Source organism: Leuciscus leuciscus, assembly GCF_965113295.1.
Source record: "Leuciscus leuciscus genome assembly, chromosome: 1".
NCBI classification, from domain to species: Eukaryota; Metazoa; Chordata; class Actinopteri; order Cypriniformes; family Leuciscidae; genus Leuciscus; species Leuciscus leuciscus.
This window is the reverse complement of record NC_138725.1, coordinates 1,746,384-1,870,240: the sequence shown is the minus strand read 5'-3', so window position 1 is coordinate 1,870,240 and position 123,857 is coordinate 1,746,384. Positions and strand designations below refer to the sequence as shown.

The 123,857-nt window shown below is 42.0% G+C and overlaps 2 protein-coding genes and 2 long non-coding RNA genes across 11 annotated transcripts; 2 read left to right on the top strand and 2 right to left on the bottom strand.

Moving 5' to 3' along the window:
* Window positions 1–39,235: 39,235 nt before the first annotated feature.
* On the bottom strand, window positions 39,236–86,876 carry LOC309480606. Its single transcript, XR_014199694.1, has 3 exons — window positions 86,621–86,876; window positions 40,264–41,310; window positions 39,236–39,823 (listed from the first exon to the last, which is right to left on the bottom strand). It is a non-coding gene; the product is annotated as an uncharacterized lncRNA (long non-coding RNA).
* On the top strand, window positions 78,939–79,707 carry LOC309506626. The gene is made up of 3 exons (XR_014208871.1): window positions 78,939–79,173; window positions 79,222–79,321; window positions 79,379–79,707. It is a non-coding gene; the product is annotated as an uncharacterized lncRNA (long non-coding RNA).
* Window positions 86,877–96,404: 9,528 nt separating the features above from the next.
* On the top strand, window positions 96,405–106,306 carry LOC309480121 (uncharacterized protein). 5 transcript variants are annotated; one of them, XM_082144517.1, is made up of 13 exons: window positions 97,324–97,491; window positions 98,765–98,794; window positions 98,933–98,952; window positions 99,089–99,219; window positions 99,362–99,494; window positions 100,162–100,328; window positions 100,839–100,992; window positions 101,101–101,187; window positions 101,441–101,611; window positions 103,738–103,800; window positions 103,997–104,053; window positions 105,202–105,270; window positions 106,008–106,306. In XM_082144517.1, the coding sequence occupies exons 3-13, from the start codon at window positions 98,940–98,942 to the stop codon at window positions 106,181–106,183; spliced, it is 1,221 nt and encodes a 406-aa protein (XP_082000643.1). In that variant the 5' UTR covers window positions 97,324–97,491; window positions 98,765–98,794; window positions 98,933–98,939; the 3' UTR covers window positions 106,184–106,306. The 5 variants fall into 5 exon arrangements, with proteins under 5 accessions (XP_082000645.1, XP_082000641.1, XP_082000643.1 ...); XM_082144518.1 differs by having other exon boundaries at window positions 97,408–97,491; window positions 98,905–98,952; XM_082144515.1 differs by having other exon boundaries at window positions 97,322–97,491; window positions 98,765–98,952.
* Window positions 106,307–109,628: 3,322 nt separating this feature from the next.
* LOC309479691 (uncharacterized protein) lies at window positions 109,629–123,154 on the bottom strand. 4 transcript variants are annotated; one of them, XR_014199381.1, is made up of 18 exons: window positions 122,579–122,675; window positions 120,957–121,372; window positions 120,692–120,797; window positions 120,199–120,416; window positions 118,604–118,735; window positions 118,262–118,429; window positions 118,013–118,149; window positions 117,502–117,613; window positions 117,319–117,399; window positions 116,405–116,585; window positions 116,180–116,269; window positions 114,087–114,164; window positions 113,838–113,898; window positions 111,475–111,513; window positions 111,204–111,391; window positions 110,903–111,087; window positions 109,949–110,756; window positions 109,629–109,917 (listed from the first exon to the last, which is right to left on the bottom strand). XR_014199381.1 is itself a non-coding variant. In XM_082143895.1 (17 exons), the coding sequence occupies exons 2-17, from the start codon at window positions 121,368–121,370 to the stop codon at window positions 110,394–110,396; spliced, it is 2,553 nt and encodes an 850-aa protein (XP_082000021.1). In that variant the 5' UTR covers window positions 121,371–121,372; window positions 122,975–123,154; the 3' UTR covers window positions 109,629–110,393. The 4 variants fall into 4 exon arrangements, 3 of the variants coding, with proteins under 3 accessions (XP_082000021.1, XP_082000020.1, XP_082000022.1); XM_082143895.1 differs by lacking the exon at window positions 122,579–122,675 and adding an exon at window positions 122,975–123,154 and having other exon boundaries at window positions 109,629–110,756; XM_082143894.1 differs by having other exon boundaries at window positions 109,629–110,756.
* Between the last annotated feature and the right edge of the window lie 703 nt (window positions 123,155–123,857).

The window sequence follows — 123,857 nt, the reverse complement described above, 5'->3', positions numbered from 1 at the left end:
AAAATCCACAAACAACAGGATAAAGGACAAATGTCCGCGGTGGTAGACACATAATCTGGACTGGGACAAAAAAAAATCGGTCCTGGCATTTTGGCCATAATAATAATAGCACGCTAATAGACATATATTGTAAAACAAATGCACTGAAAAATAAAGGAAACTTTCATAATTAGTTTTGTACTAATTTCTATACTTGAAAGAGACAGAAGCACATGATTTTTTATTTTGACGGAAAACATGGTTTACAAACGCGTCTCATAAAATTTATAGTAAATTACGGTAATCGTCAACTATGCAGATGTGGAAATAATGCGTTACTGGGTAATGGGTTCCTACACTCATGACAAAGCCTAAGTGTTTTGAAAGTAACTGTTCTGCTTACCGCAGGCTCTACACTTTCTCATCTCTGTCCTGATCCTCCTCACTAACCTCATCATCAGCCACGGGAGCTGATGAAGGTCATGCTGCTGCAGAAAACATTTTGACACATTTTACAGCGTCTGCTTGAAGGGCCTGTGTCTATTTTTCACGCTATTTCTCTGCACAATCCTTGCGTTTCTTCTCCATCTCTCAGACTATTTTGACAGATACACACTGACACACTGCACGCTCGCTCAAATCCCAAAGTGGGAGGTGTTTAAAGATGTGATTGGACCAGCCCAGTGTCAATCAAGAAAAGATCCAATTTTTAACTAATGCATTACACCGGCACGCACTTACTTAACCCAGTGCCGCCAATTAAGCAAAACGAATGGGCCGCCGATGTACGAGTTTTATGGTCCGTTAAGACAAAAAAAAACAGAAAAAGAAAGAAAAGTATGAGATGTCGGCCCAAAAGGCACGTCAGCCCACTGGGAATCTCCCGGTAGTTCCGATGGCCAGTACTTGCTGCCTGGGCATAGAGTGCATTTCACGTGAATATTTTTGTCCTTTCGAGCAATAAACTGAAAGAAATGTGAATATCGCCACTGGCCGAAACCCCGTCTCCGTCTCCGTCTCCATTTCCCGCTCCCCTTCGCACCAGCAGCTACGTCACTCAAATCGATCTCTATGACAACGGTGCAAGCGCGCACACACACACACACACAGACAGACATGCACGCACCACAAACAGATCAGAGCTTTACACGCAGGCAAACATGGCTTGGGAAACGCAGGAAAGCGCGTTCCTATAGTCTAGTAAAGTAGTGTAGTTACCGATATTTTTAGTGTAATGCGTTACTTTATTTCGTTACCCAAAAAAGTAATATCAGTACTGTAATCCGTTACTTTGTAACTCGTTACCCCCAACACTGCTTGTTGGTTATTTTTGTACTCAGGCCGTTAATGTCATGCTGGCATATTCATGTTAGCTAACGTGATGATAGTTGGCTCACAGTTAAAGGATAATTCCGGTATTTAGCACTTAGAGGGCCCTATTTTAACGATCTGAAACGCAAGTATGTGGGCGGGTCGCTGTTGCTATTATACCGGCGGGATAAATGACTCTTGCGCCAGACACAAATCTAAAATGTGTTGGTCTGAAGTCGCTTCATTATTCATAGGTTTGGTTTGGGCGTAACGTGAAATAAACCAATTAGAGTGACATCTCACATTCCCTTTAAGAGCAGGCGCGCTTGTTCCATGGCGGATTGCTATTATAACGGCGGATTTGCCAGGAGCGGTTCACAGCCGAGGAGACCGACGTTCTCGTCAGGGCTGTAAAACACAGAGAAGTGACATTGGGGATGGAGAAACACACCCACATTAGCTTCGGTTAAACAGGCGTATGATAATTTGGGTAAATGTGTAAGCTAGATGTATGCTTTTACAATAAACTATCTATCTATCTATCTATCTATCTATTGTAATAATGTATGATTTGCAAAAATGAGAACTGCTGCTTATGTGTGTAGATGAGAGAATCAAAGTGTATGTGCGTTGTGCACACGCTACACTGAATATGGCCAAGCATGCGCCCTTATAATAGCATCTGAATATCATGCGCAATGCACCAGTGACTTTAGACGAGGTTTTTCCTGGTCAGTGGTGGAATTGTTTTCCGAAACTGCAAAATAGCACCAGTGAATGTTTGCGCCGGAACACGCCTCCTCTTTTCGCTGAACCGCCCCCGGGAGCGCAAGTGTATTTCCTAGTTTACCGACGTGTGTCTGTGGAGGGAAAAGTCCGCTGTGCGCGGGTGCAAAACTGTTTTTACACCTGCTAAAAGCACACAGGAAGCATCATTCATTCTTTCATCAGCACTGGATAATATTCAGCATTGGCTGCTTAAATCCTGCCTACTATTGAACAAAAAGAAAACTGTTGCCATGATTTTCTCAAAAAAACTCATAAAACTGGAGCGGTCCAGTGTGTTCCTGGGGGGAGTGGAACTTGACATTGTAGAAGAGTTCAAGTACCTCGGGGTCACACTGGACCCAACACTTTCTTTCAAAAAACACATCAAACTTACGGCGAACAGAATCAAATTCAACTTGCATAACTTTAAACAAATCAGACCATCAATGACAATTACTTCTGCTAAAATGTTCCTACATTCAATGATATTTTCACATATAGATTACTGCATTACAACCTGGTCACTCACTGGAAATACAATTTTAAAACCCATAGAAATGTTATTTAAAAAATCTATAAAAATACTTGATCAAAAGCCTCTGTCATTCCATCAGTGTAATATTTTGGGAAAATACAATATGCTCAATTTTGAAAATTTTATTCATTTTAAAAATTGCTGTTTAATTTATAAAGTTTTTCACGGACTGGCCCCACCTTCACTTTCTACATACATCAAACCAAGGTCTGACAGAGGTTTTTGTACCAGAGCCTCATTTAGAGGAGATATAGACATCCCGCACAGAAAAACTACCTTTGGACAAACTGTTCTGTCTATCAGAGGAGGTCATTTTTGGAACAGCCTCCCAACAAACATTAGAGAATGTCCCACTTACTGCACATTTAAAAAGCACCTTAAACAGCTTCTTAAAAGTTCCCAGTTGTGTCCTCATTTTGACTAATCTTATTGATGTAATGTAATCAGCCTGAATGTGTGCTAATGTGTTTCTTGCTTGATATTGTATATTGTCATATTCTTTTGTGTTGCATCATTTTTTTTATGTTTGTCTTCCTGCCTCGGGACTACAGGTGAAAATTAGCATTTGTGCTATAACCTGGCTCATTTACAGTCTGTACAGAAATGTTAGATTGTTTATTAATGTGCACTGTCCCGAATAAATAAATAAATAAATAAAAATAAAAATAAAAATAAATTTAGTTTTAAGAAAAACTACAGACTCATAACTGCAAGACAGTCTGAATTAGAGGTTCTTACCCAAGAAGAACCTATCCTCAGCCCAGTGGGGACTGCTTTAGAGGCACTTGAGGAGGAGAGCAGGGCCCTCAGGGAAGAGAATGAAAGACTGCAGGACCAGCAGAGTGTAGGATCTTCTGCAGCCAGTAAAGATCTTGAGACCCAAGTCAAGGCTTTACATAAGGAGAACACCAGGCTGCGCAAAATGGCAGTTAAAGGCAACTATCTCTTGTAGATAAAAATAGTGATTCTTTTAGATTGAATAAATCTCTGTCTCCTTATTTTTGGTGTTATTGTTAGAGATGTATCTGTGTCTACATTTTTAAGGGATATCTACTGATATCTACCATCCTGGTAATCGTCGACTACGCCACCCGGTACCCAGAAGCAGTCCCCCTGCGTAAGGCCACCGCGAAGTCCATCGCCCAGGAGCTGTTTCTGCTGGCCAGCCTGACGTCGCCAGGGAAGCTTGGGAGCAGCAGCCTGCCCCTCATCGTACCATCATCGAACACATTCGACAGATGAGAGAACGGATCGATCGAGTGATGCCATTGGTCCGGGAACACCTCAGCAAGGCCCAGCAAGCGCAGCAACGCCACTACGACTGGGCAGCCCAACCACGGGAATTCCAGCCCGGAGACCGCGTCATGGTCCTGGTCCCCAGCTCCGCCTGCAAGTTCCTGGCCTCCTGGAAAGGGCCATATACAGTGGTGGAAAGGATTGGACCAGTCACATACCGGCTGAGGCAACCTGGACGACGGCAGACGGAGCAACTCTACCATATCAACCTCCTGAAGAAATGGGTGGGGACCCGGGACCAGGTGGCTGCCTTGAGTCTCACCGATCCCGTGGTTGTTGACGTCAACCCTCATCTCTCGGCTGCCCAGAAGGCGGAGCTGCAGCACCTGGTCAGTCAGTTCCAGGATGTGTTCTCTTCCCAGCCCGGGCAGACCAACGTGGTTCAACACGACATCAAAACACCCCCCGGAGTCATCGTCAGGCAACGGCCCTACCGCATCCCGGAAGCTCGTCGGCAGGCTATTGAGGAAGAAATCCAACAAATGCTGAAGTTGGGGGTAATTGAACCATCCCGGAGTCCGTGGTCCAGCCCCATTGTGATGGTCCCAAAACCGAATGGCACCCTCTGCTTTTGTAATGACTTCCGCCACCTGAACGAAGTCTCCGAATTCGACGGGTACCCCATGCCTCGGGTCGACGAGCTACTGGACCGCCTGGGAAGGGCCCGGTACATCAGCACCCTAGACCTCACTAAAGGTTATTGGCAGGTACCACTCTCCGAAACTGCGAAACCAAAGACTGCCTTCTCGACCCCCAGTGGCCACTGGCAGTACCGGACCCTTGGCTTTGGCCTGCACGGGGCCCCCGCGACGTTCCAGAGAATGATGGACATCATCCTGCGGCCCCACCAGGCGTACGCAGCCGCCTACATAGATGACGTGGTGATCCACTCCGAGGCATGGGAGGAACATCTGGATCGTCTGCGGAGGGTGCTCTCGGAGCTCCGGCGGGCTGGACTCACCGCCAACCCCCGCAAATGCCATCTAGCCCTCTCCGAGGCCAAGTACCTGGGTTTCCAAGTCGGCCGAGGCCTCATATCGCCGCAGGAAAAGAAAGTAGAGGCCATCCACTCTGCCCCGAGGCCCCGGACGAAGACCCAGGTACGAGCCTTCTTGGGGTTGGCGGGGTATTACCGATGTTTTATCCCCAACTTCTCCTCTTTAGCCGCCCCCCTGACAGACCTGACCAGGAAGGGGCAGCCGGAGAAAGTGTGCTGGACCCCATCGGTCGAGGAGGCCTTTGCCCAGCTCAAAGCAGCACTTACGTCCTCGCCCGTACTCCGCGCTCCAGACTTTAGCTGCCCCTTCCTGCTGCAGACGGATGCCTCCGACACAGGACTGGGAGCCGTCCTGTCCCAAATCCAGGAAGGTGAGGAGCATCCGGTCATTTACATCAGCAGGTCCCCAGCCGAGAGCAAGTACGCCGCCGTCGAGAAGGAAGCCCTGGCCATCAAGTGGGCAGTCCTGGAGCTCCGGTACTACCTCCTAGGCCGCAAGTTCACCCTGGTCACAGACCACGCGCCCCTACAATGGATGGCCCGCGCCAAGGACACCAACGCCAGGGAGACTCGCTGGTTCCTAGCACTCCAGGACTTCCACTTTGAGGTACGACATCGGGCCGGGGCCGCCAACACGAACGCCGATGGCCTCTCACGGATCTGGACAGCTTATGCAGGTCTGTCAGGGGTCGTTCCCCACCCTCCCCTTACTTCACCCCTGCTGTCTCCATTCGTTCACAGGACCAGAACGACGCTTGGGGGGGGGGGAATGTGACGAGCGTCCGCGGAGGAATCAGTGTCGCCCTGGCAACCAACACAAAACACCTGCACGTCTTCACTGCCGGCTGATCGGTCACAGCTGCTATCAATCAGCCCACAGCCACATAAGCAGCACATGCTGAGCAAACAGACAGACTCTTGTCTCGAGCCGAATGAAACGCTGGTCTAACCTTTCTCTCTGTTCTCCCCAGAAAGCAGCGAGTGACCGACAGCCCACCACTTTGGAGCACGTTTTGGACACCCACTTTCGATTGGACTGAGCACTGCAGAGCACTTAGAGCACCAGCCACCACGCACCGGCTTACCTACTTTCACCAGTCTTATTTTTGATTGTAAATAAATCCACCCTCCGGGGCCTTTTCACGAAGCCTGCCTTGTCGAGTGATTCTTCACCCCGTGACAATATATATATATATATATATATATATATATATATATATATATATAATATATATCATATGATATATTACTATGTAAATTTCACAATATATGGAGACACATGAAATATATTGTCACGTAATATATTGAGAAATATATTTTTGTTGCGTAAGGGACAATGAAATCGCAGATGATTACCACGTCACGTGCCTTCTCACAAAGAAGTAAAAAATAGTTCCAAGTGAAGATCTCAAACACTAGGGCTGTCGGAGGCAGAGAAGTTGTGGCTGAAAGATGTGTGTGTGAGGTTTTGGCCTGTAGCCTGACTCAAGTCTTCCACTGCTGGATCATCCAAGGACCATGAAGTGTTGGCGCCAGTGTAAAGGATGTCTGGGATAATCAAGTTCCGGCATAGTTTCTGTACAAAGAAATACATGGAATAGAGAAAATCGAACTCATTACATACTTAACATAGACTTTTGAGCATTAGGCCACAACAGCAATCACCATTTCTAACACTTCACTGACTATTCATGTAATACATCATATTAAAAATATGTTCAACAAAATAAAGGCATTACATCAGCTTTTGAAAAAATTATAAGCTGTATAACCAATGTGATCAGTTTGTATTTTTGAACAAAATTTTTTTAAATAAACACCTTCATATAATTGTACCATAGCCAATAAAATAAAAACTGTAAACCAATAAATAGTTCACTTGCCATACACTTTGACAACATCAGCAGTGTTAAATTACATTCAAGTAACACTAAAGCAATGCAAGACTGAAATAAATAAAAACACTATAATTACTAATTTCACCTGCAATTAAAAAACAAGAAAAAAAGAACATTGTCAACATTTATTCACATTCATGCCATTTCAAACCCATTACAAAATATTAAGGTCAAATATGTTAACAAGACCACTTTGAAACATATATTTTATGTTGATGTGTAACCAAACATTGTTACAAAAATGCAATATTTGTCTTTTTTGAAGAAAGCACTCATGTCTGATCATAAATCAAAAAATTATCCGCTGAAATACCATCAATAACCTTAATTAATTTAAAAATGTCTTAATTTCTGTAGGTTTATGGTATATATCTGTAGGTAAATCTCTTTTCTGAGTTTTTAAAGACAGTAACTTAAATACACAATGCTGTCCTGCAAAAAAAGGTTTGCAAGACAAGACCTCACTTACCTTTTAGAGGATGAACAAAACGTGGAAGAGTTCTTCCTTCAATACAGTTGATTGAAAGTGAAAATTCAAAACAACATTGTGTAGCAACAATGACAATGACATCCTGCCAGATGGGTTCTGCATCAAGTGAATCATGGGGTTATCAAACAGACCCCCTCCTCAAAATCAACAAACCGCACCACGCGGTGAGCTTCAAACAAATACAAATCACACATCGGCTCCAGCTAGTCGCAACAAATGGTCGTTTCGCGACACTTTATGGCCCTTTTGAGGATAACCAGATACATGACACCACATCCCCCAGCCTTGCAAAGTTTCTGCATTCCAAGCCCCCATTTCTCTCTATGCACCAAAGAGATAACGAAACTCTATGCGACATTCCAGACTGAGAAGTCACCACACATACACGCACAAATGTCCTTTGTATGTAACTCAGATGTTCTGAATTAGCGAATCATGATTTTCATACACAACCTCTTTTGTCAGAGGAGAAGACAAGAGCTTCTGTTTTGACCGCCTTGGGGTTAATTCCCTAGTGCTGAAACCTCCCGCAGCACCGCGTGACTTTACACCACACACACACACACACACACACACACACACACATACACAAACTTTGAATATTAAACTTAGAATATAAGCATGTCATTTTTCCTATACTCCTGTGTGTTTTCCTAGGTTATATTCACTTAGTTTATGACGTTTATCTGAAGGAACGAACCTTAAATGTGTGTAATTCTGCATATCTCATGTAACGTTGTATTACTATAATCTCCAAATGACGTGCTTCATATCTCTGTAATCCTCTCTACCTGAGGGAGGTGAATTTCGATAACCAATTGCAGTAATTTGTATCGTTTGACACATTTCATGTCTTGAGCAAATCTTCTCAAATTCGATCTCAATCATGACTCATTCGAGTGGGCGTGTCTAACCGGACAAAGGAAAACCTTCCGCTCGAAATGCGCTAAGATGATTCGTCCTCCACGCAAAAGGAGGCGTACACGGGACACTGTTAAAAGTCCGAACCTTCAGTTTACACTCTCTCTCAACTCTCATCTTCTCTTCTCCCTCCTTCGGAAACTCTGGAAACCCAAGTCCGGACCGGCTTCGGCCTGCTTCTTTTCTCTTTTATTTCGTTGTATGTTTTCTATAGTCTAGTTTCGTTTTCCTATTCGCCTCTGTTCATTCACGAGCTGAATGAACTTAGCCTGAATCATTCTCGGTAACGTACGCTCAAGTGAACCTTCAAATCTTCCCGCTACACAACTCCGGAAGAAGACCAGGACACGCATTTCAGCCCTAAAAGGAACACACACATGTTCCTTTTTCTCAGCTCCACAAAAGAGTGCATCAAACTGCAAGTATATAATCTGACATATTTTAAAGCTGAATCGATGGTGTCTCTCAAGAGGGTTCTTTGTTTGTAATAAGTTGCCAGGCTCTTCTTCAATTCTCTGACTCTCTCACTTTACTTTCTCTCTCTCTCTCTCTCACTTTATTTTCTCCCTCTCATTTCATTCACTCTAATCACGTTATGTTTTTATGTTCTTGTTTGGTTAAATGTTTGTTTGTTTTATTGTTTGCATTTTTACGTACGTTCATATTTGTAGCTCATATAATCTCTCTAGTTTACATCTATTAAAATCCATTTATACTTTAACTGTCTCTGTGTTTGAAACCCCACTTTATAAGGTCAATGAAATAAAAGATCTAATTAAGCTACAAGCTCGATATTATAGACTACCTTGAGTAGTTTTAATTCATAAACTCAGAAAGTTTTATGTTCGTGGCCAGAAGATAAACTTTCTTAGAGTTTGTAAACGGGATACCCCTTCTTAACTGTGATAATCTTACATTTATTCGCTGGACGAATGACTGATGACCAAACCAGTTACAGAACAAGGTTGTTATGAATGAGATGACAGAGGCAGATCCAAATGCAACAATTTATTAAATAAAGGACTCAGCATCAACAGATTCAGGGTAAAACAAAGGCATGTCGAGAACCAGGCTGGAGATCAAGGGCAGGCTGCAGGCAAACGGAATCCAAAAACAGGCAGAGGGTCACTAGGCAGGCTGCAGACAATCAGAGAGATTCAGCAAGGCAAGAGTCAAGACACAGGTAGGCAAGGAAAACCAGGAACGCTCAGACATGCACACAACAGTGAAACAATACTGCACAAAGAGATGCCAGGTTAACAAGCCAGATATAGGTTCACTGATCAGAGTTAAATCAGAACAGGTGATAGTCAATCAGCAGTCAACAATGCATACTAGGAAGCAAGTACGCGAGTCCATAAACATACAAAAGGGGGCGCTGAAACTTGAGTGAGGATAATCCAGAAGGGCTGGCTACCGTCACAAAGGTAATCTCGAAAATTAATAAAGTAAATATATATGCGATTTATTAATTATGACCATGAGTTATGATTAGTAATATTTCCAAAATTCCCTATATTCTTGAGCTAATTTGCATTGACCCAGAGTCAGATATATTTACGTTACAATTGTCATTGCAATGGTAAATGTCCCTGAGGAGACTGAAAGTCCATTGGAATCCTCTCCACAATCGTCCTAAAACAACAAGAAATTAACTTAAATCATGTTTTATTAACAAACTTCGGGAAGACCAGGTTCAAATAATCAACCCAATTAGCACAAGTAGAGATCAATCAATAATCAAATCAAAGACAAATACACAGCAGATCTTTGTTCATTGACAGTTTATCAGCATCCCTCCTCCACCCCATCTCCTCACTTCTAGTTCCTTCTACTCATACCACAACAGGGTGTAGTACTCGTGGTTCGGGCCTAACTCTGAGCTCAGAGCCCTACCCCGGACAGCACACATAACCTTTTATTGTATTAATTTTATGTAGATGTGAACTCATGAATGTCTTTCTTATGTAAAGAAATACAAGCAGAATCAATTACCTAAACAAGAAACGTATGCACATAAATCACAATGTAGTGTAATTCATCAAAGCTAATTACATAGTGTTGCCTTTACTTACTTGCTAAATGTAATTACAGCTTTTCTTCATTTTGCCATTATGTTGGACACCATTTTGTCAGATATGACATTGATTGCAGGATGACAAAAATGGCTTAAATTTGAATTGTTATAGCCTACATTAACATCTTTAAAAGACATTTTTACAAAAGAAAAAAACTGATTCAATATATAACACATATGTACTTAATTCCATGCACTTAAACACTTCCAAAACTATATTTCCAAAATGAGAAAATGTTATATTCTCTCTATAAAAGATCAAACTCGCCATTCCAAAAAAATAGACTACATGAAGACTTGGATATTCTATGATTTCATCAATAGGTTTTTTTCCACAGGATCAAATCCCTACTCTGCAGTTTGATGAAGTCATTAATCAGACATCTGCGGACCAGCACTGAACATTTTGTCTCTCTAATCAAGATTCAACTTACCAATTTAATAGTAAAAACTCTCCAAGACAAAAACAAAAGGAATAGACTACAGATAAGGAAGACATCCAAAAAGTGTACGCTACTTTAGCACATAGTCCAACACCAGACTTAACAACCATTGTCATCCAGCAATAAAAAAAAATTCTAAACTTTTCGACGTTAATAGGCCTACTGTAGAAAACATCATTTTATACAAAGATTTAAGCAAACTCAAAAGCTTCTCGTGGCACTGTCGTAAACATCCAAACATCTGGTATATCTGGGCCCTATGTATCTGGGCAACACTAATATATCGTCTGTTCTGTATCGTTCTTGTGCAGTTACTCAAAATAGTGTCTTACCAAGAAATAATCGAGAGCACACACTTTTGCGTCAAGCTTCAGTCTTTACTGGATATCAACTGCCCCTCATACAGAGAGCTAACAACCAATCAACATTCAGTATGCAAATCATCACATGTGAATCGATAACATTACATCCCCCTCTTTATGAAGTACTATGTTACCATATAAGTCTAATATGGCAAAATTAAACTTCCCTTGAACATATCGGTTCCCATCAGGACAATACTTAACATTGCATTTATAGAACAAATTAACTAATGTTTCATAACCAATGAAATGCAGAACTTGCATTCAGAAATACTCTCTTGTGTGTAGCATCCATGCTACTGCCACATTTGTTTTATTATATTTTACCAAATGTCAGAGGTTACAAGTCTTCTAGAGAAGAATGTCTCTAGGTTTCACCATGCGACCAGAGCGTGTAAACTGAGGGGTTGCTGCTTGTTGATGCATGCTACCATTGTTTTCTTTCAATCCTCCTGTATCCGCAGGTGCAGGAATGTGCATGCTCTCAGGTGCTGGCTCATTTATTTCTGACGCCATTTCCTTGGTTTCCATTAAGTGTCGACGATTACGGCGGAACACTTGATCATCATGAGTACGGATAATGTATGAACGGTGTGCGTCCGCAGGTTGCAAAACAGTGGCGGGCATCCATCGACCATTGGTTTGTTGAAATCGAACATTATCCCCTTGTGCCAATGCTGACAGTGGCTGTGCTGTGCGATCATAGTACTGCCTCTGTGTTGCTTGCTTTAGCTTTCTTTTCGCATTCACCAGTTTTTGATCCACGACCTGAGGCTGTTGCTGTTTTTCTGACGTGGGGAGGATGGAGCGAAGACGTCTACTCATCAGCAACTGTGAGGGAGACTTAAACCCATCAACAGGGGTGTTCCTGTGTTCAAGTAAACTGAGGTAAGGGTCCTTCTTCTCAGCCTGTGCTTTGCTCAGCATGGCCTTTGCTGTTTGTACGGTCTTTTCGGCGAGACCATTGCTTTGAGGATAGTGTGGGCTAGATGTTACGTGCGCAAAGTCCCAGTGAATTGCAAAGTTTTTGAAGTCATGCGAGCTGAACTGTGGGCCATTATCTGAAATCATTTTTTCAGGTATACCATGCCTGGCGAAGATGGCCTTCAGCTTAAGGATGACTGTTGACGATGTGGTCGAGTGGAGTCTCTCCAGCTCGAAGAATCTGCTGTAGTAATCTACGGCTATTATATAGTCATCTCCGTTCCACATAAACAAGTCTGTTGCAACGACCTGCCAGGGAGGTTCTGGTATCTGGTGAGATATCATGGGTTCTTTTGGATTAGATTTGCAACGCTCTAAGCATGTGGTGCATCTTTCCACCATTTCTTCAATTTGCTTGTTCATGCCTGGCCAAAATAAAATATCTCTGGCCCTTTGCTTACTCCTCTCAATTCCCATGTGTCCAGTGTGTATGCGCTCTAACATTTCTGCCCTAAGCTCATGTGGAATGATGATTTTCTCACCCTTAAACAGAAGCCCATCGATCTCTGAGATCTCATCCCTGTGATTCCAGTACTCAGCAAGGCTGTAGGGGCACTTCTTCCTCACATCAGGCCATCCAGATTTTATGACACTTCTCAGGGAAGAAAGCTGTGGATCTTGCTCCGTTGCTTTTCGGATGCTCGTTAGCTTCCCGTCGCTTACAGGTAGACTATCTACAACTGTGTGAATTTGTGCATCCTTATCCTCATCCAGTGACTCGAGTTGGTACGAGATGGACTTTCTGGACAGCGTGTCCGCTATTGGAATGTCTTTTCCTGGACGGTGCACAATTTCAATATCGTACCTCTGTAGTTGCAAGATCATTCTCTGGAGGCGCGGAGGCGCAGCTGCAAGAGGCTTTCTCAGGATGGGTTCTAAAGGTTTATGATCAGACTCGACAATAACCTTTCTGCCATAGACATATGCGTGAAAACGTTTGCATCCAAACACCACAGCGTACAACTCCTTTTCGATCTGTGCATAGTTTTCTTCTGTTGGTGTGAGGGATTTTGAAGCATATGCAATTGGCTTTTGGTCCTGAAGCAGTACGGCGCCTAGGCCGCTTTTTGACGCATCGACCTGCAAGCGGAGCTCTTTTCCAGGGTCATAGTAAGACAGGACAGGGCCAGGCTCTCGTGTGATCAGCTCTTTCATCTTCTCAAATGCTTTCATCTGAGTAGCGTCCCACACAAACTCACTACTCTGTTTCAGGAGCTGCCTCATGGGTGCATTTATTTCAGACAGATTTGGCGCAAATCTGGACAAATAGTTGACCATACCTAAAATGGTCTCCAGTTCTGACTTATTTTTTGGAGGGCTCATGTCTCTTATCGCACTGATTTTTTTCTGGGTCAGGTTTAATGCCTTCTCGTGTTAACTTGTGCCCGAAATAACTGACCTCAGGGACACATATCACACTCTTGTCTGGGTTGAGGCGTACTCCTTTTTCACGGGTCCTCATTAGCACAGCGCGCAAGTTTGCATCATGTTCCTCTTTTGTTTTCCCAAAGACGAGTATGTCGTCTACAATGGCTGCAACTCCGTCGAGCCCTTCATAAGTCTCATCTATCTTTCTCTGAAACTCGTTTTGAGCAGAGATCAATCCAAAAGGTAGACGTAGAAATCTGTACCTTCCCACAACAGTATTGAATGTTGTCAATTTTGACGATGACTCTGACAGCTTGATTGCCCAATACCCAGATTTTGCATCAAGCACACTGAAGAATCGTGCTCCAGCAAGTTTCGGGGTTATGTCGTCCAGTGTCGGCAGGGGGTAATGTGGCCTTTTGATCGCTTTATTCAAGTCTCTGGGGTCTAAACATACCCTGAGTTTTCCAGTGCGGGGCTTTTCAACGACCACCAGGGCATTAACCCAGTCTGTGGGTTCCGTCACTTTAACAATAACGCCTGATTTTTCCATGCTGTCTAGCTCCTCCTTGAGTCGACTGCGCAGCATGAACGGAAGCCTCCTGGGCGGATACACGACAGGGACAGCTGTAGGATCTATGTGTATAGTACATTCTCCTGGAAACTCACCGATCCCGTGAAAAACATCCTGGAACTCTTGCATGATATCACAGGGCTTGCTTGTATCTGCATCAACTGAAAAGACAAGCTTTATCAACCCCAGGTCCAGGCATGCTCTCAAACCAAGCACGGGAGGTGCATGTGTACTCACAATGTAAAATTCCAGCACAGCTTCTGTGTCTTTGTACCTACAGTTAAGCTGACATGTTCCTTTTACATCCAGTGGCTCTCCGCCATAGCCTGTAAGACGGCGCATTGTGGACTTCAGCTCTGTTGTGCTGAAAAGCTTTTCAAATCTACCGGCTGGAATAATGTTCACTTGGGCCCCAGTATCCAATTTGAAGCTAACTTTGCTTGCTTGATATCCTAATTCAAGTTCTGCAAAAGCCTGTTCACATTCTGTGCTATCATGCTCTTTATTAATTACATCAATGAACAACTCATCCTCCTCTAAGATGTCTGTATTTCCCACTGTGTGTACAGCTCTATGTGTAACAGGTTGTTTTGATTTACATACTTTGGCAAAGTGGTTGAGTTTATTGCATATTTTGCACCGACGGCCTTTTGCAGGGCACGCGTCCCTCTGATTGTGTTGCAGTGCACATCTGCCACATGACCTGTTTTTGTCGGTAACTCTGTCCGTTTCCTTCGTGGTTGCTCCGTGTTTCTGTCTTTCTGCTGTTGACTTTTTGCTTATCACCGCGTGTGCTGCACGGCTCTGTGCTGCGGTTGCACGTGAGTTTATCATCCTGAGCTGGTCTTGCGCAACCTCGTGCGACCGTGCTATATCAATCGCTTTTTCAAGTGTTAAATCTGCACTTTGATTTAGCAGTTTTTCTCTGACTTTTGGGGAGTTAGTTGCAAAAACAATACGGTCCCGTACCATTTCGTCACTGTTTGTATATCCACAGTCTTTCACAAGAAGTTTAAGCTCTGTAACGAAGTGTTCGAATGTCTCGTGCTCTCCTTGTATTTTTTCATGAAACTTGTACCTCGCAAAAATCGGGTTTGCTTTTGGCATGACATACTCTTCAAACTTATCATAATAAGACTGCAGTTTTTTGGATTCATCGGCTGATAATGTCCATGTATTATAAACATCTCGCCCCTTTTCACCTACCCAAAGGAGCAGATAGCTACACATGGTCTCCTCTGCCTTGTCGCGCAGCGGCCCGGCGAACATGAGCTGAACATGCTGACGAAATCTCCGCCATGCATCCGGCAAGTTTACGGAGTCCCAATCCATTTTCGGCGTAGGAACCCCCGACGAATCCATCATGCCACAGTAAATAAACTTCTGACACCATGTATCGTTCTTGTGCAGTCACTCAAAATAGTGTCTTACCAAGAAATAATCGAGAGCACACACTTTTGCGTCTAGCTTCAGTCTTTACTGGATATCAACTGCCCCTCATACAGAGAGCTAACAACCAATCAACATTCAGTATGCAAATCATCACATGTGAATCGATAACATTACATGTTCGACCTTATTATGCGTTCGACACGGTTCAAACGAGTATCGCTCTTTAGTTCCGCATTTGGTAGGCTACGTTATTCTGTGGTGCAAACCTGCATAACAAAAGTATCAATACACCTATCAATAGGATAATTCAGAAGTTCAAATAAAGTTCAATCCTCTCAACAAAGTCAAACACAAAACTAATTAAACACTTACCTTTTTCACCATCGGTAATAATTTATTTATTTGTGCAATTTATTTAAGTTTTCATAATATCTTGTTATAATTAGCCTTCTTAGCTACGTTAATACAGATATATTTAAAACTTTGGACTTAGCATGGCTATACCTGAATCCTAAATCACACACTAAACCCTTATTCACTATTCCTGGGCCGTTACTTGATTAATATTCAATAGCAAGAGAGCGTAGCTAACATCTCTCATGTTATTGCAGTGCAATGTGAGATTAAGTGCACTCAATAACGTCTACTATGATTTCACACACCAAACAGTTGTCCTCTGAAAAATCGCCATATTATAGAGGACATAAAAGACGATTTCAAACTCAGAAAATAATTTCGTCTAACAAATGTTTAACCTACTTTTCTTCCACATCAAACGACACTGCACAAAGTGGTTTTTACATCAAAGAAAGCTATGAAATCGAATTGGTACTTCCATGTTAATGCACATTCATATAAAATAACATAATTTTATGTACCTTTACATTTGTAATGAACATTTCTCTTATGTCTTACAATCTATTAATAAAAACTACACCAATGTGGGACAAATTAGCCGTCTAGACAACTGAACCCGTGACAAGTGCATAACAGCCGTATAGATACATTTGTAACTATTGATGTCAAGTCAAGTCAAGTCAAGTTTATTTGTATAGCGCTTTTCACAATACAGATTGCATCAAAGCAGCTTCACAGTATTAAATTAAAATAATACAACAAAGTTTGTTTCAAGAGGAATTTATTGATTGATAAAATTAAATTAAATATCCCCAAAATATCCCCAACTGAGCAAGCCAAAGGCAACAGTGGCAAGGATGTCTGCAAACGCCCTTAGAAAAAAGTATCACACCTGCTACACAAACTAATTAACTCTACAAATACGTCTGCACGTGTCAAACTACACAAGTTTATTTCTGCATCGAATCTATTTAAAGTACCCTAAAGTTAATAAACACAATATTGTTACATTTTTCATAGAATTCATTAAAACGTCCTTATAAAAAGTTACACAAAATCTAAAACATTTTTAAAACAAAGTAAGCCTAATAAATAAACAACATAACTACATTTAATTTTTTTTTGGTAATCAAATAAACTCTGATGATCCAGACCTAGCATTTCCAACATTTTCCATACATTTAATACAATGACATTATTTGGTCATAAAAAATCTATTATACACAATATAAGTCAAATATAATTTTGCAAGATTTCTATCTTGCAATAGCCGAAGTAACTTCATAACAATAAAGATTGCAACGTAAAAAAAATTTTTTAACATAGGCTACAGGTATTTCTTTATGTTAACATATTCACACAATATGTAAAAACATATTACATTAAAATTATACTGTTAATCTATACATAAAAGTACAGCCTACTTATACTATGTTTGACTTTGCCATCACTGTCCTTTAATTGAACTCTTGTGCACTTGACATGTATCTTTCATACTTAATTGGTCTGTCTAGCCTTGTCTGACTTCTGATGGTCGTAGGTTATAAAAGTGTGTGAAATTCACCTTGTATCACATTCGGCTACTGACAAGTCATCATGGCATCTGCAGCAAAGAAAATTAAGCTGGACAACGAAGACACAAGTATAACCGGATACTTGCACAATGTGTCTATAGTTAAACAATCGGCTTTAAAAAAAAACAAGATATTGCAATGCACTCCTGCAAGTTGATCGCGACACTTTCTATCAAATGGCAATTTTTTTGCGTAGAAAAAAGAAATATTTTCATTCGAGTGCAAAACTGCAAATCTGCAATAAAATTTACCGGAATAACAAAAGAACCAAGTAAGTATTTAATCAACTTTCTATGATGTTGTACGCTACTTATTGTCCTAAAAAAAATTACTATAAAATACTATATTTATGACTTATTGCTTATCTCCTCCTTTTAGGTCGTTCAGGTGAGGGCATGGACATAATATGCGGACGCAGAACAAATCTGACGATGGTCAATGACCTGCAATTTCCATACAAAGACCCTCCAAATAAAACCAAACGGACTGTAGAGGAGGTAAAAAAAAATGACCCAAAGGCAACATGTAAGTTATATTATTTTAAATTATACTTAATAGTTTGGCTACTGTATTTGATCTGCTATTTTAATTAATTAACTTTTTTCTTTATATTTCGTCAGGTTGGTCTACTCACTGCAAGAGTCGCGCACCTGACCCTGGGAATGTAGAGTGTCAAGGCAGGCAGATGGAAACGCAGAGCGTGCAAGTGGAGGACGTCACCGGGAGAATAAAACTGCAGCTCTGGGAAACTCAAATTGGATTGGTATCTTATGGGAAATCCTACCAGTTCACCTCGTTAACCACACGAAAATTTGACGGAGAACTGTTTCTGACTATTACCAAGGAAACTGAAATCAAAGAAATTCCATCTTTAGCTGGACTTGGTGACATAGCTCCATATGAACAAAAGGAACAACCAATAACATCTGTGACCGGTGTCATTAACCGTGCTGAGGTCACTGTGTCCCGCAGCTGCGGGAACTGCAAATTTTGGCAAACGGAGTTTACACCGAAACAAAAATTCCATCGCTGCCAAAAATGCAAAATGCTCCAAAAATCAACAATTTACAAATCCACTGCCACCGCACACATCACTCTCTTCATCAATTTCGGGGAGACTGACTATACCATTCACAATTCTGTACTGCAAGATTTTTTGGCGACCCATGACCTTACTTCTCTTTTAGAAGATGGGCAGGACGTGGAAGAGTTCTTCCTCGAATGCGGTACATTAAAAGTCAACATTCAAAACAACATTGTCGTTCATATGGTAAAAGTCCCTGAGGAGGTTGAAATTCCACTGGAATCCTCTCCACCGTCAGCCACGGACTCTGCACCTGCAGCCACGGACTCTGCACCGTCAGCCACGGACTCTGCACCTGCAGCCACGGACTCTCCACCGTCAGCCACGGACTCTGCACCTGCAGCCACGGACTCTGCACCTGCAGCCACGGACTCTCCACCGTCAGCCACGGACTCTGCACCTGCAGCTACGGACTCTCCACCTGCAGCCACGGACTCTGCACCTGCAGCCACGGACTCTCCACCGTCAGCCACGGACTCTGTACCTGCAGCCACGGACTCTGCACCTGCAGCCACGGACTCTGCACCGTCAGCCACGGACTCTGCACCTGCAGCCACGGACTCTCCACCGTCAGCCACGGACTCTCCACCGTCAGCCACGGACTCTCCACCGTCAGCCACGGACTCTCCACCGTCAGCCACGGACTCTGCACCGTCAGTCACAGACTCTCCACCTGCAGCCACGGACTCTCCACCGTCAGCCACGGACTCTCCACCGTCAGCCACGGACTCTGCACCGTCAGCCACGGACACTCCACCGTCAGCCACGGACTCTGCACCGTCAGCCACGGACTCTCCACCGTCAGCCACGGACTCTGCACCGTCAGCCACGGACTCTCCACCGTCAGCCACGGACTCTCCACCGTCAGCCACGGACTCCGCACCTGCAGCTGGAATGCCTGCAGAAGGTATTACGAAGTAGCCTTCTTTAGGCTATGTTAAACGTTTATGTTAAATATGTTCATCTTAAAACAAAAGTTTAATTGTTTAAATTAATGTAAATAAATGTTTAAATGTTAATGTTAAATTTACTACTTTTCTAATACTATTTGATATTTAGCTAAATAAAGTTTGACAAGTAAGCTAGGCCTATTTCAAGTAATTTTTTGTTGTTGTATTTTAAATAGCCTATAGTTTTTTGTTATTTATGTTTCAATTTCATCTCTGTTCATTGTACATTATTATTGTTACTTTCTTTGTATTATTAGCCTACTTATTGTTAATAAACTGTTCTGTTTCTGCAACTGTAATCTCGTGCTGACTTTTTATTAAACATTATAGGCTACACATATTTTCAACACTTCGGTATTTAAGGTAAAATGGGCTACAGTTACACCTTAAGAAAAATAATATTTAAAAATACATATTCATTTCAAATATTTTTTTGTATATTTGACACATATTTTACCCAAATTGAAATTAAAATTGCATTGTGGTAGTTAAACTGAATTAAACCTTTACAAAAAATGACTTTCCCCTCAACTGTAGGCTATTAGCCTACTAATATCAACACAACACATTAAACACCAAAAACATCAGATCAACACGTCAAAGAATTATAGGCCTACTTAATAATTACTTTCCCTCCCAGACAACCCAGTCATTTTAGAACATTTCATATAATTTATCCAATAAAATATTTAGTCCATATATTTTTACTTCTAAAATTTTAATAAATCAGTCTTAGCCTACATTTCTGTGAAGGTTACATTTGCAAACTAGTCCTATTTTATACAAATAATTGCAGACTTGCAGACTTGCACTTACACCACAGAATGTCTACTTAATGTATGTACTGAATGTATACTCGCTATCATCCGTCTTTCAGCTGACTGCGACGCCTGAGAACCCAGCTCGAAATGCCATTCAATAATAATCGACGTAAGTATTTTATATAAATCGTATGTCTATTAAGGATTATTTAGTATGTTAATTACGATTTTAAATATATAACAGGCTATACGAAATTATGTTTCTTGCACAGATCACTGTTTATATTTAGGCCTAACATTAATAACATAACCTAATTAGTTGTTTTACAATGTTGTTTCCGTGTTGTCATTTTTACACCGAGAAGATTTTCTTTACCCAAAAAATACTACTTATGATTAAAGCGATTTTAGTCATTTGTGATCCCTAAATAGTGATTTTTAGCACAAAGGCTATAGACCTATATAACTACTTCTGCCAGAAAGACTCGGGAGAATTAATGCTGTAGCATAGACATTTATTAATGAGCTCAGCAAGCAATCAAATTCTTTGGCGGAGGCCCCGTTCATGACTCGAATTCCAGGGGTATTGAATCAGCGACTGCTGACTGAAGATGAAGGCAGGGGCGCCGCTCACCCCCCGAGGCGATGAAGGGGGCCCTCTGGTGGTGGTGGGGTGGATGGAAAGGAGGGCGTCTTGAAGACTTCAGGTTGGAGAGAAGAGCCCATCTAGTGATATTAGGGATGGTGAAAGTGGACACCTGGGTGGTCGTGATGGGGGAGTATGGAGGAGAAGATCCGTCTTAGTGGTGGTGGGGAGGAAGGTGGTGGCTGGAACAACAGCATCTGCGGACTCAGATATGAGTAAGGGCTGCCCTTTTATACTACAGCAAGGAAATGATAGGGTAGTTGATAAGGCAATTAGTGACGTAAATGATTGAGTCTCCCTGGCAGAACTTGCGCTAGCTTTATTTCTCAAATGTTTTGTTTTTTATACAATTTCTGTATTTTTGTAACACTTGTGGTATTCCCAGTGAAAAAGGACCAGCCTACTAAAAAAATTGCTTATAAATCTCTCATAATACTATATTATCACCAAATATTGAATTAAATCTTTCATTTTCAACTTTTTTTCTTTTTTTTATTACGACTGATTGTATATTCTATTAGCATCTAATTAGGCCTCAGTTATGTTAGAGTAAGCATCTATTTTTTTTAAGTGAAAAAAGCATAATAAATAATTTTCATAAAATTAACTGAAATATTAGCACTGTTGATGACACTAATGTTTCATCAGGAAGTTTGTTTTAAAATACATACATATATATATATATATATATATATATATATATATATATATATATATATATATATATACATACGTAATCTCACTATCTGACAGTAGATATAACAAGTTTGGGATAAACAAATCATTATTTGTAAATATTTAAAAAAATATTAAATAAAATGTGAAAAAAACTATAAATCACGCTAGCCTACTTTAAAGTTTAACCAGCAAGTTGTATTTAGTAAAAACGTTTAAAATAGACTTGAAAAACATTAAAGTAGACTACTGTGATCATCAGTGTATTTTTTCTTAAAGAGCCCCTATTATGGATTTTTTAAAATGACAGTTCATGTAGTGTATAACATATCTCTTAAAGGGTAACTAAACCCTAAACCAACTTTTTTTAGTTAATGGTCTGTAAGAATGGGGCTTTATTAGTGCTGTTCATTGATTCAAGTAGTTTTTTTGACATTTGTGTTTAAAGTGTTTTAATTTTACAAAATATGGTGTAAAAACGTCTGAGTGCTGCCCTCTTCAGGTTGAACAGTGGCTACTGCAGTTGAATTTTCCTATTGGAAGTTGTGGTACCCTCTGACATCAGAGGGTACCAGCTAACCACGCCCTTGCCTGCAGAGAGATATGTCACAGATGCACGCCCCCTCTCCACTGGGCTCTGCCTACTTTTCCAGCATTTTTCAAATATTGCCAGTGGGTGGAGTCAGGCTCTGACCAGGGGTTTAGTTACCCTTTAATGAACGAAAACATCCTGCAAAATTTTAAATCTAAAAGTGCACCGAATATAAAGATATTGTCTTTCAAAAGTAAGAGTCAACTCTGAGTCACTGATATGAATCTTTAGACTAACAATGCTTTTTCTCTATATAGATGACATCAACTGGACAGAAGTGCATCTTAAGTTGGTTTGCCAACCGCCAGTTAAACTCTAAAAGAAGAAGAAGAAGAACTGGACAGAAGTTATATTGGCCACGGCCACTTGTTGCGTGCGCAGACATCATCAAAGCTTTTCAGAACAGAAATACAGACGGGCACAAGATAAAACGCAACATAAAAGCGACCTTTTTTCCACTGTCCAGTGACGAGCATGTGGATATTTACTACCACAGAAATCAAGTCCGAACCTCATGCTGTGTTCACGGTAATTTGAGGATTACTTCTCCAAAATCAATGCATTGTGGATTCGCGATTGATACTGAAATAAATTTCCACTACCCAGTCTTCCTCCTCCGAATCACAACCAGTAAGTTACATTTTATTAAAAATTGCTGCGTTTGTTTCTGTAGCATGCTCAAGTATTGCGTGTTCTGTAACGTTAGACTCAGAGCAGCTTGTAGTTCTCCTGCTGTCAATTATTTTAAAATATGTGAAAGGGCATTGGACTTATCAGAAATAATAGACCAATATTAACAATAGCCTTTATGTACTGTAGTGCTACAGTGCTTTATCATGATTACGTTGGGCTAACGTAAATAATGACCGATTGGGTGTTGTTTACCACACTAAACATTGAACTAACATAAGGTAAATCAAACTGACCAATCACCGCAGATTACCGTCTGCAAAAAGAGGTATAGACATAGATATAGAGAGCCTAAGTCCCTCCCCTCCGCTTGGGACCTTACTTCGGAAAAAATATGTATGGAAGTCAATGGCGAGAGACAACTTATCTTTTTATTCCGTCTGAACTGTGCCCTGAACTACACATATGATGTTCCCTTTCAAGGGAACTCGCGTTGCATCGAAACTGACGCTATGGGGAACGCTTTGCGTGATGACGTCTTGAAGCACATGTAAAATCAGTCCAATGGTGTGGCGGAACGTCAGAGGCGGGTGACGTCACGTACCAGGAAGCTATAAAAGCCGGCCCGAAACAGAAAACGAAAGCTTTCTAAGTCTTCAGTTGCGCTCTGTGTTGAATCTGTCCCTGTTATTTGGTGTTGTCTGTCTATATTATATATATATATTCAGTATGGCGAGCAAGCAGCAGTTTAGAGTGTGTGTCCATCCCTGCCCGCGTTATTTAACGGGAGGTGATACTCACACTCTTTGTGTTGTTTGTTTGGGTGAGGAGCATGCCCAGTCAGCACTCGAGGGTGGTGACTGTGTGCATTGCGAGGCGCTTCCATTGCGTACGCTCCGATCCCGCTTGGCTCGGTTCAATCCAGACCACGTTCCCCAGGGCTTGGGTCCCGCCGCTGCCGAGGCACGGCGTCGATCTCAGTCCTGGGGTTCACAAATGGATTTATCAGTGGATGTTGAGACGGGCTCTGCCTTATCTCAGCCTCCTTCTGATAGATCCAGTGCCTCTCATCAGGGTGCGGAAGCACGCGCTGCGGTTTCTTCCCCCCCGATGGAGGCACCAATACTGCAATTGTCCAGCTCTGAGGAGTTGGACGTTGTTAGTATTGAAGCTGAGTCTGAGGATTCGCCACCTCAGTCTCACGCTTTTGAGGAATTGCTCGATGTTGTCACGAGAGCAGTTCAGAAATTATCAATTGAGTGGCCAGAGGATAGGCAGGACGTTCGTTCGAAAAGTAAGCTCGACGAACGCTTCCTGCCGTCTCGTACACAGTCTCAGTGCAGAAGCCTACCGTTTTTCCGTTGGAAAACCAGTTTCATACAGAGTATACACCGTGTCATTGGAAGTTCCTGAGGTTTGCTTTCGGGGGCAAAGCATACCAATATCGAGTTCTTCCATTCGGCCTGGCTTTATCACCCCGCACTTTCACCAAATGCGTGGATGCAGCTCTGGCGCCCTTGCGCCTTCAGGGTATTCGCATTATGAACTACATCGACGATTGGTTGATTTTAGCTCATTCGCATCAGATGGCGGTTCAACATCGAGATGTTGTTCTCGCCCATATGAAAGAGTTGGGGTTACGGCTGAACGCCAAGAAGAGTGTGCTTTCTCCACTTCAGAGGACCACTTTTTTAGGCGTAGTTTGGGATTCAGTGTCGATGCAGGCGCGCCTGTCACCGCCACGGTTAGATTCCATTCTTGCAGCTGTGAAAAGTGTAAAGCTAGGCCAGCTACTCACTGTCAAACAGTTCCAGAGACTGTTGGGTCTCATGGCAGCAGCTTCCAACATGATACCTTTAGGACTGCTGCACATGAGGCCCTTGCAGTGGTGGCTCAGGACCAGGGGGTTTTCCCCGAGGGGTAACCCATTTCGCACAATCAAGGTCACGCGGCGATGCCTACGTGCCTTGGTTATGTGGAAGAAACCTTGGTTCCTGTCCCAGGGCCCAGTGCTGGGAGCTCCTTGTCGTCGCAAACTGCTAACAACGGATGCTTCCCTCACGGGTTGGGGAGCGATCCTAGAGGGTCGCTCATCTCAAGGTCTGTGGGAAGACCATCATCGTTCCTGGTATATCAATCGCCTAGAGATGTTAGCTGTCTTCCGGGCTCTGAGGAGCTTTATCACAGATCTCAGGGGACACCATGTGTTAGTGCATACGGACAACACGTCGGTAGTCGCCTATATCAACCACCAAGGGGGTTTGCGCTCGCGCCCATTATCCAATCTGGCACGCCATATCCTCTTGTGGTCCCAGGGGAAGTTGCTGTCACTCAGGGCAGCCTACATCCCCGGTGTACAGAATATAGGAGCAGACACTCTGTCGAGGCAGGGGCCGAGGCCCGGGGAATGGAGGCTCCACCCCGAGGTGGTGGAGTTGATATGGAGGGAGTTTGGCCAAGCACAAGTGGATCTGTTTGCGTCTCGAGAGACGTCTCACTGTCCACTTTGGTTCTCCCTCACGCATCCAGCTCCTCTGGGACTGGATGCTATGGTACAGACGTGGCCGAGGCTACGTCTGTACGCTTTTCCCCCAGTGGCTCTGCTCCCGGGAGTTCTGGAAAGAGTTCGCAGGGACCGGGTCCATCTACTTCTTACAGCCCCGCGCTGGCCGGGCAGAGTATGGTTTCCCGATCTTGTGTCCCTCCTCGACGGGCATCCTCTGGAGCTTCCTGTCTGGAGGGACCTTCTGTCCCAAGCAGGGGGCTCAATATTTCACCCCCGCCCAGAACTGTGGAACCTGTGGGCTTGGCCTCTGAGGGGGCCCAGCTCATAGAGTCAGATCTCTCAACTGAGGTTGTTGAGACCATTCTACAGTCCAGAGCTCCCTCCACGAGGAAACTTTATGCCCTGAAGTGGAGAGTATTCACTTCTTGGTGTAGTGACCGTCGGTTGGATCCAGTCAACTGCCCAATTGGTACAGTTCTGGAGTTCCTGCAGGACCGGTTCACTGCAGGTCTGACCCCGTCCACTTTAAAGGTTTATGTGGCGGCCATAGGTGCTTACCACATTCCTTTGGGTGGAATGTCTGTGGGGAAAGACCCTCTGGTATCTCGTTTCCTTCGTGGCACTTGGAGGCTGAGGCCTGCAGTTTGCTCTAGGGTGCCACCATGGGATTTGTCCGTTGCGCTGCAAGGCCTTTCCATGGCCCCCTTTGAGCCCATTGAGGAGGTTCCTGAGAAGTTTCTAACTCTGAAAGCTCTGTTTCTTCTCGCCATCTCTTCTCTTAAAAGAATAGGGGATCTCCAGGCATTGTCGGTTGCTCCGTCATGCTTGGAGTTTGCTCCGGGTATGGGCAAAGCTTTTCTTCACCCTAGACCGGGCTATATCCCCAAGGTCCCCACTAGACCTATTGTCCTGCAGGCCTTCTGTCCTCCTCCCTTTCAGAATGCGGACCAGGAGGCTAATAATTTGCTTTGCCCAGTTCGGGCGTTAGACGCTTATGTCCACAGAGCTGCCCTGTGGCGTAAAAGTGATCAATTATTTGTGTGCTTTGGGTCTCCTAACAAGGGAGGTCCGGTGTCTAAGCAAAGGATGAGCAAGTGGGTGGTTGAGGCTATCTCACTTGCTTATGAGGCGGCTGGACAGCCTTCTCCTTTGGCTGTCCGGTCGCACTCTACTAGGAGTATGGCGGCCTCTAAGGCCCTTATATCAGGAGTATCGTTACAGGACGTCTGTGATGCGGCAGGCTGGTCCTCACCGCACACCTTCGTCAGGTTCTACTCTCTGGATTTAGACTCTGCTCCAGGGTCTCATGTTTTGTCTTCTTAGTGCTGCTCACTTGACTACACACAGGACAGACATTTGTAGCTATGGAGGCGTTGGTATAGACGTTCCCCATAGCGTCAGTTTCGACGCAACGCGAGTTCCCTTGAAAGGGAACGCTTCGGTTACGACTGTAACCTCGGTTCCCTGAAGAGGGAACGAGCGTTGCGTCGCCTTGCCATATCTCCTTCATGCCTATCAGCGCGACTTCAGACTTTACGAAGCTTTCGTTTTCTGTTTCGGGCTGGCTTTTATAGCTTCCTGGTACGTGACGTCACCCGCCTCTGACGTTCCGCCACACCATTGGACTAATTTTACATGTGCTTCAAGACGTCATCACGCAAAGCGTTCCCCATAGCGTCAGTTTCGACGCAACGCTCGTTCCCTCTTCAGGGAACCGAGGTTACAGTCGTAACCGAGGCGTTTGTCAATTTAAAAGATAATTATGAAAGTAAAGAAAGTTGCAGTTTGTCATAAAACAAAAGAGTAACATCTAGTTTTATGTGAAAATCGCTCAATGAACTACTTCTCTCGTCTCGCACTATGTACGTATGTGTGCAGTCTGGTACAAAACACTCAGGCATGACGGCGTAACGTTACGATTATAATGTAAGACTATAGAGAAAATGACAGACGTTAGCTTCAGTAAAGTTAGCTTCACTCATTGAGAGAAAAGGTATGACGTCACATGTGCGCCTTTTGGGTTTGTAGTCTCTGTAATTCCGCATTTTCACAGTCTTACACCTCAACAGTTTTACATCAAACTGCGACTTTCTTGACTTTAAAATGCATCTTTTAAATTGACAAACATCATATATGTAATTCAGGACACAATTCAAACGAGATCAAAATATTTGTTGTCTCGCGCCATTGACTACCATACAGTCGCTGTGTCCCAAAGTGAAGGCTGCGTCGCAGGACGCAGCCTTCACTTTGGGACACAGCTAATATTTTTCCGAACTAAGGTCCCATGGTGTTCCACCGGAAGGGGAGAGACGAATCGATGACAAAATCAGCTAAAAATAAATGCATATTATAACACCGCAAAAGTGTTTTTTCGTCATTGCATGCATGTAAAATTGTTGTTGTAAATATCAATTGTTGTTGTAATATTTTATTACATTTTTATAAAATTATTCTCAAATAAAAAAAAAAATAACTGAAAAACAGAAACGCCTTCTCTAAGATAAATAAAGCCTAAGATTAAGCAGATACAAATAAAATATAAAACAAATCCCAATTGAAAGCAATTAATTTGACAAAAAGATTAAATCCAAAATTTGGTGATAATATAAAATTGTGATTGATATATGCGCTATTTTTTATAGACTACACATTGTTGACCGCAAACAATACAACTATTTTACAGTTTTGAACACAACGCAAGGGTTAAATACATAAAGTTAAATATTTCACAATAATATATATTCACGAGTTCACATCTACATATAATTAGTACGATAAGTTTATGCATATTTGGCGTGCTGTCCAGGGGGAGGCCTCCGAGCTCGGAGTTAGGCCCGAACCCAGAGTACTCCCCCCAGTTGGTAAGTGTAGATGGAACTGGAAGTGAGGAGATGGGGTGGAGGAGGGATGCTGACAAACTTTCAATGAACAGAGATAGGTCTGCTGTGAATTTATACTCTGTCATTGAGTTGATTACTGATTAATCTCCAGCTGTGCATAATTTGGTTAATTATCTGAACCTGCTCCTCCCGAACTTTGTTAATAAAACATAATTTAACTGTCATAGAGCATTTCAACAGATATTTTGTAGATAGAAGGTGACGTGACATGTTTGGCCCTGTCATGCTGTAAGAACGAGGAAGCAATAGCTGGTGCAATAAACTCTTTAATGTAAGAAATGATGAATCAAACAGGGAAACAACACTGGCTGATGACGCAGGGACTTCGATGGCCAAATACGGGTGAGTCTTGATAGGTGCTGAAGTGTCGTGATGGTGATGAAGATATCCGGGGTGAACGAAGAACAGAACAGCGAACAGGAATCCAGGCACAAACATCACACGAGCACAGAACGGGAACAGGAACACAGGATCGGGAACACCAAACAGCACAAGACTTCAAACAACGATCTGACAATGGAGAGGAGAAAACGGTGAGTATTTAAGGAAGTGATGATGAGTCGCAGCTGGCGCCGATGATGATTAGCAGACAGGATGAATGAGCTTGATTGCTCCGGCCACACCCACAGATCCACGCGACACACACACACCCACACACACACAACACCAATAACAAATGCACGAGACGAAAAGAAAGCAATGCATTCGCGAACCGTGACAGTACCCCCCCTCCTAGGAACGCCTCCTGGCGTTCCCAGACTCCCTTACCTGTCGATTGTAATCATCGATAAGGGAGTGATCCAGAATGTCTCTCGTAGGAACCCAACTCCTCTCCTCCGGACCGTAACCTTCCCAGTCCACCAAGTACTGGACTCCGCGTCCCCTCCGCCTAGAGTCCAGAATACGATTTACCGAATAAGTAGGTTCCCCATCTACGAGACGCGGCGGGGGAGGAACCGGGACTGGCGGGTTAATTGCTGATCGAAACACAGGCTTAATCTTGGACACATGAAAAACGGGATGAATTCTCCTGTACGCTGGAGGAAGGTTGAGGCGGACTGCCACCGGACTAATGATCTTGGTGACAGTGAACGGGCCAATGAATTTGGGTGCGAGCTTATTAGAGACGGAACGGAGAGGAATATTCTTAGTAGAAAGCCACACTTTTTGACCAGCGACGTATACGGGAGGCTTCGACCGGTGGCGATCGGCCTTAGCCTTGGTGCGCGCCCCCACCTGGAATAGAGTCTCACGGGCTCTAGTCCAGGTGCGGTGACACCTCTGGACAAAGGCGTGAGCGGAGGGGACCGCGACTTCGGACTCCAGACTGGGAAAAATTGGTGGCTGGAAACCTAAACCACACTCAAATGGAGATAGGCCCGTGGATGACACTGGTAATGAATTGTGGGCGTACTCCACCATAGACAGTTGCTGACTCCAGGAAGAAGGATTCTTGGATACCAAACACCGCAACACTCTCTCCAGATCCTGGTTGGCTCTCTCGGTTTGACCATTGCTCTGGGGATGAAACCCTGAGGACAGACTGACAGTCGCACCCAGTAATCTACAAAACTCTCGCCAAAATTTGGACACAAATTGGGGTCCTCTGTCGGAAACCACGTCAATCGGGAGGCCATGTAAACGAAAGACGTGATCTACGATGGTCACCGCTGTCTCCTTGGCTGAGGGTAATTTGGGCAAGGGAATAAAGTGAGTCGCCTTCGAGAACCGGTCCACCACGGTTAAAACTACCGTGTTGCCCTGGGAGGGCGGGAGGGCGGTAATAAAATCTAGTGCGATATGGGACCAGGGTCTCGAAGGGACAGGCAGCGGTTGGAGTAACCCATCTGGGGGTCGATTGGAAGACTTACCAATGGCACAAACCGAGCAAGCCAAAACAAAACTGTGAATGTCCCGGGCCATAAGAGGCCACCAGAATCGTTGCTTAACCAGAAAACTAGTGCGGGTCACTCCTGGATGACAAGCTACGTTGGAACAATGCCCCCACTGAATAACGTCTGACCGTAATCCCTCCGGCACAAATAAACGGTTCGGAGGGCAACCGACCGGAGGCGTTACCCCTTCTAAGGCCTTCTTGACCTTCGATTCGACCTCCCATGTGAGTGTGGAGACAAATAGGGTCTCGGGTAAAATGCACTCGGGAGTAACCGGGCGTTCGGAACGATCAAAAATGCGCGATAAAGAATCGGGTTTGATGTTCTTGGAACCCGGGCGGTACGAGAGAGTAAAATCAAAACGACCGAAAAAAAAGTGCCCACCGAGCCTGCCTGGAGTTCAATCTTTTAGCGGACCTGATATATTCCAAATTCTTGTGATCGGTCCAGACGATAAAAGGTACCCCCGACCCTTCTAACCAGTGACGCCATTCTTCCAACGCTAACTTGACTGCCAACAACTCTCTGTTACCAATGTCATAGTTTCGTTCGGCTGGGGACAAGCGATGGGATAAAAACGCGCAGGGATGCATTTTCTCGTCTGTGGAGGAACGTTGGGATAACACTGCGCCTACCCCCACCTCTGACGCGTCGACCTCCACCACGAACTGACGTGAGGAATCAGGGGCTATCAGAATAGGGGCCGAAACAAAGCGGTCTTTCAGTTTGGTAAACGCGGCCTCAGCCGCGTCTGACCACCTGAACGTAGTTCTGGGGGAGGTCAAAGCAGTCAGAGGTGCGGCTAGTTGGCTGAAGTTACGAATAAAACGTCGGTAGAAGTTAGCGAATCCCAGAAACCTCTGCAGGGCATTGCGGGAATCTGGGATTGGCCACTCCACCACAGCCTTAACCTTCTCAGGGTCCATACGTACCCCCTCAGACGAAATGATGTACCCCAGAAATGAAACCGACTGTGCGTGGAACTCGCATTTCTCCGCCTTGACAAAAAGCCCATTCTCTAGCAACCTCTGAAGCACTCGTCGGGCGTGCTGCACGTGTTCCTGGAGAGACGAAGAAAAAATCAATATGTCATCCAGGTAGACATAAATTAACTGATTGACCATATCTCGCAGCACGTCATTGACGAGGGCCTGGAAGACTGCTGGGGAGTTGGACAACCCGAAGGGCATGACCAAGTATTCAAAGTGACCCCTGGGGGTGTTAAAAGCAGTCTTCCATTCATCCCCCTCCCTGATACGGACCAAATGATAAGCATTACGCAAGTCCAACTTTGTGAAGAGCGACGCTCCCTGCAACCTCTCGAAAGCTGAAGACATCAACGGCAAAGGATAAGTATTCTTTACCGTGATGTTGTTCAACCCCCGGTAATCAATACAAGGTCGCAGAGACCCGTCCTTCTTCCCCACAAAAAAGAACCCCGCCCCCGCTGGAGAAGAGGAAGGGCGAATGAACTTTGTTGCTAGAGAATCAGAAATGTATTTCTCCATGGCCTCCCTCTCTGGAGCAGAAAGCGAATATAACTTGCCCTTAGGCGGAGATTTACCTGGCAATAAATCTATGGCACAGTCGTAGGGACGATGCGGAGGCAGAGAAGCAGCTCGAGACTTACTGAACACCTCCTTAAGGTCGTGGTACTCCCCGGGCACGTTAGACAAATCCACTGCTTTCTCCTGTAACACAGACATAGGAACAGACGAACAGGCAGACACAAGACAGGACTCATGACACCTAGTGCTCCACTCCGTAATGGACCTCCGGAGCCAGTCCACTCTAGGATTGTGTCGTGTAAGCCAAGGATGACCGAGTACAATGGGTGCAAGAGGTGAATCCATGATGTAGAATGACAGAGTCTCTGAGTGGTTACCAGATGTGATGAGGGTAATGGGTCCAGTAGACAGTGAAATCATGGGAAGCTCTTGACCGTTAAGTGCGTGAACTGAAATGTCATGTGTGAGTGACTGAAGGGGAATCCGAAGGTTGTGTGCAAAGGTGTAGTCCATAAAATTACCTTCCGCCCCAGAGTCCAATAGTGCTTGACAGTCGTGCTGGTGTGTTGACCATCTTAGTCTTACCGGGAGGAGGGTAGATGTCGGTGAGGTCTTCTCGGCGGAGATCCCACCCGATAGTAGCCTCACTGTTACTATCGGGCGTGGCCTTTTACCGGGCACGTGTTCAGAAAATGTCCAGTTCCACCGCAGTAAAGGCAAAGGCCCTGGGATCTCCACCTCTCCTTCTCCTCCCGGGAAAGCCGAGCTCGCCCTACCTGCATGGGCTCGGGATCGTAGGTAGGGCTGACCGCGTCCGTGCCGCTGGACCGCTGACTCTCCGCTCCTCCGAGAGGTCGGCTGAGATGGACGCGTCGCTCGACTCTTGACAGCCGTGCATCAACTCGTAGTGCTAACTCGATGAGTTCGTTCAGGGTGGTAGGCAGGTCCAGGGCGTAGATCTCCTTCTGGACGCGGTCAGCCAGCCCATGCAGGAACATATCCCACTGCGCCTCGTCGTTCCATTGGCACTCTGCCGCGAGAGTCCGGAACTCGATCGAATAATCCGAGACTGATCTTTCTCCTTGACGAAGTTCAGCGAGCATCCTCGCCGCCTCCCTTCCAGCGACAGCACGGTCAAAGACCCGCTTCATGGCGGCGGAGAGTGCCTGGAACGACTCGCAGCATGGGTCCTGGTTCTCCCACACCGCCGTTCCCCAAAGTGCCGCCCTCCCAGTCAGCAGGGACAAGACAAACGCGACCTTGGATTGCTCAGTGTTGAAGGTTCTAGGTTGCAACGCAAAGTGCATGGAACATCCTGTCAGAAACGCTCGGCAAAAACTGGGTTCTCCGGCATACCTCTCCGGGACAGGCAGGCGAGGTTCCGACTGGGAGGGAGGATCCGATGGAGTGGGGGGAACGAACGGTGTGGGCGGCGCAGTGGGAGCTCGCAGTTGTTGAATTTGCTGGGTGAGCTCGGACACCTGCGTCACCAGCGCCTGGACGGCGCGGCCAGTGTTGTTGAGCCCCTCCTCCTGGGCGTCCATGCGTTTAACCCTCTGGGGACCAAAAACGCGCCCACGCGTTTTGCTCGTTTTTTTTTTTAGCAATGAAAAATAAACACAAAATGCTCTGTTAATTTTGATCTTTCATTTTCGTGTAATACATCAATCGATCCTGTTCAGTTTCTATTTTTTTTCTGTATACTCACAATACAAATAAAGTGTTTTGCTTTTTGACAAATAAAGAAAAACTAACATGATGCTATTTCTGCCTTCTCTCTGTCAGTAAACTCCCATTTGAAACGCGTTCGAAAATTATCTATAACTCCGCGAAAATTCAGTCAAACAGGCAAACAGACCCACGGGCATAAAGCTTGAGATCGCAGCTTTTAAAAGAAGTAATTTATATAAAAAACAAATATTATCAGCTTCTGTAATCCGTATAAAAAGAGAGCGACTCCAGTCGAGCTCATTACGAGCCATTCAAAAGTAATTTGACCACGCCTCGGAGAGCGCGTGCTATTCAAACGCAAATTCTGAGAACCATTTCAGTCTGTGAAACGCCCCCACATCAGCTGTAAACAAAGAGGCATAATATAGCCTACCTTATGGAGAAAATTTTCCGTGCTGATATGAGGAGCAGATCCCGCTGAGGAGTGAGGTAGGCTAAGTTATCCTTTCTCAAGTGTTAATGTGGAATAACGTTATGGAATAACGTTGTAGGCTTATGTAAACAAAAAGATGAATCGCGTTTCTATAATATGAATCGCGTTTTCTGTGAGATGAATGAAGGGTACATATTTGTAAAGAGTGTTTAGCCTAAATATGAATCGCGCGTCTGTGTGTGAAAGTATAAACTGCTTTTACAGTTACAGTTACTGCGTTACAGTCAGGCGAAGTATGAAAGACAACATTTTGTTGACTAGATTTGGGTACAGTTTTTACTGTAGAATATACTGTCACATCAAATAAGCTTTTCTGCTCATAAATATAAAATACTATTTTGTCAAAAATAAAGTCATAGACTAAGATGTTCCAATGTTGGCTATATTCAAACTAATGAATACATATGATAAAATGTAGGCCTATAATCTTTTTTTTTTTTTTTTACAAAGAAAGAGTACTTTTTTGCAGAAATATTGCTGAAATTGTAATTATTGTTGTAATTGTAACCTTTTTAATAAAATAGCAAAACATATTTACAAGATAGATGTAAGCAAAATCTTAAATGGTCAATATAAGTCTTCTTCAAAATATATATTTTGTCTTTGTATTGTGGCTCAGTCAGTGTCACACCTGAATGAATGGCTAATTATGCAGAGTCATTATGCAGAGTGGGTGGGACTAAGGTGTAAACTACTCCTCCCCCTCGCATATTGGCTTTCCAAGCAAAACCTGTTTTACACCATTTAAATCAATGTATTTTTTTTTTGTGAACAATAAAGCAAGACTATTTTCACATAATTTTGAAGCTAGAACTGAAAGGGACAACATCCATTAGTCAAAAGTCTTGTGGGCACATATTTTGTATGAGTTTTGTGGTCTTATTTCAGCAACTTTCATTTTTATTTTTTTAAATAACCACGCATAAACATTATTCTCTTAAAAATACAAACATCTACATACATGTTGCTAGCATATTATGGTAGGCCTGTTTGTGCTATATAGAGTGAATTTACACCTTTGCCATTAACATGTTTATAAATAACTGAAAAAAGCACAAATGTCAGAGCATGTCAGAACATCTCAAGGGCCCCAAAAACAGCTTGGTCCCCAGAGGGTTAAGGCTGTTGTTCAGGAACTCCTCCATGGACATCTGAATTCCACCTGCTGCTTCCATGGGTTGGTCAGATCGTTCTGTCATGCTGTAAGAACGAGGAAGCAATAGCTGGTGCAATAAACTCTTTAATGTAAGAAATGATGAATCAAACAGGGAAACAACACTGGCTGATGACGCAGGGACTTCGATGGCCAAATACGGGTGAGTCTTGATAGGTGCTGCAGTGTCGTGATGGTGATGAAGATATCCGGGGTGAACGAAGAACAGAACAGCGAACAGGAATCCAGGCACAAACATCACACGAGCACAGAACGGGAACAGGAACACAGGATCGGGAACACCAAACAGCACAAGACTTCAAACAACGATCTGACAATGGAGAGGAGAAAACGGTGAGTACTTAAGGAAGTGATGATGAGTCGCAGCTGGCGCCGATGATGATTAGCAGACAGGATGAATGAGCTTGATTGCTCCGGCCACACCCACAGATCCACGCGACACACACACACCCACACACACACAACACCAATAACAAATGCACGAGACGAAAAGAAAGCAATGCATTCGCGAACCGTGACAGGCCCTTTTCCGGTTAGTCAGCACGCACATTGAAAACAATAGAGGGGGGCTCTTTATTTACGGCAATTATGCGATAATTTTCTATTCATGCGAATTAAACATATCACAATTAAAATAAGGAACATGATGTTCAGTAGTTGGATGTTCTGTCATGCCCGAAACTAACTTGTTCTCGGAAATCAAATCATTTAGGTTTCCGAAACACACACCTGGATTGCAGCAGTGAAGCAAGAAGTATGGAATAGATACTAAGCAACTAGCAATATACAGCACCCATTTCTGTCAGGACCACTACCGTCAAATATGATTGACAATTAGCATACAGTTTGGATTGGCGGAATGGTTCCGTTCTGGGCGAGAACTCCCTGCGCATCCATGCAGCCTAGCATGGATAAGAGCAGGGAGAGCAGCAATAACCCCCCTTGGGGAAAACAGAACAGAACCAACATGAAAGTTTGCAAATATATTTAATTCAAGATTTTAAAGTACAACATTATTCGATAATTATTCTGATTCAAGGGGAATCAGAATGTCAAATCCTGACTGGGCGAGAGGAGGAGCTGGGGATGGAGGAGGGTAATTAGCTCCTGAGAAACGCGATAGCTGCTGCTGATAATACTGAAGGAGTTTATATATGTATATGGTGATAGGCGTCGTATTCCTATAGGTAGATGTGGATCAGCTGAGGGTCAGCTGATGCGAGCTTGACTAACGTGACCTGCCAGAACTAACGCTACGCTTGATTTCAGCAAGTAAAATACTCTTTTTTTATTTTAATTTTTTTATTATTTGTATTTCTTTACATTTACTGTTTAAGCATGATGCAGCATAATTTTAGCTAGCACTGTGGATTCGTCATTGTTTACATATGCATCTACCATTTTGACACATGAAAAAGAGCCAAGTCTTTATTTCCGTTTTTTCCTTTTTTCTAAATGTTCTGTGAGCTGTAATTAAGTTAGGAGTTAACGTTGGTTGGTTGTCTACTCAGTTGACAACTACAGCGAGTAACACATTATAGAATTTAACGTTATACTATAGTTGAATGGTGTACAACAGCTAACTTCAGTAACGTTAGTTTACAAAAGGTATGTAAACGGCAAACGTTTTTGCATCACTAATTAAGCTAGGCTAATATTAATCCCAACAATTACTAATGTATTACACAATAATAGCCTTATTTTTATATATATATATATATTGTGCATTAACAAGATTAAGTTAAATAATTGTCTTTCTACTTTCTTGTCTTCAATAGGAAAGCCATCATCTGTAATTTAAGACACCTAAAGACCCCTACAGGAAGACAAGAACAACAGCTGATCGACCTGCAGTGCCAAACCACATGTTACCATACAGTCTGTGCAGAATTATTAGGTACGTTTTCTTTTACAGATAAAATAAGCCAAAAAAGACATTTAACTCAGACTAAAAAGTCATAAATTATTAAATGCCCTTGAGAAGAATGCAATGCTAGGAATTGCAGTTAAAACAAGACCATTGAAATGCTCATTGGGTCAGCAAGATCATACAAAAACAGGTGGAGAACAAAAGACACATGTAAAAATAATAAGATAAAGAATTAAGTTAGAAACCATGAAGAACCCTTTAGTCTCCAGCGCCAACATTTTCCAGATCTGCAACCTACCTGGAGTCTCCAGAAGAGCAAGGTGTCAGGATCTCAGAGACTTAGGTCAGGTAAAGAATCCTAAAAAAATTACCCCCTCTTAATAAGAATCACAAGCTGAAGTGTAGCAAAATACATGAAGAATTCAACTTCCAGAATCTGGAATTTTACTACACTTCAGCTAATCATTCTTATTAAATGGGGGTAATTTATTTAGGATACTTTACCCCCCTCTTTTTGGCTTATTTTATCTGTAAAAGAAAACGTCCAATATAATTAAAATAAAATCAATAAAAATTATGCTGTCATTGTCATTTAGTGTTATTCGCTCAATTATAAAAAATTGTATGCAAATATAATATTGACATGTTTTTATGACAACTTGACAAACAATACATCATTATCTGTCATAAATGTGTAAAACATACATGACATAACAGATTAACCATCAAACTTAAACTATTTAGCTTTATGGGTTAACAACATAGCATTAAACTGTCATATTGTTAGTTTTGACATTGGCTGTCCTGAGGCCATTATAATATTAACACAGTATTACCACTTAAACCAGCAGTAAGCAGTTTTTAGAATTACATTGACTTATGTCGATAGAATAGAACATTGACTTATGTCGCTTTTCCATTACCAGTACCAGCTCAGCTCAACTTGACTCATCTCGTCTCGGCTCGGCTCGCTTTTCGCTCCGTTTGCCATTGCAGATAGTACCTTCACAATAGTACCTGGTCGTCATAGCAACGCCGCAGTAAAATGCCGTGACTAATCTTCTGCGCGACACACACCCGCTACCCACACACACAGGACAATGGAGGAAATCGAGTGTATGCTGTTTATTTTTTATTATTGCTGTTTTTTATTCAGGATACTCCATCTGGCGCATGCAATGATGACGCAGTGAAAAGTGACGATTCTCTCTGACCAATCAGCAGTCTGGCGTGTTTGCACGTCACATTTTAGTATTGCCTCAGCTTGCTTAGAACCTCGCCGGAGGTGGTACGAAAAAAAGTACCTGGAAGCAGGTACAGGTACAACTTTTACACAATGGAAAACCAAACAAAGCCAAGTCGAATCGAGCCGAGCCGAGGCGAGCTGGTACTGTGTACTGGAAAAGCGCCATTAGACAAAAAAATTTAACAAGCACAACTTACAGGTCACTCCCCATTACTCTCTGCTGCACTAACAGCCCTCCCCTACCCCCCACAACTAAACCTGTCATGAACACGCAGGCTAGTAAACATTATCTTAGTTGTGTAACGTTAGTTATTATAAAATGAAACAAATCAAGCAGGGATACTTACTTGTAAAGCAGAAATGTAGTTAACTCTGCATCAGTTTTGAATCAGGACACGTAGCTCCCTCCACCTCTGAAAACCTGCTCAGCTGTTTACCCTCCTTTTATTTCGGGCTCTGTCTAATTCTTTCTTTTTTGCTTGTTTATCATCATCACTCTTTTTCCATTTACCCGTCTTTATTGTATGAACAGGTACCACTCGAGAAATGAGCACTTTTGGTTGTTTATACGCCATTAGAACAGGTGAGGCTTGTCGGCAGCAGCAATCTTGATTTTGAACGACGGCACGTTGTGCAAGAGAGAGGTGTGATCATCACATACATAAGCTTGATTGACACTACCAAGACATTCCTCCTGGCTCTGATTCTGCTTCTTTTCTTTGTTATATTATTAGATCACAAAGAAATTAGACCAATACATATATTTTCTCAATAACATATCCCAAAACATTAAAAATGTGTATTTGTGTGTGTATGTTTATTTGTGTGTGTGTGTGTGTGTGTATAAGCATACATTACTGAGTTAACATGGAAAAACTGGTTTTCTTTAATGCAGAAAACTGGTGAAAATCATGAAGTTTAAAGTGAAAGTGAGCCAATAAGTGGTCTTCTACTGCCCTCTGCTGGCCATTCTACTTATTAATGAAGTCTTTTCACACGTGCTTTTCACATGTGCTCACATTCATATTTAGACTCTAAAAATCACTTATATAACAATAACTATTATAACACAATCAGATTTTGTCAGTGTTTATCACTTCATTTGCACTGACACTTCACATAATTGCTAGTAATGTGGTAAATCATGGTAAATCACACTAGAAACATGGTAAATCATAGTAAATAATACTAGAATGTGGTGTTTCAAGGTAAATCATGCTAGAATCCTGGCAAATCATTCTAGAACATGGTATATCATGGCAATTCATGCTAGAACATGGTAAACTATGCTAGAACAGGGTAAATCATGGTAAACTATGATAAATCATGATAAACTATGGTAAACCATGCTAGAATCACAGTAAACAATGGTAAATCATACTAGAATGTAGTATATTATGGTAAATCATGGTAAACTATGGTAAATCATGCTAGAATCATAGTAAATAATACTAGAATGTAGTAAATTGTTGTGGGAGGAGCCTATTTTACTAAAATGGCTATAACTCAAGAAGTAAATGAGATATCTTCACCAAACGCAGTACACATATGTATGGGTTCAATTTAAGGTCACGTTAAACAATTTTATAGAGATCGGACCATAGGTGGCGCTAAAACTGTTAAAAACCTTTAAAACCATATATTTCCCATGGTAAACTGCCTGTATTGGCTGTAAATGGAATTACACTAATTCACACAAAATGCATATAATTTGATAGATCTGCTCATGCTGAACAACTTTGCCTCAAAAACCACTGCTGTCAATCAAACCGTTCATTAAATATTTACGAATATGTTAAAAACCTACTTTTGCGAACTAGTCCTAGGTTTTTCGCCCGATCGGAACCAGACCAGTCTAGGACTGTGGTCTGGATTGCCTGTATTGCTAAATTGCTAAATTGCTAAATTGCCCTTTATTGACTATAAATGGTGTTTTCCATCTATGATCATATAATGTTCATATAATAATGTTCAAAACCAGTGCAGTGCAAGTATCTGTACTCAATAATTATCAGAAAAATTATAACTTCTTCATTTGGATGACTATAATAGGGTCACTTCAATATGTAGCCTTGACCAAGTGTCCACAAAACCCTATATCTCTTAAATGAATGGTCAGACCTTAAAAACAAGAACAAGCATGAAAAAGACAGATCGGACAAAATTTGCCTCTATAACAGTTAATAAAAAAGGTGAAAATGAATAACATTGGTAGTTTATAGTTGAGCATCTGGTGGAGCGCAAACTGTAGAAATGCTGTAGATGCTTTTATGCTGTAGAAATGTCTTTCTCAGAGAAACCCAAATCAGACCACCAAAAAAGAAAGGAAAGACAGGAGAAGGTCCTTCGAAACCTCACCAGCTAGGCGTCTCAGGGGAGTGCTGACTCTATTCATCATTTGGTTTCCCCGCCCCTGTGCCAGTAAACACATATGACTCATATTTCGCCTGACTGTAACGTTGTTTTTATGAAATATTAGGGCATATAAATGTTAATTTGCAGTTTAATACGTTGCTTATACAAATTGCCTACATTTCGATTTTTACTCATCTCAGTATAGCAATACAGTTTGCTAAAACATCATCATTCATTCACACACGTGATTTAAATTTAAACTGTCTTTTTGCGAGCTGTGGTAAACAGCGCGCATCTCCGCCGTTCATTCATTCATAAACAGAAACCCGATTCACGTGAGAAGGAAAAAAACTTACTACAGTTTTCCTCAGCTCAGTCCTTGCTCCTCGATATACCCGCACTTCTGAGGGACATTTTCCATTATTATTATTCCTCACAGCGCTGCGAGACGGTGTAAACAAGTAATGATCTGAATAAACTTGTGTTTTCTGGAGCTGATATGGGGGCGTTCACAGGTTTGCGTGGATGGCCTCATTCATTTGCGTTTGAATAGCGCGCGCTCTCCGTAGGCGGAGTCACATTACATTTGAATGAGCTGTAATGAGCTCGACTGGAATCGCTCTCTTTTAATACAGATTTCACAAGATGAGAATATTTGTTTTTTATATAAATTACTTCATTTAAAAGAAGAGAATTCAAGCTTCATGCCTGTGTGTCTGTATGCCTGTTTGACTGAGTATTCGCTGAGTTATTGTTCATTTTCGGACGCGTTTCAGAATGGACTTCACTGGCAGAGAGAAGGCAGAACTCGCTTTGTGTTTATTTTTCTTTATTTGGCAAAAAGCACAACACTTTGTTTTTATTGTGAGTATACACAAAAATAATACACATTTAACAGAATCGATTGATGTATGAAACTCCTATGGAAAATCAAAGTCAACAGAGTATTTATGAGTTTCTTTTACACTGATAAAAAAAAAGCGAGCTGGTATCGCCGGCGATACAGCCGACCTCAGGGGGTTAAACTACTGTACATTGGCAGCCTCTAGCGGTTGGAACAAAACCGCTCTGCCGACCGCCTTTCGTCATGGCTTGAATGCTGACATTTGCCAACTGATGGTCGTTTATGATGGATGCCATGGGGATCGAGAATTTCATCCAGAAAACCATCCAGGTGTCACAACGGCTTGCAGTTTCTGAGACTGCACACTCCACGACCCACCAGTTGAGAAATACTGCTCTACATTTCATATATTTATATATCAAGTCTTCTACATTTAAAATATACACTGTGCACAATGAGGCTGTGAATTGCCATATAAAAAAAAAATAACAATATACTCCAGGGGTCCGTTATAATTAAAAATAATGTCTTTCAAAACTGAAAGAGTGTGTAACATTGACAATTGACACTGAACAAAATTATAAACGCAACACTTTTGTTTTTGCCCCCATTTTTCATGAGCTGAACTCAAAGATCTAAGACTTTATGTACACAAAAGGCCTATTCACAAATCTGTCTAAATCTGTGTTAGTGAGCACTTCTCCTTTGCCGAGATGATTACACAGCATGATTATTGCACAGGTGTGCCTTAGGCTGGCCACAATAAAACAATCAAAAAATTACACTGGGGTTTAGGTGTGACCAAGCGGCAACCTCCCCGTCTCTCTCTTGAAACCAACACAGAAGTGAGTTAAACTGCAATTCATTGACTGGCCGCTTGAGGCTGGCTGCAGAAGTGAGTCAAATCTGTATCTCCCCCATGTTAAAATTACCAACTTTACAGCAGAAAAAAACATGTTTACATCCTGGTTCTCTATGTGGCTTTGGTCTATACAGCTAATTTTGCCCTTCATAACAACTGTGAGGGGGGTGAACTCATCCCTTTAGTTGATTAATATTTAAAGTTCTGCATAATTAAGGGTGTGTCCACTTTTGAGTGACAGGTGGATTCCCGCTGATGTCAATGCTATCCGTTTGTTTGCTGTTAGCCGCGTCACTACTCACTTCACCTCAACAAAATTTTAGCTGCTGAACTTGCCATCTCTGCAGTGTTTGTGCTTTTTTCGGGATTATTTCATACAATTTAATACACCCATTACTTCGCCCACGGCTTAGGATTCCGTCGTTGTCGTCGATTATCGTTCGAGAGAACAACCAGCGCTGTATTTCAGTTGTTCCCTTTCAAGGGAACTCGCGCTGCGTCAAGCGCTGCGGGAACGCCCCTGCGTGAACGCGTCATGAAGCACTCGTGAAATCAGTCCAATGGCGTGACGGGACGTCATAGGCGGGTGACGTCATTGACCAGGAAACTATAAAGCACCCCTGGACCAAACAATGTCAGCTTCTGTATCTTCACAAGCGCTCTATTTGAAATCGTATCTGTCTATTTGATGTGTGTTTGTCTTTCTATATATATATATTATGGAAGGAAAGCAGCAATTTAAGCAGTGTGTCACTCCCTGTCCTCGCTTTATCACGGGTGGGGATACACACGAGCTTTGTGTGATGTGTCTGGGACTAGAGCATGCCCAGTCAGCTCTCGAGGGGGCTGGCTGTGAGCATTGTGAAAGGCTGGCAATGAGAACTCTCCGGTCCCGCCGAGCACTCTTTGAGGAGGGTGCTTCGGCTCGCGTTCCCCAGGGCTCGGGTCCCGCTGCTGCTGAGGCACAGCGAAGACGCTCGTCCTGGGGTTCGCAGATGGATTTAACGGCAGGGTTAGAGACGGGTGATCCCCTATCTCTGCCTTTAACCGTTGAATCCGACGCTTCAGTTTGCGAGTCAGAAGCACGCGCTGCGGTTTCTTCTGCTCGCGCTGAAGCGCAGGTGCAACAGCACTCCAGTTCTGAGGATCTGAATATTCAAATATAATAGGGTTAAAAAAACATGGTAATGCGGCGATGCCTCAGGTGGAAGAGACGCTTGCTGGCTATCTCTCCCCTGAGTCTGCATCGTCGCTGAAAGCCCCACAGCTGCCCACTAAACCAGTAAGAACGACATCGGTTTTAGTGGGTAGGGCATTCGCAGCAGCAGGTCAGGCGGCCGCCAGTTTACACACTATGGCGGTCCTAAAGGCATATCAAGCTGATTTATTAAAATATATAGATGATGAATGTGAGGAAGTGGGGAGAGAAACGATACCAGAGATCAGGAGGGCAGCTGATCTGTCTCTTCGGGCCACCAGGGAAGCGGCAAAGTCTATCGGCTGCTCTATGGCAGCACTGGTGGCCACGGAGAGGCATCTCTGGTTAAACTTATCTGACATTAAAGAAAGGGATAAAAAATTGTTGTTAGATGCTCCTGTCTCCTCTACCGGTCTTTTTGGCGACTCAGTGAATTCGGTCGTCGAACGATTTCAGGAAGCGAAAAAGCAGGCAGCTGCATTTCAAAAGTTTCTTCCCCGAAAAGTCTATGTCTCTGGGGCTGCTGGGCGGGAGCAGCCCCAGTCGAGTATGCCCTCCTCCCATAGAGCTCAGCAAAAGGTGAGCGTGGCTGCCCGTGCTCCCCCACAGAGAGACTGGGGGCCGGGACAGCGCGCTCAGCCAAGGTCTTACCGAGGTACAGATCTGAGGACTGTGATTATCTCCAGGAAGGCCTCGGCGAAGAAGGAGCCAAGGGCGTCAGGATTTCGATGGCAGTCCCCTCCGAGGGGAATCGGTGTGTCGAGGCACCCGGTTCCATCTCGGTGCCATCAGGGGGCCGTGTTGCCAACCCTGCCACCTCCGGTGTTTCAGGGCGCAGCGGTCCTCAGCGAGTACTCATCTCTATGTCCGCCCGGAAACGTAGCGGCATGGGGAAGCTCGCACCCTCTGAGGAGGGTTCGAAGTGGGTCAGTTCGGTTGCTTCCTGCCGGTGCGCCGTTTCAGGTCGCCGAACTGGCCGCTCAAATAACACCAGAGACCAGCCTCGAGAGGCTGGTTCCCTTAGTAGAGCATCTGGCAGCGTGGAAACTTCTGCCAAATGTCTCAGATTGGGTCCTGCGTACAGTGGAAAAAGGGTACAGAATTCAGTTCGGGTCATGCCCGCCCAGGTTCAACGGGGTAGTACACACGGTAGTAAACTCCGAGCAGGCTTTGGTGATGGAAGGAGAAGTACAGACACTTCTGCAAAAAGAGGCTATAGAGAGGGTTCCTCCCCACAGCAGAGAGTCAGGGTTTTACAGCCCGTACTTCATAGTTCCAAAGAAGGGTGGGGGGCTGCGGCCCATTCTAGATCTGCACCAACTAAATCGGGCAGTCAAGAAATTAAAATTCAAAATGCTCACGTTGAAACAGATTGTGTGTCACATCAGGTCCGAGGACTGGTGTGTCACAATAGACCTAAAAGACGCATACTTTCACGTCTCCATCCTTCCGCAACACAGGAAGTTCCTCAGGTTCGCTTTCGGGGGCGAAGCGTACCAGTATCGGGTTCTTCCGTTCGGCCTAGCACTGTCACCCCGCACGTTCACAAAGTGCGTGGATGCAGCTCTGGCTCCTTTGAGACTCCAGGGCATCCGCGTGCTGAACTATATAAACGACTGGCTCATCCTGGCACAGTCAGAACATCAGGCGGCCCAGTATCGAGATGCTGTGCTAGCTCATATGAAGACGTTGGGGTTAAGGCTAAATGTAAAGAAAAGCGTGTTCGTTCCACAACAGAGTACCACTTTTCTGGGCGTAGTATGGGACACAAAGACCATGAGAGCCCCTTTGGCGCCCGCCAGGATAAAATCGATCCTGGAAGCCGTGCGCAGGATAAGACTAGGCCAGTCACTCACTGTAGTACAGTTTCAGAGAATTCTGGGTTTAATGGCAGCAGCGTCCAACGTGATTCCTTTTGGCCTGCTGTACATGAGACCCTTAAGGCCCGTACACACCGGGACGAATTTCGCGCGCGATATTCGCCGACGTTTAACGCCTCGTGACTAAACAAAGGGCGCCAATGTGAGTGTGCACACCGACGCGAAAAACGGCACGCGTAAAAGCGTAATTTTTTTTTAAACGCCTCGGGTTCGTTTTTTTGGTTTGACTCGCTGCGTCAAAAACTATCCGACCAATGAGATTGGCGCTTTTGCTCACGTGTCTGGAGCTTCTGAAGTTACAGTAAAACACAACTTGGGGGCGCTCAAACACAAAACGGTCTTGCCAAGTAGCGTCTCTCCCGGGAAGAAATGACGAGGAAGATGCAAGGCAAGATGAATGTAGAGCTGCTGGTCTCGTTGGTGTCGGAATAAAGAACTATATGACAAACGCGACAGCGACTACAAAAATCTTGTTAAAAGAGAACTGTTATGGAGTGGTATTGCAGAGTATAGACTGTTATGGAGTGGTATTGCAGAGTATAGACTGTTATGGAGTGGTATTGTATTTCTGTTTTACATTAAGCGCCATCTAATGTCAGGGAATGAATTTGCATGTTCACTCGGCTCATCGTCAGCGAAAAACGCTTGGGTGTGAACACAAAAAACGCGTTGAAAAACGCTGGCGAATAACGCGCGCCGATATTCGTCCCGGTGTGTACGGGCCTTTACAGTGGTGGCTCAAGACCAGGGGGTTCTCCCCGAGGGGAAATCCGTTTCGCATGATCAAGGTCACGCGGCGATGCCTACGTGCCTTAGTTATGTGGAAAGATCCTTGGTTCTTGTCCCAGGGTCCGGTGTTGGGAGCTCCTTGTCGTCGCTTAACGCTAACGACGGATGCTTCCCTCACCGGTTGGGGGGCGACCATGAGTGGTCGCTCGGCTCGGGGTCTGTGGAGCGACCATCATCTTTCCTGGCACATAAACCAGCTGGAGATGATGGCCGTGTTTCTGGCACTCAGACACTTTCTCCCAGACCTCAGGGGCCACCATGTGTTGGTTCGCACGGACAACACAGCGGTGGTCTCCTATATAAATCGCCAGGGGGGTTTACGATTTCGCCGACTTTGGAAATTGGCACATCGAGTTCTGGTTTGGGCCCAGGGGAAGTTGCTATCAGTTCGAGCACTGTATATTCCGGGTTACATGAACAAGACGGCAGACTCTCTGTCGAGACAGGGAGTGGTGCCGGGGGAATGGAGACTCCACCCCAAGGTGGTGGAGCTCCTTTGGAGTCGATTCAGGCAAGCTCAGGTGGATCTGTTTGCGTCTCGAGAGACAACGCACTGTCCCCTATATTATTCCCTAACGCACCCAGCCCCCTTGGGGTTGGATGCCATGGTACAGACGTGGCCGAGGCTACGTCTGTATGCCTTTCCCCCCCTGGCATTACTACCAGGAGTTCTGGAGAGAGTTCGCCGGGACGGGGTTCGGCTCTTATTGATAGCCCCGTTCTGGCCGGGCCGAGTATGGCTGTCGGACATTGTGTCCCTCCTCGAGGGTCCTCCGTGGGACCTTCTCTCCCAGGCTGCGGGGTCAGTGTTGCACCCGCGTCCGGAGCTATGGAGACTGTGGGCCTGGCCTCTGAGGGGGATCAGCTCATAGACTCAGGTCTTTCTACTGAGGTAGTGGAGACCATGTTGCAATCCAGAGCTCCTTCCACGAGGAGGCTCTATGCCCTAAAATGGAGAGTTTTCGTTGCCTGGTGTACAGACCAGTCTGTGAATCCAGTTGACTGCCCAGTCGGTTCAGTGCTAGATTTTCTTCAAGAAAAGTTTTCTTCGGGGTTGTCCCCCTCCACCTTGAAAGTATACGTGTCAGCTATATCTGTCTATCACGTTCCTCTAGAGGGTGCGTCAGTGGGGAGACACCCATGGGTAACTCACTTCCTCCGTGGTACTTTGAGGCTAAGGCCTGCGGCACGCTCGAGGGTGCCGACTTGGGATTTGGCCATTGTATTAGAAGGCCTAGCCCTGGCCCCCTTTGAGCCCATCGAAGAGTTCCAGAGAAGTTTCTCACATTAAAAACTCTGTTTCTTCTATCTATCTCTTCTCTTAAAAGGATCGGGGATTTACAAGCATTGTCAGTTGCTCCCTCGTGTCTTGAGTTTGCGTCTGGTATGTTGAAAGCGTTCCTGTTTCCAAAGGAAGGTTATGTGCCTAAGGTCCCCACTAATGTGGCGGGTCCAATAATGCTGCAGGCCTTTTCTCCGCCTCCGTTTCAAGACCAGGACCAGGAGAAATTAAACTTACTTTGCCCAGTTAGGGCTTTAGATGCGTATGTCCACAGAGCTGCCCTGTGGCGCAAGTCTGATCAACTGTTTGTGTGTTTTGGGTCCCCGAGTAAGGGGAAGCCCGCATCTAAGCAGACTTTAAGTAAGTGGATAGTTGAGGCTATCTCACTTGCATATGAGTCGGCCGGTCATCCTTCACCACTAAAGGTCCGAGCCCACTCGACTAGGAGTATGGCTGCTTCTATGGCCCTATTGTCAGGGGTTTCACTTCAAGAGGTATGTGATGCGGCAGGGTGGTCCTCTCCGCACACTTTTGTAAAGTTTTATAACCTGGATGTGGCTTCTACTCCGGGTTCTCGGGTGTTTTTAGTATAATGTGCATTACGATTTCACATATACAGGCACTTGAGGACTATGGCGACGTGGGTATTCACCAAACAATGTCAGCTTCTGATAGGTCGAACAAGATGGTCACAGGCATGCCGGGAGTATGGCAAAGCGACGCACCGTCTCGTTCCCTCTCAGGGAACCATGGTTACATACGTAACCTGAGACGTTCCCTTTCAAGGGAACTCGTGCTGCGTCGCTTTTCCATACTCCCGGCATGCCTGTGACCATCTTGTTCGACCTATCAGAAGCTGACATTGTTTGGTCCAGGGGTGCTTTATAGTTTCCTGGTCAATGACGTCACCCGCCTATGACGTCCCGTCACGCCATTGGACTGATTTCACGAGTGCTTCATGACGCGTTCACGCAGGGGCGTTCCCGCAGCGCTTGACGCAGCGTCTCGTTCCCTCTCAGGGAACCATGGTTACATACGTAACCTGAGACGTTTTCCTCTGTGAACATGCACTAATGGATGTCTTACAATTTCGTAGGTTTTTGGAGTTTTCAGATTTAAAAACGTCTATAGATATAAAGGCTCGTTTGTTCTGCTCTCACGGAACAGATAGATTATAATATGTTTATGTAAGTTACCGTCAGATGAAATCCTGCAGGTGTCGGCACTTTCTCCGTCCGTGCTATAAATGCACATCCTTGAATGAGCGCGGATTTTCTAGCGCATTTACTTGAACTTCATAGGTAATATATCTATCTATCTCATATATCTATGAGAGGCGGCCAAAATCAGAATTTAAAATGGACTGAATAAGCTCTCTACGAACTTGACGAGCGATTCCGCGCTGACGGACCATAGACTATAAAAAAAGAGTGACTGACATGTAACTGTTATGCACATAAATCACTGTCACACACACTCTCTCAGAATAATAGTTAAAGTTACAGCATTATACATTTTCAACTAGCAGAATAGTACAGAATCACGATACACAGTCTCACTTGTAGCCATGTCTTTTAATAATATTTCGAAGGGCAAAAACAGGAACTTTTCATTAGCTATACATCAACAACTGTCACTTTAGCGCGAGGCCCTGTGCAGTCGCAGACTTGGTACTTTCCATAGGGTACTTTCAGTAGCATATAGCATTACCTCCCAAGCCTGAGCTAACTCGATCACGTTGAACGGTGAGCCGCGAGCGTGGTTTCATAGCCAGGCTCCTCCAGCTTCACCCACGCCCCGCCTCTTTGCCCATTTTCTGTTATCCGAGAGTGACGCAAGGTGACGCGAGGCCAAGATGGCGACGGCCGACTCCGCCCACTTTAGGCTTCAAAAATGCTCTTCAGAAACCTACGGGTGACGTCACGGACACTACGTCCACTATGACTCCCAATTTGACACCGGAATAAGGAATTATATCACGATACAGAGATAGTAATCAAGCCAGCCAATAAAGGTAATGCTACGGTTATTTTAGACGGAGCACAATACCTGGGGGAGGGACTGAGACAACTTTCTGTCGCAGAACATTATCGTCCGCTCGAGGGGCCCATTTACACCGACACTATTAAGGAAGTAGTGGAAATTTTAGAGGATATGGGTTCCGAGAAAATGATCAGTGCAAAACAGAAAGAGTACCTCACGGGGCCACCCCGAGCCAGAAGATTTTACCTGTTGCCAAAATTACATAAAGAGCCAGAAAAGTGGACACGGCTGAGTACTTGGAGCACTTCCTCAATCCTCTCTCCACCAGACATCCAAGTTACCTGAAAGACACATACGATTTCATCTTGAAAATCAGTAAACTCAAAATCCCAGAAAATTCATTTTTATTCATGATTGACATAGATAGCTTGTACACTAATATTGATACCCCGATACCCCAACCGGCCTAAAAGCAGTGAGAAAATACATGTCTAAATACCCTGATCCCCTTAGACCGGACGAGCACCTGTTGATACTATTAGAGATCAATTTGACAAAAAACTATTTTGAGTTTGATTCAAAATTTTACTTACAGGTGAAGGGGACAGCTATGGGGAAGAAGTTCGTCCCCTCGTATGCGAACATTTTTATGGGAGACTGGGAGCAAACGGCTCTTGCAGCTTCTGCCAAAAAAACGTTCGCATACTTCAGGTTCTTGGATGACATCTGGGGTGTCTGGACCCACTCGGAGGACGAATTCCTTTCCTTCATCGCCCACCTGAATTCACATCAAGCATCTATAAAAGTAAAATACAATATGGACAGGTCAGAGGTCAACTTCTTAGATGTGGTCTCATACAAGGGACCCAATTTAGAAAAATCAGGAAAGTTAGATTTCAAGGTTTACTTCAAAGACTCAGACACGCATTCACTACTACACAGAAACAGCTTTCACCCAAAACATACCTTCAAAGGAATCATCAAGTCACAACTCCTCAGATTCAAAAGAATCTGCTCGCAGCCATCGTCCTTTGTGGAAGCCACGAACATCCTCTTCCGGGCTCTCCGCAAGCGTGGTTACAGCAGATCATTCCTGAGAAACATTTTGAAAAACACCTAGTTCAGAATTTTCTGACCCACGGTCTGTCTGCATTTAAGGTTACCTGTCTCCAATCAAACCCGGCATGGTCTCTTAAGGAGAGACTCAGGGCCGAGAGTATTTGGATCAAACGATTGGACACAGTGTACCCGAGAGGCCTTAATGAGGCTTAAATCTCCTTGCTCTTCCCTCGTTTTTTTGGGGGGAGTGGTTTAGGCCAAAAAAAAAAAAACATTTTGGATGGCCGCCCACACCTCACCCCTAACACCTACCGTCTGTAACCCCTAATAAATTACACCTGTGACAAAAAGCCCTATCTTTCATAACCCTACCGCATCTACCACACTAAAACCTACCACACTCACCTGCAAATCCGGTTTGGACAGCCCTCGGTGATACAACCCGACCGTGGATAGCCCTCTCCGGTAGGACATTCGGTGGTTGACCCCTAGAATTAGGGTTGCCAACCGTTCCGTATAATACGGAATCAAAGTCAACTTTTTTTTTTCGAACGGACGGAATATGGTTACATACTGTAATATGTTTTTTTTTAACGGGATAAGGAAGACGCAGATCTGTTATCGTATTTAATGACATGACATTGCTATAGCTTTGTAATAGGTTTTGATGAAAGTGGCATAGCATGCTATACTAACTATTCCACCGTGATAATCTATTTAGGAAAACCACACAATAAATTCCGTGCATATCAAACATTAGCTCGGGATGTTTTTAAGCATTGGTAGTTGTGAAAGCAGCTGCATCCCTTCCCTTCTAATATCCAAATATGGAAATGCTAACATATCTTTTCGGTAACACTTTATAATAACCATCATTAATAGATGGTAAATTGTTATTTAATCTTTAGTTAATTGTCATTTAACTGTTAGCAAACAGTCTTTTTACTTAATAAATACTTTGTAACCCATCTATAAACATTATTTAACCAGAAAGAGGCAGAGGAACATGTTTGGGGAGGCCTCCATGTCCATTTTGCTTGGGGCCCCCAAATTCCTTCAAATGGCCCTGATAAGGAGGTTCGACCAACTCTGAGTTGACTTACCCTGAGATGGGAAACGAGTTTTCGGTTACAGAACAGCTGAAATGAGTTAGTTCAATCATCTCTGAGTTGACTGACTCTGAGTTAAGCTTGTGCACCACAACTATAAAAGCCATTATCAATGGAGCGCAGATATTATGAGTCACCATGGCAACAGCGCCAGACAAAAAGAGGTCTTCATATTTTTCACCAGCAGAACTGGATGTGAAAACCAAGCATATGGAGAGTACCATATATATGTAAAAAAAAATAAAAATAAAATAAAATAAAAAAAACAACACGGCTGCAGCGGCAAAGGACAGAGAGTTAGCTTGGGAGAGAATTGTGTAATTAATTACGAAGTAATCTAAAAACTGTAATTTAATTAAAGGGATTACTCCGTAATTTAAAGTAAAATCTGATGTAATTGCATTAAATGCCGCATAGACTATAAAGCAATTCTGTATAAAACAATAGTGGATTTAACATCAAATTTTAAAAGATACATTTTTTCAAGAATAATTCATGCAATTGACCTTTCGCCGAGCCCCGCCCCCCTTAGTTACTGTTGCTACGTCCGACAAACAAATGGTCAAACACGACCAGCGCGACAGATTGCCATGACGGGAAGAGGTATACCCGTGCGTGTCAGTGACCTTTTTTGGAGTAATACCTCCGCGATATCCTCCAGATCGAGGCAAAAGGGGTTACAGTATGCCGTGGAGGGATATATTTGAAATATAAAAATACACAATGAAGGAGATACGACAACTATCGAGGCTAATGCATACCGGTCTCAAGTGAAATCTGAGAAACCCCATGACAATCGCAGAAAAATCTCTAATACCCACGCAATCGATATAAACACACTTGCAGACGGCAGCTTGGAAGTTTGTGGAGAGGGGGTAAAATCTTTGCGTGGCAGGGGGAGCTGCCACCCGACCAGTCACGGATATATGCGCCTGCCACTGCGTTATATGCGCCCGCCACCCGACCAGTCACGGATATATGCGCCTGCCACTGCGTTATATGCGCCCGCCACTCGACCAGTCACGGATATATACGCCTGCCACTGCGTTATACGCGCCCGCCACTCGACCAGTCACGGATATATGCGCCCGCCACTCGACCAGTCACGGATATATGCGCCGGCCACTCGACCAGTCACGGATATATGCGCCGGCCACTCGACCAGTCACGGATATATGCGCCGGCCACTCGAACTTACACAATATGTAAGGTTTAAAAAACAAAACAAATGCAGCGCGCGTCTCGTGGCTCTATTAGCATCGCGCCGGCCACACCAGCCACACAATCTCTCACTGTTTACATCCATCAGACACTCCTTATGATACACAAAAGCACACATACAGTGCAATACATATCTTATTGACCTATTTCTCATCTTACCTGTTTTTTTATTTGCTCTATTTACCCGTATGGGAGCGCGCTCGTGGCTCTATAGCATCGCGCCGGCCATACCAGCCACACCAGCCACACAATCTCTCGCTGTTTACGGCCACTACCAGCCACACGATCTCTCACTGTTTACAGCTTTCAGACACTCCTAATGATACACAAGAGCACAAAGACAGTGCAATACAGATCTTATTTACCTATTTCTCAACTAAATCTTATTTTTTTATTCGCTCTTTTTACCCGTATATGGGAGTGCGCGCTCGTGGCTCTATTAGCATGATCGCGCCAGCCACTACCGGCCACTACCAGCCACACAATCTCTCACTGTTTACATCCATCAGACACTCCTTATGATACACAAAAGCACACATACAGTGCAATACATATCTTATTTACCTATTTCTCATCTTATCTTGTTTTTTTTAATTGCTCTTTTTGCCCGTATGGGAGTGCGCGCTCGTGGCTCGATAGCATCGCGCCGGCCACAACCAGCCACACAATCTCTCACTGTTTACGGCCACTACCAGCCACACAATCTCTCACTGTTTACATCCATCAGACACTCCTTATGATACACAAAAGCACACATACAGTGCAATACATATCTTATTTACCTATTTCTCATCTTATCTTTTTTTTTTTTTTTGCTCTTTTTACCCGTATATGGGAGTGCGCGCTCGTGGCTCTATAGCATCGCGCCGGCCATACCAGCCACACAATCTCTCACTGTTTACATCTATCAGACACTCCTAATCATACACGAGAGCACATAGACAGTGCAATACAGATCTTATTTGCCTATTTCTCACCTTATCTTGTTTTTTATTCGCTCTTTTGACCTGTGCCGCGCCAGCCACACGATCTCTGACTGTTGCAGCTGCCTGATACTCAGATAGACATTCTGAAGAATGATTTTTTGACCACTCCATTAAGTTTTGTATAAAGTCTTTTTTTAAAGTCTGATTAATTTTGTGTAATTGTATATGAATTTTAATCAATGTTTGACCAAACAATTCCCTTGATTTAATAAATAAGAAGCATATAGAAGACATATATAGCTAGCCTCTGATATAGATTTTATTATAGCAATAAAATCGTGGCATGGTTTCTGTGCGATCACTTGCATTGCACGTTCCTCACATGCACAATAAATATATATAGGGTGTGATTTGCCGGGGGGATGAGTGGGATTTCCCCCTTTCTGGTCAATGTATCCCTGCCTCTGCTTACTTATCACGGATCCGTGGTTTGATTAAAGTCAATTTTATTTTTAAATGCGCTACTTAGATATAGCTGCCGCAGCCTCTGCAGACTTGCTCAATGTCCCGCCCACGGCGCTATCTGATTGGTTACACCTCACGAGTAATAGCCTATCAACACTTGCGAGACGGTTGCAGGTCCTGGGTGGGCAGTGTGTCGTGTTTCGAAAGGAAGGCATCTTATTCCTCAATGGCCTAGGACCTCAATACATTGCAGATATGCTCACTGAATATAAACCCAACAGATCACTCAGATCATTAGGATCATATATCAGCTAGAAATACCAAGGGTTCACTCTAAACATGGTGAGTCTGCTTTTAGCTATTATGCCAGCCACAGCTGGAACCAGCTTCCAGAAGAGATCAGATGTGCTCCTACAGTGGTCACATTCAAATCCAGACTCAAAACACTTCTGTTTAGCTGTGCATTTACTGAATGAGCACTGTGCCACTGTTCGTCCGACTGTACTGTACTGTATTTCATTTTATTTTTCTAAACTGTTTTAATTATTCTTATTTCTTTTTATTATTTTAATTTCTTCTATGTAAAGCACTTTGAATTGCCATTGTGTATGAAATGTGCTATATAAATAAACTTGCCTTGCCTTGCCTTGCCTATTCAGCATATTACTGAAGCGGGAATAAACATCACAATCTGATTATCTGTTTCTATGATGACAAGCAGATTAGTGTCCCAGTCATGAGTCACACCACTGAGAATGGCCAAAGTTACACACGGTGTTTCACTCAATTGAGGCTAAAGCAAAGGTTTTTTGATTACTCACTCACTCTTGAGCGTCTGGCGCGAGTGATTTAAATTTCAATGTAAAGACGCATTTACGCGCGCCTAGAGGTCCTGCGGCGCGAGGAGTTTAGCGCGGCGCGGCGCGGGCGCGTCCAGTTCGCGCGAATGAGGCGAATTGACTAACACAGATAGTCAATGTACATTTTGGGGAATAAAGGGGTAACGTTAACAACCAGGAGAATAAAAAAAATATTTATACTTTAAGTATTATAGAACTATATAGCCCAATTTATACTTTTGCGTCGAACTGCCGCCGTAGCTGTGTGTTGCGCGCGTACCCTGACGTGCACCTCTCCAAAAATTTAACAATACAATACAATTTTATTTGTATAGCACATTTAAAAACAACTGGCGTTGACCAAAGTGCTTAACAAGGACAAAAGATATACAATACAAGCACAACAGCAACATAATACACAGGAAACAGGAAGAACACACATAGCCTATCAAGATATATTAAAAGCTAATGAAAATAAATGCGTTTTCAAAGAGGATTTAAAAAGTGACAGAGTTTGTGCAGATCTGATATGAGGCGGTCAATTCTACGCGGACGCAAGCGCTGTGATTGGTCTGCTAGAACCCCTCCCTCGGTTAACAACAAATGTTGAATTAGTTTGCATACCTTCCATGGCGTCAACGATCAACACTTCAGTCATTAAAACCTTTTTTAAAAAAATAACTTTGTATTTAGTAGCGACTAACTAAAGCAACTAACGATAATCAGTGGCAAGTTTAAATATATGGCGTCTATAAAATGTGTAAATAACGAATTTGCATGCAAAACATCTAGCTGTATCAAAAACAGGTGTACTTACGGCAAAACTGGTGGATGGAAAATCACCGTGAGCCTTGAAATGCATCGTCATTGTTTGTTGCTGTCAACCAGTTAGATTGTTGGAAGTAATGCCAATCCAATTCAACCAATAAAAAACTCAGATGTAGCATCTGAAGGTGGGGGTCGTCGATGCTACCTGTGTTGACTAGGTGGGGGTGGCTGTTTTAAAAGTAACGGGCCGGGTGGCTGATTTCAAAGTAACGGGGTGGCACAACCCCCACCCCCACCCATTCCCAAAATGATTTCTGTGTCAGTGGACAAGTTGAGGACGCCATCTTCTTCGCCAGTTCATCTCTCACTACAGAACGCGCGGAGAGAAATGCTCGTTGAATATGGATTCCATAATTTGAGAATAGCCTATTTCTTTTCGTTTTGAATTGTTTCAAGAGTAGGCTAGACATTTCTAGCTTATATACCAGGGTAGGATTTGTGATTTTTTTTTATTATAATTTTTTTATATTAATAAAACATTTTTATTAATATTCATTTTATTGTTCTATCGCACTGACGGTTCACATTACAGTGCATAGTTTAATAGGCTAGGCTACTTCTATATCAGCCTCTGCTGAACCACGGATTGATTGCAAAGTTAAACCATCACGGTAGAAACAGTTTTACTGCTGTTAAAAGTAATAACGTTAACTTTACATCGCGATGCTGAGCTACAGTGAAATGATAGAAAAGACAGATGCATTATCTGTGTTAGTCAATTCGCCTCATTCGCGCGAACTGGACGCGCCCGCGCCGCGCTAAACTCCTCGCGCCGCAGGACCTCTAGGCGCGCGTAAATGCGTCTTTACATTGAAATTTAAATCACTCGCGCCAGACGCTCAAGAGTGAGTGAGTAATCAAAAAACCTTTGCTTTAGCCTCAATTGAGTGAAACACCGTGTGTAACTTTGGCCATTCTCAGTGGTGTGACTCATGACTGGGACACTAATCTGCTTGTCATCATAGAAACAGATAATCAGATTGTGATGTTTATTCCCGCTTCAGTAATATGCTGAATAGGCAAGGCAAGGCAAGGCAAGTTTATTTATATAGCACATTTCATACACAATGGCAATTCAAAGTGCTTTACATAGAAGAAATTAAAATAATAAAAAGAAATAAGAATAATTAAAACAGTTTAGAAAAATAAAATGAAATACAGTACAGTACAGTCGGACGAACAGTGGCACAGTGCTCATTCAGTAAATGCACAGCTAAACAGAAGTGTTTTGAGTCTGGATTTGAATGTGACCACTGTAGGAGCACATCTGATCTCTTCTGGAAGCTGGTTCCAGCTGTGGCTGGCATAATAGCTAAAAGCAGACTCACCATGTTTAGAGTGAACCCTTGGTATTTCTAGCTGATATATGATCCTAATGATCTGAGTGATCTGTTGGGTTTATATTCAGTGAGCATATCTGCAATGTATTGAGGTCCTAGGCCATTGAGGAATAAGATGCCTTCCTTTCGAAACACGACACACTGCCCACCCAGGACCTGCAACCGTCTCGCAAGTGTTGATAGGCTATTACTCGTGAGGTGTAACCAATCAGATAGCGCCGTGGGCGGGACATTGAGCAAGTCTGCAGAGGCTGCGGCAGCTATATCTAAGTAGCGCATTTAAAAATAAAATTGACTTTAATCAAACCACGGATCCGTGATAAGTAAGCAGAGGCAGGGATACATTGACCAGAAAGGGGGAAATCCCACTCATCCCCCCGGCAAATCACACCCTATATATATTTATTGTGCATGTGAGGAACGTGCAATGCAAGTGATCGCACAGAAACCATGCCACGATTTTATTGCTATAATAAAATCTATATCAGAGGCTAGCTATATATGTCTTCTATATGCTTCTTATTTATTAAATCAAGGGAATTGTTTGGTCAAACATTGATTAAAATTCATATACAATTACACAAAATTAATCAGACTTTAAAAAAAGACTTTATACAAAACTTAATGGAGTGGTCAAAAAATCATTCTTCAGAATGTCTATCTGAGTATCAGGCAGCTGCAACAGTCAGAGATCGTGTGGCTGGCGCGGCACAGGTCAAAAGAGCGAATAAAAAACAAGATAAGGTGAGAAATAGGCAAATAAGATCTGTATTGCACTGTCTATGTGCTCTCGTGTATGATTAGGAGTGTCTGATAGATGTAAACAGTGAGAGATTGTGTGGCTGGTATGGCCGGCGCGATGCTATAGAGCCACGAGCGCGCACTCCCATATACGGGTAAAAAGAGCAAATAAAAAAAACAAGATAAGATGAGAAATAGGTAAATAAGATATGTATTGCACTGTATGTGTGCTTTTGTGTATCATAAGGAGTGTCTGATGGATGTAAACAGTGAGAGATTGTGTGGCTGGTATGGCCGGCGCGATGCTATCGAGCCACGAGCGCGCACTCCCATACGGGCAAAAAGAGCAATTAAAAAAAACAAGATAAGATGAGAAATAGGTAAATAAGATGTATTGCACTGTATGTGTGCTTTTGTGTATCATAAGGAGTGTCTGATGGATGTAAACAGTGAGAGATTGTGTGGCTGGTAGTGGCCGTAAACAGTGAGAGATTGTGTGGCTGGTTGTGGCCGGCGCGATGCTATCGAGCCACGAGCGCGCACTCCCATACGGGCAAAAAGAGCAATTAAAAAAAACAAGATAAGATGAGAAATAGGTAAATAAGATATGTATTGCACTGTATGTGTGCTTTTGTGTATCATAAGGAGTGTCTGATGGATGTAAACAGTGAGAGATTGTGTGGCTGGTAGTGGCCGGTAGTGGCTGGCGCGATCATGCTAATAGAGCCACGAGCGCGCACTCCCATATACGGGTAAAAAGAGCGAATAAAAAAATAAGATTTAGTTGAGAAATAGGTAAATAAGATCTGTATTGCACTGTCTTTGTGCTCTCGTGTATCATTAGGAGTGTCTGAAAGCTGTAAACAGTGAGAGATCGTGTGGCTGGTAGTGGCCGTAAACAGCGAGAGATTGTGTGGCTGGTGTGGCTGGTATGGCCGGCGCGATGCTATAGAGCCACGAGCGCGCTCCCATACGGGTAAAAAGAGCAAATAAAAAAACAGGTAAGATGAGAAATAGGTCAATAAGATATGTATTGCACTGTATGTGTGCTTTTGTGTATCATAAGGAGTGTCTGATGGATGTAAACAGTGAGAGATTGTGTGGCTGGTGTGGCCGGCGCGATGCTAATAGAGCCACGAGACGCGCGCTGCATTTGTTTTGTTTTTTAAACCTTACATATTGTGTAAGTTCGAGTGGCCGGCGCATATATCCGTGACTGGTCGAGTGGCCGGCGCATATATCCGTGACTGGTCGAGTGGCCGGCGCATATATCCGTGACTGGTCGAGTGGCGGGCGCATATATCCGTGACTGGTCGAGTGGCGGGCGCATATATCCGTGACTGGTCGAGTGGCGGGCGCGTATAACGCAGTGGCAGGCGCATATATCCGTGACTGGTCGAGTGGCGGGCGCGTATAACGCAGTGGCAGGCGCATATATCCGTGACTGGTCGAGTGGCGGGCGCCTATAACGCAGTGGCAGGCGCATATATCCGTGACTGGTCGAGTGGCAGCTCCCCCTGCCACGCAAAGATTTTACCCCTACAGAGTTTGTGATCAACCAGCATCCCCAGGCATCGTAGACCTCTTCTTCTGTCTTGATTTTCTCCGATTTGTTGCAGACAATCGCAGTTATCTGAGCTGTTAGCTATATTTTGCTCATTTTTATTAGCAAATTAGATTTGTATTGTTTTGTTCCAGTTCAGCCCTGCTAACGTTATGTGCTTTGTTATTGGGGAAGGGAAAAAACTAACGTTAGGGTTGCCAAATGTCCCGTATTTTGGGCATAATTTATTTTGTCATAATTAATAATGCATAATTTATATCTCCCTTGTCCTGTTTGTTTTTTTACTGCAAAGCTGATCTAACCACTGACTGATACAGCAGCAGTGCTGATCACGACACCTGTTATCATCCTATCAATAATAATAATATATAATATATTATGATTTAATATATCATTATTTAGGGACAAATCATTGTTCGATTTACCGCTCCGAGCGGGACTTTCAATGTCAGCATTTTGATTTCGAAAAAATCATAGGCGAATGCAAACAACGTGATTATTGATTCCAACATCCACCCACGCAAGAAAACGTGCAACCTAACGTTACCTGAGGGAATAATACGCTGATTTACTACTCAATAAATATTTCTGATTGTTATCAATGTAGAAAACTGTTTTTTGTTTTGTTTTGTTTTTCAGGATTCTTTGATTAATAGAAAGTTTCAGAGTTTTCTGAAATAGAAAGCTTTTCTAACGTTATAAATGTCTATACTGTCACTTTTGATCAATTGAATGCATCCTTGCCTATTACTTTTCTTAATTTCTTAAAAAATCTTACTGACCCCAAATTACTTTTACTGGTTCTTTGTGGCAAGCTTTATGCGTGCGGTCGTGCGCTTGAGTGCTGCTATAGTACATTATCCTGTAGGCTATATAGCCTATTTAAGTAATTTAAGTAATTCAATTAATATAAAGGGGCGATTTGTCCACTAATGGCTTAAATGAATAACTATAGTCGATTAGAAAATGTTTTTTGTCGGAGGCAGCCCTTATTCCACATATTTACAAACGCCGTGGGCGCACCGCTTCACCATCTTGCTTGGAGAATGCTGTCTATGGGAGAATGTTTGTCGGACATGCTCACATAGTAACGGTTGCTATGATGTGTGATTGGACAATGGCCGTTTTGGGGGAGGGGCCGGCGAAAGGTCAATTGTGTAATGTTTATTTGAAAGCATTAAAAGTGCAGTTTCTTGTCTCTCCTTGTATTGTTCAAGTGGTTGAGGTTGATATGGGATTTAGAAAGTAATAGACATGTGCCGGTATTCGGTAATGCAATAAATCGCGGTAATGAATATGCATGATATTGTTATCGCGGGCACTTCAAAATACCGTGAAAAATATTAGATCAGAATTTATATTTATAGAACGCGCATTAGCTTATTTTTCATCAACCGCTTAAAACACTGCATATATGCTGCGCGAAACACGTGCGCACTCTGATGTAAACAATCCCCACATGTAGAAGCACTGTGTGCATGCGGCGCAGTGCGCACTCTAGTCTAATGTAATGAATCCTCACATGGAGAAGAAGCACGGCGGAAGGAGGAACGCTACCGTCGATTTATCCCCCTTCTAAAAGCAGGGCTGCCAACTGAGACTCACGCAATCGACACTTTTCACACGCTCTCGTGCCACACATCCATTTTCTCACAGAGAAAAATCGTGGAGCAAAGAGGACACTGACACCGACAGACTAGACAGAGCAGGGAACTTTTGATATGAAAAAAATTCTCACCTCTCAGGTTCTGTCCATTTTATTACGAAATTCAGACAATAAATACCGTTTTGGCGCTTGTAAATGTGACGTGACAGATCAGATCGCTGTAGCGCCTCAGTTCAAGTAAACCGATCATCTGTTAGTTTTGATTTAAAGATCAGTACAACTTACCGAAAGGTATTTATGCCTCATACATAATATCGATCAATCAGTGTTTTTCAACCACGGAAAGAGGTCAATAAAGCTGCAGGTGAACAATTATGTCACAGAACGTTACATTTACCTCAGGAAAGCCATTTAATGACCAGTCCAGCACGTTAGTTGACCAGAAAAAATTGCTATAGAGAGGAGTATTTTGCTAAATATGTGCACTATATTACATTTGTATTATATTTTTACTTGTGTCATAATTGTTATTATAATGAAAACCAAATTGTATTTAATTTAATTTGTTAATTTTTAACCTTTAATAATACCAGCTGACCTCTGTATGTTTACAGCATTATGTGAGATATATTTTTTCTTGAGAAAAATGTTAACATCTACTGTATCCTACCTAATATTTATCCAAAGAGTCAATATTGAATCAAGATTGAAATCAAATCCCAAGAATTGAATTGAAATCGTGAAAATTGTGTAAAATTCTGTTTAGTTACCAAATGTTTTGACAATCACAATTACACCTATTGTGATGCAAGTTTTTTTTTTTTTTTTCACAACATGGCAGCAGCTGAACATGAAATATTAAAACATAATTCAATCAGGTAAGGCTTGAGCATATCATGGGTGTAGGCTACCTGACTTTACAAACATTTGACATATTAAATAACTAAATAGCATCCAGTGTCTAGCAGTGCAGCAGCATTTTTGACATAGGTCTAAATATTCATTCTCATTTGACTACTCAGCCAACAGAAAGAAGGCCGAGGAGATGGAGATAGAGATGGCCCTGAGCCTGAATGCTGGAAGGCCAATGGCTGAGGGAATTCCTGGAGGGACTTCATCAGAGCTAGTCACTCCAGAAGATTTAAGTGCCTTCATAAAATGTAAGAGGTCTACCTATGTGGTTTTTTTTTTATATAGGCTATTTGTGATATTTCCATTTATTTTACTTTGGGATGGGTTTTTCGTTGGTCCCAACCGATTCTGACGGTAAAATCTGTCTTTTGGAGCCTCCTGTCCCAACAGAACCCCAGGCAGTTGTAAGTCGCCTACTCAATACACCAGAACTTATGACATAGTATTATAAAGTGTACTCAAATGCTCATCTTCACAGGACGATGGGGATGAAGAAACAGTTTCTGCTGCCACAGAGAGGCCTACAGAGGTAATGTTAATGGTATGTGTCTATCAAACAATCTACACATTCACATTTCTTCAATTTTTTTATGTGGAGCAGCCTATATAATCAAAGTTTATATCGAAGTATAAACGGACATTCTTATCTCTCCCTCTTCCAGAGTGTGGAAGAACAGCAGGAGGACGGTCCATCAACTTCTGGTGCACAGGTGAACACAGTTCAGTGATTTTCAGTAAATGCCACAGTTTAATTCTGTAGAATTTTAGAACTACATTATGTAACTGTAATCTACTGTATTTTCAGTTGCCAGTTAAGGAGTTATATAGACTTCTTATTAAACTATTATGCAAAATTCACTTTTACATGGTGTTTGAACATAAATGTGTGTTGGCAGTGTGTGAACAAAACCCTTTAAAAAGATAGAAAAAAAACAGCAAAGAACTTGTATACTTGGACCGCCAGATCCAAAAGGCAGATCTGGAAATCGAGATTCTGGAAGTAGAGGTGAGTGCATGGTCACAGGTGAATTCTAAGAAGTATCCCCTCCCCTCAGGAACCTGATGATCAGGTCGTGCTTTCCCAGAGACTTACCATCAACTGCGTCGTGACATGCGGCAATGGCGGCAACATACACTTTCAGGGTGGAGGGAGACAGCCTTCGCTCCAACCCTTCTTGCAGGAAGGAAAGCACGACACTGATCGGGCATTTCGTGGGTTCTTGATGTTTAGAAGAACACCAGTTGACGAAGAGGTTCCACTTCAACGCATAGGCATGTCTCGTGGACGATGCTCTAGCAGAAGTGATGGTAGCCACCACCGCTGGTGGTAGGGTACTCAAACCTACCTCGTCCCGTCCAGGAGCCACACGTGGAGGTTCCAAAGATCGGGGTGAGGGTGCCACAGGGTGCCCCGTCCCTGAGAAAGCAGGTCCTTCCTCAGAGGAATAGGCCAGGGAGGTGCTATCGCGAGGAGTACTAGTTCTGGGAACCAGGTGCGGTTGGGCCAATACGGGGCAACCAAAATCACCTGCTCCTCGTTCTCCCTGATCTTGCGCAAGGTCTGCGCAAGAAGGCTCACTGGGGGAAATGCATACTTGCGGCCCCGCGGCCAGCTGTGCGCAATGGGACGAGTCGTGGGAGGCAAACAGATCTATCTGAGCGTCCCCGAACTGATCCCAAATCAGCTGAACCGACTGGGGATGGAGTCTCCATTCTCCAAGGAGAGGCCGAAGCCGAGACAGCTCGTCGGCCGCACGGTTCAGGTCTCCCGGGAAATAAATGGCTCGAAGCGACCTCAGATGCTTCTGACTCCATATGAGGAGGTGGCGGGCGAGTTGCGACATACGGCGGAAGCGTAGACCACCTTGTCGGTTGATGTACGCTTGTCTGATCAGACTAGAACGTGCTGGCCCCTGAGCAACGCATGGAAGTGGTGCAGGGCGAGACGTACAGCCAGCAACTCGAGGCAATTGACATGCAAAAAGGCGCTGGGGTCCTTTCCAGGAGCCCGCGGCAGCATGTCCATTGCACATGGCGCCCCAGCCCGTGGTGGAGGCATCTGTTGATACAACAACATGCCTGGAAGCTCATTCTAAGGGCACACTGGCCCGAAGAAAACTGAGGTTCGACCACGGGGTGAAGGTCTGACGGCAGGTCGGAGTCACTGGGACTCGGAGCGTGCCATGTTGCCATGCCCACCTCGGGACTCGATCGCGAAGCCAAAGCTGAAGCGGTCTCATATGAAGCAATCCGAGCAGCGTTACTGCGGCTGCGGATGCCATATGCCCCAGGAGCCTCTGAAATAGTTTCAGTGGAACCGCACTCTTGCCCTCGAATTGACGAAGGCAAGTCAGCAGTGACTGCGCGCGCGCTCATAAGCTGCGCGCACATGGCGACCGTGTCGATTTCCATAACGAGAAAAGAGATCCTCTGCACGGGGCAGAGTTTGCTCTTCTCCCAGTTGACCCGAAGGCCCAGACGAGCTTGGTGCCGGAGCACTAGGTCCCTGTGTTCGCAAACCTGGTCTCGAGAGTGAGCTAGGATCAGCCAGTCGACGAGATAGTTCAGGATGCGAACCCCGTGTTTCCGTAGAGGAACAAGGGCTGCCTCGATGACCTTCGTGAAGACGCGAGGAGACAGGGCTAGCCCGAAAGGGAAAACCGCGTAATGGTATGCCTGCCCCTCGAAAGCAAACCGTAGGAACGGTCTGTGTCGAGGAAGAATGGAGACATGGAAGTAGGCGTCCTTCAGGTCGATCGCTGCCTTCGGTACAATGAAGTAGGGGCTGTAAAAGCCAGACTTCATTTCGTCTGGAGGGACAATCTCGATCGCACCCTTCGCCAGTAGGGTGGCGACCTCCACTCTCATGACAGGGGCATTGCCACCGACCATAGTGAAGCGGACTTCCCTGAAGCGGGGAGGAGACCGTGCGAACTGAATCGCGTAGCCGAGCCTGATGGTTCTCGCGACCCAACGGGACAGTCTGGGAAGCTCCCAAAAGCTGTACCAGCGGGGTCAAGCGAGCCAGACGTACACTGGTGGTGCAGCGAAGCGGAATGACCGGCCCGGACGTGGGTGGCATAGCGGCCCGGTGTGGGGGCACGGTCATTAGCCGCGCCCTGCCAGAGGAGGCCAGGGGAGGACCAGCGTCCCACGAGGGCGTACTCTGGCAAGGGTCTGGTGACAGAAGGGGACGAGAGTGGCGAGGCTCGTGAGCGGCGCGCACTGTCATCCACAGCCTATTGGGGCTCGGAGGAAGGGGCATCAGTTCTTGAAATAAGAGATTCTCCCGCGGCCCTCCACCGGGGGACGGAGTGGCCCTGCTACCAACTCCTGAAAAGAACTGAGCCCTAACTCCAAGCTGCCCGTCTCGAAAGTGCTGCTTAGCCTGGTGTCTGGCCAGCTAAGGGGCGGAGACGGGCAGTGCCGCCCTCCTGCATCCCCCTCCAGCCCGGGGCCGGTGAAGGCTCGAGGGGAGGAGCCGCAGGGAGGTGGCCTCGGCGGGAAGCAGACTAAGGAGACCGCAAGGAAGGATAACCATTGGTGCCGAAGGCCTCAGTCCACTTCAGGGGAGGATCGAAGACTGTTGGGCGCAGTCCTCAATCACACCGCCGAGCAAGCCACCCGTCTCGAGAATGCTGCTTAGCCTGGCGTTTGGCCGGCTAAGGGGCAGAGACGGGCGGTGCCGCCCTCCTGCAACCCTCTCCTGCTCGGGGCCAGTGAAGGCTCGAGGGGAGGGGCCGCAGGGAGGCGGCCTCGGCGGGAAGCAGACTAAGGAGGCCGCACGGACGGATGACCGTCGGTGCAGAAGGGCTCAGTCTGCTTCTGGGGGGGTCAAAGACTGTAGGGTACAGTCCTCAACCACACCGCCGAGGAGCCCAGCCTGGGACATGGGGGAGCTGAGAAAATGAATTCTCAGACCCCCTCACATCAACCTGGCTGAGCCCATTCCTGGACCACAGCTGTGGACATCACCTGGCCCCGGGATCACACGGGTACCGATGTCGCCCGTAGAGCGAGGTCAGTAGTGTGCGTGGCGGATCGACCAGCCCAGACATGGGAGGCATAGCGTCCCTGCGTGGGGGCGTGGTCGAGTTTCCGCGTTCTGTCAGTGTTGGCCAGGGAAGGACCAGCGTTCCAGGGCAGCCTGGTCTGACAGAACTCCCGAGTCAGCACTGCCTTGAAGGCGAAGGCGACACACAGCACTGCATGCCTGTGCCACGGTAGTGACAGAGAACATACAGCCCATGATCGCCATGCGATCGAGTGCAGCGGAGGACGGCCGCGGGCCGCGAAAAGTCACGTGGACACGTGGGCCGGAAGCGTCCTGATGCACATCCGGGAAGCCTACAGCGCTCGGGGGGAGGGCGGCGCCACTCCAACCGATGCTTTCAGCTGCCCGGGAAAGCATGGCCATCAGCTCTGGATCTGACCCGACTAACACTGACACTCCAGAGGAAGGCAACGCAGTCGAATCCTCATTTCCAGAGGAATCAAGCCCGCCTTGTGATGCTGTGAGTGACATGACACCACCTGCTGGAGCCCCGAATGAAAACACTGGGTCCCCGAGAGAAACCAGGCACACACGGAAGCCCCACGGTTTGCGATGTGGAGGGGGGCGTGGCCCGAGGAATGCTCGTCGGAATTATGCCACACTGTAACCCTCAGATCACCCTGGCCACCAGCCAAAGTATCCCCTCTCGAGGAAGAGATAGATTGGGGTGTGGCAGAGGGGACTCTACCCACACGGAGATCATTGAGTCTCGATCCATAAACATCGCGATGGTCACGTTCCCGCAAAGAAAACGTGACTCATCCACGAGCGCTGCCGAGCGTGAATAAGCCCAACACGCGAAACAGCGCTCGTGACCGTTAGGCGGATGAATCACGCGCCCACATCCAGTAAATACACGGGCGAACCGTCGTGAAAAAGACGTGCCGCGTGCAGCTCTTTTAGAGAGAGGAAAAGCTCAGCAGAGTGCTGAAGCGCCCAGGGAGAAACACACACACTGTCGGCAGATCACTGCACAGATCAGCAGCAGGCAATGCGATCTCGCTGGAACACGCCGTCACACCAACACACTGAAGAGCCGCTCGTCTCGTAGAGTGAAGATGATACAGAATGGCTTGTAGGAGTGAAGAAAACTCTTGGCTCCGAAGCGAAAACATATCTGCATGTTGCCAGCGTACTTCCTTATATACCCCCAGGGTGGGGCGGAGTTACGCAATGCAAATTCCGCAGACCCATGGCATTTCATTGCCATAGGCTCGTTTTATATACTCGAAGATGACAGGCTTTCTAAGCGAAACCCCATTCGTCGTCATCCGGCGTAACTCGGAGTGACAACGAAAGGGAACTCTGGGTTTCCCGAAGAAAACCTGCTCCCGACCAGGTTAGGTTCACAGAGTAAGTTACCATGGTAACTGACTCTGAGTATAAGTTACCTCTCTTTCAGAAAAGGGCTTGACTTACCCTGCTTTCTCAGGTTTGACATACCTCCCATTCTGAAACCGAAAACCCAGAGTTTCCCTCATTTCAGGGTTAACATAGATACAGACAGTTGGTCTGGGAACGCCCCCGGGAACGCCCCGTCACGTGATGTGAATTTAGCCCGTGGGGGAAAACATTGCCTTGGCGCTCATTGAAATACACGGGGCAATCATGCCGAAGAGTTGCTGTGTCGTTTTCTGTACCGCCAATAAACAAACAAATTATGAATTGATGTTCTACATCCTTCCTAATAAACACACAGAACCGGAAATGAGGACAAAATGGCTTTTGAGCTTTCTTTTTTGAGATGACTGTGTGAGTAGATCCCTGTGTGATATAGTAGTGGGTGTTAAACTCGTATTAGGCAGTGGTGGGCTAGTTTTGTCTACATCCCTTACGAAAAGGAACTATGGTAATCCTATAAGATTTCTATAGTAGTGTATAATACTTATGTGATGTTCTGTAATACCTCTATAGTACTTCTATAGTATGTCCCAAAATACTATAGTATTCCTATAAGATTACTATAATATTTTGTCCCAAAATACTACAAGATTCCTATAGTTGTTTTTCATAAGGGATGTCTCATTCACATTAGCATTATCAGCTGAAGGCTCATGACGCGAGCCGTGAACCTATGGAGTAGACTGCAGTCTGTGAGTTACTAGAGGACTTTATAACTTCTTAAGTGATCACCGTTTTACAAAAGGATTAATAGTTTGGAGTGAAGCATACGTACAATTGGTAAGTGACAAGGTTTTATGGAGTTATAGTATGCAACATAAGTTGATTGAGTTATAGGCTAATGTTACCGCTACAGCTGCCGCGATGTCTTGGAGATTCAACCAGATCACAAAATATGTCTGGAAACGACACCTCTGGCCATTTGGTTGGGTCATTGACCCAGTTTTTAATTAAATAAGGGCTATCATAACCTATTGCAGTTAATTTTACAATGTACCGTTGCCGGTCGGCAGGCGTCAATGACTCGCAATACCACATTTTTGTCATTCAAATACACACGATGTTCGCAGTGTTTTCCCCCACGCCGACTCCACCCTCGCCACGCCCCCAACTATGACTAGATGCCGACTGTATGTATACTCAGAGTTTTCACTTAACCTCCTTTCTGAAACAGGCCCCTGGTGTTGTATTGCATGAATGCAGTATTTGAGTGCAATATTTATTATTTTCTTTATTAGCTGTTTTTTTTTATGTATTAATGTTTTGCACTGGAAAGAAAGTTAACTATAATGGAAGTATAATTATATAAAGATATTTGCACTACACTTCCTTAAAATGTTGTCTAATTAAATTAAAAATATAATTTTTTGCACTGGAAAGAACATTCTAGAAGTCTAATTCTATTGAATAAGTTCACACAAGGCTACAGAAAACTGTTGTGTTTATTTTTCTTCAAATGCAGTCTAAGCCGATGAGTTTTGAATGGTATTTGTTTAAGTAAAAAATAAAACGTATTATAAACTAAACAAATCCATGGTTCATTGTTGGCAAAAGTATCATGATAGCCTTTATATTTCACATCTATGTGGTTCAGTCTTGTATATTGATAGGCCTACTTTGCTATTCTATAAGTTGTATTATAATATGCTATAATGTAGGAAATATATTTATCTAAATGTATCAATTAGTTTCCACAATATTCACCAGAAGTCATCATTTCAGGGGTTATTTTTCTAAATTTTCTTCCGTGGCGGCATGTCACCGGATCTCTCCATACCCCCGCCAGGGCGACGGGATCTCCAAAACGATGTCGTCCCTGGAAATAAATTCCAAACACCTATTAAACAACATTTTCTGCCCCAACTCTTTTTATGGAGGTTATTGACTTTATATTTTAATCATAAAACTTTCATTTGGGGAATTTTTACTCATATCTATGACAATGTTTAACAGCTTTATAGTTTCTTACCAGTCCAAGCGGGCGTGACGTCATCCGGGGTCAACAAATTTAATTTCACCCACTTTAAAACATTCTCCACTTCAACTATTTTTTTTGGAAGTGTTTTATTAAATATTTAAGTAATAAATCTCCATTTTCAGAATTTTATTTCATGTCTATAACCATTTTTCAAGACAGCTTTTTATAAAAGCTTTTTTTTCCCCCACGCGACGGGTATGACGTCATCTGGAATCGACTTCCACCCGTGAACGAATTTAACCAATTTCTTACTTAAGACTTAAAACTACTAACATAAATATACACTGTTTCACATGAAGTTTGACTTACCTTTCACTGTCCAGATTGGAAGTTATTTCGTTTAGAAAAGCCTTAAATCCACATATTGAAAACCAGCTTTTTTTCTAGAGCCAGACCATATAAAGGGGGCGCGCATTCAAGCGCGCTCTCATCTCATGCTCTCAGCAGACAGCAACTGGTCACAGCTTTTTCGCTCCTCCACGTCTTAACAAAGAGTTCATTTACCTTGTTAATTTCATTGTAGAAAGTATATCTGTATATATAAATATAAATATATATATTGTATTCTGTACATATTATAGTTTATAGATGTATATTATGCAGGCCAGCTGACAGTCTTGCCTGGGCCCGGGACGAGATAATCTTAGATGGGGCCCCCCGCGCCCAGATCTCTCCTTTTACCTTGCTCTTCCTCTATCTATATGTTAACAAATACAACTTTTGATTTCAATAATGTAGGCTATTAGTAGCCTGAATTTTAAAATTAAAATTGATATTAACAATACCGTAGAAGTGCAGTTTATTAATAGTATGTTAACTAATGTAGTTAACTAGAGTTTAATAAATGGAAGATTATTGTAAAGTGTTACCGATATATTTTTTTTATTTTTTTTTTTTTTATACACCAATTCAGTGTTGGACAGATCAGTTGTTTTAACCCTTCATTAAAGTGAATGGTTCAAAGGAATCATTCGTATTATGCGTATCGGACGTGTCATTAGTGGACGTGTGGCCTACAGCACGCATTGTGTGATTATCTCAGCAGTTTAGGACTTCGCACAAGATTTGTGTCAACCAGGGCTGGACTGGGACAAAAAATCGGCCCTGGCATTTTGGCCCAGACTGGCCCACTATATGATCATAAACACCACCCATCTTTGCACGCCCTTAAATATATGCATATACCAACTCCTATTCCTTAAAACCACTAATGCCATGTAATGAGTGAGTAGGAACGAGTGAGAGTTAACAGATTTAACAACTTATTTAACAGATGAAATAAGTAAGAATTCGAAATGTATTAATACTGTTGAACTATACTCCAGCCCACAGTGATGAATCCTAAAACAAGCTATAAGCTGCATTGGCATAGCAATACCAGTGTTTCTCACAGGATTTTTGGTAAAACTTTGAGAGTTCAAAATGAAAAGCTCCAACCCATATTCAGTGTGCAAATTAAACAAAGAAAAATTCAAACCTCTTTTAGTTACATTGTCTATTTACATTACACCTACTACATATTAATAGTTATAATATTAATCCAATGACAGTAAAAGCCATATTTTGTGAAACAAATGCACTAAAAAATAAAGGAAACTTTCATAATTAGTTTTGTACCAATTTCTATACTTGAAAGAGATAAGCACATGATCTTTTATTTTGCTGCATCAAGCTTTTATTTTGGCGGAAAACATGGTTTACAAACGCCTCTCATTACATTTCTAGTGAATTGCGGTAATCGTCAACTATGCAGATGTGGATATTATCTGTAACTGGGTTATGGGTTCCTACACTCATGACGCCTAAGTGTTATGAAAGTAGTTCTGCTTACCGCGGATTACTCATCTCTCTCCTGATCCTCCTCACTATCATCATCATCACAGGAGCTGATGAAGGGCAGAAAACATATATTTTGACACAGTTTACAGTGTCTGCTTTAAGGGCCTGGTTCTATTTTTTCACACTATTTCTCTACACATTCCTTGCGTTTTTTCTCCATATCGCAGACTATTTTGACAGATACACACTGACACTGCTGCACGCTCGCTCACTCGTTTAAAGTTCTGACTGGGCCAGCCCAGTGTCAATCAAGAAAAGAAGCAATGGGCCGCTGATCTACGTGTTTCATGGGCTGGTCTGTCAGAAAAAAGAAAAAAAACTAACGCTGACTTTTTTTGACTAATGCATTACACCGGCACAAACCCAGCGCCGCCAATTAAGCAAAACAAAACAAAACGAATGGGCCACCGATGTACACATTTTATGGGCCGTAAAAAAAAAAATATTATATATGAGTATGAGATGTATCGGCCCAAAAAGCACGTCGGCCCACCGGGAAAGTGCCCGGTATGCCCGATCATAGACATAATAAATACATAGATTGGTTAGGGTTAGGGTTAGGGTTAGGCCCCTTTGGAACGTTGCTGCGATACGTCAACGCGTCCGCCATTTTGCGGAGGGCAAGACTGCGCTGTAATCAAATGCAAGTAAACAGGTGAGCTGCGGTTTTCTGGATAAAAACCTAAAAAAAAAATTATTTTACATTTATCAACCGATTTCAGTGGTTTGTATGTGGTGTACAAAAAAGTTCCATCTCTAGTTATTTAAAATCTCGATAGTTAGACTTATATAAGGAATGGCCAAAGCTCAGGCTTGTCATGTATTTGGCTTTTTATTCTTGGATAAGAATTGTGAACACCCCCATACTGAGATATAATTTAATTTTCACATTAAATTAAAGTGTTCTTATTGTGGAAAAAGCATATTCTGTCATTGACCCGATTTTTAGCAATAACAAAGATAACTGATGGATCCTTTATGGTAATACATTATGATATGGTACAACTACAGTGCAATGCAAATAGTAAATATAAGATAAAGTGAGAAGTAGGCTAATAGTAAATAGTTTAGTCAATAAAATAAACAAACAGTATACAGCAAATAAAATAGTAATGAAAAGTATAATTATATAATATCATAAGTACTATAATATAATAATAATAATATATTGATAATAGCATATAGTTTATGTATAATACTATAATAATAGCAATAGAATATGAAATATCAATTACAGAATATAGACAATAAAAAATAAGTTAAATAGTTACTATGAATAGTGCAATAATTTAACAGCATAACTATAATAGATTGATAAGTGCAAGTGGTATATTATTGTAATAACAATAATAAATAATGTAAATTTATATATTTTAAAATATTCTTACATAGGCTATATAAAATAAAATGACGCAACCCTGTCTCTTTTTGTTAAATTTCAGTTTTTAAAAGGTATAAGAAGCTATACAAGTCAAGAAATAAAGTAAACGATTCAGTCAAACATACAGCAGGCTACAACGTTAAAGTTAAATAGCCTAAATATATAAAGTTATGAAACTTCACTTTGCCTTCAGCCAAAACGATTTGCCAAGGAAATGAGACCAAAGATCGCCCGTTAGATTTACATTTATTCATTTTGCTGACGCTTTTATACAAATATACACAAGACGAATTATTCTCATGTTTAACCACTAGACTAAAGACATCAGATCCAGCGGCGACCATCAGAAGCACTAGCCGAGGTAAGGCTGTTCTCGGAGGGGTACATGAGCGCCCGGTGATCGCTGGATCTCACAACTCCCAAACCCTCAGATAACATTTTTAAATAGGCGCTATCTTTATAAATAAACCACAGATTTGAGCTTTAAACACACATTTTCAGTTTTGCTTGTGAAAGGTAATTCCCTGAGACCTGTTTTCAATTGTGTGTCGATTTGTAAAGCCCCAAGCAGCACACGAAATAGGCATTTTTCTCAATTCTCGTTATGAGAGGTATGGGAAAGTTGCCCTCCGCAGTATGGCGGCGCCGTTGACGTACGATCCAGCGGCCAATAGGGCGTCTATGTATTTATTATGTCTATGTGCCCGATGGCCAGTCCAGCCTGTCAACACAGAAAACATTTCATCACTGGATAGGTTTTTTTTGTTTACTGAAATTGTGGTTTATGTCAGCTGAATGGGCGGCACGCTTTTTAGAGAAGATAAGGCAACGTTTTTTTTTAATAGCACAATTCACACACACTTTGATTAATATGCGCGAGGGAGAGAGAGCAAGACAGTGCTCGACGTGTTGTTTGAAGACGTGAGAGTGCGCGCGCGCGGCGGGGCTCTCTCTCTCTCTGCTCGTTATCGCCCTGTCAGGTGCAGCAGTCATTCTACATCACTTACCGATCAAATAAGGCTTTGGCGGGACAAAAAAATGTCAATGCAGGAAAACTCCTGACAAGGCTCGTAAGCGTTTGCTGCGCTGTTTCTTACCTTGCTCTACGTTGACTTAGTTCCAGCTTCACCGTCACCGCTTTTTATTTTTTTTTATATTTGTTTAGAAAATCTCCCAGGCCTCTATTTTCTTCTTCTCTTTTCTTTCCTTTTGTGAGCACCGGACTTGTGCTGAGCGGACATATTGAGCGTACTGAACTTCAAATTAAATGACAACATAACATTTTGATCAGTGGCCAAACCATTTTTCTGTTGGGGGTGGGGGGGTTCTTGACCACTATTTCAAGGACAATTAGGAAGAAAACAAATATAAAGCTTTTATGTAACTCAAATATTACATGTTTTTTCCACAAATAGGCCTATTTTTTATATTTTTCTTTTTAATTATTCCATAATTTAATGAGGGCCCAGTTCTGGGAGAGTGCGGTGGTCCTGTTTGGCCTTCTCTAACGAAGGCGACCTCCTGGCCTGTCCTCTGGCCGACAGTAGTAAACTCACAGAAACAGCAGCTGTTGAGAGAGTTCCTCACTAGATGTATTAACGTTACCTGGGACAGTGAGCCGGTCCTGTTTGGCCTTCTCTAACGAAGGCGACCTCCTGGCCTGTCCTCTGGCCGACTGTAGTAAACTCACAGAAACAGCAGCTGTTGAGGGAGTTCCTCACTAGATGTGTTAACGTTACCTGGGAGAGTGCGGTGGTCCTGTTTGGCCTTCTCTAACGAAGGCGACCTCCTGGCCTGTCCTCTGGCCGACAGTAGTAAACTCACAGAAACAGCAGCTGTGGAGAGAGTTCCTCACTAGATGTGTTAACGTTACCTGGGAGAGTGCGGTGGTCCTGTTTGGCCTTCTCTAACGAAGGCGACCTCCTGGCCTGTCCTCTGGCCGACAGTAGTAAACTCACAGAAACAGCAGCTGTGGAGAGAGTTCCTCACTAGATGTGTTAACGTTACCTGGGAGAGTGCGGTGGTCCTGTTTGGCCTTCTCTAATGAAGGCGACCTCCTGGCCTGTCCTCTGGCCGACAGTAGTAAACTCACAGAAACAGCAGCTGTGGAGAGAGTTCCTCACTAGATGTGTTAACGTTACCTGGGAGAGTGCGGTGGTCCTGTTTGGCCTTCTCTAATGAAGGCGACCTCCTGGCCTGTCCTCTGGCCGACAGTAGTAAACTCACAGAAACAGCAGCTGTGGAGAGAGTTCCTCACTAGATGTGTTAACGTTACCTGGGAGAGTGCGGTGGTCCTGTTTGGCCTTCTCTAATGAAGGCGACCTCCTGGCCTGTCCTCTGGCCGACAGTAGTAAACTCACAGAAACAGCAGCTGTGGAGAGAGTTCCTCACTAGATGTGTTAACGTTACCTGGGACAGTGCGGTGGTCCGGTTTGGCCTTCTCTAACGAAGGCGACCTCCTGGCCTGTCCTCTGGCCGACAGTAGTAAACTCACAGAAACAGCAGCTGTGGAGAGAGTTCCTCACTAGATGTGTTAACGTTACCTGGGAGAGTGCGGTGGTCCTGTTTGGCCTTCTCTAACGAAGGCGACCTCCTGGCCTGTCCTCTGGCCGACAGTAGTAAACTCACAGAAACAGCAGCTGTGGAGAGAGTTCCTCACTAGATGTGTTAACGTTACCTGGGACAGTGCGGTGGTCCGGTTTGGCCTTCTCTAACGAAGGCGACCTCCTGGCCTGTCCTCTGGCCGACAGTAGTAAACTCACAGAAACAGCAGCTGTGGAGAGAGTTCCTCACTAGATGTGTTAACGTTACCTGGGACAGTGAGCCGGTCCTGTTTGGCCTTCTCTAACGAAGGCGACCTCCTGGCCTGTCCTCTGGCCGACTGTAGTAAACTCACAGAAACAGCAGCTGTTGAGAGAGTTCCTCACTAGATGTGTTAACGTTACCTGGGACAGTGCGGTGGTCCGGTTTGGCCTTCTCTAACGAAGGCGACCTCCTGGCCTGTCCTCTGGCCGACAGTAGTAAACTCACAGAAACAGCAGCTGTTGAGAGAGTTCCTCACTAGATGTGTTAACGTTACCTGGGAGAGTGCGGTGGTCCGGTTTGGCCTTCTCTAACGAAGGCGACCTCCTGGCCTGTCCTCTGGCCGACGGTAAACACGTGACTGATTGCGTGCTGCATTTTGTCACTGCGTTCGTCCACATTTCTTCTGCTTTTATGCGTTTACTGATGATTAGCAAACAAACAAAGGTTGTAGGTTCATAGCGCCACCTACTGTGCTGGAGTTGAATTTTTTATTAATCCTCGAATAACAATAGCATTAGTACATTTGGAAAGGATGTAAAAGCAAAGGATTGGCAATACATACAAATACACACACAAAATAAAATAATACATAATTTCTACATAATTGACACATCTTACCACAAATTAAGAATAGTTAAAAACTACTTAATAAAAGAAACCTTAAAAGTTATTTAAAATATAATGACATGACAAGGACACAGACACTGCAATTCACTAACATGCTCTAACATTAACTAGCAAATCTTCTAAATACATGGATTTCTTTTGGAATATTTAAGGAATCTTAGGATTTTTTATTCTTCAAATAAAAAAAAGAGCTTTAAGAAATGGAGTATAGTTACATTTATAAAGTGGGGATTAGATGGAATACCGTTTGCATAATTGTTGCATATGAATTTGCCATATAAAAGAATTAACAATATACTCCAGGGGTCCACAAATATGTGAGAATATAACATATAACTGTCACAGTCATCGTCTGCTCCATTCTGTCTTCGTCTTCACTACACTTCCCAGAATCCTCCTTGTCTCCACACCTGAACTCACTCCCTCAATTACCCACCTGTTCATGGTCTTTGTCATCCGTGTCACCTGTCCTCACCTTGTTATAGTTCATTAGTGTCTGTATTAAGTTCTCTCTGTTCAGTCTGTCTTGGTCGGTTCTTGTTTATGTTACTTTGTATTTGGCGTGTGAGTGTTACCTGCCTGTCTGTACCTACTGAAGCAATATTTAGTAAAAGAGTTTATATTGGAATTCTTGCCTGTTCCACTTGTCTTCTTCCAACACCATACTGTGACAGAAGAACCGACCAAAGATGAGTTGGGAGCTCGCTGGACAGATTGCGGCTTTGGCCCTGGATAGCCGCGATCTGTTCGACTACACCAGGAGGTTTTGTCTTCTCGCTGTCACCAGCTCTTTAAACGATGAGACGATCAAGGCGTGTTACCGGCGTGGGGCCAAGGTGGTCGATCCGAGGGAGCTTCCAGATCTCTCCGGTCTGGACTGGAGAGATGCACTCTCCTGGTGTCTGGAAAGCTTCATCCCGTGGCACGCCATGATACCACCTGATCATCACATCGCCGCCCCGGTGTTCACTCCCGGTCCTGAGTCTCGTCCCGCCGAGCCTTCACCGCTGGTCCCGTCCAGCACAGCTGATCCAGAGTCAGTCACCAGCACTAGCGACCCTGCACTTCACGCCAGTCATGCTGAGCCCGCATTCAACGCAAGATCTGCTGAGGCCAATGCAGACAGCATCATGCCCGCCGAGCTAGAGACTGAGAACGTCACGCCAACTTTGTTTAAATTTTTTTAATACATTTTAGTAACATATGTTATTATTCATTGGTTATATATTTTATTAATAATAATTTAATTTAAAATAGAGATTAGTTCATTTTTTAGAACCGTGTGTGTGTGTGCGCGCGCAAAACAGCTTAGAAATTATATTTATTTATTTATTTCATTTTTGAAAATGTACAATTGTAGTTTTCTGTGATTGTCGTGTTTAGGTGTACATGATAGAATATGCAGTTACAGTACAAAAATCATTATGGCTATGGAAAGCCCCCACCATAAAAATGTAAACCCCGCATGGACAAAAAATGCTGATTGAATCTTTTCATATGAGATCTAAGACGACTAAGTACAGTTTTTCAACAACCTAAAGTTTTTGAACAGACATTGTTTAATAACAATTATACTTTAGGGTCACCGTTAAACAAAATAATTATAGTAATCTTCTAAAAGATAAATAGAAGATGCATATGTATTCAAACTTTAAAGATTTAATTTAAACAACCTTTCATTTTAAAAGATCATATTTAAACTTTTACGATTATGCTTTGAAATAAATTTAGTACGAACAAAACGCTGGCTCTGGAAAGGCGTTAGCAGACTAACATTACATAACATTACATAAAACATTACATGAGGCTTATCTGGTCCGTCACCCTATATCCTGAAGCTAACATTATTGTCAAGTAACTTCTTTCTCAGAAGACGCAGCGCTGATCGGAAGGGCCTTATAAGCAGCCTATCAATGGGGACAGCCTGAGGCTTCACAGTTACTAAATGTTTTCATTGTTTCTCTCTCTCTCTCTCTCTCTCTCTCTCTCTCTCTCTCTCTCTCTCTCTCTCTCTCTCTCTCTCTCTCTCTCTCTCTCTCTCTCTTTCTCTCTCTCTCTCTCTCTCTCTCTCTCTCTCTCTCTCTCTCTTTCTCTCTCTCTCTCTCTCTCTCTCTCTCTCTCTCTCTCTCTCTCTCCCCCTCTCTCCCCTCTCTCTCTCTCTCTCTGAAGATAGGCCTATGTGGTAGTTTTCTCACAGATACAACTTAAGGAATTATTGAACATTTCACAGGTGTGAGATGACTTGTGACGCTTCAAATTTCAAATTATTTTAAATATGAATGATAAATAAATAAAAAATATATACTTTAAGTTCAAGTCAAGTTTTTCCACAGACCATCGTTGTAGAATATTTGTTTTTTATTAAGACTTTTAATAATTTATTGAATTGAATTTAAAACATCTTTTACTTTTAAAAGATATCATTTAAACTTTTAATATTATACTTTGAAATAAATTCAACACAACATTCACAATGTCTCGTCCTGATCACTGAGTCAGAGACCAACAGACGGTGCTGTGAGAGAGAACCACTCTGTGATTTTATATTATATATTTTATATTATAAGCAATTCATTTATATACTTTTAAAGAATAGAATGTTTTTCAACTTTAGTTAAATTAGCAAGATATTTATTTTATATTATATATTATAACCATTTCATTTATATTATTTTAAAGAACAGAATGTTTTTCAACTTTAGTTAGTCTGATACAGTATATACAACATTATTAGGACACCTCTTTCTCACTGTTACCTCAGGAACGTGGAGGGGGATCATGTCAGAGCTCAAATGCGGAGGGCGCGCACACAGACACACGCACCACTGTGGCCGCAAGATGCCGCTGGAGAGGCATTCAGGAAAAACAGTCTTTTGTATTACAACTTTTAACTCATTCATAGGAGCTTCTTCTTCAACTCTCTAAACATGTAAGATGATTTTATTTTTTATTCTTTTGTTTATCTAAAACTGAAAGAATAAGATTTTTTGTAAGATATTTTTTATTTTATATTATATAATTTATATACTTATAAAGAACAGTATGTTTTTCAACTTTAGTTTAATTAGCAAGATATTTATTTTATATTATACACTTATAAAGAACAGTTTGTTTTTTCAACTTTAGTTTAATTAGCAAGATATTTATTTTAAAGGATAGAATGTTTTTATGTAGAATGACGTTGTTTAATCACAGTGCCCGAGCAGCACGTTTCAGATGTCAGAGCTCAAATGCGAAGGGTGGGAGGGCGCGCGCACAGACACACGTCTTATATAGCCCTTCTTGACACTGGCTTCAAACATTCATCAAAACCATCCGTCAAAACTACATGATCGAGGACTAGCAGGGTTAAAAGGTCAAACTAACTGTCAAAACTATGACATATAATAGAGAGAGTCAATAGGTCAAACTAACTGTCAAAAACACATGATCGATGGGCTAGCAAGGGCAAAGGTTAATCCCTGACCCCTATATCGGAAGTTCAACCTGTCAAAAGGTCAAAGGTTAACCCCTGACCCCTATACTGAAAGGTCAACCTGTCAAAAGGTCAAAGGTCAAAGCCATTAATCATTTTGACATAAGCACCATAATAAGGACTACTGTCTAGCTTTGAACTGACAGAGTGTGTCTGCTTCCCGGACAATGTTAGGAAGACTGTTCCAAAGTTTTGGTGCTAAATAGACCGCAATAGACGTGAAGGACTATAATGCGTTAAGAGCTTGCTCAAGCACTGCGGAGCTAAACCATTTAGTGCTTTGTAAGTGATCAGCAATATTTTAAAATGTATACGATGTTTAATAGGGAGCCAGTGCAGTGTTGACAGAACCGGGCTAATATGGTCATACTTCCTGGTTCTGGTAAACCAGCTAGCTCAGTAAGTAAACTTTATTTAAATAGCACATTAATATACAGAAGAGATGGACATGATTTAAAACCATGAGAGAAAGTGCAAGGCAGTGTCAAGAGGCAGCTGATTTCATTGGCGAGTTTTGGTTTTCATGATGAGACATGACATGTGAAGTATGAAAAAAAACGTTCAGTTTAAGTGTGTTCACATACATTTCATGATGAAACTCACAAACCGCTTCTTCAGGTGGCGATTTGTGAATGTGTGCAAGATAGGAGCGTTACGGGGGATGGAGACGGTGATCATTTTCTGGTTTGACCCTTAAACTACACAATCGTTTGACCTCGAAAAACTTGAAATATTTGATATTTTTACATTAATTATTGTAGGCGACAAAATTATACACCAATATATAATTTTGTGAGGATAAAATTCCCATGCCCATTGTGTCTGTGTTTTGATTCCAAAGGTTTGAAAAAGCAATCATTCCTCATCAGTTCTCGCCAAAAAACCTAAGGCCGATTTCTCAAGAATACTTTATCATTCCTCATCAGTTCTCGCCAATAAACCTAAGGCCGATTTCTCAAGAATACCTTATCATTCCTTATCAGTTCTCGCCAATAAACCTAAGGCCGATTTCTCAAGAATACCTTATCATTCCTCATCAGTTCTCGCCAATAAACCTAAGGCCGATTTCTCAAGAATAGCTTCATTTTTGTAGTTTCATGTATAGAGATCATGCATCAATTTTTATTTCCTGTGTTGTTCTTATAATGTTAATAGAATTACATCAAAACTGTCATCATTGATACATAGGTTATTTTCTACCCTGATTTTAGCACTTTGATTTAAAAACTTTAGGACTTGTCTCATTTAAGACTTCAATGTAAATGCCCACTACTGTGATTGAGTAATACCGCTGCATTTTTGTCAGTTCCCATGGAAAAGGGTGGCCTTAGGTTTATTGGCGAGAACTTATAAGGAATGATAAGCTAAAATCAGTGAGTGAACTGAGAAAATGTACAGGACAAACATTTTTATTACCAGCCATTAAACAGAATTAGCAGAATGTTTCTTATCTTATTAGTAGGCTGGTGACTGACATATGACTGACTTATTGCTTAAATCAATAGTGCAATTTATATTCAGGCACTTTTATGAGGCTCTGATTATTGTTATGTTCTTTAAAAAGTTAATAACAGTGTTTTAAATCAGTCCGTTTTGAAAAATACTAGTGCTTACAAGACACCGGTTTGATACAGCCAGCGCTTACTTATAGACAACAAATATAATATTGATCACTCACATTTCACATTTCACTTGATGCTAACTAAATGATTTCAGTCAGGACCACTTGAGTCAAAAATAACAGACATTGTCAAATATAAAAAAAAAAAGTTTATTTGCATTATTGTTAAAGTTACATTTGGCGGTATGGCTCTGTTCTGAGTTACCCATCATTTTCATGAGCTCCATGAAAGCTAGTCAGGGAACAGCAGCAGCTTCTGGGGACATCTCCCATTAAACTGGGAAAGCAGCAAAACAAATCCCCCTTGAGAACAGAGCATGCATCAATGACAACAGAATGACACTGATTAAGTTAAACAGAAGTTAAAGGAGGAGCTATGGGAGGAGGTGGGTTGCAAGCAATGCAGTGGAAGCAGCCAAGCAGGCACACTGAAGAATGACTTTAAATACGGCGCCCTGTTTGATAGGGACCAATTGAGTGCTTAGAAATCAGATCAGCTGTTAGGTCTGGATAGGTATCAGCTGATAGCTGAGCTTGACTACGCGGCCTGCCTGAACTGACGCTGAACGCTATATTTCAGTCAGGACCACTTGAGTCAAAAATAACAGACATTGTCAAATATAAAAATAAAAAAAAATATTTGCATTATTGTTAAAGTTACATTTGGCGGTATGGCTCTGTTCTGAGTTACCCATCATTTTCATGAGCTCCATGAAAGCTAGTCAGGGAACAGCAGCAGCTTCTGGGGACATCTCCCATTAAACTGGGAAAGCAGCAAAACAAATCCCCCAAACAGACCATACCAGGCAATCATCCCTGGCTCTTCTTGCTAACTGAAGAGCCAGTAGAGGATTAAATGAGCGTTTCAAAAAGCCAATTTATTTAGTTGAAAAGAATGACCCAAAATATCTACGTGAAGCTAGCAAGAGGAATGAAGCTAGAACTAAAAAAAAAAATAATAATAATAATACCCATTAGTACTTGAAGCAATGTTTATTTCAACTACAGATCACAAGCATCACTCATAGCTTTCTGAGCCTCAAGGATGGCTCGAGTATCTGGCCGGAGGTACCGTTCATAAGCTACCGAAGACCATCTCCCCATAGCTTTTAGGGTAGATACGGGAGTAGAGGAAGCTGCTGTTGTAGCCGCCCCTATGCGCAATGAATGAGCCGAATAACGCTCTGGGGGAAGCCCGCAGTATTCACAAAGCAGGTGGAAACGGGATGCAAACCAAGCTCTAGTCATAGGCTTTCCCTCCTCCGTTAAAAATAATGGATCCTCCGGACGAGCTTGTGAACGACTCCTCAGATAAGCCAACATAGATGAGAGAGGACAAAAAGCAGAGTTAGTTTCAGAAACATAAACAAAAGATCCTTCTCTATTTCTATCGGTTTTTGAGTGTTTTAGAAATAGGGTGAAGTGGTGAGAAAAAATTGAAACATCAGATATAGTGAGGTCATGTGCCGGATTAAAGGAACCTGTGCGTGTTGAAAACTCGCCACCTCTGAGAAAGCCATAGAAAGCCGTAAGCAAAACAGATTCTAACAACATATCAGAATAAATCCCAAAGCATCCCTCTCTCAGACGTGATATACATTTTTTAAGAAGTGGAAGTGTGAGAGGGAGACGATGATCATTGCCTTTTGGTTTCTCTTTTTTTAGTCCATTAAGCAGGAGACGAATTGATGAATTTTCGAGCAAGCTGATGGTGGATGGATCCAAGCAGCGCAGGTGGAATTGGATGCCGCCGATTTTGCTTTTGATGGATGAAGGCTGCATTTTTTTGGGACTCAAAACAGTGTACTATAAAAGCACTAACATATGAAACATTGACAGGAAATACATCTACAGAGAAGGTGGCACAGAAAGAACAAAAATGAGACCAAGCAGTGTCGTACATTTTTAATGTTGATGTTGCTAGACCACTGCGCATGTACTTTGCTGCTGAATGTAAATAAGATTGAAAGGTCATGTCTAATCTATCACAGTTTGGCTGAAAGGAGGGCACACCAAGCTGGCTGACGCTGAACCTGGACACAGGAGGTGGAATTTCTGAAATTCAAATCGAGAAAGAGAATCAGCAATTTGATTGTTTAAGCCTGGAATATGAGCAGCACGAAAAATGAAGTTATTCATGACCGATAACCAAGTAAGGCGCCTTGTGAATCTGTTAATAAATGGAACTGATGAGCGACCTTTGTTAATAATATTAACAGTTTCTTCATTGTCGCAAAAAAACAGAATTTGTTTTCTAGACCATTGTTTGCCCCACAAAATACAAGCTATCACTATGGGATATAATTCCAACAGAGCGGTGGACATGTTATTGTCAGGCACGGATAGCAGCTCCTTTGGCCATTTACTAGCAAACCAATGACCATTAAAAACCCCCCCAAAACCGACAGAAGGAGCAGCATCTGTATACAATTTAAGGGCTGCAGAAGACTCTAGATCATCATAATGAAAAAAGGAAATGCCATTCCAATTTTTAAGGAGCAAAGACCAGAACCTGAGATCGGATCTGCAGCCTTCATCTAAGGTAACTATGTCCTTAAGATCTTTAACTGATTTGGATAGATCGAGGAGTCTGGCAATAAAAGACCTGCCTTGTGGAATTATACGCATCGCGAAATTAAGATGGCCTAGTAGAGAAAGCAAATCTCTTTTTGAAAAAGAAATTGACGTCTGAGCATTTCTCATGATTTCTCTAATGCGATTTAATTTCTCAAGGGGCAACGAGGCTTGCATCAAGTTAGAATCTAATGTAATGCCTAAAAACTCAATAACTTTAAGAGGGCCTAAAGTTTTTTCCTCCGAAAGGGGAACACCTAATTCGGTGAAAGTGTGTTTTAACGCCGAAATGCATCTTTCTGGCTTTGCATTTTTATGATCCACAAGCAGAAAATCGTCTAAAAGATGGAGCACGTGCGGTAATTTGCAGTTATTAAGAAGAATCCAACATAGTGCCTCTGATAGTGTATCAAATATTTTTGGACTACTGCGACAGCCGAAAGTGAGCCTGACCGAAAAATAAATTTTTTCCCTCCATTTAACGCCAAATAAATGCCACTGCGAAGGATGTAAAGGCATGACTTTGAAGGCGTCTGAAATATCTGCCTTTCCGAGCCATGTACCCCTACCTGCTATTTTAATGAATTTAATTGCATCATCAACAGTTGCGTAAAACAGAGAAAACGGAGCTAGAGGAATAAGACTATTGATACTTTGAGCAGCGTCATTATGGGGGGCAGACAAGTCAATAATTAAGCGCTTCTTCCCTGAATATTTTCGGGTAGCAATCCCTATAGGATTAATCCGACAAGTTGAGAAAGGAGACTTATGAAAAGGCCCAATCATGAATCCTTTCTTAACTTCCTTTTCCAACAAAGAATCGACAATTTCAGGTTCCTTAACAGCAGAAAGCAAATTATTACAGGAAAAAGAATGATTTGGCAACCATAATAATCCTGCAAAAAAACCTTGGACAAGTCCCGTTAATAAATAATTGACGAAGCAGCGGTTAGGATGATTTTTCAGTGCCTGACCCAGCTTTGGAACATTAATTGGGGTTGATGGCTTTATTTCTTTTTCTCCTTTTTCATAAAGCGGGTTCGTCTTGGGCACACCGATTTTGGGTGGCTGTCCCCGCAGTAACTACAAGCATGAACATATTTACAATTATAGAACTTGCAAACATTTTCATTAAAATTATAGCACAATGGAGTAGCAAATGGTGTTACCTTTGTGTCAACAGTTTGAAAGCCAGGTTTAGAGGGAGGAGGAGACACCGATTTTGGGCATAGATTGAGAGTGTGAGAATGAGAGCCACAAATTGAGCAGGAGAGAGCTTGATGACCAGTGAAATGTCTGCTTATGAGGGTCAAGTCGACTACTGACCAGTCCAGTCTCTGATTAAAACGTTGAATAAACATAGCAGCTTTTGCAGAGAATGATTTGTGATAGTCGTAGAAGAGAGTTCCTCCATAAGTCAAAGCCAAGTCAGAAATAATTGCTAAATATGTGTCCAATTCAGCTCTACGAGACGGATAGATTTCACATATGACATCTCTGAAAACCCCAAATGCCACGTTAAATTCAGCTAGTGTTAACATTTTTGAAAGCCGGGGATCGCTATCTTTAAGCATAACAGACACATCGCCGCAATCAACAACACGCTTCTCGCTCATTTCTGAGCACAGCAATATTTTCACAAGATTGACATCATTACCTGCGATGATTTGGCTTCTTAACTGATGAGAGATCGCAGCCGCTGGCGGAAAGAATGGAGAGCCTGTAGACACGGGAACTGCACTTCCCATCGTTCTCCGTGGTATAGTCACCGAATTGATGACGTCATCATCCTGCTGCTGCGTAAACACGGGCAGCCGTGCCGTGGCCGATGAGGAGTTCTCGGAAGACTGGCCGGAGAAGAGAAGATTTGTCGAGGACCTAGAAGTTGAACCGGACTCCAGAGCCTGAATTCTGGAGTTCATGTCGGACAGCGAAAACTGAATGTTGGACAATGCTGACAACACTGGGTCATTGCTTTGGACTGAAGAAGAGTAGACCGCTCGGGTTGAGACGGCTGGACCACCTGCCCGCTTGGGTGCAACATCAGCAGATGGAGTGGAAGCCGAGTCGAGGTTCTTCCTCTTCTGCGCCTGTTTCCTGCCGGAGAATGAGGGAGGAGGAGGAAAATCTGCTGCTGGGACGTCGATTTTTTCACAGAGCAAAGCAAACAGTTCCTTATGCGTAGCTCCAGTCGGTGCCGAGATATCGTGTCTATACAAGGTTTCCAGTAACTTCGGCAGTGGCCAGTCAATGATGCTGGGAGGACTATATGTTTTACTTGCCAGGCGAGAGCTCCGACGGACAGAAGCGTTGCTTTCGTCTTGAATGGCTTCCTACGGCTTAATTTATTTGCTGCTGGGTTTCTTCGATTGATTCAACTTGCCATTGGTCTTCATCATTTGCGGCAGTAGACATGGTCAGCAGTTGGGTGAGTAACGTTACAGCAAAATATACGAGTAATCGCATCTTTATTGCAAGAAGCTGCACTTTTGCAAGCAATGCAGTGGAAGCAGCCAAGCAGGCACACTGAAGAATGACTTTAAATACGGCGCCCTGTTTGATAGGGACCAATTGAGTGCTTAGAAATCAGATCAGCTGTTAGGTCTGGATAGGTATCAGCTGATAGCTGAGCTTGACTACGCGGCCTGCCTGAACTGACGCTGAACGCTATATTTATTAGATACTTTTGCATAATTAAGTGATATAAATTAATATATCACTTAATAAATTAATATATAATTAATAAATTAATAAATCAATGATATCCATTATTTTCAATTCAGAGGGAGATATTGGGTTTATTGTCCCAAAAAATTATTGTTCCCTTTCAAGGGAACTCGCGTTGCGTCGAAATGACGCTATGGGAACGCTTTGCGTGATGACGTCTTGAAGCACATGTAAAATCAGTCCAATGGTGTGGCGGAACGTCAGAGGCGGGTGACGTCACGTACCAGGGAGCTATAAAAGCCGGCCCGAAACAGAAAACGAAAGCTTTCTGAGTCTTCAGTTGCGCTCTGTGTTGAATCTGTCCTTGTTATTTGGTGTTGTCTGTCTATATTATACATATATATTCAGTATGGCGAGCAAGCAGCAGTTTAGAGTGTGTGTCCATCCCTGCCCGCGTTATTTAACGGGAGGTGATACTCACACTCTTTGTGTTGTTTGTTTGGGTGAGGAGCATGCCCAGTCAGCACTCGAGGGTGGTGACTGTGTGCATTGCGAGGCGCTTCCATTGCGTACGCTCCGATCCCGCTTGGCTCGGTTCAATCCCGATCACGTTCCCCAGGGCTTGGGTCCCGCCACTGCCGAGGCACGGCGTCGATCTCAGACCTGGGGTTCACAAATGGATTTATCAGTGGATGTTGAGACGGGCTCTGCCTTATCTCAACATCCTTCTGATAGATCCAGTGCCTCTCATCAGGGTGTGGAAGCACGCGCTGCGGTTTCTTCCCCCCCGATGGAGGCACCAATACTGCAATTGTCCAGCTCTGAGGAGTTGGACGTTGTTAGTATTGAAGCTGAGTCTGAGGATTCGCCACCTCAGTCTCACGCTTTTGAGGAATTGCTCGATGTGGTCACGAGAGCAGTTCACAGATTATCTATTGAGTGGCCAGAGGATAGGCAGGACGTTCGTTCGAAAAGTAAGCTCGACGAACGCTTCCTGCCATCTCGTACACAGCCTCAGCGAAGAAGCCTTCCGTTTTTCCCCGATCTCCACACCGAGGTGTCGAAATCATGGGGAAAAACGGTTTCATACAGAGTGTATGCACCACAAACATCCCACTATTCTTCCATTCAGAAATATAAAGAATATGGTTATGGGGAGATGCCGAAGGTGGAGGAGACGCTTGCGAGCTATCTCTCTCCAGCAACGGCATCTTCCCTGAAAGCTCCTTCACTTCCCTCTAAGCCAGTAAAATTCACATCAGTGAATTCCTGACACAGTGGCTGAACTACGCAGAGCCACAGATCTGTCTCTCAGGGCCACCAAGGAGACCGCTAAATCAATCGGGCGGTCTATGGCAGCCCTGGTGGCCACTGAGAGGCATCTGTGGCTCAATTTGAGCGATATAAAAGAGAAAGAAAAGCACGTTCTCTTAGATGCTCCGGTTTCCACTGTTGGTTTATTTGGTGATGCAGTAAACAGTGCGGTAGCTAAATCTCAGGAAGCTTCAAAACAGGCAGCTGCATTACAAAAACTTCTCCCCCGCCGTTCTTTCATTGAGGCTGCTGAGCGGGAGCAGCCTCACTCCTCTAAAAAGAGCGCTGAACATCGTGCCACTCAAAAACAGAGTGTGTCCTCTCGTGCTCCCCCACAAAAATCTCGGGGACACGGAGGGCGCTCTCAAACCCAGCAGTCTTCGAGGGGTAAAACGGATCTGCGGACCGCTATTACCGCCAAGAAGGCTGCTGGGAAAAAGTCCTGATGTCTGAGGGCTCAGGACAAATGAGGGTAGTCCCCCCGAAGCAGAGCGGTTAACACCTCTTTTCACGGTGCCCGTCTCTCTTCGGTGCCCTCAGGGGACCGTTCTGCCAACCCTGCCACCTCTGGTGTTACAGGGCGCAGCGGTCTCCGGCGAGCACATGTCTCAAGGTCCACCCGGAAACGTAGTGGCCTCGGGATGCCCGCCCCCTCTGAGGAGGGTGCTAGAGCAGTCTGTTTGGTCGTTCCCTGCCGGTGCGCCGTTACAGGGCGACGAACCGACTACTCAACAGCAGGAGAAAAATACGGTGCCGTCTCTCTTCGGTGCCCTCAGGGGACCGTTCTGCCAACCCTGCCGCCTCCGGTGTTACAGGGCGCAGCGGTCTCCGGCGAGCACATATCTCAAGGTCCACCCGGAAACGTAGTGGCCTCGGGATGCCCGCCCCCTCTGAGGAGGGTGCTGGAGCAGTCTGTTTGGTCGTTCCCTGCCGGTGCGCCGTTACAGGGCGACGAACCGACTACTCAACAGCAACAAAATCCAGAAACCAGTCTCGAGAGACTGGTACCTCTAGTAGAATCTTTGACAGCGTGGAAGCTACTGTCAAATGTTTCTCGTTGGGTCCTGCAGACCGTGGAAAAAGGGTATTAGATACAATTCTATTAACGCCCACCGCGGTTTATGGGGGTCCTGCCCACAGTGGTGGGCCCCGAGCAGGTTCTGGTTATGGAACAGGAAGTAAACACTCTGTTAGAGAAAGGGGCCATAGAATATGTACCCCCCTCCAACAGGGAAACCGGGTTTTACAGCCGGTACTTCATAGTTCCAAAAAAGGACGGGGGATTGCGTCCCATTTTAGATCTTCGAGTTCTGTACGAGTCAGCCATACAGCTCAAGTTCAAAATGTTAACCTTGAGACAAATCGTGCCACAGATCAGGTCCGAGGACTGGTTTGTCACGATAGACCTCAAGGACGCATATTTCCATCCGTCCGTGTCATTGGAAGTTCCTGAGGTTTGCTTTCGGGGGCAAAGCATACCAATATCGAGTTCTTCCATTCGGCCTGGCTTTATCACCCCGCACTTTCACCAAATGCGTGGATGCAGCTCTGGCGCCTCTGCGCCTCCGGGGTATTCGCATCACGAACTACATCGACGATTGGTTGATTTTAGCTCAGTCGCATTAGATGGCGGTTCAACATCGAGATGTTGTTCTCGCCCATATGAAAGAGTTGGGGTTACGGCTGAACGCCAAGAAGAGTGTGCTTTCTCCATTTTAGAGGACCACTTTTTTAGGCGTGGTTTGGGATTCAGTGTCGATGCAGGCGCGCCTGTCATCGCCACGCTTCGATTCCATCCTGGCAGCTGTGAGAAGTGTAAAGCTAGGCCAGCTACTCACTGTCAAACAGTTCCAGAGACTGTTGGGTCTCATGGCAGCAGCTTCCAACGGGATACCTTTTGGACTACTGCACATGAGACCCCTGCAGTGGTGGCTCAGGACCAGAGGGTTTTTCCCCGAGGGGCAACCCATTTCGCACAATCAAGGTCACGCGGTGATGCCTACGTGCCTTGGTTATGTGGAAGAAACCTTGGTTCCTGTCCCAGGGCCCAGTGCTGGGAGCTCCTTGTCGTCGCAAACTGCTAACGACGGATGCTTCCCTCACGGGTTGGGGAGCGATCCTGTGGGTCGCTCATCTCAAGGTCTGTGGGAAGACCATCATCATTCCTGGCATTCTATAGCCTAGAGATGTTAGCTGTCTTCCGGGCTCTGAGGAGCTTTATCACAGGTCTCAGGGGACACCATGTGTAGTACATACGGACAACACGTCGGTAGTCGCCTATATCAAGGGGGTTTGCGCTGGCATGCCATATCCTCTTGTGGTTCCAGGGGAAGTTGCTGTCACTCAAGGCAGCCTACATCCCCGGGGTCCAGAATATAGGAGCAGACACTCTGTCGAGACAGGGGCCGAGGCCCGGGGAATGGTGGCTCCACCCCCGAGGTGGTGGAGCTGATATGGAAATTATAAGTGGATCTGTTTGCGTCTCGAGAGACGTCTCACTGTCCACTTTGGTTCTCCTTCACGCATCCAGCTCCTCTGGGACTGGATGCTATGGTACAGACGTGGCCGAGGCTACGTCTGTACGCCTTTCCCCCAGTTGCTCTGCTCCCGGGATTTCTGGAAGGAGTTCGCAGGGACCGGGTTTGCCTGCTTTTTATAGCCCCGCGCTGGCCGGGCAGAGTATGGTTTCCCGATCTTGTGTCCCTCCTCGACGGGCATCCTCTGGAGCTACCCGTCAGGAGGGACCTTCTGTCCCAAGCAGGGGGCTCGATTTTTCACCCCCGACCAGAACTGTGGAACCTGTGGGCTTGGCCTCTGAGGGGGCCCAGCTCATAGAGTCAGGTCTCTCAACTGAGGTTGTTGAGACCATTCTACAGTCCAAGCTCCCTCCACGAGGAAACTTTATGCCCTGAACTGAAGAGTATTCACCTCTTTGTGTAGTGACCGTCGGTTGGATCCAGTCAACTGCCCAATTGGTACAGTTCTGGAGTTCCTGCAGGACCGGTTCACTGCAGGTCTGACCCTGTCCACTTTAAAGGTTTATGTGGCGGCCATAGGTGCTTACCACAGTCCTTTGGGTGGAATGTCTGTGGGGAAAGACCCTTTGGTATCTCGTTTCCCTCGTGGCACTTGGAGGTCCTCCTCCCTTTCGAAATCGGACCAGGAGGCGAATAATTTGCTTTGCCCTGTTCGGGCGTTAGACGCGTATGTCCACAGAGCTGCCCTGTGGCGTAAAAGTGACTTTTGCTCCCCTAACAAGGGAGGTCCAGTGTCTAAGCAAAGGATGAGCAAGTGGGTGGTTGAGACTATCTCACTGGCTTATGAGGCGGCTGGACAGCCTTCTCCTTTGGCTGTCCGGTCGCTCTCTACTAGGAGTATGGCGGCCTCTAAGGCCCTTATATCAGGAGTATCGTTACAGGACGTCTGTGATGCGGCAGGCTGGTCCTCACCGCACACCTTCGTCAGGTTCTACTCTCTGGATTTAGACTCTACTCCAGGGTCTCATGTTTTGTCTTCTTAGTGCTGCTCACATGATTACACACAGGACAGACATTTGTAGCTATAGAGGCGTTGGTATAGACGTTTCCATAGCGTCATTTCGACGCAACGCGAGTTCCCTTGAAAGGGAACGCCTCGGTTACGACTGTAACCTCGGTTCCCTGAAGAGGGAACGAGCGTTGCGTCGCCTTGCCATATCTCCTTCATGCCTGTCAGCGCGACTTCAGACTTTACGAAGCTTTCGTTTTCTGTTTCGGGCCGGCTTTTATAGCTTCCTGGTACGTGACGTCACCCGCCTCTGACGTTCCGCCACACCATTGGACTGATTTTACATGTGCTTCAAGACGTCATCACGCAAAGCGTTCCCATAGCGTCATTTCGACGCAACGCTCGTTCCCTCTTCAGGGAACCGAGGTTACAGTCGTAACCGAGGCGTTTTGTTTAGGTTCTTTCTGAATTATTTTTCCTAATTTAATGTGTGACATCATAAGCCAGCAGCCATATCACCATGTAACCCAATGCTCACTGAAGCTAAGCAGGGTTGAGCCTGGTCAGGACCTGGATGGGAGACTCTTGGGAAAACATCTCGGTTACGTATGTTACCCTAGTTCCCTGAAGAGGGAACGAGAAGCTGCGTCGAAACGCCCCTGCATGAGTGTATCATGAAGCACGTATGGAATCAGTCCAATGGCAAGACAAAACGTCACAGACGGGTGACGTCATCGACCAAGAAACTATAAAGCAAGTCAAGTCAAGTCAAGTCAAGAACAGATGGTGGACAACCAGAATGAGACTTTTACCGCCGCCGTTCCCGCGGCGGCAAAATTGGGATGTGTATTTGCTGCCTTTTACCGCTGAGTGGCGCTGTAATCACAGACTTTGAAAAGTATCAGTTTATTCTCTTTATGACGTAATCTGCCGCGGCAGTAATCTGAGCTGAGGTCACAGATAAATTCAAGATAAATCTTGTGGTTAAACGAATTCAAATTCATTAAATTTAAAAAAAGTAGACACAAGTTAACATTGTGTGCCCAGTTTTTCTATAATTTAGAAAGGCTATGTCAATAGGTTACTTGTCATTTACTTCGTGTTATTTTAATGTGTTTGTAGATTTATTAACTGAAACATAACAGTGAAATAAATTAAAATAATTTACCGTAAAATTAAAACATTTTCAGGACTTGCAGTTAGGCTACTAACCGATGTTAGTCGGTTTAAGCATTCTTTGTTATATTCAGAATTAAATAGGCTTACTTGTTGTTATGATTATCAATTAAATTCTTTAATAAATAATCAACCACAATGCCTATTACTGCCGCAGCAAAAATAAACCAGTCGAATTTCAAAGTCGTTCGCGAAATGACTAGGCTATACCGGGTGGCGCAAGTGACAGGGCAAAACAGCAGCAACTGCGGCATTTTAAAAGGTAAGTTTCCTATCTGTTTATTATATATATATATATATATATATATATATATATATATTTCATTATTTGAACAAAAATGAGACTGATTGAATATGTAAAAATATAAATCTGCTAAATTATTTTTTTGTGTGTGTGTGAATCATTCACGAGATTGAGATGACTGACAGTGATACCCGGCCATAGCAACGGAAGACATTTTTCAAAACAGATCGAACAAATCAGAAAAATACTTTCGATACAGTATTGCTTTCAATTAAAAAATAAACAATGAAAATGTAAAAGAAAATTAATTAAGTTTGAAAGCCCATCGCACATTTCAAGGTATGAATAAAGTGACGGGACAGTTTATTTATTTAAACAGGGTTGCATCGATAGTTTATTCCCTTTGTGATGCAAAATAAGAAACACAGAATCTTATTCTTGCAACATTTTAAATGTCTATTGTCAAAGAAATTGCAGCTAAATAAAAAAATGTAAACGGTACAAAACGAAAAAAGTTCAAAGCAACATAAATTAAGAACAGCCGTTTTTCTTTGCCTCTCTCGCGCTGGATATTTTTTTAGTAAGTTTGGTCTCCCTCACTGCGCGCGCGGGACTTTCTCGAAATAAAGCATTTCAGCGTAAAAAAACACCATACAGCTGATAATACTGTATATGTCGCTGTGTGTCATCCACACAAATCACGAAGAAAAAACTGTAACAAATAGCTTTTGTTCCTTCAAAGATACAACATGCCTTGCTGAATTCACCTTACAATAAAACGAGGTGGGTCACGAATTAAAGAGCTCTGTATCTGCTAAATTGAAATTGTGTGTGGAAAACCTTTAAATACAATCAATAAAACTACAATATTTATAATTTAATAAGATATAGGGCCTACATATGGACTTTTGGAGATTTTGAGATTAATCCTTAAAAGAATTTTGCCTTCTGCTCATCAGGCTCAGGCTGGCTCCGACACTCTCCATATGACAGACGGAACATTAACACCTCTGTCCTGCACCCCCACGATAAAGCAACTATTGCCTTCTCCAAACCCCCCACAGGCTAGCTGAGTTTGCAAAACAAAACAAAGAGTTTGCCACTCGTCGTGGTGTGCCAAAACACTTAATTATTAACTTCAATATTTCATTCAAAACAATCTCAAAACGCTTTGTGACATTTTGAAAAGCCGTGGATGCATTACTGCCACTGGAACCATGAACGCAACAGAATACTGGTTCTGATTTTATTGTTTGTCGTTTAAACGTCATATATATATATATATATATATATATATATATATATATATATATATATATTTATACTACAGGGCCGTTGAATGCTTGAATCTGATTGGTTGACGAATGTTCTAAGGTGTGCATTATTTTCAGGGAAACGCACGGCTAAAGTAGTTCCAGGCAGGTCTTGACCGCATTACAGTTCCATATCACTTCGCGTAGTCAACTGTAATAACGGAAAATAGGATACAATTCATAACAAGAAAAAGCATTTCGCCCCATGCGCTTGATCTGCAATTTTCAATGTCTAGCTTCACAATCAATAGAAACATGCAGTTTAATTTGAATAAATAAACTATAAAGTCCTATCTATAATCAATAGAAAATTAAACTGAATATAGGCTAAATAAATGGATAGTCCTGCAGCACGGATTTTTATTGCAGATAATTTAACAAATAAATAATTATTGATAGGCCTACTTGTTAAAAGGGCTTTGGGTTTCATTTATTTGGCTAGTCTACGGTCATCTGTCAATAATAGAAAAAAAAAAGAATTAACGAATTAATTAAAACGATTGAATTAATTAATAAATAATAATATTGACGCACATGCTTTTCTGTCTCTTTATTGCAACATCTCTCTCTAATAACTGCATTAATAACTGCATAAAGCCGGGAACAAACTTTAAGGCCGGTTATGAATGTAATTTGATACTTATGACTGATCATGCCCAAACGCGTGTTCAGCTCGTTCAGTCTGTGTTCAAAGTCGGTGTTTAAAATCTGCTGCAGTCGATGAAACAGTCAGAGAATGTGTCAGCGAGTCGTGTGACCCCAGCATTAGTCTGCTATCAGTGGCTCAAACCTCCGTTACTAACTCTACCTAACCCTAACCCTAACCCAGCATTAGTCTGCTATCAGCGGCTCAAACCTCCGTTACTAACTCTACCTAACCCTAACCCTAACTCAGCATTAGTCTGCTATCAGCGGCTCAAACCTCCGTTACTAACTCTACCTAACCCTAACCCTAACTCAGCATTAGTCTGCTATCAGTGGCTCAAACCTCCGTTACTAACTCTACCTAACCCTAACCCTAACCCTAACCCTAACTCTACCTAACCCTAACCCTAACTCAGCATTAGTCTGCTATCAGTGGCTCAAACCTCCGTTACTAACTCTACCTAACCCTAACCCTAACCCTAACTCTACCTAACCCTAACCTTAACTCAGCATTAGTCTGCTATCAGTGGCTCAAACCTCCGTTACTAACTCTACCTAACCCTAACCCTAACTCTACCTAACCCTAACCCTAACTCAGCATTAGTCTGCTATCAGTGGCTCAAACCTCCGTTACTAACTCTGAAATGACGTTTTGGAATTAGCAACGGAGGCATGGGATTAGATGCGTAAGAAATTAGTCCTACATACAAGAGCGTTTTAATGACAAAAACTTTACAAACGTCTTGAAATACATAATCTGAACAATGTTTCGAGGTGTGGTAACTGTAGCATAAGCGGAATAATTGACTTCAGGCCGTTAAATTATTAGAAAAATAATGCACACCCGAGGTGTAACGGCCACTCCGCTTCGCGTTGTGACCGCATTACCACCTCGGGTGTGCATTATTTTTCTAATAATTCAACGGCCTGTCGTCAATTATTCCTTACATATATATATATATATATATATATATATAAATTTTTTTTTTTTTATTTTTTTTTTTTTACAGAACTGCTTTTGAAATTACGATTGGAATTATTATAGGTTACAGAAGTAAAGTCATTGTATAATATTTGTTCCTTGGTGTAAAATGGAAATGCATGGTGATTTTATTTTGTAAATAGGCTATAAGCAAAAAACTATGTTTTAGAATATAGACAAATCTCTCTGCATCAACAATAGACTATACAATGCATTAATAGGCTAATATAAAAATATCAGTAGTCTAAGTTAGTTCGGGATTCGAACCCGTGTCATCTAAATGATCGTAACGTAAGTTCAACCACTCTGCCACGATTCACTCGTTGCGACATGGCCTAACGTTCCAGTGTGTGTTCGCTCACACGAGCGAGAAGCGCTCTTCATTCAAAAGAACGCGCCGCCGCGTTTGTCGAACACTAATTCAACATGCTAGAATAAAACCTGGCTTTAGAACAATGCATAGCGCCACTCGTCGTGGTGTGCCAAAAAATGTACAATACTTTAGTTTCATTTATTTCAGTGTTAATGTTTGAGTTAAAAAAATCCTCTACCGATTAAATTAACACAAAGTCGGCTATAAGAATCCTTTATAGGCTACGAAAAAAGCAAAGGGCTAACAGTCTTAACATTTAGGCTACTTTGCTTAAATTCGATACATTTATTTTCAGTAGGGCCTAATACATTTGTAGGGATGTAATTTCAGTATGCTTTACCAACGCTATGTATTCAATTAAAGTTCCAAGAGGTCTGGTCTCTATATTTCCTTCCCAGCTGACACTAATATGCAAGTGCACAGCAAAAATCACAACTTGTGCTTGCTGCGAACGCAAGTTATTTAAGGTGTCTCAACTGTACACAGTCTACCCTACAGTGTGAATTCGTTACAAGGTTTCATTTAATTAAATTAATGTGCAGCAATTTGTGCAAATAGAGTCTATGGGCCTACTATACTGTTGTAGCCATTAAATAATCTCATTTAGTATCATATTTATTAAAATATTCTAATGTTATTTTTTTCCATCTATGTTGAATATGAAAAGTGAACAGCACGAGTAAGATAGGATGCATTATATCGAGAGATGGATTCGATTGTGATCACACGATTGAATGGGCGTTATCAGCGGTTATCAGCTGATATATATGGGCCAGAAGGGGGCTCCTCCGCCTACTAGTAGGTCCAGAAGGCTGTTATCACCCATCCACATGGTTAATCACCCACAAATGTACAAGAGCAGGACTACTAGAAGGCTCAGAAGGCTGTTATCACCCATCCACATGGTTAATCACCCACAAATGTACAAGAGCAGGACTACTAGTAGGTCCAGAAGGCTGTTATCACCCATCCACATGGTTAATCACCCACAAATGTACAAGAGCAGGACTACTAGAAGGCTCAGAAGGCTGTTATCACCCATCCACATGGTTAATCACCCACAAATGTACAAGAGCAGGACTACTAGTAGGTCCAGAAGGCTGTTATCACCCATCCACATGGTTAATCACCCACAAATATACAAGAGCAGGACTACTAGAAGGCTCAGAAGGCTGTTATTATCCATCCACATGCTTAATCACCCACAAATGTACAAGAGCAGGACTACTAGTAGGTCCAGAAGGCTGTTATCACCCATCCACATGGTTAATCACCCACAAATATACAAGAGCAGGACTACTAGAAGGCTCAGAAGGCTGTTATTATCCATCCACATGGTTAATCACTCACAAATAATCTACTGGACGACGCGGTGACGTTGCGACATTTCCAGCTTGATATCTTCAGGTAAGACCATTAAAATGATTAAACTAAGCCTTTAAACTGTAATTAATTAGCCAATAAGAAAAAAACAATACATACAAATCGTATTGCGTGAGCGTGACATGATTGCTGATGTAATATGAGTAGCCTAGGCATAGCCGTGTATGTTTGTGCATTTCTTTATAATATAGTAAAATGTTAATTGTCTAATACTTTCAAATACTGTTTAATTTCTTATTTGTGCTTTATGTTAAAAAAGAACGTTATATGCATTTAGTGAATTAGTTGGGGAAAACTTGCGTCATGTCGTCATCCGACGTCATGCGCTTCATTCTGAGTAAAGAAGAGGAAGACACAATTTTGCGGCCCTCGTTTTTATTAATCTTTAAATAATCTATTTCAAAAGTTACTTCTTTCCAGGTAAATGCAACACATAGTGCACGAAACAAACTTACGTTTTAGTATAAACTATGTTTGATGCAATACTGTCTGTTTTACTATATGAATAACATGACATAATTTAAACTTAACGTAGTCTGCCTGAGCGCACATGGTTAGCATGGGTAACGTTAAATGGTAGCATTATAAAAGCTGATAATAATATACATTATTATATATTATTATAATATTATATCGTATTATGATATTCCTATCCATTATTATACTACCAAATAATGGTAGCATTATAAATCGTCGTATGTTAATATTATTTGAGTGAGTGTTTACGAATGTTGTCTCAGAGTTTAGTATAGGCCTATCTGATATGTGTGCATTTGGATAATTTAAACCCTTCATGTCTGTTAAATGAATTATGCATTGCATTCGTCTTAATCAGTACTGTACATCAGATACGATGTTACATAATGAAGATGTGATTAATATCCCAGATGCGTTTGTAAATGCCCCATGTGTGATGAGAGATGCATAATGTACTTAGCATTTGCTTTGCCTTTTATTATATTGGTTTTGAGTAAAGAAAACGACAATGAAGCCATCATTTTGCAGCACTCGTTTTTATTAATAATTTGAATAATCTTTCCATATTTCTGAGTACTACATTTACATGAAATACGCGCAGTGCGATATGTCTGCAAACGTAGCTAGGCCATATTACGTTATTAGCCCGTCTCTACTTTACATGCTTTATGTGAGCATTAAATTTGCTAATAAGCATATTTTTATTTCTGAAGCTAATGGGGGAATTTAGTTTATAGTTAAACGCAAAGTTAAACTGTAAAAATAGCTTTTTACACACTGACAGTAACTAAGGCTTATTCCATATATTGTGTATGCTCGATAACGCTTCACTGAAGCCATATCATAGGCCCAACGTTACCCATACTGACTTGAGTGAAATATTCAAACCCAAGACGTATTTTATGGCTGTTTGGAAACCTTGGAATATTGACTAGAATGTAAAATAAAGTTCTGTGGGTTTGAACAAAGCTTGGCTGCATTATTTGATCCCACACGAGGAAGCTTACAATTACATTAATGCAAAAGAGGAACACTGACAATTTATTAGAAGTAACGTTAACGTTAAATATACTGTGGTGTCTGTGTCCCATTTATTGGTGTCCTCGACACTGAACTTGAAAAATAAAACCCAAATGCACAGGTCTGTCTAAACATTTTTCTGCCTGCCTGTGTCACATTAATATCTATTTACCTAACTTTTTGTCTCCCTTTACAGCATATATTTAATTTTACAAGAACTTCTGTGGTAAGTTTGTTTTTATTACTACCATGCATGCTCTATGTTTTTGTTGAACAATACAAAATTTGGTTTTGGGCTGTTTGGAATTCATTGTCCACAAATCTGTCTTGTGCCAGTTTCTCTATGTTTATGTTTATGTTTTAGGTTGAAGATGGCCCAGAGAGGTAAGCCTTACAGTTGCTAATCTAGAAGCATTAGGCAAGAGTGTCTGAAAACGATTGTATGATCTGCAACACTGTCTTTTTTTATTACTGATTTATTACTGATTAGCTTTTTCTTTCTTCATTATTATTTAACAAGAGAGAACTCCCATTAATGGAATTCAGAAGGAAACCCTGAGGTCATTCTTTGAAAAAGGAATGACACGAGTTGGTTCTGAATTAATTCCTAGAGCTGCATCGGCTACTGGTTTGGACACCAGTGTCGTAGAAGTAAGGTTTACTTGAGTGCTACACTAACAAACAACATGTCAAATATATATATCATTTGGCTGCACTGCTTGTATAAATTAAGTGTTTTGTTAACATTCAGTTTAATTGGTGTAATGCCCTTTTGCTGTTTTTTGTTTTTCAGAACTGGATCGGTAATTACAAAAGGTCAGAAAAGGATAATGCTTCATCTGAGCCCCGGCCATCAAAGGCCAAAACTCACATTCGAGAGTTGTCGCCTTATAATCTTTTTTGTAGAGATATATTGAAAAACAAAGGTGAGAAACACAATTTACAGGTGCTATAAGCAATCTTGGACGTTTTTTTAGGCCGAAACGTTTTATTTTTCACATATCGCAACACACTGAACACACTGTTAAAAAAAAAACAGTCTCTGCAGACATCCCACGCTCCACAAACTGCAGCACAATCAAACTGAGCAACATACAGAGTGACCAGCAGCACAAAACATAACAAACTGTTCCAGCCAATAACCGACAAGAATGTTGTGGGGTGGGTTTGGGGGGTTATTGCATGGATGAGGAGAGAGGGTCTAGCTAGCCTCCGTTTTGTGTGTTAGCTCAAACATCAACAAGAGGTACGCCAACCAAGATCGCTTATAGCATCTTTAACGACTGCTTTTAATTTTTATACTAAATTGTTTGTTTTTGTACAACCTGTTGAAATCAGTTTCATGAGGGTCATGAAAGGTCATGAAACAGATTTTCATGATAATATTTAGCAAGTACTTCACTCACGCAAGTTGCAAAAGAATCATCAGTTGATCTATTTCACGTTATTTTGTTTTTACAGAGTTGTTACAGAGAAGTGGGTTTTTCACAACCCAAAACCAGTGTTTTCGACTGATTGTCGTCATGTAAATTTACTTTAAAAAGAAGATGCTGACTTTGTGTTAAGTTTTCTGTGCATCTATTTTTTCCTCAGGAACAATGAATGATATTAAGGGAAGGTGGGCCACATTGGGGGAAGAAGAAAAAAAGAAGTATGTTGAGGAGGCAGCAGCACTGAGGGCACATGGGGAGGCACAGGACCTAAGCCCTGAGATGAGGGATGCCCGGATAAAAATGCACCTCAAGAAGATGAAGTTAGAGGTTTGGAAAGAGGATTCATTTACTAAGCATTAGTGATATTCTTACATAATTAGATGGAAGGATGATCAACAGCAATTGTAATGTGTGCAGAACATTGTTTTAGACAACTGGATTGTTTATCTGTAGATTTTATCATAATTTCAAATGAGTTTATTCCAAATTAATATTCCATCTGATTTTTGTTTACAAGGCTTTCAACATCAAATATTCTCACAGGCTAGTCTATTCAGATCAAGGTGGTCAATTGAAGCATTGGTAGTCACAAATGTCTATGAGTCAAATTATTAGTTGCCTATAAAAACACAGCTAATGTATAGTTATTGTAACCCTGGTGGTCCCTGACCACTTATTTGCCACGTGTGACAACACTGTTTTCATATATTGCCAAGCCCTGTTATGAGTTGTTTCCTCAGTGTATGTTGGATTTTTAAAAGTAAGTTTTGTCTATTTTGTGTATAATAAATTATTTACTATTTTTGTGGTTGTCTTCTTCATCTAAATATTGTAAAGGTGTCCAAGCTTGAGGAGTTGGGTGTGGAAACAGCCATCTTGTCCTTTGATCGTCAAAAGTCCTCATTAGAGGTTTTTGAAATGAGCAGCAGAGGAGCCACTGATTTCCTTGATAAATCTGACACAGTGAACAACTTTGCACTGCATTTCAAAGGTATTGGTTTATATTAAAATACACAGAAATGGTCTCAGGCCCATAATAGTGCAAATTTACATAATACAGTTTTATGAAATTAATTGTTGTCTGTTGTTGCATCTGTAGCCAGCTCCTCAGCCGCAATGCCCAGTGCCAGAGAACACGTCACTGTTTTGGTGGGAAAAGTAAAAGATCTCTTCAACCAAAAATATAGTAAGCATAATTTCAAATACTTTTAAAAAGGATGTAAAGAAACTGCTTATCTTGATAACCTATTATATCTTCATGAATCCATGGTATTATTATCAAATAAATAAATAATCTAATGTTTGCCCATCAACCATTAGATTGTCACCTTACCAAAATGACTGTTTGCAGCCTTTACACTGGCTAACAACTAGAAGGGAGGGTCACAATTGTCCAACTGTGTAACATTGTTTAACATATGTGTGCCCATGTCTTTAAGAGGAGGCCGGAGGTACTGGAAGGGTCCCCTACCAGTCCCTAGTGAATCAGGGCTTGGTCATTAGAGTTTCTGGACTGCCCAATAGCCTTACCCTGAAAAAGCCTTCCTTTTATGGAAGGAACCAATTGGTAGGAATATTGCAAGCAGCAGAGGAGATTACATTTGAAATGGGTAAGTGAAATTACCAGTGGTTGTCTTTCTCCACTTGTGTTTTGGCAGACCATTTGGCTCTATACAAAGTGGTGAAAATAAGTTAGCCAAAGAATAATACAGGCCTACATTTAAGTCTTTGTATAGTGCTGGGCCATTGTATCTCTCTCTGACCCTTCACCCCAACCTGTCAAGGCGGATGGTCGCCCAGGTGTAGTCATGGTTTTGCTTAAGGTTTGCCTCTGCCTCTTAAATAGATAATATGATGCAATTTCTTGTTTTCCTATTTCTTAAGTGTATTATGTAGCTGTTAGTGCAAGATCTGTAGTTACAAAGTCTCAAATATTCTCAGATATTCTTTGTAAAAGTTACGGTTCAGCCACACCTTCCTGAAACACTTAAAATGCCCCCACATCTCTATGTCAGTGTGTGGGGCAGTTTCATAACACCGCCCAAATGTATACGCAAAGAAAGAAGGTGTAACTTTTTATCCTCGCTGGCGCCGCCATGTCATGGAGATGCTGTGTTTTTCGTTCAAAAGCCAAACTACATTGTTTGGCCTTCCAAGGGTTGTTGCAGAACAGTACAACCCAAATATTTAACTGACTGTTTCTAGCACGTATCTCGTGGCCTCAAGATAGTAACTCGTGGCCTCAAGATAGTTACTCTTGGCCTCAAGATAGTTACTCTGTGGCCTCAAGATAGTTACTCTGTGGCCCCAAGATAGTCACTCTTGGCCTCAAGATAGTAACTCGTGGCCTCAAGATAGTAACTCGTGGCCTCAAGATAGTCACTCGTGGCCTCAAGATAGTCACTCGTGGCCTCAAGATAGTCACTCGTGGCCTCAAGATAGTCACTCGTGGCCTCAAGATAGTCACTCGTGGCCTCAAGATAGTCACTCGTGGCCTCAAGATAGTCACTCGTGGCCTCAAGATAGTCACTCGTGGCCTCAAGATAGTCACTCGTGGCCTCAAGATAGTCACTCGTGGCCTCAAGATAGTAACTCGTGGCCTCAAGATATTAACTCTTGGCCTCAAGATAGTATCTCGTGGCCTTAAACTTACAAATCTGATACATTCTGGTCGAGTCGCACTGGCAACATTGATCAATCAGCTTGGTCATCTGCATCATCAGATGAGGCAACCCTGGAAGATTGAGTGAACATAGAATTGTTTTTGAATGTTTACAACTCTCATGCCCCTCCCCCACTCCCATGAGCACCCTCCCATGGAGTTCGTGCTGGTGTGTGTGCCTGGTTTTCCTGGGTTGTTGGACCTCCTAGCTCTGGTTAGCTCCTAGCTTAACCGAGGAATTGAAAGCTTGTAAGTAGATTTTCTCGCCGCCATCATGCTTCGTACAATCCAACACACCAGCAAACTTCAGGCGACTGCATGTGATATTGTAACGTGCGCGAGAGGGGAGGGGGGATCTGTGGCGTGGGCATGAACTGTGATTGACAGCTCTCACACAGCCCTGCGCTGATTGGACCAGAAGAACCGGGAGCAGTGTATTTTTGTTAAACAAATAACAGGCTCCAGGTGGAGGTGGAAGCGCGGGTATTTTTCTATAACCGGCTGATTTATGTTTTTCTGTTGGAGCATAGTGTCGGTTTCACTGAATATGATCAAAAAAAAATCCTACAGACGGCAGCTTTAACATTAGTTAACCCCTACAGTAGTGGAATTGTTGAGTCTTTGTTAATATTAGAAAGAGTATGGTCTACTCTAGACCTACTCTGCTTGAAAAGTGCTTTGAGAATTTTTATTATGAATTGGCGCTATATAACTAAAATTGAATTAAAAATGATTCTGGTTACAGAATATGTATGTGTCTTTGACAGTTAGTAAAGGATGTGACACTATTTCTATTTTTGTCATTATAATGCAACATAATTTCTAAAAAGGCACATCTCCAGAATATCTATAGCTTTTTAGTTAAATGTGACTAGTGACTGGCCCTTGTCAATGTTTTAAATTTTTTTTCATGCTAATTAAATTCTATGTATATAACTCCTGCAAATAATATTCCTTAATTGATACTGCTGTGTGATTATTATTTTTTCCAGTAATGAAGGAAGTCTAATTATTTGTTATGCTCATATTACACAATTGTTTTTGTTTTGTTTTTTCCTAAAAAATATACATCAGATGCAGCACAATGCAACCCCACTGACATGGCAGAGGGAATGTCCGAGCATGTGGATGCAGAAGGTACGCTGAGTTGTTTTTATTTTATCTTTAAATAAATGTATAACATTAAGCTTAAGAAGCATAGTTTACTAGATATGTAACTGGCCATTGCACAGCACATTTAACCATGGTATACATTATTTCCATAATATTAAATCAAAAGATAAAATTTTCACTTTTGTATGATGGTTTAATGTTTTCATATCACCAAACACAGCAGATGGCATCCAGACGAAGGCAGTGGAGGACATTTTAGAGGCCATGTGTGAAAATGGTATTTTTTGTATTCGTTAGACATTTTACCAAATGCTACAAATCAGTTTTTGGTATTGCTTAAGTTCGAACTTAGTTAAAACAATAGGCCTATGTCACGCAACAATTGAAGACCGGAAGTACGTCTTTTAGTAGGGATACGACTCTTCCGGTTAGCGTTTTACAATGGGGGAGTCCGATAGTTACTGCCTGACCAAGTCTATCTGCAACCTGCCTGAAGTCACCTATGACGATGTGGTTATTCTAATAATAAACTTATTAATCTAACCCAAGACTTGCGGAGTGTTTCCTCCTTCGGGAAAGCGTGAAAGCTGAGGTAACGTTTTGGCTGTCTACGTCCTGATGTAGAGCAACCCGGTACACTACAACAGCTGCGTGTGTAGCCTGCCATTGTTGTTATAGAGCTAAACCGTGACCTACAAATTGATTTTATAAAGAGTTTTAAGTCTGGGACCAAGTCGACAAAAAGTTTTTAAAACGGCCAAGAAGGCAAAAGTATCAAGTATCAAGCTCGCTGCCTCGCTCTGACAGTTCCTGGTTCGTCAGTAAGGTAAACGTTTCCATGGTAACAGCAAGTTGGACCAATCAGCAGATGTTCCTGCTACGCTTGGCATTGTGGGTAGTGTAGTTTTTTTCCATAAGATTGCGGATAAAACCTGTTTTTCTTAAAACAAGATCAATTTCATACTAACTTATAGTGAGCAGAAACCTTCGTTTCACAACTTCATAGCTCGTAGTCAGGCTACCTGGGATGGTTTAGACATTAAGGCTGAATATTTAAATCCTTATAGAGAAATACTATTGACCGTAAGTTCGTTATCCCTACTCCGCGTTCCGGAAGCAGGAAGTGTGATAAAGGCCTATTGTTCTGAGAAGTCTGCCATTGACATTTGACACAAAGAGAAAAGCTCACTTGTTTGAAAATTACAATTTATAAATACAGTATTTATCCAGGTGACATTAAACAGTATATATAAGGTTGATATTCTGATAATTTTACACTTTGAATTGACTGAATTGAATTTATATGCAAATAATGGAACTGTATTTTTAATCAATGATTTACTAATTAACTATTGACAGTATTAATGCTGACAAGTTGAATTATGAATTTGTAATTAAGTTGTTGTTGTGTTTTATGTACTTTAGATGTACAGCAGATGGAAGAGTCCTTAGAAACAGCCACTACTGTAGCCATTGTGATGACTGCAGATAAAGGTACTGTATCTTTCCACATTGTGTTTATTTGTATTTAACAGTCAGTCCCATTGAGACAAATGAGCTCTTCCTCGTAGTAGACCTGGCCAAGACTAGCAGTGAATCTATATAATCTATGAATCTACAAAAAGAGGCAGTTTCAACAGATTACAATACTACATTAAGAATAGATATGGAAACAGAAGCATGGACTAAGACCTTTTAAAAAGGAAAAAAAAACACTAGACTGTGACAAACTGGTCTCCAATCCTTTTAGGATGAAACAGCATTTAACTAGATTTACTTTTAAGTCTTTCAAGGGGCAGATTCCAGGCAGAATTTACAGAAGAAATTAACAGCCTTATTCCAATCTCTGTAACGTATAAATATATTGAGAGTGCAAAGGATGTTGCCTAGGATATTCTTTTACAAAACAAATTTTTCAGTATCAGTTATGACCTTACAATTAGTAATCATAAACCTGCAACGATGTTAAGCTCTGGAAGAAGCTGAAGAACTGTGTCATGAGTTTTCCTTATTTCAGGGTGCCTAACCCGAAATACTAAAGCCGCTTTCTGAAATTGAACCCAGGAAAACCTGCTTTTATCTTGATTGATTACCAGCAAGATCTGAGATTAATTGATGTGCAATACCCACATATTCCTTTGGCAACAGTTAAAAATGAACAAGCTGCCTTTGAGATGTTTGTGATGAGTATGATTTCAACTAACTGGTTATTTGTGTTTTTCCTTTGGTAGATGGAGGCAATTTGTGCTGTATCTGCCGTGTCCATTTTGATGATAAGATGAAAAATGCTAAAAAGAAGTGGCGTTCATGGTCCCAGTGCACAGTGTGCCAATCATGGTCACACACGGCATGTAGCTTTAAAAAAAACATGTGCCTTCACTGTCAAAACACCATGCAAACACCCTGAAGATAACTTGTTACTTGTTTGAGTAGTTTTACTGTGTTGACGGCCCCAACCCATCCACACACACACACTTACACACACATACACACACACACAAAAATAAAGGGACCAATAAAGTTATATTATTCTGAATTGAGTCTACTTGTTTTTTATATATATATATATATTTCATCATTGGTTCAGTAGGGCTGAGTTTTATCAAGGACCTAACCTTCATCATAACTTTACATGTTTAACCCTTGTGTGGTGTTCATATTTTCGTTACTCAGCCAGTGTTCGTGGGTCTGGTGGACCCGCTGCGTTTTGGGGTTTTTAGTTCAACACAATAAAAAATGTTATGTTAAAATACTCAACAGATGTTTACTTCATCCCAATTACAAGCAATATAAACAGCATATATGGTTAATATTTTCTCTTTACCTTTGTTAGATCACATTTAAGAATGGCAACCTCGTGTGGGAATGGCAGGAGTAGAAACACAAAACTCACTCTTGCACTCTTTCACATTTACACACAATCGCTCTCTCGCACGCACACATACATACACACACCCACAACAGACACACACACACTCACTTGGATATGTGGTGTACGGTCACTCTCCATAGGCATAATGGTTTTTCTAATGTATAAACTGTATAATATATCCCCCTACACTAACCCTACCCCTAAACTTACCAATCACAGAAAACTTTTGGCATTTTTTGAATTTCAAAAACACCATTTAGTATGTTTTAGTATGAGGACACAGATGTCGTCATAAACCATGTTTACGTTGTAATACCCATGTTATTATATACATTTGTGTCCTCATAAACCATATACAAGAACACACACACACACACTAACAGCAGGCCCTGACAGGAGGAGGACAGAGTAAAGGTACACAGGACCTACAATTTCCACACTTTTATTAGCCCCGGGTCCAGTGGACCCGAACATCCTGTGTGTAATATAAATGTGTAGGGGGGGTTTACAGTGTGTTTTCATTGAAAATGTGTTCTGATATGTATTCCTCACAGAAAATGAGCCAAGGCCAATGAGTCTCAGTTTGAAAAAATAATTAATTGTATCATTTTTCTTATGATAAAAAATGAAAACTGGTCCAACAGACCCGAACACCATACAAGGGTTAACAGTCTTGCTGTCACTGGGAGATGCTTGGAAAAAATTATATTGAAAAGATGGTTTGTGATATTTGTGGAAACTTTGGTATACAGTTGAACACTACAATTTAAAAAAAAATGTTTTAAATGGTTTATGGACGTTGCTATCACTGAAGCCACCTAGTTGGCATTGCTTCCGTTTTGTGTAATATTAGATTCCATGTTGAACAAATTGACTACCAATAGGCCTAATAATTGTCTACTTAAAGTAATACTACTAAGTTAATAGTTAATAACCTAAGAGGAGAACTTAAAATATATTTATAGATTTTAACTTTAATATGGTTTTAATCATCTTTAATGTAACCAAACGTTCGTACAGGTTTCACATACCGTAATACTAACAGAAATAATAAAATAATAAACGATAGCAGTTTGAACCCTTCTCCACTTTATTACCACACATCAATCACTAACTCCAAAACCCCGCGACAGCATCTACGGCAAGCCCCGAGGGGAAAAAATACATTGCATGCACACATACAACATACATACCTACATCAATTCAAAATCAAACATACGCCACTGATATAAGCCATGTGTGTCCCGAATATAAATGCACACACAGAGAGAGAGAGTGTGCTTGTACAACAACTATCTTTGTGTGTGTGTGTGTGTGTGTGTGTGTGTGTGTGTGTGTGTGTGTGTGTGTGTGTGTGTGTGTGTGTGTGTGTGTGTGTGTGTGTGTGTGTGTGTGTGTGTGTGTGTGTGTGTGTGTGTGTGTGTGTGTGTGTGTGTGTAAACTATGTTTTTGAGGACCAGTTTGTCTGAGACCCCTTTAAAGGCCTGTTTTAGTGTCAAAACTTGGTTGTAGGGATAAAGTTACAATTAGGTTTAGGGTAAGGATTTGGGTAAAAGTTAGGGTTAGGCGCTTAGTTTTGATGGGTAAAGTTAGGGTTCGCGGTTTAGGCACTTATTTGTGATGGGTAAGGGTTCGGGTTAAGCACTTAGTTTTGATGGGTAAGAAAGCACTTAGTTTTGATGGGTAAGATTATGGTTAGGGTTAAGCACTTAGTTTTGATGGGTAAGATTATGGTTAGGGTTAAGCACTTCGTTTTGATGGGTAAGATTATGGTTAGGGTTAAGCACTTCGTTTTGATGGGTAAGATTAGGGTTCGGGTTAAGCACTTAGTTTTGATGGGTAAGATTATGGTTAGGGTTAAGCACTTAGTTTTGATGGGTAAGATTAGGGTTAGGGTTAAGCACTTAGTTTTGATGGGTAAGATTAGGGTTCGGGTTAAGCACTTAGTTTTGATGGGTAAGATTATGGTTAGGGTTAAGCACTTAGTTTTGATGGGTAAGATTAGGGTTAGGGTTAAGCACTTCGTTTTGATGGGTAAGATTAGGGTTAAGCACTTAGTTTTGATGGGTAAGATTAGGGTTCGGGTTTGGGCTAGGTACTTAGTTAAGGTTAAGGTAAGCGGCTGGACATTGTGTCAATGAATGTCCTCATGAAGATAGATGTACAACAATGTGTGTGTGGGGGGTGGGGGGCAGATATTCCTCATGTTGTGGAATTGTACATTTGTTTACACAGTAAGAAACAAACAAAAATCTTCATTATATATGGGCTACTCTTATTTAGCCTTCAAAGTACTCTCTGTAACTACACCCGGGCATAGCTTGTGTACATGAAATGAGAAAATTACAACTTTGTTGTGGAGCTAAACAAAATACATTGTTAGAAAGGTCTTGACCTGGAGAGTAACATATGTACGTTTTTAGAGTCTACATGGATCCTGTTTTGAAATACTGACCTTTAAACATCACATTGGTGCATGTTTAAAGGTTCAATTAATTATACATTTAAAATCTTTCACATGGATGTGTTTACAATACCCCTAAACTTTTCACTGTACTCTCAACTCACTATTTACAACCTCCAATTCAAAAAAAAAAAAAACACTAATGTTTTAAAAACTACAATTCCCTGTAGGAAAGCAATGCAGCTTGATACAAATCAGCACTACAGTTGTAGTTTTTCTTTCTTGAAAATTGGGTTGTAAAATGATGTATCTACTGAACATATCAAATATCTAGTACAGCTAAACTATTAATTACCCTACATCTAGATTACCTACGTTAAGAAAATTTAAATATGTTGATTTAAGATCAGAAACAGGATTAAACCCATAAACTCCGCCCACCACACAATGCAGCTCTGTTCCCTATTTATCAGAATTGAAGGAGAAATTGTTAGAAGTGTTAACCTTAACATGAAACTATCTTATGGTTGAGTTATCAAAAACCTACTGTATGTGGCACACTGTCTAGAGAATTATGACATGATTTGTTGTTTGATTTTGATTGCAGTTTATTTTGAGCAATAAAAAAGGAAAAGAATATATACATGCACATATATATATATATATATACACACACACACTAACACAATATAAAAACATCAACTGTTCCATCTCCCATATTCATATGCACATATACCTACATACCAACGTTTAAACTCATATCTACATAAATAATATATAGGCTACATATGCATACATACATACAGGTAAGTAATGTAATAAGTAAATTCATTTCTATTGACTTTACGTGTGCAGTTAATAAGTGCTATGACAATGGCTAAAAATATGGCTATTACTCATTATGGGAAAGCTGTAGAGTCAATCAATACACCTGCATGTTCCCTTTTATTCTTACAAAGATAGTTGCTTCAGAAGATTCAATACTTTGTCATAAAAAAAAAAAAAAATCATACACATTGAACACATTTGTACATTTCAATAAGTAATATCACAATATGGTGTTTTATATTATTTTCACCAAATAGAATGATATTAAACAACATTGGAAATGTAAATCTCCTGTGTTCACAGGAAGGTTGAACTCAGCACCACCAGGTGAAAGATAGACTTTTAACAGAGATCAGGATTATTTCTTTGGATTTAAAAAAATTTATGAAGTGCTTGTACACATCAGCCTAATAACAGGTTTGAATATACAGTCTTGAGGACTTTTTTTTCCTCCCAAGAAGGAGAAAACTTTGTAAATAAAGGCCCTGTCCTGTCATACCAGTGCTTACAGTCCTAGTTATCATCGTCATCCTCATCATTGTATACCAGTGTCTCTATGTTTGACATGGGGTGGGTCTGACACAAGTAAGGGTTGTCTACAGGAACAATGTCTGGTACATGTGGGTGAAACAACACAGTGGCTTGATGTCGTTTTCTTTCCAGCTGTTGGAGACGTTGGGTGAGAGAAGCTTTTGCACCAGGCTGATCTGTGTCTTTGATGGCAGAGCACAGAAAGGCATGCTGCGCATGGAGGCATTTTGTTACAGTTCTCATTTCCTGGTATATCATGCACTTTTCCTCAGCTGCTCGAGTCTTCATATGTAAGGCATCAATCCCTCGCCTTTTTAGACTCTTCGAAACATTATCTTCTTCAATCTGGAAGACAAAAGAAATAAAAAGTGCTAAGTCTTGTTACCAGGTGGTTTAAAAAATGATGGGCAGGTAGCTATGGTTAGTAAGTGGTTGTCAGATTTGACAGAGTGACTGCTGTGTGGTTACTAGGGTTAGGTAACTATACTTACGGTGTCATCAAAGCAGAAGTAGACGTGCCAAGAGGGATCGCATGCTTCCTGAAAATCAATTGCTGCAGGGAAGATGCTCATCTGCGGTGGCCACTGAATGCTGTTGTATTCTTTTATTGCCTGTCTCATTCTCTTGTTGGAGCTGGCTACCTGTTTGGACAGTCTAATGGCAATGCCCTGCCCGTCTGTAGCAAAGTTAGAAAACACGCATGCAGAGAAATACATTTATTAGTTTGTATTATGGTCCTTTTCAAAGTTTATCAAAATATATTTATGTCTCTAGTTATCCACAGTTCTTTACCTGGATATCTTTTCTTCAGATGGAGGAGGACAGCTCTCTCCCTTGATTCAGTTCTAGCCTTGCAGATTAGTTGGCCTCTGAGCTCACAGTCAACATCTTTAAGGGTAGCCTGGAAGTCTGAATCAGATTCTTGCCATCTTCTCCCAATCCGGTGTTTTTTCTCCATGGTCAGCAAAGAGTCCTCAATTCTACAATGTCAGCGAATAAATCTGATTAATTGTCATTTAGACACTTGCTCAGAATTTTTTTTTACAGATTACTGCTTGCTTACTCCGTTTCACACTCCATGTACGATTCACTAGTCCCAGATCTATATAAAAACACACAGCACAAATATTCAGTAGCTACCAAGCATTACGGTTGTAATATAGTAGTATTACTATAATAGTAGTATATACCATTTTATATATACAGGGTTCGTACACATTTTTACCATTAAATTTCCATGACTTTTCCAAGACTTTTCCATGACTTAAAGGTAAATATTCATGACATAGTTTTCCATAAAACATCTGTGTATACATGTTAATTAACTCCTTGTGGGCGGGTAACGTTAGTAGCGGATGAAAAATCTAAATGTGCTTGAAGAGCTCTTTTCCAAAATGCGATAAACGCCATAAAAAAATAAATAAAAAAAAACGAGATTGTTAACAGATCATTAGAAGTCCTCAAAATTAGTCAAACTAATCTTATATTCTCTCTCTCAATTTTAATTGTTTATTAATAAACAAGTATTTTCTGTGTCGACTGCAAAGACGAAGTTGACTGACTCGCGATCTTCTTAGTAGTGAACACGCCGGAGAGAAATGCACATTTCATACGGATTAGGCTACATCGTTTTATTTTGTTTTGAATTGTTCTGTTTAAAAGTAGAGATTTCTGTAGATAATAGATATAGGCCTATTTCAGTTTTGTTTAGGTCTGTGAGGCGAGTAGGCTACCTTTTACGCTGAGTTTCGGTTCATGGATGATCCAGTTCACTCCGGCGCCTCTGTGTCGTGATTATCTATTTTCTGCTATTTACTTTTTATTTAGGCTATTAAGCAATTGGTTAATGAAACATTTTAAAATCAAGATACAATTAATACAAAACGAAATTCGTTTAGGAAGGCTTTGTGCTTTCTGTTTGAGGTCTCTGTGTAAGTTTTAAAGTCTTTTAGTGCCGCTCTCAGAGGACTCATTACCGTAATGGAGAACGGTCATGTAACATTGTTTTTTCCTCATAAATGTGAACACGGAAAATAAAAGACCAAATAAATTTTTTAAAAGAAAAAAATCATATATATTTTAAATGTTTAACAAAGAGGCAAAAAGTCAAACAAAAATCAGAAAATTTGTCGATATTTTTTTCTTTTTCGCACAGCATTTGGTGTAGCCTACAGTTCAAATTTAAATGTTGGCGTTCAACTTTGCGTTTTAAAAATAGCCTACTTACAACAACCCTTCATTTTTCGTTTTTCATTTGGGGGTTAAAGGAAAAACGAGTGGACACAAAAGAACACGGACCTTTTGGACAGAAAGAATACATGAAAGCCAGGGTTCCTTATTAAATTCATAAAAGAAACAATACAGGGATAGCCTACTCTCAAAGAAATGCCACAATCAAGGGAGAAACATGAAGAAACTTAGCATATAGCCTATGTGCCGTTCGCATAAGGGTCTTTCCCTGACATTAATACTTGGATAAGACATTAATAATAATAATTTGTAGGGCGGTGGGTGAGATATAAACCTACTAACGTCCTCCGTTGCCATGATTTTTGGAATGACTGATCGCAAAAAAAAAAAAAGTTTTAGTCGGTTAATGGAAACGCCATCCTTTTGCAATAGTTATTTATCGATATTTAGAAGAAAAAAAAAGTTTTGCTCAAATCTGTAATGGAAAGGCACATACGAAGCTATATGAAAATGCAAAGCAGCTTATTTTAATTTGAAGCACTGAGCTGATGACAGCAACACAAGAGCCACACAGGTGTGGCTACTTAGTCGCTGTCCTCAGTGCCGTAGAAAAGCGCTGAATGAGTTCCCCTTCATGTCCGTTTCAGCGCTTTTCTGCGGCACTGAGGACAGCGACTAAAACTAGATGGGCCAAAAGAAATGGGTCCCCTTTCATGTCCGTTTCAGCGCTTTTAGTTAATGGAAACGCGTCATTTCGCCTCTGACGCGCGTAAATTTCTAGACACGTCAGGCGCGAATTTGACGCGCTATTCGCGTCCGGTGTGAACGCACAGTAAAACGAAAAAAGTATTGCAATTTGTTTCCCCAATTTTATTAATTAAACAAATTCAAGTACACAGATATTTTGAAAAACAAATTTCCATGACTTTTCCAAAACTTTATGAGTTTATTCATTTTCCAAAACTTTTCCAGGCCTGGAAATTGCCATTTAAAAAATCCATGACTTTTCCAGGTTTTTCATGACCGTACGAACCCTGGATATATATATATATATATATATATATATATGTGCTATAAGGGAGGCCTTGGTGATAATTGATTACTAAATCACACCATATTAAACTACTGCAGTTATATTTCATCTCTTAATTTATAACCATTGTGAGAGTTTCCTTTAAAACTATGCTGTTACTGTGATCACACTAAAAAAAGGCTGCAAAAAACACAAACTCTTACTTGAACTTGTAGAACTGAATCAGTTTGATGATGTAGTCCCTTTTCCATTTACAGACAGTGTCTGGAGAACAGATAAAGACATCACTACTTCTCTAATAAAGTGCTATATTTCATGTAATTGTAATTTACTGTATTTCATTACTGTACACAGAAAGGTAAGTATAAAATATTTGCAATATTCTTTCTTAAAAATATTCATGACCTTCATACAGTATTCAATACATTCACACATTCACTTCAGTTGTTTACTTATTGGTTTCTGTTTCTGTTGGGCTAGCTCCATCTCCCTTTTTTTCCATTTCTCCATGTCTTCTTCAGAAACCAACACTACAAAACAAAAATAACAGAAAACAAGACAACATCAATAGTACATGCACTGTGCAAAATGCGCTTAAAGGGATACTCCACTTTTTTCAGAAATACTCACTTTACAACTCCCCCAGAGTTAAACAGTTCAGTTTGACCATTTTTGTATCCTTTCAGCCGATCTCCGGGTCAACTGGTACCAGTTTTAGCATAGCTTAGCATATATCATTTGATTGGATTAGACCATTAGCATCTCTTTCAAAACAATGATCTAAGAGTTTAAATTTTTCCTATTTAAAACTTGTCAAGTCCAGTATATTTGTATAACGCTTTTCACAATGCAGATTGCCCCAAAGCAGCTTCACAGTATTAAATTAAAAATAATACACTTGTCTTGAGTCTTCTGTCGATACATTGTGTACTAAGACCGACGGAAAATGAAAAGTTGCTATTTTCTAGGCCTATATGTGTAACGTCTCTGGGTGAAGATGAAGAAGGCAGACGAACTCGAAGATACAAAGTGGTTTAATTCCAATAGCTAAGATACACGAAACAGTGAGCTATGCTCAGACATTGACCGACGAGGGATAACTAACAAACAGGAACTTACAGAGGAAGACAGGTGCTGGAAATCAAGCTGATTAGACTAATGACACAAACAGGTGATACAAATGAACTAATGAGGATAATGACAGAACTGAACTAATGATGACAAAACAAAAATGACAACAGTGAAGATGAAACTAAACAGAAAGTCCATGAAAAAGACAAACAGAGTCCAGACACTGACAATATGTCAAGGAACTATACATTCCTTCGTAATAATCAATGAACTGTGCTGTCGTACCATGGATTCAGCAGGCACAATGATATTACGCAGTGCAAACACAAACTAATGCCAAGTTCAGATGCACGATTTTCAAAGTAGTTAGATCACAGTTCCTTTCACACTGCATGACTATCTTGGCCAGCATTCAGTAACTGCTGTGTTCACACTGCACGATGGATCGGCGACACGAGGTTTCACACTGCATGACTTTACAAAATAAATAATCGCCGACATTTCTGTCTTGTCCGCAAACTACGTTTCACAACCAAACACACGCGAGAAGTGATAAGCAAATAATGGAAAATCACACGTGCGTGAAACCGGAGTTTTCCTGCAAGATTGCGATCCAAATTGTCTGTGTGCTGATTTGCAGCAAAAAGGAGAAAAATAAACAGTTTATGCTGGAAGTAGCCTATGATTGGGAAGATGAGGGGAGCAAGGATTGTGTGTTCTGCACAGAGTTGGGGGTAAATAAATAATTCTGCAATGTGCTGCTGTTACTGCTGGTCAAGCAAATGTTTGTGCTTTGTTTCTGTTCGTTATAATGTAAGTATTAGAATACTCATATTCTACTCCTCCCCAAACTCCCCTGCTACTCATTTTTGCTCTCTCATTGGCTATTGGTCATCGCCGATGTAGTTTTCAGTCAGAACACTTTCACACAGCATGATTTTGAATCGCCGACAGGTCCAGATATTTAGCATGCCAAATATCTCACGTGCGTTGGCGATTCTCTCAGATTGCGTCTTTGCTCATTCATACTGCGTGATTGTCACTCACGTAAACGAGCAGCGATTTGCCTGTGATTTCGGGCATTTGTTGGCGATTTCTCAGTTCCTTGTGAAAATATAGTTCCTTTTGCCATATCGGCCTAGAAAATTGCAACTTTTCATTTTCCGTCGGTCTTAGTACATGTAACTACAGAAGAGTCAAGTTTTAAATAGGAAAAATATTGAAACTCTGGTCATTTTTTTGAGAGAGATGCTATGGTCTAATCCGATTCAATGATCTATGCTAAGCTATGCTACTGCCAGACCCGGAGAGCAGCTGAATGGATAAGAACACGATAAAACTGAAGTAAACTGTTTAACTCTGGGGGAGTTGTAAAGTGAGCCTATTTCCGAAAAAAGTGGAGTGTCCCTTTAATGGAATCAAAAATTCACCCATTTACAACTATTGTTACCCATTTCTTATGCGCATTGTTTACCTGGTGCCTCTCTGATGACAGAGGAGATGTCTTCTTGAGCGAGAATCAATATTTTCTCTGCTTTGTCTAGTCTTTGCAGGAGCTGCATCTCTGCAAAGACAGTTTAATAGACTTAAAGTGACCAATTTGTGAGTGATCAGCTTCACTCCACAAAATATAAAATGTATAAACAGTAAACCACCAGCAAAGAATTTTGACAGGTTATGCATCAGACAGTGAACAAACCTAGGTCAGTTGATTTCCTCCGTCCATAATGCAAAAGGGCATCAGTCAACAGGTCTAGGCGGTGAGATGGAGTCATCTCCTTTGTGACTCTGGCAAATCTTCGGAGAAATGACCACAGCCTTTCCATTCCTTCCCCGTCTGTGAGCCCAAACCCTTCAAGCCGCCTAGTGCTGTACTTGATCTGTTAATAAAGGAAAGTGGTAGAATATCACAGACACTGAGCATGATCCTACTACAGTGGAAACTGCTCATAGTGATCACGGTTACAGTGATCAACCACTTATATGAATCAAAAAGCTTGGGACAGAATCATTCCTATAGAAATGATGTGTAAAATCATTTGTTTATAGTAATCAAGTAGTCCACTTACGGTGTTCATATTGTGTGTGTTTGGTGTGTGTGTGTGTGTGTGTGTGTACGTGCACTTGCTATGCGCAGTTACGAGTCATGTGATATTTTCCTCTACTCACACTGCTGTCTTTTATGGTGTATCATCCCAGATCTCTCACAGCAGCAGGTAGACCTACTCTATATTACGTGAGTGCAGTGTTATGCTTTCACCTTAACCATTCAGCAGGAGAGGGCCTAGTTGTAGCTTGAATTATTTTATATTACATTTTATTACTTTATATTCATTTAATAATTGTAAAAATTAGATAGTAATCTGCATAAAACAAAGAAATTACATTTGGTTATATCAATCATCTGTTTTCCACTGTACTGTCCTAAACAGTGCATCTTTGTAACAAGTTTAGACAAACACCAGGTAGGAAAAATGCTAGATTAAAGATTACTTTTAGTCACATCTGCTTAATTTCAGATGTGCAGTTGATAGACAGGAAATGGTGGCCAAACAGGGAGTGAATGATGTGTGATGATGAGGTCCTGATGTCTCTATAAAGTAAATAAATTACCTGGCAGGGCAATTTGTGTCCATAAACATGAAATGCTGGTATGGCCAAGGAGATGTTGTGTGGTATGCCCTCCCCTGATTTCTGACAGAACACAGTATGGCATAATTTTGAGTAAATTTTATCTTTGAATGTCTTTTATCAAAACAATAATTTAGTTTTACACAGAAAAAAGAAAGTACTTACATGCAAATGTGAGGCAACAACACAGGCAATGTCATAGACCACTCGCAGGTGTATGTTTTTATCCTCACACCTTCGAAGTAACTCATCGATGACATACAGGGGATAGGCTAATCTATAAAAAAAAAAAAAAAATGTATTATGATGTCACTTTTTGCTGAGGAAAAGTGAAAAAAATTATACAAACAATCTCCAGCATCAAATTCAATACTTTAATCAATAAGGGCACTCAAAATGATCCATTTTTTTGTCATATTTTATTATAATAGTGAAGATTATGGAAGGGTGGTAAAGTAAAAATTTTGTAATGTTTTGGAATCTCCCATATACTGTACATTCCAAGAGGTTCATATTTGGTGACTGAATAATAATAATAATACTTTGGCTTATAATAATTAGGGTTATGCTATCCTAAGCATTTTATGAATAGGTAGAATCAAACAGGGGAATTATCATTTTGGAACACTGGGTCAATAGTCAAGAGATGTCAGTCACTACTGTGGCATAGACTTGCCGTTCTCCTTGGCTCATGTTGACAAACATTAGGGGCATTTCATGACGACAAGAGGCTCCAAACACTCCTGTAACATCAAGTTTCTTTGCTTGTTTTTGTGACCTCAGCACATTGCCAGCCTTGAAGTTACTGCAGTCCTAAAGTTTTAAGGAAAACATAGTTTTATGGGAGGAATAATGATCTTTTTTCACAAGTTTAATGAATATTTCTGCAAAAATATTTCTGTGAAATTATGCAACTATGACTAACCTCGTGAGGTTTTGAGCTGTCAAGATGTGATAGCAGGTATTCCTCTACATCCTTTTCATCAACAAACATGCGGGTTCCATGTAATGGCTCAACCACACTTGTACCTGAGCTTTGCTTCCTCACAAGGCCAAAGTTGGCATCCAATGTGACAATCATATCTCCATCCGCCTGGAAAACAAACACTTACAGTGTTTTTACACAATACTGGTTTTGTATCTGCACCAGATTTATACTATTACTATTTTATTATAATAATATATACAAAAATGTACTAAATTTGCAGATATTAATTCTATGCCATTAGTTTAATCAAACAAGAACCATGCTGGAACTAGAACCAACCTTTGGACATGCTGGGCATATGGTTCCATCATCTAATTGTGGGCAAATATCGACCAAACTTCTTTGTCGGAAGTGGTGATGCCTAAAATGGGATATGGATTCTCCCACCAGGGCTCTGTAGAGTGTGTTAACCTAGGGTATAAGCAGAAGTTAGTGAAAACATTACTGTTTCATTTACTTACCTCTGGTGATGGTGGTTTATTTTATAGGAAAATATCAAGAATAATTTTGCATGTAACTGTAACTTAAATTTTCACTTAACATACAAGACTTCAAACTAGGGCTGGACGATATGGCCTAAAAATAAAATCTCTGATTTTATTTTTTTTAATTCGATTTACGATTTTTTTCTGATTCCCCCCCCTACTTAATTACTTTAAAAAAGTAATTTGTTATAGTTATTCTCACAAAAAGCAACTGAGTTAGTAATTGAGTTGCATCATTACAAAAGTAACGAATTACCAGAGAAAGTAACTATTGCGTTACTTCAAAAACATTTTTTTTAAATATAACTTGGATTCACCCAATATTAAATGAAAGAAATTGACACTAAATACAACAAATTATTATTATAAAACATTGTAGACTAATCTACACTATTTTAATGTTACAGTGGGACAATGTGAAAGACACCGAACTTAAATATTAAAATATTATCGTTACTATAATGATTGATGTTATTACCATACTGTGATTGATGATGATGTAATATATAGATACAAAGAGTATTTGTAATTGAAATTATAAAACTTACACACCTTTACAAATGGTAGAAATATGTATAACCTACTTGAAGTATTTTCTTCTTCACAAAAGTAAACAGTTTAACAAAAAATCACAACCGGTCAAACAAAGATGTTATCATTGAACGTTCCCAGTTTATTTTGAAGTTGTATTTAATAACCATGATAAACTAAAGCGTTGCAAATGATGCCAATAGGCTACAGAGATTATCCTAATGCTAAAATGTGTCATTTATTTATAAACAAACTATATTGTGCTCACACTCTGTCTCTCTCGCACACTATCGAGTGCTCTCTGACACACTCGGCCTGTCTCGCGTAGCCTACTGTCAAAAATTTAGCAAAGTGCAAAATAAATAATACATCAACTCCAACTGAAATTGATAAAGATCAATGAACACTATTAGTCAACTTTGACGAGATTCCTCTCAGCTAGCACGTCTTTGTGAATTTCCTTAACAAGGGTGCTAACTTACTAACTTACGTGAATTTCTGCTGTCAAACATGAACTCGCGATGGCTTGACAGTGAACAAAACGTGTTTAGGGTCTTGTCAGTCTTGTCAGGCGTCTATTTCAGCTGAGGAGATTAACGTTATAAAGACACACTGGCAGACAGATGGGCAGTTGTCGCTTGCTGTTGCTGATTCGTGTGTGCTATAATATTTTGGTTGTCGCTTGCTGAAACTAACACTACGGAAGCTCCGTGGAGCCAAAAATGCGCCATTACACAAAAAAATTGATTCATTCTTTTTTAAATCACCCACAACAAAAAATTCTAATTAATTCATTCAATCGATTTATCGCCCAGGCCTACTTCAAACTGACCTCTGCGGTAAGTCAGTTTGACTTACCTCTGCAAGTGTGAGGTTATTTTTCCAGCGCAGGGTGTTGCAGAAACCCTCCACAGAAACCTGACACTCCAGTGACAGACACACAAAAAGCTCTAGCAGAGGGATGGAGAAGGCTGTCTGGGGCTTTTCGGCTGTTGCTGGCCAAAGCCCATACCTTAGCAAAGTGCAGGTTTCTGGTTCACACGCACACATGTTGACTGTCACGGTGCAGAGCCGTCCTGCCAAATATAACGAGGAAAATAACATAAAACATAACCTAGTACTACTATATAGACTACCATATCAGTATAGACCAAATCACTTGAGTGTGTCACCTACAACTTAATGTTTGTAATGATTGGAATCAGCAAACAACTTTTTTTTTCAAAATTGTATCACAAATTTGAATAATTCCTTATAGGAAATCATTACTCCACATGTAATAGGATTGAATTCATTAACCTGTCAGGAAAATTCAATACATTAAGATTTTGTATCAGGTAAAATGACAAACCTGTGCTGACAATGACCTTCATGACCTTTGTGTACACAGCATGGGTGTCATGGCCTTCAGGTAAAAACAGGAATAACCCCAGGGAGGATGGCTCATAGTAGACATTCTGTAAGAAAGATTGATAGCTCTAATGTTTTTAAAACAACAAACACTAAAGGTTGATACAATTTGAAGTATCTAATGAATATGTTGAAATTACTGCGAGTTTGCCGCCTGTATGCAAGTATAGCAATAGAAATGTAAGACTGCATGCTATTGTTCTTACATTCCACTTTTCAGGAAGATGCAGTGAATTTCTATGAGTCCTCTTCAGGCAAACCTCACAAAACACTGCAGTGGTGCTGCACTCAATGCACCTATAATCAGCATGATCTTGGCAGACAACACACTGGGTAGTGATTGGTGCTGAACATTCAAACGACACCTTAAGCATGTCATCCTTGACTGCATCCCAGGCATGAAGCTCTCTCTTCTTTGCCTTACTGTATGCACTCTCAGAACAGCTTGGTGTCGTATCATCAAGTTCAGCCTGTTGAGATGTAATAGGGTGGGTGTGTTTGTAGTTGGGCTGGGGAAGACCTTGACTAAGGTAAGAAACCTTTGCAGGGCCAGCGATAGTCCTCCTCACCACCTTAATTTTAACGTTCCTGAAACGTGTGGTCTTAAGTGCTTTTCCCATATCTGAAATCAAAATATTTGCCAATTATTGCATAGGCTAAAGCAAAGTGCAACCCGTACTTCTTATCACAGCCTAAAAGACAGAAACACATCAGTGAACATGGGATGCAGTCAGATGAGGGATATTTGGTGTTATATATATATATATATATATTAATTGCAAGATAGATAAATAAATAAATACACAACTAGCTAGCTACCTAGATTAGATAAATGCACACAGCTAGCTACACACGATAGTCAATATTCCAAGGTTTCCAAACAGCCATAAAATACGTCTTGGGTTTGAATATTTTACTCAAGTCAGTATGGGTAACGTTGGGCCTATGATATGGCTTCAGTGAAGCGTTATCGAGCATACACAATATATGGAATAAGCCTTACTGTCAGTGTGAGTAAGTCAGTGTGTAAAAAGCAATTTTTACAGTTTAACTTTGCGTTTAACTATAAACTAAATTCCCCCATTAGCTTCAGAAATAAAAATATGCTTATTAGCAAATGTAATGCTCACATAAAGCATGTAAAGTAGAGACGGGCTAATAACGTAATATGGCCTAGCTACGTTTGCAGACACATATCGCACTGCGCGTATTTCATGTAAATGTAGTACTCAGAAATATGGAAAGATTATTCAAATTATTAATAAAAACGAGTGCTGCAAAATGATGGCTTCATTGTCGTTTTCTTTACTCAAAACCAATATAAGTTACATTACATTATGCATTTCTCATCACACATGTGGCATTTACAAACGCATCTGGGATATTAATCACATCTTCATTATGTAACATCGTATCTGATGTACAGTACTGATTAAGACGAATGCAATGCATAATTCATTTAACAGACATGAAGGGTTTAAGTTATCCAAATGCACACATATCAGATAGGCCTATACTAAACTCTGAGACAACATTCGTAAACACTCACTCAAATAATATTAACATACGACGATTTATAATGCTACCATTATTTGGTAGTATAATAATGGATAGGAATATTATAATACGATATAATATTATTATAATATATAATAATGCATATTATTATTAGCTTTTATAATGCTACCATTTACCCATGCTAACCATGTGCGCTCAGGCAGACTACGTTAAGTTTTATGATATTCATATAGTAAAACAGACAGTATTGCATCAAACATAGTTTATACTAAAACGTAAGTTTGTTTCGTGCACTATGTGTTGCATTTACCTGGAAAGAAGTAACTTTTGAAATAGATTATTTAAAGATTAATAAAAACGAGGGCCGCAAAATTATGTCTTCCTCTTCTTTACTCAGAATGAAGCGCATGACGTCGGATGACGACATGAAACAAGTTTTCCCCAACTAATTCACTAAATGCATATAACGTTCTTTTTTAACATAAAGCACACATAAGAAATTAAACAGTATTTGAAAGTATTAGACAATTAACATTTTACTATATTATAAAGAAATGCACAAACATACACGGCTATGCCTAGGCTACTCATATTACATCAGCAATCATGTCACGCTCACGCAATACGATTTGTATGTATTGTTTTTTTCTTATTGGCTAATTAATTACAGTTTAAAGGCTTAGTTTAATCATTTTAATGGTCTTACCTGAAGATATCAAGCTGGAAATGTCGCAACGTCACCGCGTCGTCCAGTAGATTATTTGTGAGTGATTAACCATGTGGATGGATAATAACAGCCTTCTGAGCCTTCTAGTAGTCCTGCTCTTGTATATTTGTGGGTGATTAACCATGTGGATGGGTGATAACAGCCTTCTGGACCTACTAGTAGGCGGAGGAGCCCCCTTCTGGCCCATATATATCAGCTGATAACCGCTGATAACGCCCATTCAATCGTGTGATCACAATCGAATCGGGTGGATATGGAGTGGGTCAGACATGATTTTGGCCACTTCATTAAGTTTTGTTTAGTAGAAAACCTTTCTTTAAAGTGAATTTCGTTTTCTATAAATTGTATCTTAATTTTAATAAATTTTTCATCAACCAATTGCAGGATTTAAGAGATAAGTAAGAGAAGCAAATATAACAGACACTAATCATGGAGGCGCCCGCGCGGTCACTTGCATTGCACGTCAGCTGGAGCGCATCTCATCCTCCTAACTTAACGAAACTCAGTGTATGCCTCACACACAGACAGGATAAATACATCAAATACACAAAGCTTGAAATGTCTTCAAACGAAATAATTCAAAACGAAAAGAAAAAGGCTACTCTCTGATTATGTCTTTACGTGCATTTCTCTCTAGGTGCGTTCACTACAAATATGTCGATCGTCAACTTCATCTTTGCAGTCGACACTGTCAGAAAACACTAGTTTATTGATAAAAATCAATGCACGCATCACCGGATTTACAAATACATATCTTGCTTGTTGCACGCACATATTATGTCGAAAAAACGAAATATTATGTTGAAATAACATTATTATTAATAATACATCTTTTAGAATATTTGATTAAATGCTGATTGTT

Excerpts from the sequence above, each read along its gene's own strand:
- LOC309480121 (XM_082144515.1), top strand. The coding sequence starts at position 98,829 with ATGTTTTTGTTGAACAATACAAAATTTGGTTTTGGGCTGTTTGGAATT. Across the intron at positions 100,329-100,838 it reads TCAAGAAGATGAAGTTAGAG|GTGTCCAAGCTTGAGGAGTT; the intron begins GTTTGGAAAGAG and ends AATATTGTAAAG. Across the intron at positions 103,801-103,996 it reads CGAGCATGTGGATGCAGAAG|CAGATGGCATCCAGACGAAG; the intron begins GTACGCTGAGTT and ends CACCAAACACAG.
- LOC309479691 (XM_082143895.1), bottom strand. The coding sequence starts at position 121,370 with ATGGGAAAAGCACTTAAGACCACACGTTTCAGGAACGTTAAAATTAAG. Across the intron at positions 120,417-120,691 it reads GAAGGTCATTGTCAGCACAG|GACGGCTCTGCACCGTGACA; the intron begins GTTTGTCATTTT and ends TATATTTGGCAG. Across the intron at positions 110,757-110,902 it reads ACTTCTGCTTTGATGACACC|ATTGAAGAAGATAATGTTTC; the intron begins GTAAGTATAGTT and ends TTTGTCTTCCAG.